The sequence below is a fragment of the Mixophyes fleayi genome, chromosome 2 (genome assembly GCF_038048845.1).
Source record: "Mixophyes fleayi isolate aMixFle1 chromosome 2, aMixFle1.hap1, whole genome shotgun sequence".
Taxonomy (NCBI): domain Eukaryota; kingdom Metazoa; phylum Chordata; class Amphibia; order Anura; family Limnodynastidae; genus Mixophyes; species Mixophyes fleayi.
In genome coordinates, this window is record NC_134403.1 from 346,797,644 (window position 1) to 346,941,822 (window position 144,179).

General features: G+C 40.1%; 1 protein-coding gene and 1 long non-coding RNA gene across 3 annotated transcripts; both read right to left on the reverse strand.

The window, feature by feature from the left end:
• Positions 1-59,667: 59,667 nt before the first annotated feature.
• On the reverse strand, positions 59,668-62,575 carry LOC142139465 (uncharacterized). The gene is made up of 2 exons (XR_012688205.1): positions 60,452-62,575; positions 59,668-60,315 (listed from the first exon to the last, which is right to left on the reverse strand). It is a non-coding gene; the product is annotated as an uncharacterized LOC142139465 (long non-coding RNA).
• A 1,188-nt stretch (positions 62,576-63,763) lies between these two features.
• Positions 63,764-117,360, reverse strand: NRIP1 (nuclear receptor interacting protein 1). Of its 2 annotated transcripts, none has more exons than XM_075197101.1 (2): positions 117,022-117,360; positions 63,764-67,624 (listed from the first exon to the last, which is right to left on the reverse strand). In XM_075197101.1, exon 2 carries the CDS (start codon positions 67,347-67,349, stop codon positions 63,978-63,980), a length of 3,372 nt encoding a protein of 1,123 aa, XP_075053202.1. In that variant the 5' UTR covers positions 67,350-67,624; positions 117,022-117,360; the 3' UTR covers positions 63,764-63,977. The 2 variants fall into 2 exon arrangements, with proteins under 2 accessions (XP_075053202.1, XP_075053203.1); XM_075197102.1 differs by lacking the exon at positions 117,022-117,360 and adding an exon at positions 74,684-74,992.
• Between the last annotated feature and the right edge of the window lie 26,819 nt (positions 117,361-144,179).

Here is a 144,179-nt window from a genome sequence, read left to right on the forward strand (position 1 = left end):
GAGCTTCCTACGAAATAACCGTGAGGTGCAGGAGATGCTTTCGGTGGCCCGTAAAATTTCAGGCCATTTCAGGCATTCAGCCACAGCATGTAGGAGATTACAGCAGCTCCAAGAGCAGTTTAACTTGCCCTGCCACCAACTTAAGCAAGAGGTGGTAACTCGGTGGAATTCCACCCTGTACATGCTTCAGAGGATGGAGGAACAGCGCAAAGCCATCCAAGCATATTGCACAAGTCATGACATTGGGAAAGGAGGGGGGATGTATTTCACTCTTGCACAGTGGGGAATCCTTTCAGTGCTGTGCAAGGTGCTGAAACCATTTGAAGTTGTGACATGTGAGGTCAGTGCAGACTCTGCTAGTTTGAGCCAAGTCATTCCTTTAATTAGACTATTGGAAAAGCAGCTTGAGAAAATGAAGGAGGAGCTGAAAGCAAGCAATTCAGCAAAGTATGTTGGCCTTGTCGATCAAGTACTTAATTCGCTTCACAATGATCCTCGAGTTATTAAGATCTTGAACTCGGATCAGTACGTTTTGGCCACTGTGCTTGATCCAAGGTTTAAAACCTACATTGAGTCTTTACTTGTAAATGAGCGAGATGTGAACTTTTGCAAGGAGCTATTGCTCAGCAAGTTGGCCGCTGAACTGGGCCTCGGCTTGACGACGTGTCCTCCTTCACTTTCTCAAGCTGTTGCTCGTAAAAAATTAAATTTCCAAAAAAGAAGCAGGGAAGACACAGGGGGCAGACGAGAACAATTTAACATCTGGGCTGGTTTGAAGGATTTTTCAAAAAAAAGTGTCACTTTGCCCATAAGTCCATCCAATATGAGTATAAACATGCAAAGGATGGTGGAGGATTACTTTCAAGAGGTAGTTGATATGGAAATGTCAGACAGTCCCTTTCCTTACTGGGAAGAAAAGCAGGCCATTTGGAAACCCATGTACAAACTTGCTTTGCAATACCTAAGCTGCCCACCCTCCAGTGTGTACTCTGAACGAGTGTTCAGCACAGCAGGGAACTTAGTCAGTGATCGCCGTAGAAGGTTACTTCCCAAAAATGTGGAGAAAATGATGTTTATAAAAATGAACTACATCTTCCACGAGGAAGGCCTTCACCATCCAAGACATCCAAGCACTGACTGTTCTCTAATGGCGGATTCAAGCGGCGATGAATTGATAGTCTGTGATGATGACGTACACACTGATGAGGGTGAGGATGAAGCTGAAGATGATGCCGATAACATCTTTTTAAAACTTTCTATGTAAGTGTAGGGTGCAATCTACCCCCAAAGAGGAAAGGGACTTGTGGCATTTCCATATCACATACCATCTTGAAAGGCTGCTGTTAGGGCAATTTATCCTTAAGGGTAGGGTGTCATAGACAGAGTGACCCTAAACTGGCTTTGTCCATTTTTCATAATATTGTACAGTCTATAATGGCTGAATTTTTTAGTATTTTATACAAGTGGAGGGGGGCCTAGAGAGACAGAAACCAAACTGTCTTTCTCCATGTCAATTAATATTGTACAGTCTATAATGGCTGAATTTTTTAGTATTTTATACAAGTGGAGGGGGGCCTAGAGAGACAGAAACCAAACTGGCTTTCTCCATGTCAATTAATATTGTACAGTCTATAATGGCTGAATTTTTTGGTATTTTATACAAGTGGAGGGGGGCCTAGAGAGACAGAGTGACCCCAAACTGTCTTTCTCCATGTCAATTAATATTGTACAGTCTATAATGGCTGAATTTTTTAGTATTTTATACAAGTGGAGGGGGGCCTTGAGAGACAGAAACCAAACTGGCTTTCTCCATGTCAATTAATATTGTACAGTCTATAATGGCTGAATTTTTTAGTATTTTATACAAGTGGAGGGGGGCCTAGAGAGACAGAAACCAAACTGTCTTTCTCCATGTCAATTAATATTGTACAGTCTATAATGGCTGAATTTTTTAGTATTTTATACAAGTGGAGGGGGGCCTAGAGAGACAGAAACCAAACTGGCTTTCTCCATGTCAATTAATATTGTACAGTCTATAATGGCTGAATTTTTTGGTATTTTATACAAGTGGAGGGGGGCCTAGAGAGACAGAGTGACCCCAAACTGTCTTTCTCCATGTCAATTAATATTGTACAGTCTATAATGGCTGAATTTTTTAGTATTTTATACAAGTGGAGGGGGGCCTTGAGAGACAGAAACCAAACTGTCTTTCTCCATGTCAATTAATATTGTACAGTCTATAATGGCTGAATTTTTTAGTATTTTATACAAGTGGAGGGGGGCCTAGAGAGACAGAAACCAAACTGGCTTTCTCCATGTCAATTAATATTGTACAGTCTATAATGGCTGAATTTTTTGGTATTTTATACAAGTGGAGGGGGGCCTAGAGAGACAGAGTGACCCCAAACTGTCTTTCTCCATGTCAATTAATATTGTACAGTCTATAATGGCTGAATTTTTTAGTATTTTATACAAGTGGAGGGGGGCCTTGAGAGACAGAAACCAAACTGGCTTTCTCCATGTCAATTAATATTGTACAGTCTATAATGGCTGAATTGTTTGGTATTTTATACAAGTGGAGGGGGGCCTAGAGAGACAGAAACCAAACTGGCTTTCTCCATGTCAATTAATATTGTACAGTCTATAATGGCTGAATTTTTTGGTATTTTATACAAGTGGAGGGGGGCCTTGAGAGACAGAAACCAAACTGGCTTTTTCCATTTCTTTACATATTTAACTATAAGTGTAGGGTGTAATATACATTCAAGACGATGGCTGCATTGCCAATATGCATAGATGGAGAGGAAGACAATCTGTTTTGTGTGTAGAATAGGCCTACCAACGAAGAATTAAACTGTTTTTTTGGATGATTTATTACCTCAACAATTAGATTACTTGTCTCTAAAACAGTTGGAGCACTAAATTGGGTTAATTTAGGCCCAAAAACATGGATTTTCCCAAAAAATAGCAAAACAAAACCAAACAAAACCAAAACCAAAACCAAAACACGCAATGGCGGTTTTGCAAAACCAAAACCAAAACCAAAACACGACGGTAATCCAGATCCAAAACCGAATCCAAAACCAAAACACGGGGGTCAGTGACCATCTCTAGTCTATATGGACATGGGTCAAAAACCTGTGACACTCAGGGTGTTGTGAAACTACAAGTCCCAGCATACCCTTTCAGCAATAAGTTGTTATATATTGGCAAAGAATGCTGGGACTTGTAGTTTCACAACACCTGGAGTGTCACAGATTAGCCAATACTGGTCTATGTCAAACTTGCCATTAATATTCCAGGAGACTCTAGAATTCTGGGTAGGTCTCCAGGAATCCCGAGAGAGGAGGCCATTCTCCCGCCTCGATGATGTGATTGCTTCATTTCATTGCAAAGGGCAGGGCCAAAATGATTGGATTTGCGGCACCCTGAAGCCCTCCGCACCTGCAATTCACCACCCCTCCGGGATCTCTCAGAGGGGAAAATAATAAAGCAGGCAAGTATGGTCTATATAGCCTGTTTGATAATTCGGTCAGCTGTGCACAGTAATTATCTGCCATATGGTACCTATACCTTTTCACCATACAAGCAGTGCTATGCATGGCCCACTAAATGATTATTTGTTTTACTACAGTGTGTCAAGAGCACCCCCTCTTACTTCCCTCACCCTATGTGCCTTCATAGTTTTATTCCCCCCTCTCTTATTTCCCTCACCCTATGTACCTCCATAGTTTTGTTCCCCCCCCTCTCTTATTTCCCTCACCCTATGTACCTCCATAGTTTTGTTCCCCGCCCTCTCTTATTTCCCTCACTCTATGTGCCTCCATAGTTTTGTCCCCCCCTCTCTTATTTCCCTTACCCTATGTGCCTCCATAGTTTTGTTCCCCCCTCTTACTTCCCTCACCCTATGTGCCTCCATAGTTTTGTTCCCCCTTCTCTTACTTCTCTCACCCTATGTGCCCCTGTTATTTTAGTTACTTTTCCATTGACTTTTTCTCATCTTTTTTCTTCTTCTCTGTTCTTCTTGTCTTGTATTCTTCTGCCGCTGCTCCTCACTGAAAATGATGTCGGGCCGCCTGACATTCAGTGGGAGAGAGGAGGAGAGGAGACTGCTGGGAGCCGCCGCGCGGTCATGTGTTTGAAAAAAAAAAATCACATGACCGCCAGCGGTGTCTCGGCAGCATTACCCCCAGGAAATTCATTTTTATCCCATTTGGGGTAATTTACCCCGGTTACCCGACCACTGGTCAAGAGGATTACACTGTGAAAATAAATGTGTTTGCAGATTTGACGTAGGCGATTTTGACCTAGATTCCGAGGTAAGTGGAGAGGCAAACATGAGGCAGAGATATTGGTCACGGACTCAGTACCTAACTCTTCTTATAATATATCCTGCATCAAACCAGCCAGGTTAACTTACCACAAAATCAACCATCACATGTCCCCAGAAAAAAGTTTTTTTTCCAGTATACTTCATGTCTGTGTTTGTAGACATCCGCTGGCCTGGAAATTAAAAACTGTAGTTATAATTAGAAATTGCTTTAATATCATAAATGGACAATTATGTGTAATTTTCAAAGGCAACTACAACTGTGAATGTGATTTTCATGTTCTTAATCAGCTGGCTAGATATGCAAAAGATTAAAGATCAGCGATACTGGATCTACTGACCTACTGTAGTTATGAAATGCACAGGTCACGACATACTAAGAAATAACCTACTTTTAAATAAAAAGCTACTTTCCCAACAGCAATATACTCAATTTAAGGATATTATTATCCATAATGACACTCTTAGGTTGTTATGATCAAAGTAAAAATGTAGCTGCCCGGCATCAGTAATAAATGTGAAGAAATGAGAAGAAATGACATGAAAAGTATAATACATTCAATTCACAGCTTATCATCCTGGACTAAAAATAAAGTTGGAAAAAAGTATTGACATATCATATGAATAATATTTCTTATCTTAACATCCAATAAATTATATCTTACAGTTAAAAAAGTAATTTACAAAATTGGCATAGGGCAGGGACTTGTCAGTACACATAGATACCGAGCTACAGGTTGACTAAGGTTGGTATAAAAGAAGAAAATAAGGGTATAAACTTAGATGGTTGGGTAATACAATATTAAATATTAAAGTTTACCATTTGCAGAGAATTAGTTGCTCATAGGAAATTGCTGACATGTATTTACTTTGTATAAGGAATCTCCGGCGCTAATGGGTAGCACAATAAACATAAAAACACAAATTCAAATTGAACATCAATTGCAGCAAATCAATAGAGGGGGTGCAATCCTCTAATAAACAAACATATCAACAAAGAAGCAGATTGCGCAAAAGGTATTTACTTTGTTGCTGCCTCCCATCCTCCTTTGTTGCAGGTCTGTGTCATGGTTTGTTATGTCTGCCATGTCTTCAGTGGTCTTCTCAGTGGTCTCCTCAGTGGTCTCCTTGCTTCTCCACCTTGTTCCGCTTTGGTGGTCTCTTCACAGGTCTGATATTTCCTGGTCCCAACTTCCTCTTGATCCTCGTCCTCTATCTTCTCCCTTATCTGTGCCCCTCTCTTGGTCACCACTCATCATTGCTTGTCCAGTCCCTTTAAGGCACTAAATTTAGGTCAGAGCAAGGCTACAGGACAGGCAGAACCTAGGAAGGGCTGCTGAAGAAGAGAGAGGTGCAGCAAGGTTGATGAAGAGCAGAGCAGGGGCCTCTGAAGTGTATGGACCCACATCACCGATCCTTTCTCACCATCCATGGTCACTGCGAAGGCAATCGTTCTGCCACTAAGTACAGAGCTGCTGGGAAATGAGGACAAGTAGTAAGACACTGACTGAGGACTCTGCTCCCTCCACCATCTGTCAAACAACAGAGTAGTGATGAGAGGCTCCTGTCACACTAGTGTGGTCTAACCTAGTTGTGAAAAAAGATCACACATTCAACTTCTTTGATGCACATGGTTTTATCTGTGCTTATTAATGATTATCTCAAAAACATGCACATAGTCTCACTGAAAATAGTGGACCTAGTTTTAAGTGCAGTCCCATAAGAGGTGATATAAAATCTGTTGGTGCACAAAAACATAGTGCTTAGTGTATTAGTACTTAGTGTATTGTCTAATATGCATGGACTGTCAGTAAATCTAATTTGAGGCTGGTAAAAAATGTGCTTTGCCGTACTGCACATACACAGTAAAATGCAGCCATATTTTGAGTTGTGAATAGTTTGCAAGTGTCAAGGACTTGCTAATGCAAATTGAGTCATCACAGTCTCAACCCCCACTGCGTAATGATGCTATTCATGTCATCGCACAGTGGGGGGGGGGGGGGGGGGGGCAGGCCATGATAAAGAGACCCGCATTCAATTGTGTTGTCAAAGCCCTGCCCACTTTAGAAAAAAGTACAGCAAGGTCCAGGAGGGCGACCTACTCTGCCAGACGTCTCCTGGACAAGCCGGGAGACTAGGCAAGTATGCCCTTATGACATGAAAGGAGGATTAGGAGCATGCATATGCAAGTTGAGTACAGTAGGAGTGTGAGCACTTAAGTGTAGCAGGCTCCCTGGAGATGCAGCCTAGTTAAAATTGACCGTATCTATTGCAGGTGTAAAGATAAGTGCTAATGTTGAGGAGGGCATCAGCACATATCTTTACTGTTTAAAAATAAATAACTTAATAAATAAATAATTTGAAAAACTGGTGCGCTACCTCTTAAAATAAGTAGCCAGCCCCAGTGCTACAGCCAGGGGGACAACGACCTAAGCGACATCGCCCCACAGGGAGCACCAGTTACTGACGTGGAGAAGAAGCAGCTGGGAGCAGTCGGGTGCTGCTCCTCCAAGTCAGTGTTACGCTGAGAGTGTTGCTCTTGGTTGTGATGTCACAGCCAAACGACACACTCCCAGTCTGAGGAGCCAGGATTGCTGCCCCAGCCTCCCGCCTGCCAAGGTAAGAAGCAGTGGGGTGCAAAGCCAGAGGGGCACCACTTAGCATGTCCCAAGTTGGCCCTGAGTTTACCCTTTTATTCAACTCCCTAATCCACGTTGAATTTTATGCCTTTATTCCAGAAGAAATTTATAGGGATTAAAGGTAAAAAGTCATAACAGAACAATGGATGGTACAAGTATGAATGAAAGAGTCAATACGTGCTCTGCCAAACAAACTGGCAATTGGTAAGAGTTGGCAAGCTGCTCTGATTGGCTGTTTGTGTATTGTTTCATTACTTCATTAGTTAAGTTCATTCACGTTGTGGCTCTTCTAGAAACAAGTAATGTCATGGTTATGGTTTTCCCTGACTCTCCATCTTTTGGGCATGCTGGCCTGGAACCCCTGGACCATTACCTCCTACATGTTCATAGAGCATAGAACCTTTTCCTCCCCTTCATCACAGGGAGACTCTCCACCCAATCACATGCACGCTCTCACCTACCTAAGTCTGCTAAACAGGCTTAGACCGGAGAGAGTTTTCTTGTCATTGGTGAAAGGTATCCCAGTGATGCTGGAACGGTACTGTGTGAACATAACATAATCACTGATCTGTGAACACATAGCAGGTAATTTTCAAAGCATACTGCAAGTGGCTTGGTTTTGCACCAGGGTATCTCGAAGAAGAGTGCAGTCACAGCATGACTGAGGGCTCAGACATATAGGCCCTAATTTACATTTTCTGCTGCCCTGAGCCACTTTTTATAGATTACCCCTCAATGATCCCTCCTTCACCTTAGCTCTCTATGGTCCAGATGCATGTGAGTAATGCTATGGGGACTCACACAGAGTACAGCAAAATACATGACAGGATGTACGAGAGAATCAGACAGTAGACAGACATGGAACATTGCACACTGTAACAATGGATCAAGAATGAGTGCTAATATATACCAAAATAGCTGCCAAAGTCAACATTAAAGGAGCCACCTGCTCCCCAAACAAATATACAGAACAAATAGATGACTTACAGCGCTGAAAGGTTCACACAGATAAAGATGCCAGCGTCAAACACTGTAACACAAAAATTGGAATAGACATAGAGCAGTAGAGTTCTAACAATGAATAAAGGGTACAGATATCTTCCAATTCCTTCTTCAAGTGTGTTCCTTTTAACCAATTATAGGGTAACCACGTGAGGGATCCCCCCTGAATTCATGCTTACAGACTCGTTTCTTTAAACTCAGCACATCACCCAGATTATTGATGAAAATCACGATGTCTGCCTCCACTTCACTCTCCAACGATAAACATGTGCAAGAAATAGAAAATCATAGCATAATACCGTTTATTGATAACAATATTCTCATTAAAATTCCACAAATTGGTCTGCTTCTAGGAGCGTACCTTGAGTAAAAGGGATAAAAGTGCACATAATAGGGTATTTTACCCAAAAGTCCAATCGGATCTTACTGACTCTCGTCCTCCTCAGGTAGTCCCAGCATAAGTCTCCCTGTTAGTCCGACGCGTTTCGAATCATTAAGACTTTTTTTCAAGGTAACAAGAAGACGTCCGGAACATCCTTTTAAAGAATTGAATTACGGTCACATGACGCGCTTGGGCGAATCACATCAAGTTAGTACTAATCATATGTTCACAATACGGAAGAGTGATTCTATTCCAAAAAGAGGCTTGGCTCATCTGCGGTTCACACATGCGCAGTTGAGCTCCTCCTCGTAGCGTTAACATGGAACATGTAAATAACATCATAAAGGGCTTAGAAACCCATACTCTGTCCGATCACTTTAGGAACGTGCATCAATGTAATCCAAAACATATTGTAAACTTTTGGGGATTGGAACGGATCATACCACACTGGAGATATAAGAACACACTCCAGAGACTAGCAAGGGCTGAGATGAAATGGATCTTTAAGCTTAAAACCCTGGTACCCAGGGGATTAAATGCAGATTTCGAACTCAAGTGGTTCGTATGATTTTGAGATATCTGCACAGATCCATCATGTTCCTCTTAACTTCATTTAGTTCCATTAATTTTGAAGTATATACAGCACTATCGTGTTAAAAAGGATAGTGTTTTCAATGCAAGACCATAAGGGTCAACATATGGGAGCATGTATTTTGTATATTTCTTGTATACCTGTTGGTATTTTATTTTAATTTTATCTGTATTTGTATTTCTATATATATACAATTTTTTACATATTATATATTGTATATCCCAAATTTAATTGTATGTTCTATAATATGTGGCACTATCTTACGCATATTTTATATATTTTTTCATTATGCCCGTGGGAGCCTATGTAAATCAGCTAATGATTCCCAGTATGATTGAAAGAAGTCCATGTAAATGAACGCTACGAGGAGGAGCTCAACTGCGCATGTGTGAACCGCAGATGAGCCAAGCCTCTTTTTGGAATAGAATCACTCTTCCGGATTGTGAACATATGATTAGTACTAACTTGATGTGATTCGCCCAAGCGCGTCATGTGACCGTAATTCAATTCTTTAAAAGGATGTTCCGGACATCTTCTTGTTACCTTGAAAAAAAGTCTTAATGATTCGAAACGCGTCGGACTAACAGGGAGACTTATGCTGGGACTACCTGAGGAGGACGAGAGTCAGTAAGATCCGATTGGACTTTTGGGTAAAATACCCTATTATGTGCACTTTTATCCTTTTACTCAAGGTACGCTCCTAGAAGCAGACCAATTTGTGGAATTTTAATGAGAATATTGTTATCAATAAACGGTATTATGCTATGATTTTCTATTTCTTGCACATGTTTATCGTTGGAGAGTGAAGTGGTGGCAGACATCGTGATTTTCATCAATAATCTGGGTGATGTGCTAAGTTTAAAGAAACGAGTCTGTAAGCATGAATTCAGGGGGGATCCCTCACGTGGTTACCCTATAATTGGTTAAAAGGAACACACTTGAAGAGGGAATTGGAAGCTATCTGTACCCTTTATTCATTGTTGGAACTCTACTGCTCTATGTCTATTCCAATTTTTGTGTTACAGTGTTTGACGCTGGCATCTTTATCTGTGTGAACCTTTCAGTGCTGTAAGTCATCTATTTGTTCTGTAGACATGGAACATTACTTAGAGAGGACCCTGCCCGTGAGAGCTTACATTCTAGAGGGAGGGGTGGTGAGAAACAGTAGGACCAACTGGGAGAAGATGGAAATAGCAGGCACGGAAGAGGAGGTGATGGATAGAAATGTTAGGAGGTGGTAGGATAGACAAGTTTAAAATAGTGAGTCTTTGTCACGAGCCGCGGCGGTACTCACAGCCGCCGCAGCTCGCTTCCTCTCTGTCCCAGCGTCCCGGCCGTCACCATGACGACCAGGACGTCACTTCCCTCTCAACGCCGACCGCTGTCAAGACAAAGGCCGGGCGCCTCACAGTGTAGTGCTGCGTCCCGGCAACAAGGGACAGCCGGGCGCATGCGCAAGGTGATTTAATAGCCTGAGGCTATTTAGCGCTTGATTGGATTTATTAACAGGGCCCTGTGTGTGGATACAGAGCTAGGCTCTGATTGGTTTAACCATGTATTTAAGGCAGTGAGGTCTGCAGCCTCACTGCCGGTTATAGCTTCTGTGCTCCAGTCTGCTGACCTGCTTTGTTCCTGTTCCTGTGTCCTGATATCTACGTTTGACTTCCCGTGTATGACCCCTGGCTTTGTATTGGACTTCGCTCGTGTTTCCTGTGACCCTGATCCTTGGCTTGTTTACCCGTTCTGCTACTTTGCCTGTGACCTCTGACCTCAGCTTGTTCATCAATACTGATACTTGCTGCCGGCCCTTGACCTCTGCGTGGACCTGACTCTTCTTGCCTGGGTTCTCCCCAGCCGGTACACACTTCACGACCCTCTGTCAGTCTGCAGCCCAGTCTGTCCCCACCATCAGGGGCTCCAGTGAACACCTGACTGGCAGAGTAGACTCCGGGTTGTGTTGTGCCGGCTGGAGGGGTTCCTAACATTATAACCGGCCCACTCACGGAGACAAGGTTAGAATGGATGCAAGTGGATCCACACCGTCTCCTGCACAAACCCTAGCAGGCCATGTTGAGTCCTTGTATCAGAGGATGCAGGGATTGGCTGAGCGTATGTCTGTTCAAGAAGAAGCCACAAAAGATTCACAACCTACTCTAGATCCCATCTGTGAGGCCAAAATGAATTTACCGGATCGGTTCTCCGGAAATAGAACCCTGTTTCGGAATTTCAGGGAGAGCTGCAAGCACTATTTTCGGATGAGACCCCGCTCCTCCGGTTCAGAGCAGCAAAGAGTTGGGATTACTATTTCCCTTCTACAGGGTGACCCCAAGTCCTGGGCGTTTTCTTTGCCACAGACCAGTCCTGCCACGCAGTCCGTAGACTCCTTCTTTGAGGCATTGGGTCTACTGTATGATGACCCGGATCGAGTGGCCTCCGCGGAAGCTCATCTACGGTCTTTGAAACAAGGCCGACGGTCGGCAGAAGAATATTGCGCTGAATTCCGTAGATGGTCACCTGATAGTGGATGGAACGACCCTGCCTTACGTAGTCAGTTCCGTGTCGGCCTATCCGAACAGATTAAAGATTCTTTGGTGCAATACCCATCTCCTAGCTCTCTGGAGGATCTGATGCACCTCTCCATTAAAATTGACAGGAGATATAAGGAACGGAAAACTGAAAAGGAAACATCATCACCTCCATCCGCCTTCGTTCCTATCTCCCAGGTTGGTGAGGAACCAATGCAATTGGGAGCATATCGTCTTTCCTCTGAAAAAAGAGACAGGAGACGGTCACAAGGCTTAAGTTTGTATTGTGGCACAAGGGGCCATTTCTCCCGTTCTTGCCCAAATAAGTCGGGACGAGCATGTCTTGGGAACGAGGAGAAAGTTCACTTAGGTCTGCAGATCGTTTCCCCGAAAAATGCACTATTGGTCCCTGCACAGCTCACGTTCAGTGCTCGTTCTGTGAAACTATCAGCCTTCATTGACAGTGGAGCTGCTGGCAACTTCCTTGACATCGAGTTTGCCCGCTCTACTGGGATTCCGCGGATTAAACTCCAATCTGCCATTACGGTATGTGGCTTAGATGGTAGTCCGTTGCCAGGCGGCAAGATTACTTGGGAGACCCCACCACTACAGTTGAACATTGGCGCTCTCCATTCGGAATCCATAGTCTTACGTCTTATCGAATGTCCGTCGGTTCCTTTAATTCTGTGCCACCCTTGGCTATCCTGCCATAACCCCGTCATGGATTGGGCAAAAGGAGAAATTGTCCAGTGGAGCCCCCATTGTACACAGTCTTGCTTGACACTACCTCTACGTATTATTCAGTCTATTCCGGAGCAGCTCCCTTCTCAGTATCACGACTACTGGGATGTTTTCTCCAAAAAGGCTGCTGACACACTACCACCGCACCGCAATTTCGACTGTGCCATTGAGCTCATTCCGGGCTCTAAATTACCCAAGGGACGCTTGTATCCTCTCTCCGGTCCAGAGACCAAATCCATGCAGGAGTATATTGACGAAAACTTGGAGAAGGGCTTCATCAGGCCATCCAACTCCCCAGTAGTGGCAGGGTGTTTCTTTGTACCCAAGAAGGACGGTGGACTCAGACCCTGTATCGATTATCGAGGGCTGAACCTTATTACGGTTAAGAACACCTACCCCCTTCCCCTCATCTCCGTTCTTTTTGATCAATTAAGAGGAGCCACTATCTTCACAAAAATTGATCTTCGTGGGGCCTATAATCTCATACGTATTAGAGCAGGTGATGAGTGGAAGACGGCATTCAACACGCTCTCGGGCCATTACGAATACCTGGTCATGCCGTTTGGCCTTAGTAATGCTCCTGCCGTATTTCAGGATTTGATTAATAAGGTGTTACGTGAGTTCCTGTGACACTTTGTTGTTGTCTACTTAGATGACATCCTCATATATTCAAAATCATTGTCTGTGCACCAGGGTCATGTCAGACAAATCCTACAGAAATTACGGGAACATCACCTCTACGCTAAACTCGAGAAATGCGAGTTCGAGGTCCAGAAGGTATCCTTCCTCGGTTATATAATCTCCTCAGAAGGTTTCTCCATGGACCCAACCAAGGTCCAAGCAATTCTGGATTGGATACAACCGAATAACCTCAAGGCGGTCCAGAGATTCCTGGGATTCGCCAATTACTACAGGAGGTTTATTGGCGACTTTGCTGATATCGTGGCTCCTATCGTCACCTTGACCCGCAAAGGAGGTGATCCAACTGTTTGGTCACAACAGGCAATAAATGCATTCAAAACCCTGAAGAAAGCTTTTGTGTCTGCTCAGGTTCTCACGACATCCGGATCCTAGGATACCGTTTGTTCTTGAGGTAGATGCTTCTGACGTCGGTGCTGGGGCCATCTTGTCACAAAAAGACCCCCAGACCCACTGTCTACATCCATGTGCCTTTTTTTTCCGTCAGTTCTCATCAGCGGAAACCAACTATGACGTGGGAAACCGAGAATTGCTGGCAATTAAATGGGCCTTTGAGGAATGGCGACACTGGTTGGAAGGCGCTGCACACCAGATCTCCGTTATAACGGATCATAAGAACTTACAGTATATACAGTCAGCCAAACGTCTGAACCCCCGACAGGCTCTGTGGTCGCTGTTCTTCACTCGGTTCAACTTTATTATCACCTATCGTCCTGGTTCCAAAAATATTCAAGCGGACGCCCTGTCTAGAAGTTTCCTGGCACATCATGCTCCGGTCACCTGCCCAGAGCCTATTGTTCCTGTGTCTATGATTCATGCCGGATTAACTCAAGATTTGAGCTGTACCTTACAAAGGTTCCAGAGGTTGGCTCCTGATAACACTCCGGTAGGATGTTTGTTTGTCCCAGTTCATCTAAGGAAGACAGTCCTTGCTGAGGCACACAACAGTCGGACTGCTGGGCATCCTGGAGTCTACAAAACACTGGAAATCCTTTCCCGTACTGTATGGTGGCCGTCTCTGTCTGCTGACGTCAAGAGTCACGTCCTGTCCTGTGAAGTTTGTGCCAGGAACAAAGTTCCCAGGACTCGCCCGGTAGGTCAGTTAGTTTCGTTGGCCGCTCCTGCTAAACCTTGGACACATCTGTCCATGGACTTTATAGTCGATCTGCCACCCTCTGTGGGACACAATACCATTTGGGTCGTGGTAGACCGGTTCAGCAAGATGGCGCATTTCATTCCACTCACTAGGCTTCCTACTGCTCGAGATTTGGCCGTCTTGTTCATTCAACACATTTTCCGCCTCCATGGACTCCCTACAGACATCGTCTCCGATCGGGGTTTCCAGTTCATAGCGCAGTTCTGGAGATCATTCTGTACCCTCCTGGGAATCAAGGTCAGTTTATCATCTGCATACCACCCTCAGTCAAATGGGCAGACTGAAAGGGTTAACCAGTCCTTGGAGAAGTTCTTGCGATGCTACATATCGGAGTTCCATGACAACTGGTCCTCCTTGTTGCCCTGGGCAGAATTTGCCTGTAACAACTCCTGTCACTCATCCACCAAAACCTCTCCGTTTTTTTGCAATTATGGTTTCCACCCCAGATCTAACTCTTTGTATTCATTCCAGTCCGTTGGTATCCAGGAGATCCGTTCCACTGCCAGGGATCTCAGAGTTGTCTGGAAGAAAGTACATTCATCTTTAAAACAAGCCTCACTTGTTGCAAAAAAAAATTCGGACCGACACCGTACCCCCTGCTCCCTTAAGGTTGGCCAGAAAGTCTGGCTGTCTACAAAAAATATCAGGCTCAGACAACCTTGCAAGAAATTGGGCCCTAAGTTCATCGGGCCGTTTCTTATCATCAAGCAGGTGAACCCCGTCGCATTTAGGTTAAAAATTCCAGGCTCGTTAAGAATTCCAAACACTTTTCATTGTTCTCTATTGAAGCCAGTGCTTTATCCAGTTCAAGCCCAGTCTTCAAGCAAGCCACAGAGATACAGTGTTCAAAAAATCCTGGATTCCAAAAAAGTGCAAGGACAGGTGTATTTTTTGGTACAATGGAGGAACCGCGGACTAGAAGAGCGGGCTTGGGTTCCGCGGAGACATCTCCATGCCCCCGGGAGACTTAAGGGGTTCTTCAAAAAATTTCCAAGGAAACCTGGATGTCGGGGTCCCTCGACCCCTCCTCAAGGGGGGGGTACTGTCACGAGCCGCGGCGGTACTCACAGCCACCGCGGCTCGCTTCCTCTCTGTCCCAGCATCCCGGCCATCACCATGACGACCGGGACGTCACTTCCCTCTCAACGCCGACCGTTGTCAAGGCAACGGCCGGGCGCCTCACAGTGTAGTGCTGCGTCCCCGCGACAAGGGACAGCCGGGCGCATGCGCAAGGTGATTTAATAGCCTGAGGCCATTTAGCGCTTGATTGGATTTATTAACAGGGCCCTGTGTGTGGATACAGAGCTAGGCTCTGATTGGTTTAACCATGTATTTAAGGCAGTGAGGTCTGCAGCCTCACTGCAGGTTATAGCTTCTGTGCTCCAGTCTGCTGACCTGCTTTGTTCCTGTTCCTGTGTCCTGATATCTACGTTTGACTTCCCGTGTATGACCCCTGGCTTTGTATTGGACTTCGCTCATGTTTCCTGTGACCCTGATCCTTGGCTTGTTTACCCGTTCTGCTACTTTGCCTGTGACCTCTGACCTCAGCTTGTTCATCAATACTGATACCTGCTGCCGGCCCTTGACCTCTGCGTGGACCTGACTCTTCTTGCCTGGGTTCTCCCCAGCCGGTACACACTTCACGACCCTCTGTCAGTCTGCAGCCCAGTCTGTCCCCACCATCAGGGGCTCCAGTGAACACCTGACTGGCAGAGTAGACTCCGGGTTGTGTTGTGCCGGCTGGAGGGGTTCCTAACAGTCTTGAGTGAGCATTTGAAGCACTGAAGGTTGGAGGAAAGTCGATTGTGGCAGCATGGCAGAAGTCTTAGAGGCGAGCATGGGAGGAGGTAATGAGAGGTAAATTGAGGCGGAGGCCAGAGGCATAGAGGAGTGGACGAGTAGGTATGTACCTCGAGACAAGGTCAGAGATGTAAGTGGGTGAAGTGTTGGTAAGGGCTTTGTAAGTGAGGGGAAGGAATTTGAACTGAATTCTGAAAAGGATAGAGAGCCATTGAAGGGATTTACACAGAGGTGTAGTGGAAGAGGAGCGATGGGACAGGAAGATGAGCCTACCCGCAGCATTCTGGGTGTATTGAAGTTCAGACAATTGAGAGACAGGGAGGCCAGTGTTAAGGAAGTTGCAATAGCCGAGACGAGTAATGGTGAGTGAATGAACCCGGATTTCGGTTGCTTCCTGAGAGATGATGGAACAGATTTTCATGATGTTACAGAAGAGGAAGTGTCAGGATTTGGTGAGGGACTGGATATGAGGGGTAAAGCTGAGGGCAGAGTCAAGAGTGACTCTAAGGTAGTGGGGCTTGGGTGACTGAAAAGAGAGTTATGTTGTCAACCAAAAGGGTGATATTGAGAAAGATAGCAACAATGGCAGGAGGAAAGATGATGAGCTCGTATTTGTACATGTTGAGTTTGAGGAAGCTCTGTGACATCCAGGTAGTTACAGCAGAGAGACAGCTAGATTCTTAGGTTAGAAAGGTGGGATAAAAGTGTATGCTTTAACTTATCTGGAAGGGGTCTGTTTGTATCATATCGATTTTGCTTTTTTAAAATGTTGAGAGATTTGCACAAAATAACTTGGTGCTATGAAGTCTCATTAAATGGAATGATTGAACCCAAACATTACAGTAGCTGATTTTCATTTTCTATAATATGTAGCTTCAATGACCTGAGCAGGCCGCATATGTGCTTTAGATAGCTCTACTGCCAGCAGAAAACTACATCTCTCAGTGTGCAGTGGAGAGGGGGAGTGTGTGAAGGAGCCGATATCACTTCCTCCCATTCTCGGTTACAGGATTTTTTTTGGGCTGCACCCACTTTATGGAATTCACTCTCTCACACCACAAGACTTTCCTCTAGTCTCCAACCTTCAAGCGTTCTCTGAAAACACACCTCTTCAGACAAGCTTATAATATTCCTCTACCACCCTCTTAATCTCCCTAGGTTACCCTATTAACACCCTCTACACAACTAACAAGACAACAACCCTATGAGCAACATAGTTGTGTGACTGAGCATACAGCCCACTAAATACTTTCTACCCTTTGCATTCTAGCTGGACAAATATTCAACATGATGTAGCACTTACCCTTGTGTATCAAACGACTGTCCCATAGATTGTAAGCTTGTGAGCAGGGCTTTCTTACCTTTCTGTCTGTATGTATTACCCAGTATTGTTTTATTACTGTTGGTTCCAAATTGTAAAGCGCTACGGAATCTGCTGGCACTATATAAATAAATGTTGATGATGATGATGATGTGCTTTAGATAGCTCTACTGCCGACAGAGAACCATATCTCCCAGTGTGCAGTAGAGAGGGGGAGTGCGTGAATATGCCTTTACAAACAGCAATTGGAGATTCTGAGAGGCACTCAGGGAGGCAGACAGCTTGAAGGAGTCCCAGGAGAGAGTAACAGGACTCTGAGAGTACTGACAGACAGAGGGATTAAGGAGAGAGACACTCTGAGAGTGGAGAAGACTTTATGGAAGAGAATGGGAGAGCTTACAAGATACCTGAGCCCAGAAAAGCAATCATGGACACAGATGCTGGAGACTAGTGGGAATAAGTGACCCATGTTTACCTTGCTATTGATCTACTTGGACTGAGAATTTTTATTACTAGTCAGGTAGGGAACAAGTCGGAACACCTATTTGTAAGATCCTTTCACAGGGCTGTGATCCAGTGACAAGGGTGAAGTGCAGGGAAAGGTAGTTAGGTGACAGAGACTGAGTTTAAATTGAGGATAATTGTGCCAAAATCTAGGATCTTATTCTTTATCTGCAGGAAATCACTATAACTGTGAGTTGTGGAGCCAGCATTTACTAAAGGAACTGCTCCAATTCTATTGAATTGAAGTAAAGACAGGCAAGAGAGTGTGCTTCTCTAAATCGTCAGGAGAAAGAAAACATTTTTTGGAGAGGAAGAAAGTTACAGAGTGCTGCTGTGTGAAATTACATGTGTTAAGCTAATGTTGAGGAATACAGATAACTGTGACATTGTGCTATTTGCAACTGTAATTTCGGTTTGCAGGGGAATAAGAAATCTGCATTAGTTAAAAAGACAGCATAATTGAATCATCTGTTTATTATACAAATGTTTTGTATGATATGTGTAAGTGAAATTGAAGCAATTGTTATTGAGTTTAATGTATACTGCTAGTGAGAAGAATTTTGGCTAGAGTAATATTGCAGGATAGCAATTAAAAGGGTTAGAGGTACTTCTTAGTGGTATATAACAAGTGAGACACGGTTAAAGTGTATTTAGTATTAGTTAGTCCTGAAAATATAAACCTTTTCTTTCCATAAGACAAACATTCTCGCAACCCTAGCACTGACTAACATAGCCACATTGTCTAGTCACCAGCCCACTAGTTAGGCCTCGGTCGTCCCGTACTTAAATACCTAACTTCTAAACAAGCACTAATCTACTCACCTATTAATCATAGGACTTCCACCTCTGTGAGCTTACACCTTCTGTATGTCTGTAAGGCTGTCTCGCCCCACTGCAGCCTGTCACACACCCTTCTCAGCCTGAACTGTCTTGGGGTCTGGCTCTCTTTGCCACAGTATCTTAATATATATTTTTAGTGAGAATAATTATTGTAACAACTAACATTCTCTTGTGCCAGGGGAATAATTCTATCTCATATATATATATATATTTTTTATTTTTGGTAGGCGCGGATAACTACCCACCCCTATAGAAGCATCAAATATTATCATTTACAAAGGGCCAGTGCTGTTCCTCTTGCTTTATTGTTGCATTTTATGTGTTTTAGATATTGATGATTAATGGATGTATAACCAGGACAGACTGCTACTGCAGCATACACCTCTGTGGATTTAACACATCCACTGTGTTCTTACACTAATGCATGTATAACGCAAGGAATACAAGCAAATTATTTAATCAATTTTATTTTATATAGTGTATTGAAGGTAGTAATCATATAGTGCGCTTTGTCTTTCACACACCGTTTGCTAAATGAATATTATATGACCATGGTAGAGGAAGGAGGGATTATTGGTACCTATAAGAAAAGTAAGATTAGGTCATCATAACTTCCAATATTTAAGTATGCGGCATTGGGACAGGGGGCGTAACCATGTCACGATGGCTGCCTAGCGCTGTAAAGCACTATACTGCTCCTTAGAAATTCTCCCTTCCTCTCCAAACATTGAAGCACGCACCAGTAGTGACCCATTCACAGGGCCGGATTAACCATAGGGCTAACTGGGCTACAGCCCAGGGGCCTATGGCATCCAGGGGGCTCAGCAGTAGTATTGATTGGTCGGGGGCGGGGGCGCCCCTGGCGCGATCAGTGCTGCTGAGCACTTTCTCTGCGGTCCTTCTCCGGCGCGCTGTAGTCTCCTTACTGAGGAGATCTCGTGAGTCTCACTAATCATGAGATCTCCTCAGTAAAGAGCATACAGCGCGCCGGAGAAGGAGGTAAGTGCCGGGGAAGGGGGGGGGGGGCAGCTCAGATCACGGGGGGGCCCTCACGGGGGAATGGAGGCCCCCTTAGCCCAGGGGCCTCCATTCTTTTAATCCAGCCCTGCCCATTCACCGGTACTCTGATATGCAGAACAGCAGTGAACGGAAGATACCATCTAACATTCCCACCTGTGCGACAAACAAGTCCGTGGGTGGGACAGAGCTCTAAAATCGGGACAATCCCGCTGAAATCGGTTCAGTTGGGAGGTATGGGTGTGCCTTAATATGCTAATTCCTGTGGGTTTACATACTCATAAGTATCCACCAAATCCGTGCACGATTTCTCGCCAATTTCTACATCAGTTGCTGAAGTACAGACGTTCTAGCGGGCTAGGAAGTCAGCAATGTTTAGTATTAGAGTCCTCCAAGATAGAATTCACTGTATCATAGTTCAATGCAAAATATGGAACAAAAAAATCACTTCAGAAGAAATTACATAATTATCACTCTTGTTATTGCTGGGTTAAAAGTTTAAGGTTGAATCGCAGTGTGCATTCTGACTGCACCTCCCTTTAATCACAGGGGTCAGAAAGTTAATAATAACAGAAAGACAACATTAGAGAACTCTTCCTTATTGCATGAACTTAAAACTTAACTTTTAGCGGAGGGCAAAAGTTCAGTGTAATATGCAGACTAACTGTTTAGCAGCCCTTATAAGGCTCACATTAAGAAAGAACCCCTTGTTCAATGATGAGAAGTTAAATAGTTTAAGATAAATATTTTGGACGTGGCTAAGGTCACTGCAGTTACAGTTAATGATTATTTAAATGTTACTTTGCAACAGAGTATTCTTAGTCTTAGCAATAATAGAAGCCATTTTTCTAGCTGCAACCCCTCGTTTCTTTCATTTGACATACGATGTCAGAAGAGCTTTGTGATAAGATCTTGAGGATGTCTCCGTGGTCTTGATGACTGGCTCATCACTTTCACGTGCTCTGTACCTTCGGGGGTTTAATCATTTACATTTTTTTTGTGCTGGCTGCAAGTTCATGTGTGATTACGAGGATTGTGTGACATTCAAAGTTTAAAAGGATATTGCCTGCAGCGTTATATATGTTGTACATGACATGGAAAAGGACATGACACAATCCACTAAGCAAAATATATGGAGATGTAAGTTAAAGGAAAAGCCCAGCCTGGTCATAGATGAATGAACTCTTTGTGACATTAATAACCACGGAACGTCTTAATATATTTGAAATAACTTCAAAGCTACCCGAAAGCAATTTTCTAGTACAAGGACCATAGTTAAAATATTGAGCCCCAAAAATTCACTTTGATTAAAAATAAAATTGTATTATTTATTGAAACTCAAATTATAAAGCAAAAACAATGCCTTTCAATTGATTAAAAGGATTGCAAATTCTGGCCCTGTCTGACACAATCACTACCAGTAAAGCTGTTGATAGTGATGTTCCTGTAAATGTTTCTGGTTCATGATTCTGCAAAGGAAAATATGCTCTATTGACAAGATTTACATTTTTTTTAAATTATTATTCTCCAAATATTCTGTGAACATATGGGCATATAATACACAAGTGGTGTTAATATATGTATAGATTCTTGTAAATTATATTAGTATAAATAGTGAGTTTTATTGTCATTGATTATAATCCCTATTATGTCATCACTTCATAGTGCATTAGGAAAGTGTGTGTATTATAAGGAATAATGTACATCCTACTGTAAACTATTATACAATAAGCCACTGTAGAGTATAAAGCTGTAGTCTATGTTTAATTTAATTGTATTTAATTGCAGCATGTGGACGGTAACTACACAGTGACTCAGGGTCATCACACCATCTCTACTCAACTGCTGGGCCCATTGAGCTCACCTGTGATTGCTGCTACCATCTTTATTTAACTGCTGGACCAATGATCCAAATTGTCAGCATCCCGGACAACATGTACAAGCAACGGAGGCTGCCTACATTATTACCCCAGTCAATGGCCTGGGGAGAAGTCTTCATCTCCTCTACTACCTGGAACAATTGTTCCTCCCTACTCTGTATATCTACCCCAACTAATCCATATCTCTCACGACAATCTACCAAGCACCTACTCAGTTTGTTTTCTCATACTTACCTTTTCTTTCTTCTACTCACTTTAACTACACTTCTCTCCAAACTCCTTTTCTCTCTCCAGCATCCTTTTTCTTCATCTCTCATCATTATTTTCCTCTCACTATTATTATTATTATTATCATTATTAATTTTTATTTATAAGGCGCCAGAAGGCGTCCGCAGCGCCGTACAGGAACAAACAAATTACAATACAATGGGAGACAGCACAGTACAGTAAACAGTAAGCACAGTAACTCAGTAAGCTCAATGCACAGCTAGAGAGGGCTGGGAAGGGGGAGGGAGGATCCGCAAACGACGGGGCCCAAGAAGGAGGGCGCGGAAGACACCGAGACCCCCAGGGGGGAGGAGGACCCTCGAGGAGGAGGGCTAAGTAGCTGGAGAGCAGAGTTAGAAGTGGTGGAAACAGGAGGAGAGATGGCCCTACTCAGAGGAGCGTACAATCTAAGGGGATCAATCTACTTCCCTTTCCGCTAATTTGCACCCACGGACTGTTTTGTTTACTGCACTTACCTCACTTACCAACTCATATAAGCAGAAACAAACCTCATACATACACAAATTGCCCTCACATATTCTCTGTCCAACCCTGTTCCATCTCATGGCTGTTAGTTACATCTCACCCAAACCTGAGCTCTGCAATCCTCTGCTTGCTCCTCCGTTCCAACCTGTGCTTTCAATACCTCCAACCTTAGGACCATCTTCCAACATATTGCCGGGCGGAAGTCGCGGACAGACTTATAAACCCTGAAGAATCCTCAGGATGAAACGCGTACGGTTACTGAGCCCACACACTGCAACATTGCCCTTTGGCACCGCACTTAAAACGTGGACTCATTCAAACTTTGTCTGCATCAGTGGCATTTCCTCAAGACGCATGCAGAAACTCACCCACAGGGATACCGCGACTTCCGCCCAGCAATAGGACGCCTAGGCGTCCCCACATCAACCATTATCGGGTAGGTGAGAGTTACCACAGTTACGGAGGACCACTCCAGCGAGAACGCAGCCCTGTTTCATAAGGTTAAGTCCCCAATACAAGCTCTCTCTGCTTTACCCTCCAAGGGACAACACTGCCATATTACCAAAAAGGATACACTGCAAGACCCGCACATCCGTACAAGGTTCAGCTCTGCTTTATCGCCTATTAAGAGACAGTGGACTCTTTGCCAGCCTCAGAAGCATTGCCCCCCCCCTACCTAACACCATTACCATTGTTCAGTCACTGCTAGTGGCCACGTCTACACTAAACACCGGTGTACCAATCTTATCTCTGCTTATTCATTGTGCAAATATACGGTCTGTTTTATCCTATCCTTTCCTTCATCATTTCTGCACAGTATACTGTGAAATATATATGCATGGTAATCTATATTGAAGTTATACTGTATTGTACCTCACAGGGTTGTAACCCACTTGCTATTGTGATTACCCATTAAATGTTATAATTTATATTACCTACTGTTTTTGTTCTATGCGCCCAGGAAGCTATACATCCTATCACTTACTAAGGGTTGAGCTATCCCTTTTTTTTCCCCCGCTCCAAGAGGCTGCAAAATCATTCATTACCTATAGGGAGCGCTGAACTACCACCCCCACCATTAATACGAGATCTGCTGGTAACAAACTTGTATCCATCCTTCATCTATTCATTTCCAAACCGCTTACCCAATTTACTATTACAGAAACCTGGCTTACCTTCTCTGACACTAGGTACCCTGCAGCTCTCTCCTAAACCACACTCCTCTACCACTCCCAGACCCAGAGACAGCCAAGGTAGAATCCTACTTTCTCCATTCTGCACAATCTAAATCATATCCCCAGAATCCTCGCTTTTCTTCTCTTTTTTGTCCATACCGTCCGTCTATTCTCTTTGCTCCACCTTTGTTTTGCTGTTGTTTATCGCCCCTCTCACTTCCAGTCTGCCAATTCCTCCACAATTTTGTTGCTTGGCTCACTTATTTCCAATCCATTGACCTACCTACTCTCATCCTGGGTGACCCAGGATGAGACTTCATCTCCCCACCACTTTCATAGAAACTCCTTTGATATTGTGTTCTCCTGCTTCTGCTCCATCTCTAGTTTATAATACTTGGCCTTTCCACTCTCTGACCACAATCTCCTTTCCTTCAGCCTCACCTTACCTCATGCCGCTTGCTGCACCTAAATCTGTATGCGCACAGCTACACCTAAATACCCTTAACCTGATCCATTTCTCATTTTCACTAAAACTACTTCTCTCCCAGATGACTACCCTGGCTGGCCTTAATCACATTTACTTCAGACCTAGACAAAGCAGCTCCACCGCCACATACGGCCACCGGCAATCCAAACCTCAACCATGACACGCTAAATAGACTCTCTCACTCCTGTTGCTTCCACTTTTAAAATATTTCTAGAATACGCCCTTTTCTTACACAAGAAGCAACAAAATCTCTTATACATTCTCTCATCATCTCCCACCTCCACTATTGCAACTTCCTTCTACTCCCTTCCAAATCTCCCTGATTCAATCCACCCTAAATGTTGCGTCAAGCCTAAACTTCCTCTCTCGCTGCTTCACATCCACTGCACCACTCTGAAAATGCCTACACTGGCTCTCTTTATGCTCCAGAATCAAATTCATGTAACTTAACCTCACCTATAAAGCCCTCAACATCACCATCTCTGCCTACATCCCAAATCTTATCTTGAAATACTCAGATACTTAACTCTTACCTGCACCTCACCTCTGCTAACCACCTCTTACTCCCAGAGCTAGGTCATCCATTCGGTGTTTTTTTCTTACAAACAGAAGTGGGGACCCAAACAAGTATCTTGCTTAGGGCCCCAATGGGGTCTTAATGAGGCTCTGCTCACTCAGTGCATTAGACTTCTCTCATGCTGCTACCCACTTATGGAATACCCTACCACATCCGATCAAAAGTCTGTCTCTGTATTAGAGATAACCCTATTCCCTCTAATATTACTCACACTGGTACACCCTCACAACTCTCCCAATCTCCACTCTTGCGCCTTTTTACTTAGATCTGCCATTTTCCCATTAGATTGTAAGTTCTGTCATGAGCAGGGCCCTCTCTGCACCTTGTTTTCATGTCTGCATTTATTTTGTCTATATTTTATGACACATATTTTGTTGCTAATTGTCCAACACTGAGAAGCACTTTGGAACCTTTCAAACTGATGATACTAGTAATAATAATAATAATAATTAGAGAAGTTCACTGATCCCCGTGTTTTGGTTTTGGTTTTGGATGTGGATTAACTCTGTGTTTTGGCTTTGGATCCTTTTTTTTTTTAAATTCCTTAATTTTTTTTTAAAACACATAATGTGGCTCTTGTTTTGTTCCTACATTATTATTAACCTCAATAACATTAGTTAACAGTCATTTTCAGTCAATTTTTGTCAAGTGACAAGAACATTGCTACCCCTCCTGTTTCTCTATAAGCAATGGCACTGAGCAATGTCACTGGAGACTGGAGAGTGACAAGAACACTGCTACCCCTGTTTCTGTGTGAGCAATGGCGCTGGATCTCCTGGGGAGGTTCTTATGGAATCCAAAACCTGCGAGATCCTGCAACACAACAATGATGTTTTGCCTCGATTCAGATCCGAGGAGGCGCGAAAGTACTGAGCAGGCACGTGAACTTACTCGGATCCCCTAAGTTCGGGTGGGCTCGGTTTTCAGAAAACCGAGCATCTCTAATAATATTACATAAAAATAGTATGTAAAAAGCAAATAATATAAACAATACAATTTAAACAGATAAAAGGTTTAAATGAAAGCAGGATGCTTGTTGACCGCTCAGCAAGCCTTATAATTATTAAATGAATCCCTTACAATGATGTATAATTCAAATAAAAATATTATACAACAAAAAATTAAAACTTACAATAAACTGAGCAACTGATTATAATCTATTAATAAGAGGAAATATTGTATTAAAAACAGTGATGCATGAAATGACCATACAGATAATTAACTTAACTCAATGAAGAGGTAAAAGTACAGAAATATTGTCCAAAATAAAATTGGTTGATTGAATCAGCAGTAGAGTGTTAAATGTTATGCACATGAATATGTAAAAAACATCATAACAGCTGCAGTGTAAATTAAACTTAAAAAAGTTTAAATTAAAAGCTGGATAAAATCAGCTCCTTAATTTGTTAAAAGTATGGGTTATGGAGATGTAATTACATAAAAAGCAACTAAAGTCACTATTTCACATTACTATATCAAAGGCTGTGTATTACAGAGCTGAATAAGGCACATGAAATAACTGTGTATTCCGGTAATCCCAGCAGAATACACCAAGATGTTTGACAGTGTAGCAAAATGCTGATGGTACCGGTGAGTACACGGAGTGTGGGGGTTGGGTAATGTGCAACGGAGTACATATGGAGTTTGTAGGCCCTGTCTGTGCAGCGTGTGGTGTTTATTGGGGTACCCAGATGTGCTAGCACTGTTTGAACAGCATGTAGCGTGCAATAAATTACATTGAGGTTTTGGCACTGGCTGAACAACAGTGTGTAGGGGGTAAATGAGGAACACGGATGTGTTGGCACTGTTTGTACAGAGCAGAGTACACACACACAGATGACATAACTAGCAGGCGGGAGTCTAAGACCCCCTGGCGGACTTCACCAGGGATCCTCACAAGAGGATATGGACTTCACTCAGTGAGGACCCAGATCAAGGACCAGCACATTTGGTTCCCTCCATGAAAGCACCAGAGTGCTTAGCTAGTATGAGGACTGCTGAAAACACCACACATGGAAATGTGGGTATGGGTGTGCTGCTGTCAGGGAGACTGGACACAGGAGGTGAAGAAACACAAATAGCTGTGATACCTCCTAGTATAGCCCTGGATCGTCGATGTTTAACACAATTGATTCTCAGGCACTGAGGAGTGCACTGAGCAAATTCTTATAGTGGCTGGTGCATGTGTCATCGGTACTGGAGGTTAGTGGTAACACCTAAGGCTGAGCCTAGTTGAGTTCTGTTAAGCATTCTAATTGAGAAGGCCAGCAATCAGTGGACTGCTAAGTGTTGGAGGCAGGTCTAAGACTGCTGGTACTGACAATAGCCATTGACAACCATGCTAAAATTTCCACGTCTAAACTCCTCTCTCTTACTTCCTTCTTTGGTCTTTCCCAGTGGATGTCATCTCCTCATGATGGATACTCCTGGGACCTCACCTTCTCTTGCCTCTGCTCATCTCCAGCTTCTCAAATTTGATCTACCAGTTCTCGGACCACAGTCTCCTGTCCTTATGCCTCACCTTGCCTCCTGCTCCTCCCTACACCCAAATCATGCAGTAAGTACTAACCACACATGACTGGACGCTCTTCAAATTCTCACTTTTACTATTCCGCTCTCTTATTAGTAACTAGTCCTACACTGATGGTACAGTATCTTTCTACAATATTATAATCACCGCAGCCCTAGATGAGGCACCAACAACCAACAAATATTGTCTCCAACGATCCAAACCCCATCCATGGCACTCCAAACAAAAGTGCTCACATACTAAGAAAATTTCGCTCCTACATCTACTTCCTTCACTACAAATTCATGCTGTCTCCTTTCTAATACACTGCCCCCTAACCAAGCAAACCTAACATCCACCCCACCTTCAACCAACTTCTCCTTTTTGCCAACTTTCTTCTGTACCCAATTTCACCATAGCCCTTCCTCCCTCACTCTCCTCAACTTAATTACATAGTTCAAAAGCTAAGTGAACACCATACATCAAAATATCTCCCCTTCCAACACTCTGCTCCCACCTTCAGTGCCACTTTCCCTAACCACGTTTAATTCTTTCTCTACCAGTTATGAGGATGAGGTTCACACTTCTCTCCCCTTCAGCCAGTCCCCTAGACTCTTTTCCCCCATAACTCTTCTGCTCCTTCCTAACACTTGCTCATCTCTAGATCGCCTATTCAACCTGTCCATCTCCACTGCCACTTTCGCTTGCATCTAAAAACATGCTCTCATCTCTGATATCCTCATAAAAACATATCTCCACAATACCTCACTCTCCAACTTCTGCCCCATTCCTCTCCTACCCTTTGCTTTCAAAGTATTGGAATGATTTGTGTACAACTGTTTAATCCACTTTAATCCACTTTCCCTCATCTCACAACCCCCTGTAATTGTACTTCCACTCACTACACTACACTGAGACTGCCCTCACAAAAGTGACCAACAATCTTTCATTATACCTCTTCTCTCCGTGTCCTAATATTTTCCTTCAGCTTCCAGCATCACCTCGATGCTGACAAGACCCACATCTATCTCTCCTCTACTGAACTGCATCTCAGTCATCTCTCTTGGATTATTCAGCGCTACCTGGAGCCTAAACTGAGCTCATCATCTTCCCTCCTCCAAGTATCACAACATCATAGCTCCCAACATCCCTTTTGTTGGCTGCAAATCGGGATTTCCCACCAAAATAGGGACAGTTGGGAGGTATGCTGACTCCCCAGGTCTACCTTAGTGACAACACCACACCTTTCCCAGTCCCTTAGGCCTGATACCCTGGAGTCATCTTTGACTGTTACTCCACACATCCAGTACCTCAGGAACTTCGAGTCTTTGTGAGAACATGCCCGTTTCTCACTGCGGATGTTCAGGGCCGGATTAAGGGAATGGGGGCCTCCATTCCCCCATGAGGGACCCCCCCTTCCCCCGTGATCCGAGCTGCTCCCCCCCCCGCCACCAAACCGGTGATCCGAGCCGCCCCCAAGGCACTTACCTCCTTCTCCTGCAGTCCTTCCCCGGCGCGCTGTATGCTCTTTACTGAGGAGATCTCGTGAGAGTGAGACTCACGAGATCTCCTCAGTAAGGAGACTACAGCGCGCCGGGGAAGGACCACAATGAAAATGCTCAGCAGCTTTGATCAGGCTGGGGGCGCCCCCCGCCCAAACAATACTGCTGCTGAGCACTTAAAAGGGCCCCCTGGATGCCCAAGGCCCCTGGGCTGTAGCCCAGTTAGCCCTATGGTTAATCCAGCCCTGCAGATCTTATCCATTCTCTCTTTCACTTACTATGTCTCAATCCCACCTTCTAGACTTCTCCCATGCAACTTCCCACTTATCATCCTCAACTTCATATGTATTTTTTTTCCTGCTATACAGGGGCAACACGGTGGCTCAGTGGTTAGCACTTCTGCCTCACAGCACTGGGGTCATGAGTTTGATTCCCGACCATGGTCTTATCTGTGTGGAGTTTGTATGTTCTCCCCATGTTTGCGTGGGTTTCCTCCGGGTGCTTCGGTTTCCTCCCACACTCCAAAAACATACTAGTAGGTTAATTGGCTGCTATCAAAATTGAACCTAGTCTTTATTGGTCTGTGTGTGTATGTTATGGAATTTAGACTGTAAGTCCAATGGGGCAGGGACTGATGTGAGTGTGTTTTCTGTACAGCGCTGCGGTATTAGTGGTGCTATATAAATAGCTGCTGATGTTGATACATTATGTATGATTTTTTTTATGTATGAATTCCACTGACCGGCGCTACACATTCTTGTGGCATCTTACAAATTATTATGATGACAAAGAATGCTTGTAGCAGGATTTGTTTCTGTTTTTTATCAACCATACCTATAAATCTATAATATATACACCAATTCTATGTTCGTAATAATAAATTAAATTAAAGAAAAAGGCAGGTAACATTATAAGGTAGATGAACTGCAAATGACATATGAGATTTCTTTATGCAGAATTAATCTCTGTTGGTTGTTATCAGCTATTGATCATCTACCCAGAACCAGAGTTTTCTAACAACTTAAGTTAAAAATTATTGTCCCTCAAAGAATTCCCTTTTTAGTATTATTGTGTTTTTAAATATATTTTCCTCACAAATGATTTCATATTATATTACAAGGTTCATTCAAAATCATATAATACCTTTTATTCCTTTCCTACAACTTTATGTCTCTTTCTGATCACCAGTTACCACCAGCTGATATTTCAAATTACAAAATGCTCTGCTGTCTCTTCACTTTCACTTCCCTTTCCTGTATTTCTAAGTTTGAACCTGTTTCTCATTTTGAGAATTGTGCTGCCCCAGGATCTCATTCCCTGCTAATTGTTTACCTTGGTGTTTTTTTGAACTTCCAAAGATCTGAGATACTTATCTTAAGTAAACAGGATGTAAATTAAGTGTCAGAATTCTCAGAGAGCTATAGCTTACTTTTAAAGAAACCTTTTCTTTAGTTTAGATATATTTGCATAGAGTGGAGATATTTTAAGAAGCACACGTGATCTACACCAAGTAAGACCCTTGGCTTTGGCACCAGTGTGCCTCAATGGTCTACCCAGCACACATTAAGGTCCAGATTTCCTCTCCATAGAAGTTAATGTTACATCAATGATTACATACTTACCTACTTTTAGTTTTCCCCTCTGGGAGATCCTTCTACCCTTGCAGTGCAATGCTGTGAATGTGTCATGGAGGCCCCTCATCCTGCCCACTACAGTAAGAAGTGGACAGGATGTGGGAGAATGGCCTGCTCTTCCGGGAGTCCGGGAGACCAGAATTCTGGAGTCTCCTGGACATTCTGGGAGAGTGGGTAAGTATGATTTATTACAATTTATTTCTAGAACACCACCATATATTGTCTATAGCACACTTAATCATTCTTATTAGTCCTTGATCCATTCAAGCTTACAGTCTAAATGCCAAAACACACAAGGGTCCATGTTGTCAGCAGACAATTAATCTTCCAGTATGTTTTGGACTGTGGAGGAACCCACACAAACACAGGGAGAACATACAAACTCCACACAGATAAAGTCCAGGTGAAATCCATGACGCCAGTGCTGTGAGGGAACAATGATAACCTCTGTACCGCCCAATTAAATCAAGTTTTCAGTTTTTTTGCCCAGCGTTGGGCAGTCTGTGCGGGTTTTCACTATAACAGGGGGACCACAGGGAGACCACTAGCGTCCATACAGTGGGAACGCATTCACATCTTCATCAGCACACAATGTGTCCAAAACCGTTTTCCAACCACTTAGCAGGCGTTTTCCCCGGCCTAAATGACCTTCAATGCCCTTCAGTATGTTTACAGTGATAGATGTCCCAAGAAGCTTGTGACTTCACAATTTGCAAGAATAATCAGATAATTCAAAGTCCATGTTCATCTCTTCTCTAGAGCTTGTAACAGAGCAATGAGTCCAAAACAAGTAGGGTCCATTCTATTTCTTAATACTTCTAACACAAATGGTTTTGTTTTATTTCTATCTGCAGTTTACATCTTAGTAAAGTATATACTGTATACTTTTATCATTTATATTTACTAATCTCCAATGTGCAACAAAACTCCAAAAATATAAAAAAAAATAACAAAAACATTCCTTTCCCCCCAAATGATTTACTTAAAATAAATTCCAATGCGTACCCACCGTCCTCTGTTGCAACATTAGGTTCATTGCTGCTGTCTGCAAAAAAAGTTTGATATATGCAGTTTGTTTCATACAGAGGAGCGTGAGACACTACGATCTTCTCAGGTCAGTTTGACAAGAGATTCATATCACTATTCTGTGCTGTTGGAGGACCCTGTTCCTTCTAACTTCCAGTCTGTGGCTACCCACTGGCCTACATTCCCCTTATCACATCATGTCAATGCCCCTGTCACATGAGGCCATGACTACCACACGTGTGGACAGGTCACTGTTATCCACAAGATCATCACATTCATATCATGAAATACTCTGTGCTGCTGTGGAAATTCTGATGCACCGATTGGTGACTGGGTCTTCTCTACTCGTCCACTTCAAAACTGGAAAGAAAAAAAAAGGATATGAAGAGTGATAGCATAAAGGTGCTCTGATTCTAGTCAAACACATCTAAAAACCAATACAACAGCTATCTGACAAAATGTTACTTCTGTAGACACGTATTAATTTCATGTCTACACCGTACCAACACTGTAGCTACATTTCAATTACAAAAACTTCTCTAAATCTTTGGGACATTGTTCTCCTTTTAAAAGTACAAAAAGAACTTGCCTAATCTTATATGTTAGGCTATTTTTAATAAAACGCTAATGTCCCATACATAAAACAAAAAACCCCAGTTACATTATCACATGCCAAAAGTTGCAATGCCAATAGCTGGCAACAAACTGGTACTGTATAAGCAAACAGATAATAATCATCAATCTTAAGCAACTCATTAAACTTGTATTTTTAAATAGATTCTTCATGGAGAACAAATGCCTCATTAATCTGGAAGATTTCAAACCGAGAGCACAAGTAAGGTCAAAGAGAATAATGACTGACAAGACAGGTCCGCGAGAAACTGCATGTTCCTTACCTTTAAGTCTTCCGTAATATAAAGGTCAACAGATTTGTTAACTAAAGAGAAAAATGAACGGTTATCTTAACAATTAGTATGTAATTGCTGAATTACTGGTTATTTAAAAGTGCTGTCTCTTGTAAGTCGACTAATGGAAAAGAGAACAGGTAAAACAGAGCACAGTTTAATAGACTTGCGACTATCAAAATAACAATGAAAACCTGCTATGTTGTCACTTTTTTAATAAATGATGCCTGACTCCCAGAAATTAATCTCAATATATATGCACTAATATTACGAGTAAATATATGAAGAATTAACAAAAAATATAATTATGCTTCTATGTACCCAATATAATGTTTATAAAATAAAAAGTTGATTTAAATTTGTTATTTAATTGCAGCCACTCACCAGCAGTGCTACCACCTCAATACGTATGTATGGAATATGGCTCCTGATTGGCAGGAGCTGCAACCTACTAAATCAGGAGTTATAATTAATGCACCCCAAGCGATGCTGGACCTGTGGCATGGTTCTGGCCAAGCTGGTTATCCAGGGGGTACACTACCAAAGGTAACTCTTAATAGAAGGGCATATGCAAAAGTGGGCAACCCTTTCAAAAGAAACCTATTTGGATACAAATGTATAATATGTAATGGAAAATGTAATATATTAATATTTTCACAAATTCTTTAATTATAAAAATTATTTGCATTATGGTCACTGTTCTATTCTTGTCTATTGTCTTTAGCATGTTGCAATAAAACTGGGAACATTTAGACAGAGCTGCCATCAGGAATTGTAAGAGCCAGTACAATTAAAAAGGACCGTGAGTCCCCTTCCTTCTACCACCCCCCTCCATTTTTAATTTTCCTCTGTCCAATATTGAGTTTTTCCCCTAGCTGTGCCTCCTGATACTAATGTGGTAAAATGCAATTAATTTCACTAAAATAAATATTGGCAGTGTAAAATTTGAACATATTATATATATATATATATATATATATATATATATATATATATATAGAGAGAGAGAGAGAGAGAGAGAGAGAGAGAGAGAGAGAGAGAGAGAGAGAGAGAGAGATTCAAATACACCCTAAAGCGCACACACACACACTCGATATAGCTATATAGATATAGATATATATATATATATATATATATATATATATATATATATATATATATATATATATATATATCATCAACATTTATTTATATAGCACTAGCAAATTCCATGACGCTATACATTTGGGAACAAACATTGATGAAACAATACTGGGTAATACATACAGACAGAGAGGTAAGAGAACCGTGCTCACAAGCTTACAATCTATGGTATATATATGCATTTATATACACACTACATGACCAAATGTATGTAGGCACCATGTGCATTTATATGGATTTGTTCCTGCCTTTGCTGCTATAACAGTCTCCCCTCTCTGGGGGGCGTGGGCCTTCCCCAAGTGTTGCCACGATGTTGGAAGCACACAATTCTCTAGAATGTCATTGTATTCTGCAGCATTAACATTTCTCTTCGCTGGAACTAAGGGGCCAAAACCAAACCATGAAAAGAAGCCCCAGACCATTAGTCCTCCTCTACCAAACTTTACTGTTGTCAGTACGCATTGGGATAGGAAGCATACTGCAGGCATTTGACTATCCCAGATTCATGAGGCAGACTGCCAGATGGTAAAACCTGATTCATCACTACAAAAAATGCATTTCCACTGCTCCAGAACCCTATGGTGGTATGCTTTACACCACTGCAGTCGACGATGGGCTTTGTGCATTGTGATCTGAGGCTTGTGTGTGGCTGCTCAGCCATCGAAACCAAATCAATGAAGCTACCGAAGAACTGTCAGTTTTTAAGTACGACCCTTTCTACTGCTAATATTTGACTATGGAGATTGCACTGTAGGCTTGATTTTAGGCATGTTAGCAATGGATGTACTGTATATACACACATACACTGGGAATAAATAGTTATTTGTGTAACTAATTAAATCAAGAGTCACACTGTGTAATACCAACAAGAGCTGATATTTCGGCAGGGTAAACACAAATGTAAGTCTTTAAATTCTGTAAATATGCATTCAACTTAACAATCCCTAGTGCAAATACCAATCACTGAAACATGAAATAAATTTTACCATTAAAATGCAAATATAAAAAGTGCACATTACAAGTTACAGATGTAATGCTGCAACATGGACAATGAACAGTTGACCAGGACACTATCTATCCAAATTCACCTTAAATATATGAATGAATTATTGAACCTCATTGATACATTGACACATTCTATTTTCAGACCACAAAAGACACATGGTCAATCAGAAGAGAATGGGGACATGGCTTTAATTAAATATGGACGCACTTGGCTTGGGCTCATCATGATGATTGCTTATTTGAATCTGCTTCCGTAAAATGTATATAAAGTCAACTGTGTGTTATAAGCATAAAATATATACAAGAACCCGTAGGAAGTTATTAGTACACAAAGTAATCCTTGCAATCAGGGGAGGGCTGGCAAATATTAGCCCGGGGGGCAAGAGTCGACTCAGCAGGCTATTTTAATGGAAAAAAAATGCAGGTGGACCAGTGACCCAGCCCTAGGTAATGCACCATGGGACCGGCCCAGCCCCGATGCCCCCCAGCCCAGCCTGCCCCTGCTTGCTATGATTGAATTCATATTTGCCTAGTCCCGGCTAACTTACCTCTGTCTATATATGGATACATAGGAATTGGCTACACTTGAATAATCTGTGCTACTGTTCTACATTCTAATTGGACATTCTGGCATTCCAATTCTACATTCTAATTCTACATTCTAACATTCTAATTCTACATTCTAACATTATAATGCTCTCATTGGCAACCAGTTGTGCTAGCCCTGTCAAATTCATCTCCTGCATGTCCATGTGTAACCAATTTTGCAGGATGAATACAACAGGCACTCTGACCCTTGTCAAATGTGCCCAAAAAATTCAGAAGCGTCAGACAAAAACGGAAAACTACACTAAGATTCCAATTATCGGCCCTGTGTAAATATGACCATGAAGCCCTGTCTTAGCCATATCTTGTGCTGAAAACCCTGAAGAAGTACAATCTGGGCAGTACAAAGAGTTAAAAATAAAGAACTGTTAAATTTAATTGGAAACACAACATATAAAACACAGCAAAATATTCTCACTGCTCGTTAAACAATATTGTGCACATTAAAGTGAAAAAAGTTCTAAAACAAAAATCAATAAGATAAAAGTTATTAAAAATGGTAATGATACATAGTTCTCTTTTCTTTTACCGAAAACTTTTTCCAGCAACAGTTTTCCCTTATACTTAATGTAACCTTCATATTATTTGAAAAATCTATATATATTCTTGTCTCTTTGCGGCATCTGCTTTCTTCAAGGTTACATTACCTAAATGGATGCCCCTAGCTGCTTCAGATTCATATCTATACATCCAAAATGATATATCAGCTTCTCCTACAGCTCTTATTTTACAGAATAATTACACCGTTGGCCTTTAAAGAGGTAAATCTGCTAAGACCAAAAAAATTAAAGTGAGCTGCTGGCACCGTATATGCCGTGTCACACATTGTGATCTGCTGATATAAGCTTTCTGTTTATCTCACTTTTACACCGCCAAGATAGGGAGAAGCAACTGTAGCCATGATGGCATCTTACAATCGCTGTCTGCAACTTGCAGTATTAGAAGATGTGTGAGCAATGTATGACAGCCTGGGTGAAAGAGGTAAACACTGGAAGGAAGTTCCACCAAATGTGTCGTGGTAAGATTGATGGAAGGGTCTGCTAGAAGAGGCATATATATATATATATATATATATATATATATATATATATATATGCTTAGTGGCGTCTGTGTGTGTGTGTAAAAAAAAAACCAAGTTACAGCGCCACCTGCTGGGCAGAGTTATACACTGACCTACTAAATTCTTAGTGTGTGTGGGAAAAAAATTTCAAAAAGGGCTGAAATTTGGTAGGGCTCAAACTCATTTTCGTGAGGTAATTTTACCTCATGAACACACATGTGTAGAGGCGTGCGTTAGTGTGTGTGTGTGTGTGTGTGGAAAAAACTATTTTCTCAGAAAGGGCTCATCGAATTGACCTGAAATTTGGTATACTGACATTATTTGACAAAAAAATTAGAATAGTCAAGTCAGTTAACTTCCATCATCCCCCCTTCCCCCCGTGGGAGGGGTAGTAAAGGCTAAATTTACGAGTTGAGGGGTCAAACTCATTTTCGTGAGGTAATTTTACCTCATGAACACACATTAAAAAGGCCGCTTGCGTCGGGAAGTAACGCTCTTCCCCTGAGGAGACCTGGGCTAGGTCCAAATGCATGACAAGAACCTTTTTAAGACCTTAAGTAGCTTGATTTGACTAGAATGCATGAGTATCATGCACGGGTTAACTTGTATATATATATATATATATATATATATATATATATATATATGCAAATGGAAAGAAAAGATAGTGCGGCGCTCTAAGAAAAACAGTATATAAATCACTGTGTCGGCATATACATGAATAGGATAATTTTGTGCACAATATAGCTATATTGGGTAAGCTCACCTGCCAACCACAAGGCATCTCCTGTAGGTGTGTCCTTAGCCTGTGAAACAATTGTATATTCAAGGTGTCACAATTAAAACATGTATATACATACATATATTCACACATGATCCGGCCACTCCATTTGATCACCAAAAGGCTGGAATTATGCAGTTTGGTCACCCACATGCATGGTCAATTGGAAAGTGTTCCTACTCTTCAGCACTCTGGGCCAATTAACTTTATCAGCTAGAATGAAGCCATTTTTACTGCCTATGATGTATATTACGATACTTCCTTGCTGTGCTTATAATATTCCTCAACCGCCCTCTCAATCTATCTAGGTTACCCTATTACCACCCTCTACACAGCTAACACAAGACAACAACCCTCTGACCAACATTGCTGTGTGACTGATCACAAAGCCCACTCAATACTTTATACCTTTGCATTCTAGCTGGACCAATGTGCAATATGATGTAGCACTTACCCTTGTGTATCAAACTCCCATTGTCCCATAGACTGTCTGTATGTATTACCCAGTATTGTTTTATTGCTGCCTGTTCCCAATTGTAAAGCGTTACGGAATTTGATGGTGCTATATAAATAAATGTTGTTGATGATGATAATGATGATGATGAAAAGGCAAACTGCAAGGTTAAATTTTTCACAAACATTACAACTGGCTGATCAGCGTGGCTCTCAACAAACATCAGTAAGCAATTACACACTTTTAGCAAATGCCTTTTTGCAGATTTCTTCATGTATTAATATAATAAATTAATATACTCTGACAACACCTTTTTAGAGTTGCCATTTATCCCCTGTGTCTTCCCTATGGGAATGCTAAGTATCAATAAGGTGCTAATGGCCATCTCTGATTGACTGTAAGCATCAACTTTATTGATTTTATCACCTTCAAGTTAGATCCTTGTGTGAGAACGGTCACCTACATGTTATCTCATTAAGATAATGTACTGTGTTTGCAAATCAATGCTCACTAACTTAAAAAGGTTGTAAATGGCCGCTACCCAAATTTTCTCAGAGCAACACTAGAGTGAATGTAAATCTAGCCACGGATGCCTCCATTATTATATATTTTTTGGTTACCAAGCAAGCAATTGCATTTATTTATCATCATTTATAAAGTGTCACCGTATTACTGAACTCTTTACAGAAAATATTTAATCTTTCATATAAGTTCTTGCCCCAGTGGAGCTTGCAGTCTAAGTTCATTATCACAAAAACACACATAGGCTAAGGTCAATTTTATCAGTCAATTAACCTACCAGAATGTTTTTGGAATGTACGAGAAAAGTCACACGATAACATCAATGTGCAATTACAAATGCCCTTTCAGCAAATTTTTTTAATCAGATTTCTCATTAATAAACGAGTGATTGCTTCACACTCATTACCGTTTCATCGGACAAACCATAAAAACATTTTCAGTGCATGTGCAATGTTGGATAGTTGTAGGATTTTTGGATAACGTTGTTGGATAGTTGTAGGATTCTTGGATAACGTTGTTGGATAGTTGTAGGATTCTTGGATAACTCACATGATTACAACAGATACACCATTAGCTTCATTCATGGGCAGCACGGTGGCTCAGTGGTTAGCACTTCTGCCTCACAGCATTGGGGTCATGAGTTCGATTCCCAACCATGGCCTTATCTGTGTGGAGTTTGTATGTTCTCCCCGTGTTTGCGTGGATTTCCTCCGGGTGCTCCAGTTTTCTCCCACACTCCAAAAACATATTGGTAGGGAATTGGCTGCTATTAAATTGCCCTTAGTCTCTTGGTCTGTGTGTGTGTGTGTTAGTGGATTTAGATTGTAAGCTCCAAAGGGGCAGGGACTGATGTGAGTGAGCTTTGTACAGCACTGCGGAATTAGTGGCGCTATATAAATAGATGATGATGATGATGAAGATGTTGGATAGTTGTAGGATTCTTGGATAACGTTGTTGGATAGTTGTAGGATTCTTGGATAACGTTGTTGGATAGTTGTAGGATTCTTGGATAACGTTGTTGGATAGTTGTAGGATTCTTGGATAACTCACATGATTACAACAGATACACCTTAGCTTCATTCCAGTCTCTTTCAATCTATTCTAGATGAAACATTCCATTGTATACAAAGGTATTATGGAAATACTTCCACATCTACATATGATCTATTGGGTCTATTTGTAACCCACATAAAGGCCAATTTACTAATAATTCTACATAAACAAAATATGGGATTGATCGGCCATCTTACCACACGTATTCTGAAGCCTGCAGACCTTGTCTCCTAGTCCCATCCTGTGTCACCAGCTACTTAACTCCTATAGCTGACCTGAGTTATGGGAACCACCTTACCAGAGCTGAATGCCAATAAAACACTGCTCAGATTAGCTTCATTGAGGTCTTTAATTAATCATAAGAATTAATTATAAGAATTTTGCATCTTTGAAGAGCATTTTCCTGCAGGAGTCTAGAAGGTCCAAACCAAACCATTAAAAGTATAACATGAGACCTGATCTCTGGCACCTCCACAATGATGGTGCAAAAGAAGGCACCTTGATGTAACACTGTACACGGTAAAGAAAAGCCCCCAAGCGATATATACCTACATCTGGCACAGACAAAAAAAGTGCCTTTATGCACAGACAACACCACATTGTTAAATACATTGTAAAAAGAAAGAAAATAAAGAAAAAAAATTAAACAATGGCAATGCCAGCTGTAAAATAAAAGTAGTGATCAATCTTCCTCGTCCTCATGTAACTTATTTAGAACTTGAAAAAACCGTTGTGGATGTCAAACATTTGTCAGTTGTCTGCAATGCAGAATAATCTGTATTTGCAGACTCTGGTGACATGACATTAGACAACTATATGCAGCTGTCATTTATCAGGTATAAATGATAAGCATACAAAAATGATGATTTTCTAGTTTGCTAAACCTGCGTAATTTCAGAAATTTATAGCTTGTGCAGAACTGAAATGGCAAGTACCCTGTCGGTCTTTTGTTTCAACCAAAGCTGTACCTGCTTTATGCCCCAACACAAAAAATAATAATATAGTCTTTACTTTTAAGTACCCTCCTAGCTTTCACTCACTGACTTGCAAAATTTTTAGCCAAAATTAATTTCGAATTGCAGCAAACAGAATTTTTGGGGCTTCATACAACCCTTGTTTGGACCTTTGTAGTTTGCGAATTAACCTGTTAAAAAGGAAAACCTGCAATACATACATGAACCAGTTAGTGGGCTACTTTCTCTCCTCATACAATAATGACCATGGAATTAGTGGCTATGTTTAGTTTAGTTAACTAAGCTAGAACTGACTTATGGACAGGCCTCATTAGCGAAGCCTGACAAAGAGACAGACCATTCTTCTGAGGGCAATCCCTACAACAAGTTACTTGTTATGTAGTTGTAATTAAGGCATACTTACCCAATCTCCCGGAATGTTTGACTCACGAATTCTGGGTAGGTCTCCCGGACACCTGGGAGAGTAGTCCATTCTCCTACTTCCTAGTGGACGTCCTGGGGCCTCCATGATGCTAGCCACCATGAATCGTGTCACTTTTTCCTCTTTGGCACTTATGAATCAGGGGCAGATCTCTGCATTGCCAGGCTCCCCAGCAAAGTAAGTGCAGGGGCCCCATGATTCAATTGTAACCTCCTGAGCCCCCAGCTCTGCTCTTTTTAGGGTAGCATTGGGGTGATGTGGGAGCCCCAGGAGTGTGAGGGTCTCCCACATCTCTTTGGAAAAAGGAAGGGGCTCTAGCATTGCTGAGTCCCCGTCACCTCCGGGAACCCTTAGTGGCTCTACACCCTGCACCAATGGTAGTTACACTACTAGCTGTTACTTCCACACCTGTGTAAGACTTATTGTGATTATTCACACAGTAGTGCTGTGTCTTAATTTGTAATGGGATAGAAGAGGTATAAGCTTATAAATTTACCTGTGTGGAGGATATTACATTGAATGATTATTGTTACAGCCCTCGTTGCTGTGAATGAAAGAATTCACGCTTTGTGGGCGAGAGAAGAGACATGGTCACTGCCAGCTAATTTCCTCACTTCACTTGTATGTTTCTCAGGAGAAAAAACCTATTTGTCATTAAGTCCTCGTTCATGGATACCGTACATGCGTTAAATCTAATTGACTGTAATTAATTGATGATTAATTGCAACAGCCAATGACATTGACCCCAATTTAGAGATAACAAAAAGCAATTAAAGAGCAATTTCAAACAAACCCATATCAAGTACAAAAATAAAATAACTTGGTAAAATGGTTGTAGTATACAATCCACGATCAAAATATAATGGACATTGAAAGTAACATGAGAAAGAGTCATTCTTTGGATAGCAGCATTACAGCCCTAAATAGAATTAATAACGGTTTTGAACAATTGATAATAAATTATTTAATATATAATGTTATACTTGTAAAAGACATTTAGTGATGCTATTCATAGAAAATGCCTATATTTCAACATCAATTCCAGGATTTCGGACTGGGATGGTTTTCAAATGGAAAAGATATAGCAGGATGAGAGGGTTGGATATGAAATGTCGACAGTCATAATATCTACAAGCTCACAATATCGACACAGTTAAAATGTCGACATGTAAAAAATGTGTCCAGTGTTGTAATGTCGGCATTCAAAATGTCAACATAGATGTAAACAAATTAAAACTGTAATAAATGTAAAAAAAAATTGCATGCCTCCCAAACAGCTTAACCAACCCTAGTGCTGCCAGCCTAGGCTGGAACTAGCAAAATTAGGGGGACAAAAAGCATGCAATCCCCCCAATTTAACTATTACTAGCACTAAACTTTTGTGGTGGCACTATAGCAGGGAATCCCACAGCGTGGAGTCCCCCTGAACTTGAGTTCAAGATGTGGGAAATCCCCATGTTATATATATGACTACTGATGCGAAGAACTCATTTGTGCCGGGAGATCTTAGGACCTAGCATTGCGTTGTGTTTATTTATTTTGTCAACCCAAGGATCCAGAGATTTAATACAGATGAAAAGGATGCCATGCCTGGATCTAGGTGAACTGCAAAGATTCACATTGGTCATCCCCAGCAGCAGACACACAAAATTGTCTTATATGAACATAGGGATAGCTATTGTTCATGTGAATGTGCAGTTTAAAACGTTGTATTTTACCTTTAAGAAGGGGCCTTGTGCCCTACTAAAAATGAGCCCCAAAATATTCACAGAAGTATAATTTATAAAAACCCTGAATTGTTATGGCATGCTGAAAATTGCTGTATTACAATTTCAGCCGAGTGGGCCTATTTATGACTGGGAGATAACCAATCTCACTATCAAGGGGTTTTGCTAAGTTTATGCTCACAATATCAAAACTACCATAGTTATATAGTTCTGTATGTGTACAAGAAGATTGTTTTTTTCCAAAGATCTTTTAATTAAAATTCATACATTATTTCATGGGTGGCTATCTTTAGAGCTGTTTGCTGAAACATCATTCATTGCACAATGTTGTTCCAGGAAATTATATAACAGTAATTCTTCTGCTAATCCATCAGATCGTGCAGTCGTTGTTTGTGGTTATAGGCCTTAATTCGTGCACTTTATTTACAACATACTTGTGACCCTCCTTGGACATTTTGCACCATTCAAACCCTGAAGTTTCACGCCTTCCTTACAGAGGCAAGTAGCAATAATACATTATTTCACTGACAAAGAAACATATGCAAATACCATCTACTACCTCACCAGTATGAGTTGCTAAGGAGATGCAGCTGTCGCTACGTAGAGCCTCCATTGTACAGATAACGTACACACTATAGTAACGGTGCCAATTATGTCATTTTTGTATTTAAGTCAAGTCCATTTCACAGTCAGACATCCCTCGTATTACACAAGTGAAACAAATATGTAACATATCCTGTAAAATGTAATTTTATATTTGGTGATTAGTGAGGTCATAATTTATACTAGGAAAATATGAAATCAGTGATGTCCTTTGTGTCACATGACTCGCTGTGTTCCGTGATGGAATGCGGAACTTTTCTAGTCTACAGAGATATTCTGCTGCTTCTAATCACATCCTACAGCAGAGCGTCTCAGCAAACCTCCGAGCACTACAGTCCCCAACATGTCATATTTACTGGGTTTCATCACCAGACCTTTAAATACTTCTATTCAATAAATATTTATTTATAAAGCCCATAAAACAAGCACAATGACAAATGAGGCTGAATAGGACGAATGCACTTAAAGGGCGACAGGGTTTGTAGTAAGCTGAACACTGACCTGAAGGTGTTAACATGGGTTGGCCCGACCAATGTGTAATCCAGTGGGAGGGACCTTGATTGTTATAGGAGGCTGCACTTCCTGTTCTGGTTCATTCCACAGCACGAGATCCCACCCACCCACTCCTTTGGTAGGGTATGTCCGGTTATGTTGCGGTAGGAAGGCACTGCGTTCAGCGGCTGATTTGTGGGCGCATTGGTATTTGTCGTAGGTCACTGCCCCCCGTTGAGGCACCAGTAACTCCCTTTTTGGCCCTTCGGTGAGGAGGGTCCCTGTTCGACTCGGTGAGGGAGGGCAGAGTGAGTTTTAAAAGGGGCAGTCACTCTGATGCCAACTCAGCGCAAAAGTTATGTTGGGATTTGTTCCCTGTGGTGGTGGACGTACGGCGGTTTGCGCCAGTCCACTCGTGATAGTGTTTGTCAGCTTGAGAGTTGTTTAGCAGTGCCCTTTCTCCGCCACCATAGGTCTAGTTTAAATTAAAATCATAATAAAAGTTCTGGCAATTTTTTATAACTTATTCAAGTCTCCGTGTCTTTATTTGCATGCAAAGGTTTTTAGAATTTTAAGGTTGATGTAAGGTTTACGAAACATACACGGTGAGCCCTTTAATGGTAAGAAATCCCGTCCATCTAGAAGCTATCACGGGCAGGGTCCTCTCTACCCTATGCCACATATCTGCCCACTCTCCGTCTTCCTAGTATGTCACTGTCATGTCTTATGGTGAATGATATCTGTGCACTATGCTATCTGTTTCCTCACAGGATTCGCACCTGTTTCTGTGTTTGCCATAATCGTCCGTGCACGACTTATACATTTACCTCACATTGATATATATGTTATTGCATCCAGGCATTTATTTTTCTGCCTAACCGTATGCTTACTGTATTCATGTCTGTTATATCTGTATAACAATGTCCGGCACTATGGAATCTGTGGGCAGTACGGTGGCGTAGTGGTTAGCACTTCTGCCTTACAGCACTGAGGTCATGAGTTCAATTTCCGACCATGGCCTTATCTGTGTGGAGTTTGTATGTTCTCCCGTGTTTGCTCCGGTTTCCTCCGGGTGCTCCGGTTTCCTCCCACACTCCAAAAACATACTGGTAGGTTAATTGGCTGTTAACAAATTGACCCTAGTCTGTCTGTCTGTGTGTGTGTTAGGGAATTTAGACTGTAAGCCCCAATAGGGCAGGGACTGATGTGAGTGAGTTCTCTGTACAGAGCTGTGGAATTAGTGGCGCTATATAAATAAATGGTGATGATGACGACATAATGCACACAACATGCAGAAAAAAGGAACCGTGCTGTTTAGTTCACAATACTGAAAAATAGTGACATTTCTGGGACAAAAAAATTACAAGCAAAAACTCTATAAAGTCTGACACTGTCCCTGGAAATTAGTGTCAGACCGTTGGGATATGAGGATCTCATTGTCCATGTACAGACATATGTATTTCCATGTACATTTATTTATGGGGATGATGCAGGGCTGGCATCGGAAATTGTAGGGGCCCAGTACACCTGGAGCTGGAGCTGGAGTTCCACCTCTTACTTCCCCAATTATACCCTTAATTTTAGTTCAGTTTCAGCAAAATGGCTATTGCCCCCCTCCCCAAACCCCTTCCAGTAGTTTACTTACCTAAGGCCTGCTGACAGCATCACTTCTTATCACAGCTTCCTCTATGGCTCGACCTGGCTTCTCTGCAGTAACAGCATTGTGCCATCATTCGGTCTCGTCCATGATGCTTATGAGTGCAGGGAAACATCAAACTCTCTCAGCTGCTCCTCTGCCGCCGCTCGCACCTCATGAGACAGTGTATCCAGCAGGTGCTGATTACCTTTGATGGATCGCTGCTGCTGGGTTCATTGACGGGCCCCTTACACTAGTGCCCCTCGTACCCACCTAATGCTGGCCATAGACACATGTAAAAGTAAGTTAGCGATTTTAAAGAAAACTTTAGGTATCTATCTAAATTAAATATATCAAAGACATATACATTAAATAACGGTGGAGTTCATACTTCATTAAATATGCCCAACCTGTTCTCTTTCACACCTCTGCAGCAGATTGCCATGTTAGGTGGGAGGTGCTTCTCTAAGGATGCAGAGTTTCAGTGATAGCTTTGCAGACCTGCTGCACATACATGCACTGTGTGGATTGGTGTAATCATACTCAGGGGCAGGGCCAATGATGTCAAATTAACTCAAACCCTAGCACTGCCGTCCTAAATTTATGGTTAATTAAGTTGCAGTCATCTGCAAAGGAGCGGGGAAGAAATAATAAATAGTTTTTAATAGACGTGCAGTGAAATGTCAGACTAATATAACAACATATTCTACCGCCATGGCTCATGTCTGAAAATTTCAATTCAGTTGTCCTTTAATAGAAGCAATATGGGCCAAGGACATCTTTGAAATAAGTACAGTTGTGAACAAACACAAACAAAGCTCCATTCTTTTGATGGACACAAACTACCTAGACTCTCATTGTATTTTCTCTCTTACTTCATGACACCACTCATTAGGTATGAACTCAAGCAACACATTATAGGGAAAATGTCCCTTTGTCAGCCAGAAAACGGCAAATAATACGGTTGCAGCTAAGTTTTTTTATGTACATCAAGCTGGAAATAATATTTTGTGAATCTGTACCAGGTCTAAGCAGCACGGGGCAGCATGGTGGCATAGTGGTTAGCACTACTGCCTCACAGTACTGAGGTCATAAGTTCAATTTCCTTATCTGTGGCCATGGCCTTATCTGTGTGGAGTTTGTATGTTCTCCCCGTGTTTCCGTGGGTTTCCTCCGGGTGCTCTGGTTTCCTCCCACACTCCAAAAACATACTAGTTGGTTAATTTGCTGCTATTAAATTGACCTTAGTCTCTCAGTCTGTGTGTGTATGTTGGGGAATTTAGACTGTAAGCTCCAATGATGATCACCATATGAGCAGAAAGGGAGGGGGCAGGATATTGGTAATAGTGAATGGGTGTCAGCTGTCACTCACTAAACTATTTTATAATCAGTGATGGTGAGATGGTTTCATTACCATTATAGGGCAGGCGTGAGACCTTAGCCTCTATAGCTCTTACCTGGGCCTGCCCTGTAATTGTCAGGAGTTGTCCAGTGAGGGACCCGTCAGCTGACGTGTCATGTGATTATGTGACTGTGATAGACTCGCCAGATTAACATGGGAGCTGATGCTTTAGGCTGAGGGGCTGGGTAAAGTTGTGTCAACTGGCAAGTGTGGGTGACGTGTGTGTGTGCAATATTTGATTGGCAATGGTGTTATTACTGCAATATATTGCTGACACATTATGCCACCCGGTGACGGAGCTCTGCAGGGCATACCGGTTACCAGATAATGCGGGTATGACTAGCATACTGGTCACCAGGTGATGGGGCTGCATCGTATTTGAATACAGCGCTTTAAAATAACATTTGTTTCCTTAGGTGACTTAAACCACAACCACTTCCAGAGAGGCAAACCTATGTCATCAATTTTGGTAGTAGGGCTGAGGCCGTGAAGATTACCATGTGCTAGAGAGTAGCATGCAGGGACTGGACTAAAGGACGCAGCAACTGCACCATCTTTCCAGACAATTCTTAACGTAGGCCAGGAGGAAAATTATCACCTTAGTAGTAGTTCTACATAATTGCCTACTCTCCCGGAATGTCTGGGAGACTTTACCAAATTTTTGGGAGAGCTCCTGCACTCCCAGGAGAGCAGGGCAACCTCCCGCATCCAGCTCTCTTTGTTGATGAAGTGGGTGGGGCAAGTCTAATTATGCCATTCGTGTGGCCACGCCCCATGCAGGATCCCGCTCCCAGACAGCTTGCTGCAAAAGTCAGTAGTAGTACTAGCAGCAGTAGAAACCTCTGTAGGACCCAGGGGTTCTGGGATCCCTGATGTGACTAATAATTTATGCAAGCTCAGGGCTTCTTGTTTCTCTCCATCTGTTTGCAATTGTGGAAACACCAACAAGATGTGCTTAGCAATTCTAGGAAGCTTTGTAAATTTGGGAGCACTGTGCATCACTGCAGAGAGAAATCCAAACTACTCTCCACTAAAACAAGCCGCACTTGTGTAAGTCCAGATCCAGCTCAAATTCTGCACAGAGCCCGGCAGCTATGCTTCCAATATAAGTCATCACTGCCCAGACTATCCCCAGCCATTTATATAATCATATCTGCCTTACATGTTTTACATCATATAAATGGTGTCAAGGAGATTTGATTCTATAAGTGGCCGCAGGGAGATTAGCCAGCGATGATATGAAGGTTGGGTGTGTTAGCAATGCAGATTTGACATGAGATTTTTATAGAGTAACAGTCTGATTAATGGCAGCTCTCAGACATGCAAGTCTAACAATGTGCAGATTTTTGGTAGTAAAAAAAATAAAAAAATTGTGGAGGTGTAAATATTTCTCTCCAGTCAGCAGAATTGGTCCTGAGAGTGCCTCTACGATGTCACCGTTTCCTAATGAATATTGACTTAAGATGTGTGTAAGTGATGATACTCACATCACTTGGACAAAGACTTCATCAATATGTGGCTAATAAAATCATCTTAGATCAGTAGCTTTTTTTTAATTGAAATTGTAATATAGAAAAACTCACAGTGAGGGTGAAATAGAAAGAGATGTATAAGTGCAAATAAGTTTTCAAATCTTAGACATCTGGAAGGTGAACAGAGTGAGTTCACTTGAAAAATGCAAGAATGAAACAGCATCTCACCTCAGTTTACAAATATTAATCCCTGCTAAAGTACCACGAGACTACCTGTTTAAATGATATGCTATTTCATCAGTCGTTCTTTTATTGCATTAAACAATAAATATACAGACTGCTTTGTTCCTGTATTAAAGCTTATACACCAGTTAAAAGTCAAATTAATGTAACAGGGAATAATAATGATCCATTACTTATAAACGGATCATTGCACCTTTTTCACCCTTCATTAGTCTTTATCATATTATTATTCGTACAATTTAAAAAATAAATAAAATCTTTTGCACATGAAATCTTTGTCACCCCATTTGTCATTTGTACTGTATGCATCAGATAAATAAGTAATAAAGACACTACACATAGAAGTAATTCTCCTGCCTCGAAGATCCTAAAACAAAATAATTTACAGTATGTTTCATTGCAATCATTAAGAAAAAACATTTTATTCTTGTGCTTATTATGTGCAGAGATATTTCTGCAATCGGACAAAACACTGATATATGAAGTTTTGAGGGGCAAATGCAGGATTTGTAAAGGAGGGTTTCCACACCACGCCGCCAGTGGGTGTGACCAGCATACATGGGGTGTGGCTAAAATTTTAGACAGTGCTTGGCTGCTCTCCAACTCTTCCTATCCCCATAATATACATTGGCAATACTGTGTGCACTACTGTTAGGTGCATGCAGCACTCTTTTCGAGCAGAGCCGGGTGAAGCGGGGGCAGGGTCCAACCACCTCAATTATACAGTGCCCCAGGCTTGGAGTGGGTTTCCAGGCACTAGGAACCCCCACGCCTTGATTTGTTTATGTCAATAAAGCTTAAGGTGATAGCTGCTCACAATCCCTGGACAGGAAACTGCCTGCAGAGCAAGCCCTTGAGTTCTAAGTCTCACAAGATTTGGTGATCTCTTGAGACTAAGAGCTTCCCTGGTCACTATGCAGGAAGTTCCTGCCCTGATGCACCAGTACTGCATAGGTAAGTACAGTGGGCTGGGGGTGTCATAATGTGTCGCGGGATAGAGTGTAATATGTCTGGGGGGGGGGGGGTGATTTGGCTGCAGGGTAGCACGATAAATGTATTATTTTATCATAATATATATATTATATACTTCCTGATCTGTGTTCTGTACTGTGGTTAGTTTTTGCTCGGTTTTCCATATTTACATTTTCCAAACAAGTACCAACATTCCAGGATCCAGACAAGAATCTAGTACCAGGATGCAAAAGGTGGAAGAACAGGTAGGCGAGAGCAGCACAGCTTTAATACATAACATGTCATGACCAATGTTGGCCATGGCTTCAACATTATGTGGCACACAACTCTTTTCCTGCTCATCTATGGAGGGGACGCCAAAAGTTTGCTGTAGCTGGGCCCAAATTCCTTTTGGCGGCCCTGGTCGTGTTGCTAGTATAATGGGCAGATTTCCATTCTCTGAAGGTGAATATAATCATCCGACAGCCATTCTATGCTGTTTAATATCAGCCTAGTGGACGGAGTAGACACCTATTCACTGGTGCCTATAACAAAGGGGCCTGCTATTTCAGCTTCTCGAGCCCTCTTGCCAATCCAGCCTTAGTTTAATGCCTCTATTGTACAATCTCCTTTGAGACACTTCTGGGTAAAAATAAGGGTTCTCTACTACAACAAGCAAAATATACCACTGCTATTTTAAAATAATTATCTACTTCAAGGCAAAACCACTGTAAAAAAAAAATATGTATTGTTAGTGTTTGTATTTGTGGTGGGGAATTTTTTTTTTTGGGTGTCCCAGTTTAGATCTGCAAAGACATTTAACGGGCGAGACACAAAAACTAGTGGTATGGTTTAAGAAAATAAGTCATGACCTACTTCTACTTCCTGACCCAAGGCAAATGACTAACACCGAGGCAGACTGTGAACTGCTTAGACTGGTTTAGTGTGTCAAGTGCCACCTGGTTTTATGTCATTGAACAGTTAATGAAGCCGTCTAAATCAGGCTGCGTTAACCTAGAAAAAAAAAATGCTCCAGTCTTAAGTTGTATTTTTAGGTTAAACCCTGTTAAATACATTAAGCAGCATCTTAAGCACGCTGTGTTTTGAAACTTTGTTAATCCTTCTTGTGTCTTTGTTGGCGGTGGAGAATTATCTTGTGCTCTAATTGAACGGCTTCCAGGTCTCTTATACAGCAATGCACGATGCAGATTTTTATTGTCATTTTTTTATTTTTTAACTAGAAAATGTATTAAGGGTCACTTAAGAAAGGGTGAAACTGCACCCTAGCTATGCAAATTAGAATTTATGACATTACGCACCTATGTTTGTGTAATGCCCCCTATTTTGCACAATGCGCAAAGTTTGTATATTACAAAGGTCACTCCTTTGGGAGTGCCAAAGTTTATTAGGTGCGGATAGGATATCTGGATGGATTGGGAGCTTTAATAACTAAATGTGAGCTGGATGCACTTGTGTGCATCATTGTACCTCCACGTGCAGATACGAGAGTCAGTTTTGCAGGAGGATATAATGAAATGAGATTCAAGGGGTAAAGGGAGCAAACTTAGTGGTGTTCCCTGCAATACAGGGAGCAGAGTATCTCTTTCCCAGCAAAAGGACTTTAATTTTTGTATGCAACCTTCCATGTCCTCTGAGGTAGTGGAAACTTTGTTAATTTTTTTCCATTTCTCCATAAAGAAAATAATAATAATAATAATAATAATTGCAATAAGTGTAGAGAAATTGCCATATGATTTATTACTTATAAATGTAAAATTACTGGACTAATATACAGACCACATTGCGTAGGCATTAGCGAAAACACAGAAGGAAGCTTTGTACAGCAGCTGACGCATTTCACTCAGGATCTCCAAACTTTCTCAAAGAGCCAACATCTATTAAATTACTAGATTTTCAATAAGAAATTCTATGAAACCCTCACTAACTGCATGTGAGCTAGGAAAATATTTAACCCTATGATAGGTGGGCACCAAAGGGTAATATTAGACATTTATAGCTTAATGCAAATCAAATAGCAGTCTTTTTGAGGGTCTCTTACTGTATAGGGTTCATTGCAGGATTACTTGTGTGACCTAAAGGATATTATGAGAATTGAGCCTTCGAAGAAGGTTCTAAGATATGGAGATGTAATATAAAAAGGATCCCTCTTACTACACGCAATGTATGGCCGGAGTCCGTATGGGCCCTGGTGTTCCTAAGAACCCAGAAAACACTTTGAAACTTGAGTCCTTATGGACTGTATGTGAGACTTAGGTGTAGTGTGTTAAGGATCACTTTGCCGTAATGCAAACAGATACAATTGTAGAGTTCCATTTAACTTTGCCTCCTATATGAAAGTAATTTGAATATTAGGGACCCTTCTGGATTGGGATCTTAATACTGTAGAGCAGTGCCTTAGATACTGGTTTTAAATTATTTTATTTTTATATTTTTTTGAATATATCTTTCTTTACTATTAATATATTTTATGCCGTTACAAATAACGTTACAAATTAAAATCCCAATTTTTTTTCAATTTCTCTGCGTGCTATCCTCAGCGTTATTTTTTATTTTACAATAAAACACAGAATAAAACAAGAAGCAATGTATTAAAACTGCGCTACCACCCACAAAAATATTTTCATTCCACCTTACCCCTAGCCGGAGCCCTGGAACGGAGACATTTCCTAAGGGGCCCTTTATATTTTGCTTGGAGTTGGTGCAGCCTTTAGTTGAATTAAGCAATGTACAAATCAAGTTATCTGCAACCCCTGCAGATGTGAATCTAGATTTGCTTAGATGTCAAAACATCATGATGTGCCTGATAACAGATAGTGGTCATCAGCACAAAATATCCTACGGGGCCAAATCAATTCTGCTGCGAACAGCGCGGCGTTAACAGTATTACCGTTAATACGAAAATTTTAGCCTGGATTTCATCTCGCAGCTCAGGGAGCCGCCAGTAAAAATCCACCATTGAAATGAACGTACTAAGGGTAAATCTGCTAACGCTGCGTTATTTTCGGCAGAATTGAATTGGCCCCAACAAATTAATTAATGTTCTACTTTTTATGGTAATAGTTTACAATAGGAACTTATTATTAATGATACAAATAAAATAGAGCACATTCAGCAGTAACAATGCTTTGTTTAAATGGATATACTGTGGCATACCTCCCAAAATTGAACCTTGTAAATTTGGACAGAAAGGGGGAGTGGTCACATCGTGCTGAGGACAGTCAAATACCCTAAAAATATCCCAATGTTGCCACACGCACAGTCAACTTTATGACAACTATTTCACTTAATGTTAGAGTTCCCTGGTGCACTAAAGTGCACTAATGGTAACTTGTCCAACAACAATATAATATAATATATAGTGTGTGTGTGTGTGTGTGGGGGGGGGGGGTTGAATAAGTGTTAAATTTTAGTAGGACTACTTGTGTAGCTCAAATATAATGTTCTCTTGCAACACTTCTTATGATAAATTATATCTACCAATGTTTCTGTCATCTCTAAAGGACAATGTCAATGGCTCCTAACTGTATCTGTCATTACAGCAGCTTTCATAACCAAACCATTGACTTAATCTCAGAAGAAATCTTTGGTGAAAGGGGAGCAGGGTAAAAAGTTAATGAGCTGCCTCTGAATCTAATTAAGATACTTACTCTGCAGTTCAAGACAATGATAAAGTGCCTAAGGACAGGAGAACAAGGAGGTGTCCCCACTTCTAAACCTCCGTTTTACAGGCTTTAGGGACCTAAAGGATCACTCGGAAAGCATGTGAACAGCGCTCCAGCATCTGAACTACATAGCCCAAGGGCAAGTAAGTCTACTCATGAGTACAACCAAGCGTGCAATATTTCTTAATTAACGTATGCAAGACAGAAGTTAAATTGGTGAAATATTGACTTCCGGAGCTGGGAACAAGCTCTTTAGTCATTGAGGAGAAAGATAAGTGACTGTCTGCAGGCAGTACAAACGGAGAAAGAAGCTTCAATAAACATGATTGGCCGATGCTATCTAAGGACTTAGAACTCAGTAGTTGATCACATACTTCACGTTTGTTAGAGGGTATTTCCCAAATAGGTTGAGAGCTTGGGCGCGGGGGCGGGGTGAGAGAGAGCAATATTCAATTACATATATACATTTCTACATTCTCTTTTACTGTGTAAGTGACAGCACCTGTCAATACAATATGCATTGACTCACTGAAAATCTAGGACATTTCAAAATAAGACTACAAAACAAATAGGAGAAATGCAGAAAACACAAAGGGGGGGTATTCAATTGTTCCTCCGGGCGCCGCCGGAGCGAGCGCGTTAAAACTATTACCGTTTAAACGATAATAGTGCGCGTAATTACCGTTCAGACGGTAATTTACTCGCTCAATTTCAGCTCGCTGCTCAGGGAGCTGCGAGCTGAAATTGAGCGAGTAATTACCGTATAAACGGTAATAGTTTTAACGCGCTCGTTCCGGCGGCGCCCGGAGGAACAATTGAATACCCCCCAAAGAATTGCAAAATATTCAACATTCACTGCAAATGTTACTGTTTAATTATTGGAGCAGTGTTGCATATATGTATCAAAAAACAAAAAGTTCTACTATAGGTAGAGGCACTCCTAGGGGTAAATTTATCAAGCTGAGTGTTTGAAATAGTGGAGATGTTGCCTATAGCAACCAGATTCTAGTTGTCATTTTGTAAACTGTACTAAATACATAACTAAAATCCGATTGGTTGCTTTAGGCAACATCTCCACTTTTTCAAACCCGCAGTTTAGTAAATATATCCCCCCCCCCCCGACAGTTTGAGGGTGGAGTCGAGAATGACACCAGTGTACTTGGGAAACATGGGAGAGTGTGATGTTGTCAACCATGAGGGAGACTTGAGGAGCAGTTCTGCCATACTAGGAAGGGGTGGGGGGGGTTGGTGGTTAGCTCCATTTTGGACATCTTGAGCTTTATGTAGTTGGGACACCCAGGTGGAGATGGCAGGGAGGCAATTGGACACACGTTAGATTTGTGTGCAGTCTGCTTAGAGGTGGTAGTGGAGGCCAAAGAAAGGTATCACTTCTCTAAGAGAAGAGGTATAAAAGTAGAGGGCTAAAAACCAGAGCTTTGAGGGGCCCCAGCAGATAGAGGTAGTGAAGGGGAGGATGTGTCAGTAGTAGACACACTAAAGTAGCTTTCTGATTTGTAGGAGTTGAGCCAGGAGAGAACAGTGAAACAAAGACCAAGGGAGTCCAAAGCTTGTGAGCAGGGTTCTCTTACCTCTCTGTCTGTATGTATTACCCAGTATTGTTTTATTAATGTTTGTTCCCAATTGTAAAGCGCTACGGAATTTGTTGGCGCTATATAAATAAGATGAAGGGAATTAAGTGTCCAGAAGAGATGTCAAGAAGGAGTATGTGACCCTTGGACGTTGCCATTAGTAGAAATAATTTGTTTAGACTTAACTATGTGTCCTTTATGCCATCTGTTCCATAACCTTCCTGACATGAGGCATCTTAGGATAGTCTTCTTTTATATCCTGCAAAACCCTGGCACAAGCCGAGTCCGAGTTATTGACTTGCAGTGTCCGAGTTAACAAATAATGATGTTTTCTGTAGAGGTCCCTATATCCATTATACTAAAAGAGTAAAAATAAATAACACACATACATAGGATTTTAAAATAAAAGACGCTTCAAAACCTCATTCATCAAATTAATATCATATTTCTTAGTCTGCTGAAGTCCAAATGGCAAATAAAATCTTTTATTTTTCTGTCATGATCCAATGTGGTCCAAAACCATAAAAAAAAATAAAAAAATCCCCACCACTCACTATGAATGACAGATGCAAAATAAACAAAGCCAGGATTTCATAAGACACTCCCACCATTATACTGATTGTGTATCTGTTGTTCATAGTATGTATGTGGGTCAGTTTTTTCCCCCGCTTTTTTTAAATGCGTATTTGCTTCAGATCAAGACAGAAGAAAAGAAGATTTTCATGCTATATTTAAGTAGTGAATGAAGGTTTGGGTTATAGTTTATTCAATTATTTTAAAATGACGTTTTATTTTTACTTAATTGGTATAGTGGAGAAGGGATATAGAGACCCGGCCCCCACTGCCCAGGAAAAGCCCCATTGCGTTTCACAGTGGGACCGATAGTCTTTAGAGTGCAGTTTATCACTATAGCAGGGGAACCATTAATCGTGGTCTGTTATAGTGAAAACTAGATCATACGGTCTAGCACTGGTGCTGGTTAAAGATCTGAGGAATGGCAAAAGTATGTATAAATCTTGTCTGAATTTGAAGATACAGCTGTAGGTACTTATGGGATTCATACATAGAGGCACGGCCAATAATGCCATTGTGTCCATCACTATCCTACACCCGTTTGCCTATTTTATATGACCGAGATGAGGCTTTAGCCATTCCTGGTGGGACAGAACACTATATTATTCACCTTACTTTCTAATAGAGCCGCAGTGAAATCTCACCGGAAGATTGAAAAATATATATCTTTACCTTTGACCTTCATCTCTAAGCAGTCACATATTTTGTTAGCCTTTATGCAAACTAAATACAAATGCAGCATGCAAACGTCCTCCTGCGTGATCTGACCGTGACCTGAATAAATGTACTCGTATTACTGTAAATCCCTGTCTATTGCCAAGAATCAACTTTACCCTCGACAAGGTTATGAAACTCGACCTCGCTATACACAGATTACTAGGTTTCTTAAAAATAAAAATGATGGTTGTGTATGAGGTGTGTATGCTCTGTGTATCTAAGCAGGGTCATATCTGGTCAACAGAAGACTTGAGACTGTCTGTTAGGGGGGAGCAGAATTATTTTTTGATTAAAAAGATAAAAGACAAAACACAGACCCAGGGCTGTAACTAGGGCTGTGCGACAGGGGCGACGGCCCAGGGCGCAACACTGAAGGGGGGCGCAATTTCAGAATATTTAAGGCTAATTTTTAAAATTGAGGGCTAGGGGGGGCGGCATTTTTCATTCTCACCCCAGGCGCTGGCATTCTAAGTTACGGCTCTGCACAGACCCATCCGTTAGTCTTTTTGTTGGCTTTGCTTCTATGGAACTTCCGCTACACCCAGGGCCGGATTAAGGGAATGGAGGCCCCTGGGCTAAGGGCGCCTCCATTCCCCCGTGAGGCCCCCAATGTGAGCCACCCGCCGCCCCCCTGTATCCCGTGAGGGCCCCCTCCAAGAGCTTACCTGTCACTGTAGTCCTCCGTCCCCGGCGCGCTGTAAGCTCCTTACTGAGATCTCGCGAGAGTTTACTCGCGAGATCTCCTCAGTAAACAGATTACTGAGCGCCGGGGACGGAGGACTACAGTGACAGTGCTCAGCAGCATTGATCGGGCTGGGGGCGCCCCCGGACCGATCAATAATGCTGCTGAGGACTTTGAAGGGCCCCCTGGATGCCCGAGGCCCCTGGGCTATAGCCCAGTTAGACCTCAGGTTAATCCGGCCCTGGCTACACCCAACTAACAGGATGTGGAGGCGCAGGTTTCACCAACTATTCTTTCTCAGTTAGGGCTCTAAACAGAACTATGAGTATTGCATGGCCTGAGTAAGCTTCAAGTTAAGCAGGTCTGCTGACTTTTCATTTCAAGATTATAAAAGCTACTTAACTGTTCCCAACATACAGCATTACAAGTAGATACGGTGGTAGTTATTTTCCCGGCTGAGCCAAACCTGACATAGTAGAGAGCGAGGAATATATACCGATGACAACACCACCGGTCTTGTACAAATTGCGACTTACCAAGTTAATGACAAGTGGTGTTTGCGGCAGCTTGAATTCCCTCCCACTGTAAAAACCGACCTTGCAAAAGCTGGACGCTACCAAATCATGTCATTTGTAGTGTTCCGAATGCAAACTGCGGTTTTAAAGCAGCAATGGCTGGACCCACAGCATGCATAATGTAATCCAGGCCGTGGGTCCAGCTATTGCCGCTTTAAAACCGCAGTTTGCATTCGGAACACTACAAATGACGTGATTTGGTAGCCTCCAGCTTTTGCAAGGTTGGTTTTTACAGTGAGAGGGAAATCAAGCTACGCAAAACACCACTTGTCATTAACTTTGTAAATCGCAATTTGTACATGAATGGTGTTGCGGTCATCGGTATATTTTCATCGCTCTCTACTGTCGGGGTTGTCTGAGCCAGGAAACTCTACCGCACCCAGTAGATAAGTGGCTGGGAAAAAAATAGGCGGCACGCTGGTTAGTATTGCTGCCTCACAGCTCTTGAATCATGGGTTTGATTCCAACAAGGGCCGTATCCATTTGGAGTTTGTATGTTTTCTTTGTGGGTTTCATCCGAGTGCTCAGATTTCTTCCCACAACACAAAAACTTACTGGTAGGTTAAGTTGCTTCTGACAAAATGTATATCTATATCTATCTATTTGTATGTTAGGGAATTCGTCTGTTAGCACCAATGGGGCAGGGACTGATATGAATGATGACCTTTTCTCTGTACAGCACTGCTTAATATGATTGGTGCTATATAAATAAATGTCCTAGTGCCATTTTTTATTTTCCAACATATCCATTAGCAATTGCAAGTTAGTCCACTTTCATGGTGGATGGACATTCTTTAAAATTTCTTACCCAGTGCTAGATTGAGCTCCTTGCTCAGAATAATATTTGAAGCTTTCTAACTGCTTTATTTTCCAGCAGCTTAATAAATCCTGAGCACAGAACTTTGAATTCAAACCATTTACCGTATAAAGCGGTTTTGTTTTTAAAATGCAGCCAATAAAATTTGATCACTTATGAAAAATAGCTAAAAACTGGGTTGAGTTTATTACTTTGTAATTTCAGATGTGCAACTTTAAAAAAATAAAAGCAGCATCCATCTTTCTGGTTATCAATAGAGTGTTAAATCCTAGGAAACCACGATTTAATATAACAGTATTGCCCAGTCCAGCTCTTGTCTCAGAATGTGCAGTACCAGCAATTGCAGAATCCTCTGTGGGAACTGCTGGCACAGACTGAAATGCATACTGTACTTACAGTGCTTAGCAGGCTTTTCCTGGAATAAGCATACACTTGGAAGTAAAGTAGCAAGAAAGAAATTTACATTAGTTATATTTAGAGAAGGGTCTGGGTTGTATATTACATGGACTTGGAAATGAAAGGTTGGGGAGTAAAAACCATCATATAAGATGAAATGGTTAAAAAATAAAATGGAGAAAAAGGGGAAATAATCCTATAAAAAGCTGAAACAAAAGCACCAAGTAGAGGTATAGCAACAGTTCTTGAACTGCCCGTGACGGCTTAGTTCCACCTGGATGCTAAACACCTTTGTTTCACAAATTGATTACTTATCTTCCTCTCTATCAACTCCTCCTCCTATTTTAAGGATATTAAAGGACCTCTGATGATCACTCACGGCGTCCGCTGTGTGCAAACATACTCACAGATGTTTTTCCAAAGGACAGAACATAAAACTAAACCTAAAATACAAGTTAGCTTGTATAAAAGAGCTACTAAAGACATTTACAAATGTACATGTAAACGTTTCGAGAGTTTAACAAATAGAACATATTTGAGATAAGGGTGGGATAGAGGTGGGCGATATAGAAGACTTCCTATCTCCAATCCCTTTGAAGGACACCCCAGCCAATCTCCTTTGTCCAACTCTTCACAAATCTATAATAAATCTTATGTAATCAGGAATTTTATGTATGGTTGTTTTCATTTGCTCAAGTGACCCTCTATAGTACTTCACAAGTTCTCTTTCCTTGAAGTAGAATCCCCACTTATTTTGATTCATATCTTGATCATTGATATTACATCAAATTACAGCCATTATTAATGCAACCTTTGTTTTTTCTTATATGTATTTGCTCTTCTAATTTTCAAATCACAATGTCCACCAGATCCTTTACGCAAAGGAATGGTTCTGCAAACCCCGTATTTCTTACCAGCACAGTTGCAGCAGACCTTTACATAAAATGAAAAACCCCAAATTGTACACCAGCTTACAGCAACATTTATCTTTCCAGTTGACCTCGAAAGGCAACCAACTAAGGCTAGGTACACACTGGAGCGTTTTTGTCCAATAATCGGGCGAATCAACATACGACCGTTCGGTCAGAAGTCGTGTTCGTGTGTATAGTGACACGATGGTCGAAAGTCGTTACAAAGTGTCGATTGTTGGCTCATTTGGTTAGTCGTTCTGATTAATATTTTCCCACCAATCATGTAGTGTGTATGCACTCATGCCCACGATCTCCTTATAGTTTACAGACTGAGGCCCTTTTCAGCCGATGCTAGCAATGAATGTCCCAGTGAATAAATGTAGAGTGCTGTAGAAGGAGTAATTAATTTGTTCGTTCTGAGACAGGATGCTTCGTTTCAGAGTCACAGGAGCTAACGAAATTCGTTGGAACATCTGGATAGTTATAACAAGGTGGGTTTAATCAGTGTGACAATGTGATAAGAATGAATGAACATTGTGCTGTCATTCTCTGAAGACTGGAGGACCAGATGAAGGACCAGATGAAGAGCACAGATATGAAGGTAAATCGTATCAGTGTGTATGCATGAATCACCAGATTGATCGGACCTTCAGTCGTAGATACAATTTTTTGAGATAACACATCAGTCGGAAGATTCTTCAGTGTGTACCTAGCCTTACCTCTCAAAGTTGTCCAACCAGTATCGGAAAATTGGAACACAGTTGACATTTAGGTTGTACTGATTAGATCAGGCATGACCAACCTGTGGCTCTGCAGGTGTTGCGAAACTACAAGCCCCAGCATGCTTAGCAAAAAGACAGACAATAGCTTTTATTAGATGGTCATGTAGCCAACCATAATATGTTGCCCTGTATTCTCGGTGGTGAAAGGCTTCTTCAGTGGTAATCTATTTATTGGTATGGGGCCCTCAAAACAACCAACAAAGTCATGCTGCATCCTGGTTCTCTCCAGTATATGAACAGTTGTTTGCAAGTCACCGCGTAAATATATGACCATAGAAAGAAATATATATATATAAATTTTTACAGGCGATCCAATTTTTCTTGGTAATCTGAACTCTTCTCACTTAATGTTTCCTGTCTTTAGATTTCTCGTCCATTCCATAAAAAAACCCATAATGCCATTTATTTTTTAAATTATTTATTCAAATCCTCATCAGGAAATGAACACTAAGATTTTAGAAAAAATAATAATAAAAGAATCACACTGCATTATATACAAGGCTTGTGACATCACAGGAACACAAGGAAATTTCCATTAGAACAGAACACAATTAAACCGGTTTCTGTAAACTTTAGAATCCATAAATGAAAGACAATGAAACCGCTTTTCATTTCGCAATGCTAGAATAATTCATTCACCATATTTATTTATTTTTAGAAAAATTAAAATTTATAAACTGTCGGTCACATTACAATTGCGGGTTCCCTATTGAAACTAACATTGTTGTTCATCTCATATCATTTAAATGGGTTCTTTGACTAAATTAAAAAAGAGACTATAGCAGAGAGATTATGTAAAAAAAAACAAAAAAAAAAAAAAACAAACACAAAAACAAAACAAAACACAATACTGGTTATTTTTGATTAGCATCTGGTCTGACTGGTTTCAAGTCACAATGCACAGGACAACTTCCCATGCATCATACATGCAGAAGTTAATCACATGTTTTTTTTAAATAAAATTAAAATTCCTATACATTTCCCCAAGGTACAATTCCAAGTTACAATGATATGGATACATGCACAAAAAAACCCCCAAAAAAGCAAGTCTGAAAACCATCTGCTTATATTTACATGTACTCACAGACAATATCAATATATATATATATATATATATATATATATATATATATATATATATATATATATATATAACCCCAGAACAGATTTTATTTAAAACAATACAAAAAAAGGCTCATTGACTTTTATGGAAAAACATTATTTACAGCCATCTTTTACAAAAAATTAACATATCAATGCATATGTGATATATATGTACATGTAGTCATATTATTTACATCTTTTCCAGAAAAAAAGTGTTTTGCCTAAGACATACTTTTTTTTTTTGTACATGTTCAAAAATACAATATATTTTACAATGTTATCTTTCAATAACTTCTGAAATGAAATTGAAATATTGTTTTCAAATTGAAAAATCCAGTTACACCAAAATGACATTTAAATTACAGGCTTTCTGGGAAGTATTTTGTCTGTACATGGCTTTTGGAGAACAAAGCTTGTGAAAAAGGGGAGAAAAATAATTAAAAAATTAAATTAAATAATAATTTTTCCAGTAAGGCGTCACGTGGACAAGTTTGTCAGTGCAAAGTTCTGTTACCACGCAGATTTTACTGCACGCATAGAGATCATTGCGACCTACCGTGCATTAAATTAGATAGGCTGTTCACTTGTGCTTATTAGAAAAAGGACAATGACCAAATAGACGAGAATAGTGCAAGCACCGTTTTGGGATTTTGCTTTTGCACGTGTGAATAACTCTACTTAACACTGAGGCAGGTATCGATGATCTAGCAAAACCTTCCATACAAGCTTCATGTGCTTTCCAAGGGGGGATGCACCACACTGTGGCTTAAAAAAATAAAAAATAAAAAATAAAAGTGCAAAAGAATCCTAATTAGCACTTCTTGAAGATTATATAGCATAAACTGCCCAAAGCCAGAAAATGCACAAATCACAATTTCAAGCTATAGATAAAAGTTCAGTAGCAGAACAATTCACAATATTTGGCCAATAGTACTATTTTTAAAAAACCCTTTTGCTATTAATTCAAATAGGCCAGTAAAAAATAAACGTTACTATCTTATAACTTTATAACTTATAATTTGTCGATCAAAAGTGTAATTTTTTTTTAAAAGTCAATTTTGTTTCAATGAACCCCCCTTCCCCAAACAAAACAGCTGGACCTTCCCAAATTCTCGCATCGGCCACAAACCAATTAAGTTAGTAAAAACTCGGAAGTCTGCCATATTATTTGTGAAATGTTATTGAAAACATAAGTACATTTAATAAATACACAGATTTATCTTTATAGCTTCTTTTGTGCTTTTAAGATGGGTATTTGTATCAAGAGTTAAGAGTTTTTTGTCAAGGTTTTTTATGGCTGTTATTGTATCAACAGAGCAATTGTGCGCCATCTCTCAGGGTAATATCAAAACAACGTTGATGATATAAAATACATTACTGAAAAGCACAGAAGCTACAAAAGAAAAACAAAGCTATGTATTTAGTAAATATATTTCATTCACCTGAAGACGAAAATCTCCTTAAAAACCTTGTCAGTGGCGCTTCTACTCCTATTCTAGTCATTAAGTGCTATCTGTAGAAGATAAATTTTAACTCTGGGGAAAGGCAGGAACGGATATGCATTGTGTTAGCAGTTGAGAAAGCTTAGTTAGGGTAGAGCTGCAATCGGACTCAGAACAAGTACCTCTGTCAATGGATACAGGTGGTCAGTGCACAGAGCAATACCTGCGCTGGATCCAGGTCAGGTGAACAGGTGAATATTTTGTGAATGTTTAAGAGTACTTTTGATTAAAGTGGCATAAGGGAAAAAATGATGCTTCATAAACACAATTATAAAAGAAAAACGTCACTATTTACTAAATCATGTTAACAAATGTGAGGAGAGAGTAACCTAATAAAAAAAATAAAACAGAGTTATATTGGCAACAGTAATTATCGATTTTACGGAGATTATAAATATAGTAGATAGCAGGGTACATATTTTAAACTTGGCAAAGGGAGGAATTGGGTGGATTGTGGCCCACGTTCCTAAAACAGTGCCTGAACTTACCCAAAGTGTAAAAATAAATAAAAAAAATAAAAAGTAAAAAAAGGACTTCAAAGAATGTTTCTCCCCACCAAAGGACACAATACTGCTTCCAAAGAAGTGGTGTAAACCAGGACTTGCCCTGCAATTTGAATGGGGTTTATTTTGCACTTACAATCGTATTACTACAATTTTAATTTTAGAATTGTGTTCATGGAGAAAAAAAAAAAAAAGTATTTCCGATTAATAGAAAATTTTTTAAGTAATGGGGTATGGGCAGAATTTATCCCTTAAATTGACAATGTTGCTCTCAAGCAACTGTTTAAAATAACCATTTAGGAGGAGCTTTGATTGTGACTTATTGTTTCTTTTTACAAAACGGATTAATGCAGAGAGAAGTTTCTCTTATTCTCACGTCAATGTAAGTGTGCAGGACCCCCGTTTCACAAAGGTACAGTCAAGTCCAAAAATAAAAATGATTAAATCAACCATTGTCTTTTGACAGTTGACATTTCACAGTAGCAATCTTCCCAATTTTCTAATTGTGGATTGGGGTGGGGGGGGGTAGACCCTTAAAACTGCACTACCACCTACATAAAAGATTTTACCAGCAAAGGAGGGGCGTGAGTGTGGGTACTGATCCCAGTCAAAAAAAATGCTGCTTGTGATTGGTGCTCCCGATCACACCCGCCTCTCCCCTGGTTTTCAGGCGGGATCGTTAAGAGGAACGGAGGATCCCTTGGAGGAAACAGCTACATGTGGCAGCCCCTGGGGTTCCAGCTAGGAAGAGGCATGTTAGAAACATATTGGATGTAAGTGGTAGCGCAGCTTTAAGCATTGCTTTAGGAAAACTATTGTGGTTAAGTAATATAGCTCACAGAATGTTTCAAAAATTAGCATTAGTTCATGTAAGTTCTTTAGTCATTTGATTGACTAAAGAATGTGAACGTTTGCCAGGCAAGTGAAGTAAACACTTAACTGTAAATTATCTATACCGACCTCTCACCAATGCAGAGTATAGTGGCGCTTCATAAAGAAAAAAAACCCAAAAAAAACAAAAACCAACAAATAGATAACATAAAAAGAAAATGTTTGTTCCGCATAAGGTTCGAAACCGGATAATGTTGACATTGTTAGCGTCACATTTGATTAAGATTACAAAAAAACAAAACAAAAGAAATTCAAGGTTTTGGGCTTTTTTTTGTGGGCGATGGGTGCCTTTAGCCCCAAAAACATAGCCTCCAGCCACCAACACTAGCATCATACCCGTAATGAAAGCCTCCAACAAGACTACTACTCCACATTGTCCCATTGCATCGGAAAACAGTCAATATTATCAGTGTGTAAAACTGCTGACATCATCCATATAACATACGTGATAACAAAAGATATTCAACTGCTGAGTTATACATAAGGTATAATGGAAAAAGAATTCAAAAAAGTTTAATAGCAATACCTGTACATTTAATAAGCCAACCATAAGCAAGATCACCAACCTAAGTCCAAGAAACTAAAACATGTCCGTAAGATCATGCTTTTTCTCTTTTTTTTTTTTTTTGTAATCATGCATGATACATTGAAACAAAAAAAAATAAAAAATCCAAATTTGAACTTGATCTGATGCAAACAGGATTTAAGTGATCATTCTGGTTCCTTCTTTACTGTAAGCACATTGAAAAGTCCATATTTGCTGCCATTGGAATTATGCAAAGTTTTATTTACAACATCATTGGGCGATCTGGTATAGCCAATCCCATTGGTTCCTCTACTATGGGCAGACTCTCTTAAGGTCACCTCGGCCGCTTGTCCCAAAAAAGATTCTGCCCAGCTGGCACGATCTCTTAGATCTTGACTAGCAGTCGGATGTCCCCCTTTTTGAAGCATATAGTACAATATAGGATTAGTTTTTGTCAGCCTTGGAGAATCTTTTCCAAAATCATTCTTTTCCATGTCTGTTATAACCCATTTAATGGGACCTTTATCACTGGGAGCAGGGCACATATTTAAATGTCCAGATTCAGTCCGTGGGGAGTTATTTCTTAGAATGTCTGGGGAAGAATGAGGAGATGGATACTGAAATGTCATTTGACCTAAATTATTTTGGGGAGGATGTTTCCCCATAAACATATTTAGCGAAGGAAGCATAAATTCTGAATTCCCTGACAAGTTGCTTCTGTTTCCCCTCACCATCTCCTCAACCAATGTATTATTCCTATGCTGAGAGTCTCTGACGCAGTTTTCCGAAAGTAGTAGCTGCTTCAGTACATTAAAACCTTTACTCTCTCTCGACCAACCCAAGTTTTTATTTTCATGAAAGGAATTCTGACCCGTAAAATTCTTGTGGTTGTGATCAGTCTTTGTGCCGTTGACCGCTTCATGGAAAAACATGGTCTCACAAGGCGTAGTGCAAAACGGCTTGTTTCCGATGTCAGGTGAATTCACTTTTGCCATTTTTACTTGGCTTTCTACAGGTTCATTTTGATGCATTTTCCTTTTTTTAGGCACAATACAAGACAATTTTGATTGTTTTTGCTTGGGTTCAGAGTGTCTGTTGTTTAAGTCTAGCTCACCGGTATCATAGCCGTCATGGTTCTGACGCAACAAACGACTTAGCAAGCCATTCCTTGAAACAGAAAAGTCCTGTGGAGAAGGGTGGGGAGATTTGACATCCTCTGGAGCTGGTCTTGCTACTTTGTGCAAGGAGATGCCTAACGGGCTTGGAGCGCTTGTCTCTTTGTGCACCACAGTGTGATCATCAGGTTCAGTTTTAATTTTGAAAGCTACAATTTGTTCACTTGCTAACTTCTCGGTCCTGTCTGGGTTAACTTCATCTTTTATGATAGGTTTCTGTACTTTTTCATTTTTGCATTTGTTAGGTGTGGCAAGAAGTAGTTGGAGTACAGTGCGTCTTTCTAGAAGGTTCTCGATTTCAGAAGCGGGAAATCCAGAATCCCCTGGAGTGGATGGGCTGTTAAAACCTCTGCCTTCTTCAGATGTATGCAATTGATTTGTAACAAGTGGACTGTTTAATCTATCAATTAACCCTACACTTTTGCAATTAGCTGTAGCTAGAGGTTTCGGAGGCCTTTGTTCATCGGGTGTTGGAGGTTGCATTCCACACTGAGCTAAATTTTGCAGCAACTTGCTAGCACTGAAAGATGTATTACTTTGGGCATTATCACTCACTAGCGGGGCAGTTACTTGAAGTGTTTTGTGTCTGGTAAGCTCCATCAAATGTTTTGATGCTGGATTTGCAAGTCTCTCTGGCTGAATGTTGCTTACGTAAGATGTGAAATGAGGCTTGCTTGGAAAAGGCTGGTGAGTAAGATTCATTGGAGATTCGGCTTTTGTAGACCCATGCAAAGAGAGCGTGTTTAATGGAGAAGAATTACGAATACTTGGACTTTCTGAGAAGTGACCAGGAGCCGACAAGTTGAACAGGTCAGTGGCTTTTTGTGGCGTCCTTATATCTTCAATTGTCGAATGACTGTCTTCCATTTTATGACCGAGTAGTAACTGTAATAAGGTTACCTTCTGATATGGTTTGAGTGTGGAGTCCACTGGAGAGTCTTTATTTTCTTTGTTAATATCAAGACCATTAACTTTTGGATCCCAGTTGTGAAGCAATGACTCGGTTAAGTTGTCTATAGAGGCTGCTGAATGCAACATCTCGGGCTTGTCTCCTCTGTTCTTGAATGACAAATCTATAGGTGTGCAGTTAGAATGAGTACTTTCATCATCACTGCTCTCCTCTTCTGTGAAGCTAGGATTGTTATCAGAGTAGTCTTCTGTAGTTGTTGGTGTAGCACTTTCTTCAAACACAGAATATTTTTCGCTGTGAAACTGGCTTTTTCCAACACTAGCACAATTCTGGCTTTTGAGAAGATGCAAAAGCAAGCTGTTATTGGGTGATGGCTTCCCGTGGCTTCTTTCACTGTTATTCTTATAACCAACTGCCTTTAGAGGAGAATTTGGAACTCCAAATGGACTTGAAAAGGGAGACATATTACCTGGATTACTCATTCCGTTGGTTATTGTCCTTGTGTTACTGTTGAGGTTAGCTGGCACATTTGTTGACAACTGGAACCGGCCAAGATCTTTCTCAGAACTCTCTTTCAACCTTGCCATTGCAGCCAGCCTCTCGCTTGCCAACTGACTCGCGCTCTGTGCTTTTAGGGCATGTTCTCTAGAGTATTGCTGCAAGTGTGCCTCACTAGAGAGCAGTAGAGCTAGCTGACTACAGGCCACACTTGGTTTAGGTGAGGCGGTAGGGCTTGACCTTTTCTCCACCATATTAGCAACAGCTTGAAGTCTTGCAGCACATGAAATTGGTTCGCCAGTCGCTTTAGTGCTACTCTGAGCAGAAAGGGGAGACTCAACGTATTTTTCCTGAATAGAACCATTCGCTAACCCAGTCAGTTTATTGTCAACTATATTATCTTTTGATCTGCTTTTGTTTAGTATAGTCTTTAGGTGATTGGAGGCCAAACCATAGCATGGGTTATCTTTTTCTACATGTACTGCCTCTTGGTTGAGGGAAAATCCTTGATCTTTGAGACTTTGCTTTATATGTTGAGACAATGCAACACTCTGCAGTCTAGAGCTGAATGACTGAAGCAGAGAGGCAAGTAATGTGCTATCCTGTTTACCTTTGGGAACATTTTCAACCATACCAGCCAACAGAGACTCATTTTTCTCATTTACACCGATAGAATCAGATATCCGCCTTCTCTTTGCAGCGTTCCAGTCTTCTGAAGATTGCAAAAGTCTGGCCTTCTTTAGATGCAATATTCCAGATGCTTGACTATTGTTGTGCCCCGGGGCATTACTTTTACAGTTAGTAAAAACATTTCCAGAAGTTTTAAAGTTTTCATCAACTTTCACATGGCCTGCGAGTTTGTCAACTGCTGTCCCAGAACCACCTGCTGCTTGATGCATTAGTAATCCTTCTAGGTACGTTAAAACAATGGGATCCTGTTGCATTTCAGAGCTAAGCTCTTCTCCATGAGTCATGTTCAATAAACGTATGCGTAGAAGCTAGGTCTGTACCTACTTTAAAAGATCAATGAAGACTTGGGGTAAAAGTTTTTTTCGAATAATCTGCAGTCAATAGGAAATTTAAAGCAGATGTTCCCCGGAGAATCATTGCCTACAAATTAAATGTTCCATCGAATTACTGTGGAGGAAACATGTTCAGATGATGTGCGTCAGTTCCTCCGATTACTGCTTCCATATGACGGTCTTCTCATGCGCGACAACAGCACTTCTGTTCTTCTATCAGAATTCACCTTAAAGCAAAGAAGACAAATGTAAGGATTTTATTAGCAGAACAAACTCCACACTTCTATAAATAAATGTACATTGACACACTTGGAAAAAAACTGTCAACAGTTTGATACAGGTGGTTCGAGCAATTCACACGATGGAAAGTCTTGGTGCAACAGCTCAAAATATTTGGTATATTTACAATCCATTATATTTTATTTTGTGGATCATATTCCAACATTGGCATACAATGAAATTTATATATATATATATATATATATATATATATATATATATATATATATATATATATATATAATATATAAATGCTTAGTGGTGTCTGTGTGTGAAAAAAAAAAAACCAAGTTGCAGCGCCACCTGCTGGGCAGAGTTATACACTGACCTACTAAATTCTTAGTGTGTGGGAAAAAAAATTCAAAAAGGGCTGAAATTTGGAAGGGCTCAAACTCATTTTCGTGAGGTAATTTTACCTCATGAACACACATTAAAAAGGGCGCTTGCGTCGGGAAGTAACGATCTTCCCCTGAGGAGGCCTGGGCTAGACCCAAATGCATGACAAGAACCTTTTTAAGACCTTAAGTATCTTGATTTGACTAGAATGCATGAGTATCATGCACGGGTCAACTTGTATTATATAAAAGCCTAGCGGCGTGTGTTAGTGTGTGTGGAAAAAACTACCGGGTGACAGAGTGCTCAAGCTGCAGCGCCACCTGCTGGGCGGAGTTATATACTACACTGACCTACTAAATTCTTAGCATTATCTCATATATAAAAGCCTAGCGGCGTGTGTGTGTGTGGCGATGAAGATGACAAGAACCTTTTTAACACCTTAAGTAGCTTGATTTGACTAGAATGCATGAGTATCATGCACAGGTTAATTATATATATATATATATATATATATATATATATATATATATATATATATATATATATATATATATATATCTATATCTATATCTATATCACATACATACACACATATACACACACAAAACACTATACTCTACAGACTGTGTAACATCACATGCCGTTTTTAAAGAGCACCAGTCCTCTATGCACAAGGTAGGCAGACATTTTTCAGGTTGATCCAATATTTAATGTAATATAGCCTACAAACATACTAAGAACCAGTGTCTCATGGATATTAATTATGGTGCGCCACAATGGTTTCTAGTGGATGGATCGGCTTCGATGCGCTAAATATTAGTTTAAGTTACACAATTTCTGACTCTACTCTGTGTGATCAATAAATGTTCTATAACATTAAATCTAAGTGTCCCCAACATGTATTGATATTTAATAGTCAAGAAAATAAACCATTATGTGATTTTTATAAAAGAAATGTTCTATGTTGAGAGGACAGGTTTACTTTAAAATCCAATTAACAGTCTTGTGTTTTGAGATTAGCATATTATTTTTGGTTAATTCTTTAGAAACAGGACAAAGTTAAACACGAGAAAGTCAAGTCATACCACCCTTAAAATAGATTGAGTACAGGGTAAGTCCACAATTGCTACGACAAGGTCATGCAGTAGAACGCAAGATTACAAACAGGACTGATGAAACAGCTGGCACTTGATCCAAGCTTCTGGGGTTTAGAATACACTTAACATACACACACACACAATTTACGCATACTGTACATTGTGCCACAAATGTTTTTCACGCTTAGGAACCACAAAGTATTTAGCCTTGCATGACATTCAGTGTCATACATCGAAGCTATAGGACAACAGACAAATAAAAATGTACTAAAAGCAAGATTTGAAACCACTAATAAATTATATTATACACTTAATTACAACACAGAATGAGAACTCATGCTCATCCTATATTGTGGAAAGCAGACCAGACTGTCTAGTGCTTGGGCTGGTTGAAGGTCTAAAGGGTAGATAGAGGGAGCACTCTGGCCATTTATATATAACTTTCAACTGCACACGACAGGGCAGTTGAGGGTTATCCACTTCATTTGAATGGGGTTTCTACATGTAGTGCACATGCTGATAACACCATTGAAAAGAATGTGCCATTGAATGAATGGGAAAAAATCTGGGATTTTTAAAACGTTGCAGGTTAAATCATGTTTTGTTTTTTAAATTAATGGATATTGAATTTGAACGAAAATCACTTTAACAGATGAAAGCTAGATTAATTATTTATATGTTTTTAGTGATTTTGATTGATTTTAAAAAAGGTGTGTGTGTGTGTGTGTGTGTCAGGTTTTTACTAGCCTCTATTGCAGAAGACTCTTAAATTAATCTGACAGTACAGTGAAAAACACCAGTCTCGTGGGATATTTAATTAGTGTAACGATCTACAGAGCAACAAATATTTTGTCTCAAATAGGTTTAACAACAAGACTGCCAACACTAATATTACATGCAGAAATAAAATGTTCCCTACATACAATAAACAGCGGGCCACGTGGAGTGCGCTTCTCCTAGAGCGTACTGTCTCTTGTCTACAGTGACCAGGCAATTTCTGCAGCTTCTCTGTGGGAGCACATTGGACAGATGACACATTAGTAAAGCATGTCATAGCAGTCCAACGTGCAACTTTTATGCAAATACAAAAATTGATCCCAAGAATCACCCACAGAGAAAAAGATTATATTATATACTAGGGCTGCAAACCCTGCCCTTCTATTTCACCATTAGCAAGAGAAAGAATATAACTTAATTAGTATGGAGTATCTTTCTCTCTTTAAATTAGCTTTTTTGGCTCACTGGACATTCATCTATTGATTGACAGAACGGAGTTGGTGGTTCCGCCCGGTGTACAGTAATTGATGCCTCACTTAAAATTCCTGGAAGAAGGCAGCTCAGCCTTTCTTGCTAATCTTGAAAACTTGAAATTGTTGTGCAAAATCAGGTTCCTGTAATAATTTAAGCAGCATTACAATTATAGCCAACATTCGTAAATTTTTCAACCCATTTCAAAACTACTAAACTTCTGCACAGCACAAATGATGCAAAAACTTCATTTAACACACTAGCAGCAAGTGATCCCTGCTTGTCCTACTCTGCTCTTCTCATGGAGTACACCTAAAGTACATAAGTTTGTCCCTAATAAACATTTGAAACTCTGTGCACCAAATTACTCCCCTCCTCCTAGTATCTCGAAACCTACACAAATATAGGGAGAACTTAAGGGTCCTGGTTGGAATCAAACCCATGACCCCAGCGCTGTGAAGCAGCAATGCTGTCCACTGTGCCCCCTGCGCTGCCCTTCAACAAGAATTGCTGATGTTAGCTGTGAGAGTTTGCATGCACAGCTGACAACATGTAATTCCCACTCCCTTCTGCTTTATGATTTACAGGGAGGGGGGGGGGGGGGGGGGGGAACACTTGCGTGCCACCCAGAAGCTTCAATGATCCACTCTAAGCACCCACCCTTCTATTTAAGTTGGAAGGAGGGCAGGCCTCCAGTGCCTGCTTGGTAAGCACTCCCCGACACCAAACAAAGTAGGCTTCCCTGTGTTTCCCCAGCAAGGGTTCATGGTTAAGCCCTGCACAAAAGGTGGCAGCATAGGGGAAAGTCAAGTGATTCACGGAAGGTTGGTTTAAATAAAAGGATTCATGTATTTGTTTTGCCTTGTCTGTTGTGACGCTTTATAATAGTTGCCAACTATTTTGAGATAACAGTTTATAGACACAGAGACTTATTAAGTATCAATAAGCAACTCTCATGGCGATTGCTAGAAATACAATTTGCATAAACTTAACATGCCGCCTCAAATATTGAACAAAGCACACATTTATTTAAAGTCGGTGACCTCACGCTAAACTCTAGCCTGTCGGCTAATTTGGCATAAAGACATTCAGTACAATGCTGTACCTACTTACAGCTGTTAAATGACCCGATAAATGAACTCTCGGCTATAAACAATACGCTCACTGTACTGACCATGTCACCGAATCAACAACTTATCTTGCCTTTGTGTTCTGTACAAAAACAGCTCTTATCTATTAATATCTTAGTATAAAAGGCATGCAAAGCAGTATACAGCTATTATATATTTGTATGTTAATTGTCTGCATTTACAAGACATGTTTATTGAAATGATGAAGGTCGCTGGTCTTTACAGCCTTTGCATTTTTTATATTTGACATTGACACCTTGTTCTTTTCTCTGCACATAGGTCCTTATTTAGTATGGTGTGCACAATTCTGATTAATTAGTCCTGTGTATATCTATACGTGCCTTTTATTATATTGTACTTGTGAGTACAAGAGAATGATTCCCCATTAAAGCAGACTTCACATCTTTAGTTTGTAAAACTTCTGCATAAATCATATGCACATCTTATGTAACCGAACCTATATTTAGTTACTATTCCCTTAGCAAGGAAGTATCCCACTTTTGGATTTATACCAAAGCCAGTGCATTATTGTGCTAAATAATATGCCTGAAATCACTGCTGCAGGTTACTTTTCCCAGGCAGGAGGTGCAAGTTGTCACGTTTATCACTTTGCAGGTGAATAGACATCGCAATGTGGAAGCATTCTGGGATGGTCATGGAAGAGTAGTGGTGGTGATGGTGAAGCCAGTATCTGAGTGAATGGCTTGCGGCTTCCTAGGTAACACATGCTATGTGTCGATTGATGGATCCCCACAGAGGTATATTGCTAATAAAACATGCCTGATTGTGGTAGAGGAAGAGGTATTCCATCTAGTGGGGTTGTTGTTCCCCATGATCTTTTCATGCACCTGAATGGCATTGCTCACAGGATCATTTGCTTCAACAAAACCACCAACATTTTAGACCTGGGGGTAAATGTATGAATGTCCGATTTCTGCAAGTCGCCGGAAATCGGGGACTTTGCAGTGAAAATTTAAAGCGGCGATGACTTGTAAAGGCCCGCTAGACTTTAGCTGGCCACAAATCCCAGCATGTATTGGACCCTGAAAGACGGTAACATTCAGTCATCATAATGAGCATGCAGACATTGCCTGACTGTCGAATGGTGCCTTGCCTGATCTTTTAGGCTTGGCCACACACATCTACGTGGCCAGTTTTCTACTTATTTATAGCTTTCTTTTTAATTCTGTGTATATAATCCTAGGATTTATTATGTGAACATTTAGAGCCCATGTTTTATCATAAATACATAAATGGATAATTGAAATAAAGTAACAAGAGCATGAGGTCATTTTGCTATAGACAGCTTAGGTATGCGTACATTTCTCTGAATGAATACAGCCTCCCTGAAGGGTTGTTGACTAGGGTCTGAGCACCTTACTCTATCCAATCTACACTTGTTTATTAGCCAGGCAGAGAGTTCAGGCCATAGCCAATCAGATCATAAAACGGTTCACAGCAGGAGAGGAGTGTCCCCTTGTAGGATTAGGTCAGTGACAGGTCTGCATGTGACAGGGATAGGGGTCAGGTGGAAAGGAACGGAGACAAGTGGGAAGCCACAGACAGAGTAAGATAATGGAAGGTGCAGGGCCCCTAATAGCTCATGTAATGATATAAGGCTCCTAATTCACTGATGCCGTTAGATGGTGATGTTAAATGTACTTCTCTATAAAACAAAGTTCCTACATCCAACTGGTGATATAGGCAAGGCTTGGTTATTGATGAGGAGTTTGTAAGGTCCAGGAGAATAAGTCTGAGAAGTTCTTTAAGATTACTCTATATCAGACCTGGCCAACCTGTGGCTCTCCAGCTATAAGTCTGGCTTTCACCTGGCAATGCATGCTGGGGCTTGTAGTTCCACAACACCTGGAGAGCCACAGGTTGACCAGGTCTGCTCTATATTCAATTATCACAATCCTACAGAAGTTGACGCTTATGAATACCCACGGCTGGCTATTGGTCACTTGATTAGATGAATCCATCAAAAGGACTACTAAATATATGTAACTCTTTTTCCTAGAAATCAGTGGAAATGTTTTAGCAGAGATTTAAAAAACAAAACAAAACAAAAAGAACAACAACTTTTTTTGGGGATACTCTCAAGTTAAATGCATACTAACGATTTCTTTAGAATACATGAACTCATATAAAAACTATGTACACTTAAGAAATCAGATTACAAGTAGGGTTTGTAAATGAGCAGCTTGCATGCCATCCACCATCTACAATTATTTTAGCATGAAAAAAAAAATAGCATACTACAAAACTGTGTGTGTGTAATATATATATATATATATATATATATATATATATATATATATATATAGATATATATATATATATATATAGATATATATATGTGTGTGTGTGTGTGTGTGTGTGTGTGTGTGTGTGTGTGTGTGCTCGTGCCTACATCACAGTTTACGGAGAAGCCAGTTAACATCCAAAATCTTTTTTTTTGGACTGTGGAAGGGAACTGAAACACGTGGAGGAAACTCACAGGAACATGGGTAGTATATACAAACGTCAAGGAGCTAGCACCCTGTTAACAATTTAAACCAAGTCATGCAAAACAACAATGCAAACTACACTGCAATGATTGAGGGAAGGATCCTTAGAAGACCTTTCCCAATGTTACCTTCTCCAGTCACGTTATACGATAAGCTAGATACAGATTTAAAGCCCCTGTAAGTCTACCAGCAGTGCTGAAGGCATGGTCTGTTCTGTGAAAGTGGATGTAACACTCGGGCTGCCTCTGCTGTTAATTTAAGCAATTAATAGCTCAACATGCTACACAAACACCACTAGGAAAGAATCTCTGTCCACATTACTGAAGTCCTGGCATGATCAAAGCCTCAGCGCTTCCTAAAAGAGAACTATATTGCAATGCCACAATACAGTCTAACAAGTCAATGCACTAAAAATGCATATAGGAAAAAACAAAAAAAACAAAAAACAAACAAAAATACAATAAAAGGCAATGGAAATAAGGACAGCAATAAAAGCAACTTTCTAAAACCCAAGACAAGCTGACAGTCTAAGCAGACGATAAATCTAATAATACTATTGCTGGTTGCATCGAACACTTCACTCACCCAGAATTATTTTTCAATCTTTTCAATGTATAAAAAAAGGAAGAAAAAAAATCCTTGAATTTCACAATTTGTGATATGGCAACAACAGATTACAAGCATACCTCTACCTCTGTCTCCCAGCAGTGGTGCCCAGCACAGGTAGAGTGTAGCAATCAATTTGTTCTGCAGACAGAATGCCCTCCTTAGAATACTAATACAAACACATCCTCTCTCCTCCGACTTGACTCCCCAATGCCCAGGTCCTGACCGGTAATGAGGAGAATGAGAATATCCTCTAAGACACCTACTGCTACTAATCAACAATATGCGTGTCAGGGCATTGGATTTAAACCTCTACTACGCTTGAATCACTCAGTGCAGCTAAGCGTATGCATAGCAAGGTCAGTATCCAAACACGTATACATACCCCTACACACAGCCAAGTGGACTTGAGTGAACTAATTCATCACTCTGTACCATTGACTGACTTTTACCTCCAGGGACTCCAATTACATCTTAGTGTACGGATAAGACAGAGAAAAAAACACCAAGGCATCAGACGTTGTGTTTGACCAGAATCATCAGTCTGCCACACTTCTAATAAAATAACATTTCATCTGCTATTACAGGTGAGAAGAGACATACTTTCTTTCAATTACATGCATTTATTTATTAAAACAAAAATAATGTAATTTTTCACTCAATCTGTGCAGCTACAATGGGCAACAATGATATTGTCAGTGCAATGATTGTTTGTCTGCTGTGGCATCAAACAGCGTGTAACCTCTTTGTCCGGAGACGTCTGGGGGGCAGACACAAAATCTGCAGAGCAATTCCCCTTCTCTAAACACCTACTTAAAATCGCTGCATAATAAAACCCTGGGAGGAGGCATTCAACCATGCAACATCTTATTAACCGTTCCAAAGGAGAAATGAAAATAAAAAAAATAACATTTAATACCATGCAGCGATGAACACTAAACCAAATATGCTTTCCTGGTACTTTTGATGCTTAGAGGTGGCACTGTGAATTGCATGATCTTTCAAACCCCTGGACCTTCATGTAAACGGGCAAGCTAACAAGCTTCATTTAAAGTTGCATTTAAATATCCCAGTGCAGCACCATTTAAAGTAAGTGTTTGTAAACAACTTGTGCAAGTTATCTATGACTTGGTTTCAGGCAGCAATTGAGATCAGCAGTTTTTACCCTCTCCCAATATTGCACATTTAAACTTGTTCCAATGACAAGGATGCAGATCGATGTTTCAAGGCTTTCAATATTATAATTTCCATTCTCCATGGCTCGCTCACTGCACCGTACTCTAATGACTGACATCCAATATATAAGCAGCCGCAATGAGACATGATGAAAAGGACGATAATCAATAATGTAGCAGTCGCCCTTGACACGGTGACATGGGAGTGTGGCCATGTGCCATCACGTCGGCTCCCTACCTGGCTTGTGACCTTGTCCTTTAGGTGACCCGAAGCCTCCCGCATGAGGCAACAGGCTCCTCCTTGCTGTCTCAGCAAGGTCAAATGGGTCAGCATGTCCCCATCTATAATCCACCACCATTTGTCAGCAGGGAGGCTTGAAGGAGGCATGCTTGCTACAAGGAGAGAATGCCCAATTAGGCAGCTGTCACACAAAGCATTGGATGCAAAATTATCCCCTGTCAAAAGAAAGAGCAGCTGCGGGTGCCAATTACAACAACCTTTCCACCCTTTAGGTGCCGAAAAACCACACAGATGAGCACTGAGAAAATGTGCTACAACAAAGCACTGAACTGGAGCGGTTATATTTAAATGACCAAGGTTACGCCTGGGGTCGCTGAAAGCTCAGTGTTCTAGAATGAGCTCAGTGTTCTAGAATGACGCTGTTGAACTTGAATTGTTCTTTGAAGCATAAGACACAGCCGTTACGGGGTTAAAACGCAGCTTCCATTGTGATAAGCAATGTGCTGTTTTCATACCTGTGCCCATGAATCACTCATTATCAGTGCCTAACATGGGAAAATTTCATCTGCTAAATTGGTGGCATCTGAGTAATAACCCATCATACATTTGTGACCTTACTGTTAACTTAAGTACATTCCACAGAACAATAAGATTACAAAAGACACTGTGTACTGATAGGGGCACTTGAGGTGCAGTGAAAATTGAGTACTGTTACACTTAAAATAAAATAGGCATCAATAGCCAAAGTATATTTAAAATGATTTATTGGCATGTTGAAAAAAATAAATAAAATAAAAATAAATAATGGTTCATCATTTTTTGTCCCGGCCTGGAACCCGTAAACCCGCCAAGGGTCTTTTCAAACTGTGGACCTTCCTAACCCATGTAAAGAGCACCCACCCACTAGCAGGCATGCAGTGAAAGTAAATTGCTCAGTCACAGAGGGCAGCAACATTTGCAGGGTGGCTCACAATCATTTCCATCTATAGAGGTAACCAGGGACCCATAACACTAGTGAGGGCTACGTGCAGAGCTCACTGTGGCTTTTGCACCAAAATCAAAGCTGGGAGGCTGATTGAGGTTGTCATTTGAACAAAAGTTAGGTTGCACAGACCATCCCATTAATATTGGCTAATGCAAAAAAAAATGGCCAGACTGGCAATCCGGTTCTGGACAGATTAACAACTGGGCACAGTGGGATTATTGGAGCAGTTCTACCACTGCCATCACTGTGGTACCAATGTCTCAGACCCCCATCAGTAACGAAGATGACAGGTGGGGGGTGGTCTATTAGATCCCATGATCAATAAGAGAAAGAGACCAGGCTTGCCGTACTCAGACGCTGCTGCCCTGCATGAATTTCCCTTCACAAAAGCATTTAGGATTTAGCTTTTCATGTGTTATTTCAAAGCAGCTTTAATTAATATTCTTATGCATGCATTTGTCAGCCCTGCCTCTTGTAACAATTACCTAAGTTTGTCTTATTGTGTATAGGAGATGACAGTTTCTCCATCAGTTCTCATGCTCTGGCCTCTAAGTTATTTAGCAAAAATATATTTAAAATAAAATAGCACTCCCAAAAAAGATAAAACCCATGTTTACAGCAATTTTAAAAAACAAAATGCTGTCCTCCTGTTGGCAGAACTGGAGATGTTGGCTATATGGTAGTGCCACAGCCATGTGCCACCATCTCTACAACACAAAATCTAGATGTCTTTGCGAGTGATTCAGGCAAATATAGCATCATTAACACTGTTAGTGAATAAACAGAGCGGGCTAAAGTACATTTCCAGGGTGAGGTTTAGGCGTTATTTACAGGCTTGCCTACACATGGGTGGAGCTAAACCATTACCTTAAAAATAAACACCTGAGGACAGTCATACCATGCAAAAATTATACTTGTGAAATCATAACAAAATAAACCCCAATCCACCCAAACCCCGCCCAGAAATGTCCACTTTATGTCAAACTCCACCCACCTCGGAGCCTCATGTGCTGCACGCCTGCGCACACTACTGGGTATTACGGTCAGTAAACCATCACTGGTGTTTGAGCCTCACCACAGGACGACAGGACAACACTAGGAAATGAATTCCTCCCCGGTAACCATTACAAAACTATACAGTGAATCTATACAGCAGCTTTAATAAAACAGGGGCGCACACAGATTTCATTTACCAACGGGAAATTAACAGAAACTAAATCATTATGCCATCTGGAATATCACTCATCTTCTTTCTAAAAGTGTCCAATTTACTTTTGGAATAATCCCCACCCACATTATTAGTTTACCAACTTATCTGGACATTTGCAGACCTTTGAGGAAATACCTTTCTGCAAAAACCAATTCACATTAGCTTAATTCCAGAAATGAATAAGGGTTACCAGAAATCCATTTAAAGCCATAGTGCCTGTATCATTTATAAAACCAATAAACCAAAACAATATAGAACATCATGTGTGGTTTAGCTGCATTGCCGCAGCTGTTTGCCAGGTGGCGGATATTAAAACCTTCTGATCATATACAAAAAAAAAAATTGGGATATTATGCACACAATGAAGTAAATTTGTCATGGCTTACACCAAGATTACATAAATCCAGTCACTCCCCCCTGAATACTGTTCTGCTTGGTTGACATAAAAAAATGGGAATTGAAAAGTAAGGCATCAACAGTGGTAAACATAACCACGTCACAGTCTCCGTAAATAGGTCAATGGATTTACATCCCATTAGTCGTCCGTTAAACAAGCAAAATATCCGACACCCAGGTTGGCATTAGGGAAGCTACTGGAAAACAGTTGAGAGCAGCTTGACTGCATCTAGTTATACATGCTATCATTTCCAGCTTCAGGAAGCCAAGCTATAAATCAGAGGGGCTCAGTAACGTGGAGCGAGGTGATCTGGAGATATTGTCTGACTATATGCTCCTGAATGCTGTTCTACTTCAAAAGAACACTGATCAATCAGTTAGAACCTACATGTACAACTTCACAGCACCTACAAAACCTCCTATACCAATACTCCACTATACAATCTTTGTTTGTATTGTAGAGAAAAGAGACTTGCTGTTGCACTATGCAAGCATACAATACAAGGTTCGGCTTAATAAAAACAAAATTTGGGTTGGTCTCTGCCATTAGGAATCTGCCCTCCAAATCCTCATTTACCTGTGCTGGGAAAAAAAAAAACAAGTGCATGAGTTAAAAATGATACAATAAAATGTTTTGGACTCTCCTGCCTAATTTAATTATACAAGTTAGGGTTGGACAGAATATTTTGCCAAAGGAATTGGTATTCAGTCGAGTTTGGTGCACATATTTAATTCATGAGAACCATAATGGAAAAACAGGCCACTCAGTCATCCACTAGATGCAAGCAACGTGGCTAGTCCAGCCATTGCTCACCGCATAACAATATATAATATTTCCGGGTAAAGCAAGGATACTCCAATGCATGACAGATTTTGTGTAGAGTTGAGCAAGTATTTGATCGCTTCTATAATCACCCGGCCGTTAGCAGCATGGCTCCACTGGAATATACAGTGGTTTTACCTCAGCCATGGAAGAATAAGCAGTGCCCAATTAAGCTTTTAAAAACAAATATACAGATATGGTTCATTGTACACAATAAACTATATTTATGTGAGTAAACTTTTAAAAAAATGATAAAAAAAAAGAACTGCATTATGCTTATAATAAGAGCCTGCATACCATTTAATTAAATGGGCATGAACATTTCCATTGGATGCTTCACCTCAACATATAGGAGGCAGCCATTTTGTGTATTCAGAAAACAGACTCAGTGAGGTCACGATTCCTAGTGGATCGATAGGCTTTTTTATATTGATAAAAGTCACAAAATGTCCACATACAGTATATGTAAGCAACTGATTTTCTTTCTTATTGTGATTTGCAGCCAATTAAACTACCAGTATGTTTTTGGACTGTGGGAGTAAACCAGAGCATCAGTACAACTAGAATATATGAACTCCACACATATAGTACTCTGGTTCGAATCAAAGCCAAGACACTACCGCTGGAAGGCAGCAATGCTAACCGCTGTGCCACAGTTTTGCCCAACGCTGAAGTCAATGATGGATCTCTGGGGTTTTGGGTTCTATTGCAAAGATGGTGCTATCTGCATGAACATACGTCCTTCATTTTATTGTGGGTTTATGGAGGGTAATCCAGCTTTCACCCATAGTCCAAAGACATACTGGTAGCAGCATCTGACTAAAACTAGTCCTGGTGTGTACTATGAAGTTTCCTCTGAAGAATACATTGGTGCTATACAGGATAGGAGCACAACATTAGAATGCAGATAACCAACAGAGGATGAATGACTGAGAATTCAGATTACAAAGAACCAAGCCCTGCCAATCATAACAAACAGGTTCCATTATTAGTTTATTTCCTCAAAGAACACAAAACATGCATTTCGTAGAAGTGGTCCTGTTATTTGACCCGTCAAGCATATAGCGTCAACCAGACAAACATTTTCTTAACCTGCTTATTTACAACTAAAACACAGAAGGTTTCATGCAAAAAAAAAATAATACAAAAACCTCATGGGATCTCAAGGGTAAAAAACAGTATTTAGAATTCTGTCTGTGTCATTGCATGGGAGACTATCCCTTTAAATAATTGAAATCCTCTCCATCAACTACAAAGCTGTTTTGAAGCAGTTAAGCTTTGTTCTTTACATGTGTTCTAATTAAGTAAGAAATGACCTTGTCATCACGCACAGCAGAAATCCTGGATTATGTCTTACAGCAGAAGAGAGAAAAAAAAAATGGGGAAAGAAATAATATAAGCACCTCGTTTACTGATGAGCTGAGAAGTTTTGGTTGGCTGGACGCTGAAGCAGTTTCACTGCATAATTTTGTGTGCGCTGAATGTCACAGGGCGGGTTAGAGTGACCTTGAGTTGCATCAGCAACACAGCAAGGGTCGAGATGCCTGCAGGCGTCCTTGTACTGGATTTACAAGACAAAAACCTTCAAACTGGCTGAAGGACATCTTAAATCTCTTCAAAGGTTTTCTGAACTAATCTGGGCTGCTCTTAGCCGGATCTGTGCCAGTATGAAAGGCAAAATGAAAAACAAGGTCTTTGACAGGGGGATGTGGTCTCTTAACCCTATCTGGGCTCGGAGATGCTTAAAAACGGTCATTGCAGAGTATTATAGAACCCGTATTACTGCATGATAATCCCCAACATGCAAATGTGTAAAAAGCAGGCAACCCAAAACAAATCCGGCATACATTGTAAGCCATCGTGTAAAAGCCAAAAACTGTATACTCTTAATTCAACAGCTATTTTATCCTTGCAAAGGCTCCATATACAAATCTATAGACTACGGGAATGGGCATAAAAATGGGACTGTACAATCCTTTGTGTGCCAGAATTTATTTCAATATCACTTCTGACATGCTGATAAAAAGTAACAGTCTGCATTTAGAGTTGCATTATCACATTATAATTGCTACATATTATTCGCCAACACCTTACCTGTTATGGAGCCCAGGGGGTGCCTTTTTTCCCCATGCGATGCAATACAGAACCAGAAAACCTTCTCTGTTCACCACTTTAAAAAGGGCTGCGGTTTAGGAAAGGGAGTAGGTGTGAGCAGGAGGACCAATCAGAAGCGGCAGCCTTGGCGGCTGACCCTTCTGATTGGTCCTCCTACACAAATCTCCCATGCCACCCTCTGTCCCGCCACACTACGTGATGAACCACATAGCCTGGGTGGGGGGGGGGGGGGGGGGGGAAACGGCTGCAGGAAGCAGCTACGGGAAGGAGGAAACGGGCGAGTAGAATTTAGTGACTAAATGGTAATGAAAATGATAGTGTACCCATCACCTGTACACAATAGCCATAAGAACTCATCCTAACGTTTCACAGGATGCTAGTGACATCACTGAGGAATACAACACTTTGCACATCATTCTTTAGTGTCATTTAGATTGTAAGCTTGCAGACCAGGGGGTAAATGTATCAAGCTGAGAGTTTTCCGGCAGGTTTGAAAAAGTGGAGATGTTGCCTATAGCAACCTATCAGATTCTAGCTGTCATTTTGTAGAATGTACTAAATAAATGATAACTAGAATCTGATTTGTTTTTCAAACCCGCCGAAAAACTCAGCTTGATACATTTACCCCCAGGTCTTCTTACCTCTCTGTATTACCCAGTATTGTTTTGTTTGTTCCCAATTGTAAAGCACTATTGAATTTGCTGGCGCTATATAAATAAATGAGAAGATATAATTTTTTTATTTTTTATTTTTCAAATTCACTTCACAGGCTGCATTATGTGCGTCTCATTTTTAAAAATAATCCTACTTTTAAATTAAAATCCACAGATGATTTTAAACTTTAACTCCTGCCAGTTAAGAGAAGAGTATGTAAATGCATAGCTGGACTTCCTGTCATGTATAATCTGATGCTCACGTTTGTTTATTCAATTTTAAGGGTTAAGAAAAATAAATAAATGAGTGGTTCTGGCAAAGGAAATAAATGAATTATAATGAAGACCAGGAGTCAGACAATGTTTTTCTTTTTTTTTTTTGACCATAAGGAATTCACCTTTAAAGCTTTAGCTGTGATAATATTGACTCAGATTGTATCAAAGCAGATGGAAATAATAGACCTGGGAGAATATATAAAGTAAATAACAGGAAATGCAATGCTGCAGCAGTAGGCAGAGGATATATCTAGCATCAGTACAGCAGTTACATTTGGTCTGAGCAGGAGTATTCCAGCTAGTTAAGCTCAGCATGACAATGCCTCCAAGCATCTTTAGCGTATAGGTCACAGATGTCCTTGGGGGGGGGGGGGGAAGACAGAAGAGGTGAACGAGCGACCAATAATGCCAGTACAGAGTGATCGGATTTGTTTGCTGTGTATCACACAAATCTATTTTAAACACCTCTGCATAGTTAAAACGAGGTAACAACAGACAGTGATAGAATAAAATTGGCAGAAGTCAGCATAACTGCACATACCAGTAATAAGAAAATAATCAGCCTACAACTAGCGGACACGTGATGCTGAATATACCAGATCACATCCACTTTTAGTAACCAAATATACGCGAGAATGTAGCTTATCAATTCTATACCAGCCACAGACATCACGGAGACGCAAGGAACTTGCTCGGCCTATACATTCCACTAATATCATTTATATTCCTGTTAACGTGTGTAAAATGAAATACAAGTTGAACATAGCGAAGTGTTGAAAATAGAACAACTTAAATATTTTTATCCAGTGTTTTGTTCTGATGCTACTCCTCTAGTAGTTTGTCTAAGTTTAGTCACTAAGAGGTGTTACCTATAGCAACCAGACTGTAGCTATCAGTAGACTGTACTAGATAAATGAAAGGTAGAATCTGAATGGTTGCTATGGGCAACACCTCCACTTCTTTTTAGAAGGTCTAACAAATGTACAAATGAATCCCTTCTATAAGCAGCAGTCATTACATTGGCCCCAGCAGGCAATAGAAAGTTCTGAAGCAATTAAACAATTGTTAAAATACAGTTATTTTTATTATAAACTCATGGTTCAATTTCTCATATAGCGTGGAATGTACGTTATTACATTTGCTACATTGATTGCTATATCTAGCTTTTAAAAATACGAAGAAAAAACTAAAATGACCAAACTTATTTTACATAATAATAAAAGAAATATAGATATATTCATAAGGTCGGACAATGCCGAAACTAGCCAGCATCTCCGAGTACTTCATACCCAGAACCTGGCACGTTGTCATACCACCCCCACTCTGTAGGCAGCAATGACTTTCACGACAAGTAACTTCCTTTTGGAGAATTGACCAGTCACTGTTAAAAGTTTCCCAGTTAACATTGTTCGAACGTTTTCACCTTCTAAAATGACAGCTACCTCGTGTTCTACAATAACACAGTACATGAGCTGTGGGAACTCAGCCCTAGGTCCCAACCGTAGCCATTAAAAAATAAGTAGAATAATAGACTGGTCTGTGGGATTTGTCCAAGTTTGGTGAACATGTGATGCAGAAGAGATAACTCGAGGGTAATATCTTTTTTTTTTTATTGTTTCCTGTTACATAATCGTAAACGAGAACTTCACAGAGAATTCCATACTGAGCACACACTCGTATATTCATGTCCCCATAACATTTTTAAAATATACAAAACTTTTATTTGCCGTTTTGCTGCATTGGTTAAAATAAAATCCAGGGTTTGCTCCTACTCCCAGTGAGAGAACAGCTCATCAGACTGGCCAGCTAACCAGTGACCTGACATATGTACTGTATCTGTAGCTCGGCCACACAAATACAATTTACTCACAACTGTTCACGCATGGAGCATCCGTGTGCATGCTTATCATACACCAACACTGTATTAAATAAATATAGGTTATGTCATGCATGGGTAGTTTACAGGTGGTGGTCCGCAAGTGGGGCGAGTAACGTAGCATTCAGTTGTGTATAATGTGAACTCGAGATGTTTAGCAAGTTTCTGCTAAGTGCAATGTGTGGGATTTACGAGCGTGTGTACGCCCATTAGTTATAGACACTGGGCGACAAACAGTATAATGCGCCAAATCGGTATAGAAATCAGGCAACACCGTACAAGTCTACTACGATGTCCTTCGGTGAGATTACCGACAAGAAGCTGGTTATCAATAGCCATTTTACATAAACTAACACATATTTAAAGTTTAGTGATCAGTCTTTGCCATGGAAACTTTAATTTTCAGGTGTCTAGTCCTTCGCTCACAAGTTAAGCTAGTTGGTGGGTGCTTTGTCCATCCACATATTGAATGCTCTATTTGTCTGCACCTAGCATAGTGCTTTGCAAGATAGCAGTTCAATATACTTAAGAGTACCAGGCTGCTACAGCTAAATCTACATAAAAACATATAAAGCGCTCTTCTGCCCTGTTGTAAAATGAGCCTGTGTTTTTGCCATGTACTCGAACATCTGTACTGAAAGTTTGTGACAAAAGGCATTTTCACACATACGTCCAAAATACAAAACGTAAATAACATTTATTCCAGTTGCAATGACTTTCTAACGTTACTGTAACCTACACAAAACATATCTAACAGATACACCGTTTGTTCAGGAACAGCTTAATAAACGACAGGCCTATCATCATCATCATCATCATTTATTTATATAGCGCCACTGACTCCGCAGCGCTGTACAGAGAACTCATTCACATCTGTCCCTGCCCCATTGGAGCTTACAGTCTAAATTCCCTAATATAGACACACACTCACACACATAGAGAGGGAGACAGACAGACAGGTAGAGACTAGGGTCAATTTTGATAGCAACCAATTAACCTACTAGTATGTTTTTGGAGTGTGGGAGGAAACCGGAGCACCCGGAGGAAACCCACGCAATCACAGGGTGAACATACAAACTCCGCACAGATAAGGCCATGGTCGGGAATTGAACTCATGACCCTAGCGCTGTGAGGCAGAAGTGCTACCACTTCGCCACTGTGCTGCCCATATACAGTATAGGATTTAAAAAAACCAAAAAACATTAAAACTAGTGTTATGTAGCAGAACCTATATATAATACACAAACTGCTGTTGTACAGGCAAACTTAGAAAGCGATTAGCCGTCAGCTAAGTCCAGCAGAGTGCACTGCATCCAAGGACACACAGAAAAAGAACTCTGCACTGATGTAGACACCAAGTGGTGAAATTAACCTAAAGAGCACCTGGAAGCCACAGGTCAAGAAAAGCAAAATCCTGCACTTATCCCCACCAAGAGCATAAAAAGTATTCAGGTCATATAAAAATGATTCTTTGCACTGTGAATGAGACAACTCCGTGGAACACTAATGAATGGCTGAAAGATGCCTCAGCTACGCTATCACACTATACAATACCAATTACTGATTATTTTACTCGAAAGGAGTGGATAATTGTACAAACAGCTGTGGAAGATATCCTTATCTTTGCCAACTTCTGACATCTCAAGTCAAAGATTATAATATCTCAATATGGTGGTCATGTTAGGAAATAGGTCATCTATGGCAGATAATTTGCTGTACATTTGTTCATACACGGTCTTTGAACAATACTTGCAGCTTCTCTCCTTCATCCTAAAATTTACCAAAAGAACAGTAATTACACTGATGTCTACAAATACACAAAAAAGATATACATATATAAAGTTATGTACATTATTTTGCATACAGCAACATATTTGTGGTCACAGAAAGCCAAGAAATAGTTTATACATGCATATATGCTTTACCTTTATTCAAATTATTTTGTAATAACAAATCATCCACAAGAAATACTCCTCTTCAAAAACTATAAATATACGCATATGGCGCCAATTGATGTAGCACAAAGTCTCAGACCTTGAACAAAGATTTGTCAGCCTGCAGATAAAAACGGGTCTTACGTGCATAATCTGCACTCACAGCCCTCTTGCTGTAATAACCAATTAACACATGTATAAGCGCCTTTCAATAATTTTGTATAAACGGTGCTCAGTGAAGTCATCACTAACAAGTGCATATTATAATAAATAATACACCACATTTTTAATTCAAATGTTCAGGTGTTGGAAAGCCTATCCAGCCTATCCAGGGACCCATCTGGGAGATAAATGAAAAAAAAGGGGATAACATATTTAATCAAAAATTAGTATTAAGACAAGAACTGTTGTTCATGATTAATAATTCACAATTTACTGGACCATTGCTCAGATATCTATATCACTATAATATTAATATATATATATATATATATATATATATATATATATATATATATATATATATATATACATACACACACATATATACACACACATATATATATATATATATATATATATATATATATATATCTATCTATATCTATCTATATCTATCTATATCTATCTATATCTATCTATATCTATCTATATCTATCTATATCTATCTATATCTATCTATCTATCTATATATATATATATATATTAAAGTGGTCTACATGCAGGTTACTTATCTTTGAAACTCTTTACGCAGTTGGCAAATTGACATTGGGTTAAAAGTCAGGAGCGGACCTTTTGTACCCAAGGTAATCATAGTGGCCACTAAACACCAAACACTCCAAAAAGACAAACAATTGCAGGAAACTCTACTGTGAGAAAATCCTACTGTACATAGGATTAAATCTATTTCATCACTAGGAAAGAGGAAGAGTCAAAATGTAACAGGTCAGGAGTCACTTTATTATATACACAAACCAACATACATAGAAGACCAACGTCTGACAGCAGGTAAACAGGAAAGAAACAAAAGTTGTTTTTTGCCTATTTTTTTTTTTTTTAAATAATATTGGTTTAAAAGTAAGACATAAGGTTTTCTTTTATTTGCACATTTTTATCATCAAGCTGCTATTACTAAGTGCCGTGTGATAACCATGACAACCACAGTCACATGACTTACTGCTCACTACATCAAATTATGTAGTGAGTAGAGAGGATGGAACGCTTCTCCTTCTCTGCGTACTCTTTCACAGTACAATCCTCCTTCCTCTGGAACAATGTAGATGGAGGGAGGACTCAGACCAGGTGACCATCTCATTGGGAACGAGCTTGAATGCTGAAGCGCAAAAAGTCCCAGTTGAGACTTTGTATTGGAGAGCCGGTCATATAAAACTCTTCTCTCACCGCCTCGGAGATTTTAAAAAGGAAATTCAGAGTTATAGATTAATAATAATAAATTAGAACAATAATATTGAAAAATAAATAAAATTAAATTTTATGGGAATGGTGCTCACATACAATCCCATGTGCAACATTGCTAATGAGTGCTCCTAACTATACGGAGTCTAACAGTATAATGTGTGTCACCATATCCCTTTAGCTACCATAGTCCTCAGGGGAGGGCTGGCAAACCTTAGCCCGTGGGGGCAAGACTTAACAGCCTATTTTACAGGAGCAAAAAAAAAATGCTGGTGACCCAGTCCTAGGTAGCCCACTATGGGAACGGCCCGGAGGGGCAGATGCCCCCCGCCCCTGATAGTCCTCTACATAATGTTGGACACTGCTGTTCAAAAACAATGCAATAATGTCCTAGGAATGTCACAAGACACATGGGTCATTAAGGAAAGTAAGGCAAAAAAAGAAGTAATTGTTCTACGGGACAAACCATGTTACAATGTAAGGGATGCATATTAGTTTATTATTTTACACATAAGATAAATACTGGCTGTTTTGTCATGTAGCACACAAATACTTGATAGCTTTATTTTTACAACGAAATTTAAAGTTGATCTAGGACATGCCCTACCCCAACTAGAAATCTGTCCCCACATTTTAAATTGACTTCCCCCTCCAATGAAACATGGTTTTGCCCAGGTGCTAAGTTACTCCTTTTCTATGCTTTGCTCTCCTTAATTACTCAGGCCTATGGTAACTAGTGGGAACATCATCTGACTGCTGCAATGCTTATATTATTGATGTAACCTAAAACTTAAAAAGGTCTAAAAGTATCCGTGCGGCTTTTTTATTATTATAGTGCACAAATCTCCATTAATCTACAGCGATCAAATAGATATTTGGTTTCATTTTCTGATATGTGCTAAAAAAAAAAAACACAATAAAAAAAAAAAAAAAAAAAAAAAATAAAAAAAAATTTTTTTTTGGTATGAGCTTCAGATCATGTAAACACATTGCATAATGGGTACACTTTAATAACCTGATGCAGTGTCGATAAAAAAATAAAATGAAAAAAATCAATTACATAGCATTAGTAAAAATTTTTTACTGAGGGTAATTAATACTAACTGCAACTACTACACAAACCAATTGAGAGAAAAATCAGTTATTTAAACGGTGTCCGTTCCTCTCCATGTCAATGATGACATATACATTATTTAAATTGGCTGCTGGTAGCCTATCCCATGTGATCATTCAGAGCCGCCAGCTTGGTGGTGTCACAGGATGCTTCTCAGGAGCACAGTGAGCATGCTCCTGCCAGTACATGGTTTCCACTCCTACTAATACTGGATGGTGCCATGTAAAAAGGTGAATAAAGAAGCGACCAGCTGTAACACTCAATAGAACAGATGTTTATATAGAAGTTGTCGCTGCAGATATTGGTTTAAGATGCAGATGTGTGTAAGTAACAGGTTCTCTTTAAAGCTGTATTACCAAAAAGGAGGCATTTTTTGTAAGGTGGCCACTCCCTCTAACCTGAGCCCCAGGGACTGCTACAAGCAACCGTTTTACCTGGGGCTCTGCCAATTTTGTTATACAGAATTGGCAAATTAAGATTACATTCTTTAAATGGCGACAGAGGGTGTGCGCGAGTCGGAGGACCAATCACAAGCTGCAATCTCTTGATTGTGGCTTGTGATTGGTCCTCCTGCTAAACTGTGAAGCCCTGAGAAAAACAGCTGCACTGAGCAGCCCCTGAAACTATGGCAAGGGGCAGGCAAGACTCGGCTCAGTCTAAGGTAGCCCACTATGGGTCACTATGGGACCAGCTCAGGGGACAGATACACCCCCCCCCCCCCCCCAATCCAGTCTGCCCCTGGCTAGAGGCCACATAAGCATATTTTCCCAGGTGGTAATGCAGCTTTTGACAAGCATATTTGCCACTTAGAAAAGAAGAACATGAGACACTACAGAGATTCCATTAGATGACATCATTTGTATAAAAACTTTACAAAATGCTTAACTGCTGCATACCAATTATCTGTAAAATAAGATTAACGATTTACATTGGAAAATTGAAAAGAAACAACTGGCAGCCATGTCTAGTAAACAAAATGACTACAGGATTACTTTCGTTCCATTTACCACAAATGAAGGAGGAGGGGGGGGGGGTGGAATTACAAAAAAAAATAAAAATGTAATCTTAAAGTTATCAGGCTGTTTTGTATAAACAGCGGCATGTGAAACAGAAGAATGAAAAGCAGAAAGATAGGCAGGTCAGTATGACCAGTCATTCTGTTCTTAAAATTACACAACAAAAAGGAGGAATTATTACTCTAGATCCACTCAGCGGAATCTTATATGGATAACAGAAAAACAGTGATGTGTGTTACAGCCGATGCAATTAGTGTCCAGCATACAGCAATGACCATAGTGTGTAATGCCACTACTATGGTACACAAGAATATTTAGCAAATCTTCTACAAAACAATGGCTTAAAAAGGGGTTTTCTAAAATATTACTTTCTTCCATACAATGTTTTATTTGTATCCAAAAATGTAACCTACTTACACACTGCACCAATATTAGCTCTGCAATTTTAATCCTAAATCCTCGTCACTACATGCAGATATCCATGGTAGGTGGTCTTAAGCATCAGCACTAGTCTGTGGACCACAGCGTCCATCTCTCCTCATCAGTTGTTAGCCAAGGTTTATGAGAATTGTATTTCAGCCCCAGGTTGAAGACAGCATGGATTGTGTAATCCAGAAGGACCTGTTTCTAACCACGTGTAATCACATAGTGACACCAGAATCTGTTATTAGCGCACAGGGAATCAGGCCGTCTTCTTAGCTGGAAGGGCGTACCAGGGCGGTCACTGTACCCGTCAATCCCCTTGGGTAAAACAAAAAAAAGGATCACAGACCCCATGGCTAAGTGGTGACTTTATTATATAAATTTGCATGACTCGTACCATTGTTCTGCAAGGTTTGTTTTTTTTGGTTTTTTTTTTAAATAAATAATGCAAACCAGTATGTATTGTTTACAGATGGAGGTTAACAAAATGCAAGCATCTTTTTTGTAGATAGATACCACTAGCCTGATCTTGGGCCTGATTAATTAAGGAACTTAATTTAAGAAACTTCTTATTTCAGTCTCCTGGACAAAACCATGTTACAATGCAAGGGGTGCAAATTAGTATTCTGTTTTGCACATAAGTTAAATACTGACTGTTTTTTCATGTAGCACACAAATATCAACTTTAAATTTCAGTGTACAAATAAGCTATCAAGTATTTGTGTGCTACATGAAAAAGCAGTCAGTATTTTACTTATGTGCATAACAGAAAACTAATTTGCACCCCTTGCATTGTAACATGGTTTTGTCCAGGAGACTGAAATAAGAAGTTTCTCAAGTTAAGATCCTTAATGAATCAGGCCTCTAGTCTTTTATTGGGATAACTCAGTGGTTTATCAGCTTTACCACTGAACAACACTTTTTCCGGACACTACTTTTCATACAAAAAAACAAAAAACCATTTGAGGAGCACTTGTCTCCAAGACAAAATAGAGTGATCCATCGGTGAGCTATGGCAAACAAATATCTCTAACCAGCCTCTCAAGAATATCAGTCATTCCTCATGAATATGGAATCAGGGATATTTGTTATGAAGTTCCTTAGTGGGGTCTCTGTGTCCTATTATATTGCTATGGATACTTGATATGCCCAAAAAATGTCTCTCTACTCTGTGCACATAAACAGTTTGGGGTTTGTTTTTTTTAGCATATGCCATGCGTCTAGCAAATGCGTCAAAGTTTTTCCCCCCAGAAAATATACTGTATCTCAGAACAGACAGCATTATTTGGGCAGGTGATCAGGGGTCATGCATCTGATCCTTTTTGAAATCAGTAGCCCAGTTTAAGGCTAGCCACCGTTATGTGTAATGTGTGTGAATCTGTACATGGCCCATTACATTTGTTAAACCTGTAAGAATCAAACATTTATTACATGAGACATCACAAATGTAATTTTAGTGAGAAAGGCATGGCATCAATTATCTAGATATGGATGGGACATGGAAGACCTCATTAATCATAGAAATTACAAACAAATAATTAAATACAACCTAAAGTTGGGTACACACTACTGTGTTTTCAGCCGATTTTCGAGCCAACCAGGCGATAAATGACCGTTTGGCCTGATAACACAGTAGTGTGTACCCTGCAACAAGGAATAATTACCGTTCCAAAGCCCATAATATGGCTGAACAAGATTTTTAGTTCAGTTTAAAAATCCCGTTCAACCATGTTGTTCCAATTCTGCAGTGTGTACGCACTCTGCAGAATTGGAATGACAATTTAGCTATAAGTAGGAAGCAGCATCTGACACTGGACAAGATGCAGGCTACAGGGGTGTTTGACATCGCCTGGCACTGGAGGAGCTGGTATCTGGAGGCCCAGAGGCGCTGAGACTGTGGTCTGCCACCGATGCTTGTCTTCAGGTAGTAGTCCAGCTGATTCCAGGAAGATGGCATGGAAGACTGGCGTCCTGAGCCCGGGCAGGCGTTAGTGTTGGCTTGTGCAGGATGATCCAGGGGAGGTCGCCCCATGCTAAAAGCTGTTTTCCCTCTTCTGGTTGCAGAAATATGCTGGAGAATTGCTGGGAAGGTAACCATTGTGGGAATATTCCTCAGACGGGAATAACAGTTTTCCTGGTTTGTAAAACCCTCCTACTTACTGTCAAGTGATCAAAGTTGAGTTTACATGCGACACCAAGAGCCAATAGAATCGTTCCCACCACAGGCCAGGAGTAAATGAATTCAGACCTGAGGGTCTGTGCTCCTTGACCTCCAACGATCCACTGACACCAGAACAGAGGATGGCTGTCACTTTGCCTTCCCTGGACTACCTACCTGGATGAATCCTCCAAATTGCAGCCGCTGTTTATGACAGATGAAGAGCACAGATCTGAAGGTAATCGTGTACAACGGGTATAATGTGTACACATGAATTGACATGATGATCTGAACTTTTTTTTTTTTCCTTCCTGTCGTTGGTAAAATCGCTAAAAAATATTGCATTGTTAGAATGTGTACCCAGCCTAAGTATTTAACACACTGCAAGATAAAAATGCAGTTTGCAAAACATTTGTACACTTTAACTTAACAAAAACAAAAAAAAAGATCCAGTCATACTAACCTGTGTACTGAAAGGGTCATATAAGAGGTAAATTCTGGGTGGAGATAAACCAAAGCTTCAAGTCAAATAAGTAAACTCAAATCAGCAGCCTTTATCCATATCTGAGATAGGGCTTCTAAACCCTTTGCAGCTTGGACCCCAAATTATTTGTATCGCTCCTCTGTGTATTAAACTACTTCACAATAATAATTTACTTATTAATAACTTTTCCAATTAAATATTAAAGAATTAAGATTATTATGGCTTAAAAAGAAGAATGCATATAAAATGTGGCACATTTACAAAATAACAACATGACAACATGATTTGCAGATTAGTTAGTAGTACACAAGAGGTGTGCAAGCAGAAGATTATGGGGAGTCATGAGTCCACCACCAGACCATAGTTTAGGAAGCTCTATTTTAAGTGACCTGTGGGAAATGTGGCTTTTTAAACACAGCTGTAGAAGAGACTTATTTAAATGTGATACCCACCAATTTTGCTTAAATGAATCTCTTTAATTTTTCAGTTTTTTTTTTAACTCTATGGAGGGAGATCCATCCTGTGGCATGTGGACATCACAGCCATAACCACTACACGCACTGACCGTCATTACAGTAGGAACCTCCGCTCATTTTTCTGCGCACCTCTATGGGGTGTGAGAAAAAATGAGCGCAGACTCCTGCCATAACATCGCCACAATGAGCCTCCATGGACTCTCCGGAATCTCCCTCCTTGTATGTGTGGATCACCCAGTTTGACTGGCTGCCTGCCAAGTTCTATGGAAGTGAATAGGGAAGGAAGCAAGATCTCAGACTGCTGTATGTTCAACCTGAATGGATACATGTCAGCGGAAAATGCCAACACACAAGTACATAGGCTAGAATAAATTTAGTATATGTTGACTGTTCAGTCAGAAAGTAGCAAAAAAAATAAATAAAAAAAAGGGAGGTGTTCGGCTGGTTACCCACAGGTGTTACAGAGCATGCTTTTACCAACCTGTTTTATAGCTGCCCATAAAAGTATGCAAAACTTACTGGTTCCAATGACCCCATACCCACTTCTACTTTTTCTTAGTGAATAACAAGCCTTAAATTGGATAGATTACATGAAAGGTATTTTGTTGTGGATTATTCGTTTCCTAAAAAAAGACACATGCAGTACAGTAGTATAACCGTGAACAGGTTAATAGGATAAAATAACCACTTCCTGGTCTGTGACTTCAGATACACTTACATTAAAACACACTTGGAAGCGAGTCCTTGTCAATGAAAAACTAGAACTACACTACCGTTATTTTATTGGCCAACTCCTTATTGCCTGTCACAAAAGGGTCAAACATGCAATAAGTAATTTATTAACAGGTTTCCTTAAAAGAAAAGGCCTGAAACATTTCCACCTCCAGCAGATCAACAGCATTTACGGAACACTCAATGATCAGGCACCTTCTGGAGTAATTGAGTTTCATTATTCATTTATCAGCAGGAGGAACCTGGCAGCATCCCTCTTACTATGAAGATAAGATAATAGTAACGCAATATCCAAGTCTAAGCTTTATCAGTTCATCGGACTTTATTTACATCTAGTTTTACATGTGGAGGTACAGACACAAGTTATTAGAAACAAACAATACATAAATAACATTAGACCAGCAATGATGTTTCATATAGATAATGATAATGGACACTGGACCCATACCTTACAATATGCTATATATGGGGGGGGGGGGGGTCAGCAACCTTTTATATAAATATATTCATCTACATTTTCCATAGCGAAACATCTAAATTTCCACATGGGACCACCAAAAAACGTTCATGCTATGCCACACTGTGCCCCCTCCCCAGTTCCTGGTGTCCCCTCACAGCTGTGCCCTCCCCAGTTCCTGGTGTCCCCCTCACAGAGGTGCCCACCCCTTCCCCAGTTCCCCCTCACAGCTGTGTCCCCTCCCCCCAAATCCTGGTGTCCCCTCACAGCTGTGCCCCCCCCCCCCAGTTCCTGCTGTCCCCTCACAGCTGTGCCCCCCACCCCCCAGTTCCTGGTGTCCCCTCACAGCTGTGCCCCCCGCCCCCCAGTTCCTGGTGTCCCCTCACAGCTGTGCCCCCCACCCTACAATTCCTGGTGTCCCTCATTCACCTGCACTCGGCATACTTCGTTCGATGGGAGCTGCTTCACTAAAGAACCCGAAAAAGAACAGAAACGAAGCTGCTGTGCAGGGAAAGAAAAATTTCAAACTAGTTTCTTAATAAAAAGGCAATTTATTTTTCTTTTTTCCCTCTCAGTAGAGAGATTCCAAAACTGGCAGTACCAAACACATAGGCTGGTCATTGTTATTTTTATTTCTTTAAACTACTGAACAATGAATACTGATATATTTGTATAAAGTGCCATGCATTTGTTTGTATGTTCTAGTATTATATTAGAGATTCCTAAAATTAGTACCTAGCTCCATGCCTAATGGCTGTGTATAAATAAGGACTATCATGTTTATGCCTAGCTGGCCTATAAGAATGCTGTTCATTGTGTACACGGTAAATATTTTGTTTATTTTTTAAACTAGACCTAAGAAAAGTAAAAATCTACTCTGTAGGGTTGCAATGCACAGCAGATTTTCATTATAGCCCTTGTAGTTATTATATTAACCTTAAATGTAACTGTCATTTCCAAAGGGCACAGATTAGAGGGAACAAGGATCGTCAGGGCAAGCACCAATTATTCAAGCACTGATCTGATGAGTGAGTGGGATAAGAGATTTGCATTTAAACACAATATTCTCCAACACCTTCATAATTGCCCAGGACTTGACGGCGATCTCATCTAATCTAAAAACCAAGAAGCACAAGTGACACCAATTTAATATGTTTGTGGGACAGAAATAATTGAATGAAAATGAAAAAAAAAGAAAAAAAAAAGAAAAGAAAATTACAACCACAGTTGCAACAATTATATCAGGAAAGAATGTGTTAATTACTTAAGACTGCATTTCTCCCTGTATATGTTTGGCAAGGGATTCAATCTGTTTAATAACATTTCTGTGTACTGTGTACCTCCTGACATTCAATGAGACCTCCGTCCCTTGGCTGTGAATTCTGTCTACATACTCAGCAGCACAAAGGCTTGCTAAACCTTTAAAGCACAGTTACATAAGAACTTGCCATCATTAAAGAAATATTGTTTCATATGTTGTAAAGCACTCTTCCCACACAGCAGATAATGGTTTTCCATTAATCTGCAGAGTTAACACCTCCAAGCACAGGCTGTACGAAAACTCTATAGCCTTGTCTCACCACGAAAAAAGTACCAATTCTACCAACATCAACGGCGGCAGGATAGAATCAGAAATTTGACCATTTTTGCAAACAAAGTTATTTTTTTCCGCTGAACCAAGACTATATGTAAATTTAAGAGGGGGGGGGGGTGGACAAAAGAAAGACTGAAATAGAAGTTCTCGAATATGAAAATCAATCTTCAAAATAGATGTCCACCTACACTAAATGTGTGATGGTAAATGCCAAGCCTCCAAGTAGTAGAAAGATGGGTGCACGCTGGCAGCCAGGAGATAAACACCCCCCACAAATTATCTAAAAGGATCATTCTACTACTGTTGCAACACAGAGAACTGTGAATTGCTCCACAGCTGAGGTGCCTGTGTGAAAGCCTGGCGACTGACTGGCTACCAACCAGCAGTAGGAGAATGATCCATTACAGAAAGGGAGGGGGGGATGGTAGGGATCCCAAACCTCCCACGCCACCATTCTGTTAGTTGGGCACTACCACTATATACAAGAGCATCCTTTCTTCATTCTCCAAATGTGTTAGAGATCCATTGGTGGACAGAATGCAAACTGACCAACACCACATGAGGATCAGCAATCTGTGGAAACTGAACCTCCTGTTTCGTAAGGAAATAAAGAGGACAGATCACGCCAGGGAAAGGCAGCTTATGCTGCATCAGCTGTATTCAAAGCACACATATATCCCACCTGACAACAGTGGGTTTGAATTAAAGGGTACATATAAAAACAGGCTAAACTAAAACGCAAGTCATGATGAAAAACAAACTTGCAAATCTGCAAACATTTTTGTGAGCAGTGGCTTTCTTGGAGCATGCTGAGAGTTATAGTTCCACACTGCAGCGACACATTGTCTAAGCATCCCATGGCACAACAGGACACAGGATCTAGCTGCATATGGAACAGATTTGTGCATGAAATTGGTCCACAGCAACAAGCCCTAAACAATATACATGTTCTATGTATAAATAAAATGTATGTGTTATAGACTATGACTGCGCAAAAAAATTATAATAATATTTCAAGTCAAGAAAACTGGAAAGAAAAAAAAATATATATATATATATATATATATTTTTTTTTATAAGATCAATGGCTTTTGTTTTCTAAGGCAGAAAAATGCTGTAACAATTCGCTTCTGGCAAGGTTGATAAAAATATATCCAAAGCTATAACTGTAAACGTTGGTAAGGAGAAAAGCAGATATTTCAAGGTCTTACTGAAAACTCTTTAAAAATGTAAAACTGCCTCCATAGACTTAAGATCAAGCTTAACGGCGACCTTCACATTCCAGCACCTATGTCCTTCACATAAGTACAACTTTAAGTGATAACTAAAAAAGGAGAGAAGAATTCCACTCAAACAATGTATAAAATAAATAAAAAAAAATAAAAGATAACATTTATACTGCACAAATAATATTGAATTATAAGCAGAAAAGGATATACAAGGAAGCCAGAACGCTGCTTAATGCTACAGAAATAACAGTTTGCAGACAGGAGTTCACAGAAGAGCTCGATCTGCAGAGGTAGTTTTAAGTCAGTGATGGCTAACCTGTGACACTCCAGGTGTTGTGAAACTACATGTCCCAGCATGCTCTGCCAGCTATCAGCTAGTTATTTACTGGCAAAGCATGCTGGGGCTTGTAGTTTCACAACACCTGGAGTGTCACAGGTTAGCCATCACTGCGCTAGGTGCTGGTGAGTCAAGGAAGCATGGGCATCGTTTGATATTAATATAATCTACTATAGAAAGGGTGGGTGGGAGAAGAACGAGATACTTCCCATCAGTAATCCAAGTGGTGGACACATCTAGCAAAAAAGTTTTAGGGTGCTTTAAATCTATGGTTACTACTAAAAAGGTATATTTACCTCTATATAATCCATAACATGTGCTGCTGGAAAGTAATTTGGATCCAAAGCCTTTCATAAACATATTCTCCATACATGAAGTCGGCCCTTCTACAGACGTGTCTCGCCTTTCCCATGGGTCATATGTTTGTGCCAGCAGCAATAATTACTGGGTCATGTACCAGAGGTCAGGTTACTCCCTTATCGCACATTCTCCCATGACCAAAAAGAAGTGGAAAAATATTAGAGGTGAAAAACGAACCTCTATTAACCTCCAATAACCCTGTCAGTCTGGAAGGTCGGCCGGGCAGCAGTAAACAATCCATGAGATAAATGAACGCTATTGGAACTTTTAAAATTAACAAATGGAAATTTTTTTTTTTCTTTTGGCTGCATCACATATAAAACAATTATACATGACCAGAGCTCTGCGGCCTGTATAATCCTTGCATAGTACTTATGCAGCTTAGTCCAGCAATGCACACACACACACACTCAGCGACACTAACCCAGTGAGCTGGCAATGACTTAATGTGAGCCTGCAGGACTTATCCAGAGTCAAAAAGAGCTGCTATTGGGAAAGGAGAATTCATTCTAAAAATGGCAGAGACGCTAGTGCAGTAAACACTGTATGTAACTATATACAACTATTACCTGCATGCAGCAGCAAAACATATATATGGGCAGCACGGTGGCTTAGTGGTTCGCACTTCTGCCTTACAGCACTGGGGTCATGAGTTTGATTCCTGACCATGGACTTGTCTGTGTGGAGTTTGTATGTTCTCCCCGTATTGGCGTGGGTTTCCTCCTACACTCCAAAAACATACTAGTAGGTTAACTGGCTGCTTTAAAATTGACCCTAGTCTCTCTGTCTGTCTGTGTGTCTGTGTGTGTATGTATGATACAGAATTTAGACTGTAAGCTCTAATGGGGCAGGGACTGATGTGAGTGAGTTCTCTGTACAGCGCTGCGAAATTAGTGGCGCTATATAAATAGCTGATGATGATGATGATAATAAACAGGTTAATACACACACAAGTTATATATGCAGACTGTTTATTTAACTAACCTTTACATAAATGGATGATTAAAACCAGAAACAATCCACAACAAATACTACAAATTGTAGCGTATAGGGGCCCAAAAAGATCAAAAATATATGCATCTTCATATAATGTTGAGCCCCAGCTGTTAGCTGGGATAGGAGCAACATAGTTGGACAATGACAATGACGTCCATCTGATAGTCTATGCAATCCTTGGTAGGCTCCAGTAATGGTGCCCTGTGGCATCCAGCCCGAGTGTAGCACACAACCCCCCTATGTGCACCTCAGATCTAGATATGGTTGTAGTTGCTACAAGTTACAACACCGTTTCCTGTTCACCAGTTCTAATTAAACGTATGCCGATGCTCTGTCACCCATACACGTATCAATTAGCTATACAAATGCCCGTGTGTGATGCCAGCTTCGTTGTGTTTTGCTATCCATGACCAGTGCATGTTCTATCGCGCACGTTCAAAATTAGTCATGTGACACGAGAGAATAATGGCCCGTCACCCCCAATTGGATAAGCGATTGGGTTAGTGTATAAGGTGCTTATTATTTTTAGGCTTCCAATATGGAGATTAGGTTGAAAAGTTGAGGCAATACCTACCTCGGCGCTCTAACGTGCTCTGCTGTGGTGCACCGAACATTTTTTTTACCCGGCTTCAATTTTAGACACGCCGGCCCTTAACAAGTACAATATCTACCTACATTATAGCACATTAACCAAGAAAGTCATAAAAGACTTACACAAGTTTAACTTAGGTAACAGATGTCAGTGTTGTTTTACAATGACTCATATACTCAACACACCTCGCTGTTAACAATAAGTATAGGGCAAGGGGTACAGGGAAAGTCAAAGTTCTGTTTTCAGAAGGGGTGTGAGAGTTTATATCCAGAAGAGCAGTGGAACAATCGCTAGCCTGATGTTCAGTCAACATTTTTTTTTTTATTGGCTGCCAAGTCAAATCACACGACTCGGAGTGTGTTAATATTAGACAACGCAGCCTGACCTCCGCTTGACATTAAACCAGAGAACAACCTTGAACTGTAAATGAACTACAAACCTTATTCCCCCAACAGCTTTTTCTTTCATCAACATTTTATTAACAGTATCGTATTACCAGAGATAACGCCATTCTAGCTTTACCAGGACACGCTGTTGACAAAAACACATTTAAAAATGTGCATATGCAAAACAGATCACAGACACTGCAATGTCATGCACATAGAACCAAGTATCACCACAAAACTGCATTCATAAAATAATAGAACTGAACAAGACAAGGTACCCACTGGTTCCAATGATTCCATACCCACATCCGCTGACATCTGGGTGGGGAGCAACAGCGGGATGACAGTATCTTTTGGACAAAGGTAAGGGAGTCTATGGGGTGCTCACCGTTATAAGCCCTTCCTCCCTGACATATGGGGGGGGGGGGGGGTGCCATGTGTCTCTAGGAAAGTCCACGGAGACACATGGCGCCGATGTTGCGGCTGAAATCTCATTGGTCCTCCCACCCTGTAGAAGTGTGCGAAAAAAATAAATGGAGAATTGAAGCTCCTCCATGGTGTCACTTGCATTTTTTTATATTTTTTTTTTAACGCATGGGGTAAGTTGACCTAAACGTATAGTAAAGCAAAAAAGTGAATCTTCAAAATCAAAAAGCTCAGTATACAAGGTGGTCTTTTAATGTTTATCTTCAGATTGATCAAGAAAATCTGCCACCAAGGTCTCGAGCAGAATTTTATCTGTACACCAGGGGCTAGATTTACTAAACTACGGGATTGAAAAAGTGGAGATGTTGCCTATAGCAACCAGATTCAAGCTGTTATTTATTTAGTGCATTCTACACAATGACAGTTAGAATCTGATTGGTTGCTATAGGCAACATCTCCACTTTGTCAAACCCGCAGCTTAGTGAATATACCCCCATGTATTCCAAGGTGGAGCAATGAGCATGGAACCACCAGTAAAATAGCTCATCTTCATACTGCATTACCGTACTCCGCTCTCTTCTCTAATGAGGTCTTCTAACCAACAGGTATAGGTTTTACCAATGCTGGGTACACACTACAGAATTTTTCAACCAATGTGTTACAACGATTTTACCAACGACTGGAAAAAGTCCCGATCAGCATGCCAATGCATGCGTACACACTATAGATGATTAATCCTCAGATCTGTGGTCTTCAACGTTCATGACCATCTGCTGAAAAGATCATAACTCTGTATCTCAATGTAGATCTTGATCGCGAGTGCACACTCGCTGCAGAATTGGAAGGACGTCGTTCCATAGTTGAACGAGATTTATAGTTTTGCTGAACAATCAAAGCAAACAAGGGTCGGAGCTTTGAGCTACTTTTGTTCATCGTCTAAGTGTACACACTAATGCTATAGCGGCCTGAACAGTCGTTTAATAGGTGACTGGCCCGATAATTGACTGAAAACACTGTAGCATGCGCCCAACCTAAGCAAGTACCACTGGGCAAAACACTCATTAGTTTAAAGGACAACCACTGGGCAGCCTTGTCCACTGGAAAGACACTTGACATAATAGTGACCGACTTGGAGGGGTGGTGGGACAAGAATAGGCTTAACATTAAATAATTCTGTCTTTTAAATGCAGCAAGCTGTGGTCTGTCTGGTTTTTCTGAAACCGGTTAATACATCTGTCATACTGCTCTCTTAATCCATGCTGACAAGCATTCAGGCTGCATCTACCTTGCTGTGAACACGGCACAGGCCTACATGTTAAAAGCACGTGTTAAAGTGCAAAATAGTTTGCTCTAAATTTAGCCAGAGCCAGGTGTTTACAGTGAAGGGGATTGCTCTCAAAGTTTACTTAGTTGCTGCTTAGGACAAAGGGTTTTTGTTCAACATAAACAGGCTAGTTGTTTTTATAAACAAGGGTATATTTTCCTCACACATGTAAAATAAAAACATTTAAAAAAATAAAATAAAAAAACAAAAACCTCTCAAAAACAGTATTCGTGTCTCTATATACAGTTTTTAATGTATATTAATAATGAGGAATTAAATATTACTTGTAATGTTTTTGTTAGGGACAGAGGTAAAATACATGTGCAACATCAGGAACTTAGTGTGTACGCTCCAACGAATGATTATCGTTCCAAACCTCATTGATGTTATAAAACGGACTAAAAATCTTGTTCAACGATGGAACGATGTCATTCCATTTTCTGCTTTGTACATGTACTCAGGACCTGCAGTGTCCATAGATCTCTATGGAGGCTGTCTTTTCAGCCGATGGTTATCACAGATGAGGAGCACAGACCTGAAGGTAAATAGTGTTTAGGGTGTACACACGAATCGGCACACTGATTGGGACTGTCAGTCGTTAATAAAATCGTGAACGATATCGCATCGGAAGTCATTTTCTGTAGTGTATATCCAGCCTTTGTAAGGTCATCCTTTAGGAATGCTTGTGTATTGAAAGCAATAATATTTACATTACTGCAGATCGTATCAGAGATCACGCCAGATAACCGTGACACATACAAAACCAGAAGCCTTTTATATAGTCACAATCTTCATAGCGACAATACAACAATAAAAAGTATTAAAGAAAACAAGTCACTTGTGTGTACTGTAGAGATTAGCAAAATTTTAAAAGCCGCTCCGAGTGCACATTTGCGCAACTTTTATTAGTTGAGTTTGGCATTAAATGATCCTAGGCTGACCACACCACATAGCAGTAGGAATGGACTATAAATTAAGCAAAATGCAAAATTACAAGTACAGCATGTTTGTGGGATGGTGAATCAAATGTGAAACACAAAGATGGTACTGTCTAAACATCGCACCCCTGCAACGTGGCCTGACCCATCGCATAACAAGATTTGCGCAAAATATCGCTCATTTATAGTGCACGATAACATTCAAAACTCAATTCTGCAACTACCAACATGACACGGAAATAAACTACTTTCCCAACTCACGAAAATGGAAGAGAATGTGCTACGTGTCCAAATGGCAGATTACGTTGCCCTTTAAGCTAAGCCAGTCGCTCAGCTTGAAAAATGGCAGCAGTATAAAGAGGACTTGGTGGAATATACTTAATTGTCACACACTGAAGACACTAATGCACACTCCTAATGAATACAATGTCTTCACATTGTGACCTTTTGTTCTGTCCTATTATCCTTAACGAGCAGAAGTTCAAATACTTAAGAAAAGTAAAACTAATTGGGAAATCTGCAGTTAGCGAGTTCTGAAAAAACCATATCAAAGCTGCGATTGCTGAGTCACACAGTTCTCAGTGAAGAAACCAAGAGTATTATAAAAGAAGAAAGCTGCACACGTCTTTCATAGAACTATTACAGGCCCAGATGGCAGCCGCCTTCTGTATGTCGTTTTATTACAGTACAGCTTCTTAAATGACTTTTGCACTTTATGGGATAGAAAAACACTTATGGGTTGAACCAATGAGCCTCAAAGCACAGGTATATTTGTTTATTTACATTTTAAATATTATAAAAGTTTGTCTTAAAACAAGTTTATGAGGTACACACACACACACACAGACAAGCCATATGGAGTTGTGACTTCATGATAGTCAATTATGTGATGTTCCATGGTGGAGCAATTGAATCTCCCACCGTGAGTGTGCAAAATCTCAAGAAATGGAGTGAAGGTGGCCATAGTGTAGTCATGTCCTGCCCAGTGGAGGCAGCCATTTTGTGTGCTGAACCAATACCAACAAGAATGCAGCTTATCACTTCACTAAGAGCCAACAGGTGGTGCAAGATTATGTATATTAGTAAATGATTCATTCAATCTTTTTTTTTTAACAAACACTATAAAGTACCAAAAATGCGTCAAGCTGCACATGTGGTCTGTCTGGTTTTTCTGAAAACGGTTACTACATTAGTCATACTATTGTATTAATCCTTTTTGGAGGACTGCACACTAAAAGCACATGCTAAAGTGCACGTAAGTTTGTGCTCTAAATTTAGCCTGAGCCATTCAGGTGTTTAGCTAAGGGGATTTCTCTCAAAACGTACTTATGTGCTGCTAAGGACAAAGGGTATTGTTCAGCTTAAAACGACTAACATTGTCAGCTTTAGAGGGCACCGTTTTCATAAACAAGCCTATTTTTTCCCCTCACACTTGTGGAAAAAAACCAAAACCAAAAACAAAAAAACCCCCTCAAAAACCAATAGAGTATTTGTCATAAATATGTGTCTATATACAGCTTTTATGTGTAAATATAGTAATAATGAGAAATTAAACTTTACTTATAAATGTTTTTGTAAGGACTTAAGGAAAGTACATTGACGGCAACAGAGTGGAGGCAGCCATTTTGTAGGTTGGACCAATACAAGAATACAGCCAATCAATTCACTAGGATCCAGCATCGCTATTTGTTTCCTTGTGAATGGTTAAGCTGCACTGATATATGGATCTACCCACAACACTGCTAGCTGCACTGTGTACAGAGGATCGGTATCCTAAGCATTTTATTTAGTATGTAAACATACACTAGATTGGCTATAACTTTCTGCATTCAATTAGTCGCTATTTAACCTAAACCTGATCCATAGGACTTTAATATATTTCTAGCTTCATTACACTACAAGAAAAGACAAAAAAACCCAAATAAAAACAAAAACAAGGAAGATAGGAGCCTCCATTCCCACAAACTGACTGAAACGAGCGCCCATGTCTGAAGCACAGCGCTCGTCGCCATATAAAGAACAAGTAACTAAATAGCTTGTGTGTTCAGATGTATAGAATAACAAGACACTTCTGCAAATGCTTTCACCAACAGTTCCTAGAAGCCAATAAATAAAGGATGCTATGGTACATGCTGTCTATGCACAGTTCTAATTATATACATACATACATACATACATACATACATACATGTGCCATTGTAATATGAAGGACATGATTCAGTAATATCTATGATGTAATTCTGAACTCATTTAGGTCAAAGGGCATTCACTAATCATTAATCTGTCGTTATTAAAGTTAATTCTAAAACGGATGTAACAACAATATATGACATTTCAGAAGAACAAAGCCACAAATTATCTCTCTATAAATGCTCCATATAAAAAAAAAAAAAAAAGTTTTTCTTCTTCTTGAAACAGAAGAAAAAAACAAAACAAAACAAAACTTAAAAGCAGTAGATTAGAGGTAGACAACTAACGGCTCTTCAGGTGTTCTGTAACTACAACTCCCATCATGTCTTGATGGTGTTGCTTGATAAATAAAACAAGTACTTAGCAAGTTATAAAGTGTGCATTGCCCTTTGTTCACTGCTTTCAAAGAATGACAGGGCATGCTGGGAGTTGTAGTTCCATGCTTTGCCTGCAAAATATACACTACATCCTTGCATTCATAGGGCTAACTCTTAACTGCTGAGATTTCCTGATGGGTATATTGTCTACCATACAATGGCACAAGATGGTACAACTTGTTAAAAAAAACTTGAAAGGTGACTAAAAAAATGCTACACTTATTTTAAACGAAAAAACAAAAAACAAAAGAGAAAGAATTGCACTTACCATAGACCCAGTGTATGCTGGATCCGCCGGGGTCCCCGATAGCTGTAGCAGGGTCCTTCCTCTTATTGCTTGACCAAACAGATAGTGAATCACCTCTCTAGAATGGAAAGGTCGATGCCCCTCTCCCACAACACCTGGGGGTAAATGTATCAAGCTGAGAGATTTCTGGCGTGTTTGAAAAACCAATCAGATTCTAGCTGCCATTTATTTAGTACATTCTACAAAATGAAAGCTAGAATCTGATTGGTTGCTTTAGGCAACATTTCCACTTTTCAAACCCGCCGGAAAACTCTCAGCTTGATACATTTACCCCCAGGTGTTGGTCCGCTACAGCCATTGGGGGACTATGGACAGATCCAGTCAATGGCTCATCTATTGCAAGTACAATTTAATTTATTTAAATAAAAAAAACTTATTCAACTTTACCCAAGAAGAGTTTTAGTTTTGGGCAGAGGACTTCAAACAACTGCTTCGCCCTAGACTCCTACAGTGTGTGGCTAATTGTAGGCCAACAGCAGCTGGTAATCCACAGGTTGTCTAACCCTTTGTCACTCTATGCAGCTTGCACGCAAACCAAGCTCAGATCAGAAGATCAAGGTCAATTGCAAGTACGTTTTGTTTACCTCGAGGTATAAATCATGTTTAACCTTAGACATTCAAAAAAAAAAAAAAAAAGGGGAAATCTGGTAAAGTGCAAGAATTGCAGTGTGAAGACAGTCCAGGTTCAGTATAAGTTTACTGCAATAAAAAAAAACAAATAAACGAAAGTGACAAACAAAAAGGTAAATCACTAAAACAGTAATCACTCTGGAACAAATTCTTTGCATGAAACTTGGGTCCTTTCTGTTGTATGGATGGTATTCTCAGGGTGACCAGTCATCAGTCAGTTTGTAAGCAATACCAATTCTTGGCACAGGAGTATAATTATTATCTCTGCACACAATAAACTATGTCCAACAGCCAGAGAGCTGATAACATCATAACGACAAACGTTGAAGCTAAATCTGGTACAACACAAGTCTCTCCCGCGTTTATGACAACTTTTGTCCTTTTGACTTAATTTGTCCTAAACATTTTTCGAAATACACTGTCAAGAGCTTTATATTACAACATGCGTAAGATTATAAACACTGGTTTTTAACCAATGCCACCGTTGTGACTCTGGGTCTATGCTTTACAAGTGTATATTGTGTTCTGGCTCTATATGTAGCAGTGCTTAGTATATGCCTAATTTGCCAGATATACACAGATAAACTGTGATGAAGCTCATAATACTACGGCTTAAATTATCTTCCAGCTAGATAATATTGTTTATAGGTCACTCCACTTTTTAGTTCTTTAAAAATCCCAAGGGGAACAATTTATGAAAAATAGCACAAAAAGAATCAAAAGAGGGCAGTGTTGCCCACAGCAACCAATCAAATTCTAGTTCTCATTTACATATGTTTAAAAATGACATCTGATTGGTTGCTACCAGCACCAGTTTTTTTATAATCTTCCCATGTGTGTGCTGGTTTCCATACATTTGCTCAGGTGTTTTCAATCCACTTTCTCCTACTAGCATTGATGTGTTATGCTGCGTTATTTCATCCAATCCTAAGCTCACCGTAAGACCATGCTCAGGAACGCTTGGTCTTGCCATGACATCATTTCCCGCACCTGTTTTCCCTGACCAGTGGCGGAAGCTGATTTGTGAGGTGATCCCAATATATACAGTTTATCAATTCAATAGCAATTACCGTCTTAGTGGATTTTACAGCTTCCTAGAAAAATCACTAAGCAGCATTCTCACGAAACAAAAGTGTCTTCACAATGTGCAGATAACTAGTGTGCCTTATCCAGCTAACGGTGTGCCCACCTTAAACCACACCAACAATTCCCAAAGTATCCTGCTTGTTGTCAGAACTAGTGTGAACAAAACCTCTAATAATATTTTAAATTATGACAGGATACAAACTATAAGATACATATGAGCCGATTTATTAATCTTTTACAGCAAAATCTCCCAAAACACAGCCGCATTTTAAAGTAAAGTTGAAATTGATTAATAGGCCTCGCAGCAGATATTGTAGATATTTGCTGCGTTGACTTTTTCTTCGCAGTCCAAAGCAGTCCCTATAGATAATTTTCAGAACTTGTACCTGATGGCTAACGCTGAAGCTGGTATTAGTCATTGAAGCCAAAGGGGAGAGTATTGCGGTAGAGGATTCCTCTTCTGAGTCCTCACCCCAACTTAACTGCTCTTCCCTCTAGTCACTATCTTGTCAATGTCTCTTATATTTCCTAGTCAACCTCTATCTCTAACTCCCTTAATGGTTTAATTTCTTCTCCATGCCGAATTTATCTCTCGTCACACTCGCTATACTAGCGCCAGATTGGCTTAGCTGGTCCACCAGCTGCATCATACTGGTAGGTTAATTGGCTGCTAACAAATTGACCCTAGTGTGTGTCTGTCTGTGTGTTAGGGAATTTAGACTGTAAGCTCCAATGGGGCAAGGACTGATGTGAGCGAGTTCTCTGTACAGCGCTGCGGAATTAGTGGCGCTATATAAATAAATGGTGATGATTATGATGATGATGCATCCCAGGCCATATTAATATAGCGACTTTCCACGCCCTACAAATACAACCGTGCTGGAGTGGAACGCAGAATGGTGAAGTATCTGAGCCGATGTGCACTAACGCAGGCTCTTTCAAAACCACAGACGAATCAGATTTCAGGCTTTTTTTGGTTACAACAGAAGACAGCGCCAAACAGGCTTTTTCCTGTGTTAAAATAAAAAACAGGAATCTCAAATATTAAGGGCTTTTTATTTATTTTTTTAAGCAACTCTCAAAAGGTGCCTTCCTGACCCCAACTAGTTAACCTAAAACTATATTTTCCTCATGTACCAGAGACAAAAATTTGACCTTTGGGAGCGTTGGCAACTATGTATTGTGTCCTTGCAATTATACTACAGTGGTCTGAACCCGTTTTGAAACAAATGGCAACGAAACAAGAAACAAAAACACATCTAAGAAAATGTTAATGCAATTTTCACAGAGTAAACTGTAACATTCTCAAATGCATGTGTGAAAATTCCCACACACTGACAAGAACAGATATCTGACTTTGCACCATTTACCTCCCTGCAAGCTGCTGCTAATTTATCAGTATAAATAAATAAAAAAATTCTTTCAGGTAACCGCTCCTGAAACCTGTACATATTTGTTTGTGAGGTAGGTAGTGGTAGGCAGTGGTCTCATAAAAATACAAAATATTAGATCTTACTTCAGCATTTTGCTCCTTCATATGTACAAAATAAACCAAAACACAAAAAGTGACATTTTTATAAACATAAATGTATCCTAAATGTTAACATCAGTTAGATAAATTCTGTTAGAGGGTGTATCTAACTTACATTTCCCTGAATATTCTAGAAATGAATACGCCTGTGTTTCATACCAAACATTAGTGATTTTAACACGAATAGCACAAAAAAAAACAAACAAACAACAAAAACCTATCAAATCACCGGAAATTTGTGAAAAAACTGAGCTATGAGATGCAAAAGCATGAAGTATAGCATGAAGGTCAAGCAACTTACTTTTATCCAGATTTATAAGATGGGATAATGTTATGTTTTTCTGTAAATAAGTAAAACATTGTCGGATTTTATTGTGTAGTGAAAATAATTAGCGCAGTATGGTGTGCATACATCTCCCAGGCAACCAATCAGATAGAGCTATGAATTCCTATCACAAAATTAAAGCCGACATCTGATTGGCTGTTATGGGGTACAGCACATTTGTACACATTTTATTAAATAATCCTCATAGATTCCAATGAAACAGAGCTGTGAGCCGTTCAAATTAGCAGTAAAAGCCATTTAAAGCTTGCTTGTATTTACAGAATAATAACATTATGAAGACAGCATCTCTTAACCATGGTCATAGCCTTGTTTGGTAGCTCATTCACACACGTACACTGTTAAATGCGCTTTTCAGCTTCTAATACTTCAAAAGCACATTTAAAATAGGATGATGGTTTCTCATATTAACATTGCATTTACAATTTTAGAACATGGCACTGACCTATTTCTCATGCATGCTGTGTGCATACTTCCTTTTTTTATATTTTTAGAATAAGTAGCGATTCAATATGTCCTATAAAAGTAGTACAGTATTTTCCCTACTCAAACTGAATGTTGGGACCCCTGAGGACGAGGGATATTATGTAAAAAAGCACTAAGCTGTTTCTGGTTGCCAAGAACACAAATCTCTATTTAGCACTGAAGATCATTTTTAGACAAGTGCAAAATGCTTAGCGCTGCATATATGTACTAATCACTGTGTGACTCACAAACCAAAAGATAATAAATGGCAGCGGTGCAGGTTAACTGGATGGTAGCTTTTGTACTGCTGAATAAAACAAAAAGATCTTTGCTAAACAGAGTACAGGCCAGTGGTGGGCAATTTGCAACAATCTACTTGTTTTTAACATACTAAGCATTATGGGGGATGCAGCAGGGTGACAGCATGATTAATATGAGCTGCTGACCTGTCGCAATAAATATTGAGATGAGGGGGTGTAATCCATCAACTCTTATTTTCCTATGATTTAGACTCCCGATACACCAGAATTAACAGGACAAGCGAGACTGTTGCCTATAGCAACCAATCAGATTCTAACTTTCATTTATTTAATGCATTCTACAAAATGACAGCTAGAATCTGATTGGTTGCTATAGGCAACATCTCCGCTTTTTCAAACCCACAGTTTAGTAAATATACCCCTAGGTTTCTAGAACAGTTTTACCTCATAAGGAACTATGGGGAGATTTTATGGTAGACTTCTAGTCACGCAATTCTACAGTTTTCTCATTTCAAGATAATAGGACCTCTACTCATTACAGAAGGCTGGAGGACTCAAGCACCAAGAAAACATTATAATCGTATATGTGTGTTATAAAATGTGGCAGCTGCAAATATCAGGCGTCATCTTCATTGCACACTCTCCAGTGTATGTTTCCCCAATGCTCAAGTCCTCCAGCATTCTGCAGTTTCCAACATAACACACAGGGGGCGCTAGCGCCAAAAGTAAGGTAAGGTCCTCAACCCCAGGAAAGAGGCCCACCTAGCCCCTGCCCAGTAACACACACACACTTCCAACGTGAGTATTACTTTCAAACTGGAGCAGCAGAAAGTAAATATGTGTATTAAAGCTACACCTAGAAAGCATCTATTAATTTAAATATAAGTAATAATATACAAGGCTATGCACAATTTTTAAAGATCAGCATTTGGTGCAATGACGACATCTATAGAAGAGAGCAAATACAGGGGGGTGCCAAGAAAACATCATAATAAAAGCAATTACAGGTAAGCAATACAAGGCTCACCAGCTGTTGTTGAACTACAGGACCCAGCATGCCCTGGCAGCCTTTGTGATATTTGGATGCACAGCACCTGGAAAGTAACTAGTTACCAAAGCCTGATATTCACACACTCATGGGGGGGGGGGGGATAAATAAATCACATTTTTCCCATAATTCATTCTCCTGATCCATCCAATGTAACAGTGTAAGTAGGAATACAGGGGCAAACGCAGGATTTGTAGAGGGGGGTTTCCACGCCCCGCCGCCAGTGGGCGTGGTAAACATGCATGGGGGCGTGGCTATAATTTTAGACAGTGCTTGGCTGCTCTCCAACTCTTCCTATCCCCATAATATACATGGGCAATGCTGCGTGCACTACTGTTAGGTGCACGCAGCTCTCCCTTTTCAAGCAGAGTCGTGTGAAGCGGGGGCAGGGTCCAGCTACCTCCATTATATAGTTCCCTAGGCTTGGAGGGGGGTTTCCAGGCACTAGGAACCCCCCCCCCCCCCTCCCCTCGGTTTACCTATGGGAATAGGTTCCTATAACTATTTTACTGACTAGCGCTGTGACTGGGAAAGTTAAATCAATTAAACCAAATTATGATACAAAAACAACAAGACCGATGGGCGTTTAAGCACTTTCATTCCAATATATTTATGAGTAAATATTTCAGTTACAGGTTTCATAATTTTTTTATATGAATTGCACAGTTCTAAACATGCATTTGTCGTAAGCAAGTGTTGTCTTAATAGTGCCAGATAAAGTCCTTTCGTGTTCCAAGACACCTCAACGCTCCTATACATTTTTAATTTTATTTAACGTTTTTGAATATAAATTTGAAATGTAAAAGTGCTTGAAAATGACCCAACCAAACTGGTGCATTGAAAATATTGTCACCCCCCCCCCCCCCCCCCCCCCACCACACACAAAAAAAAAAAAATTATTATAAAATTGTCTGGCTGCCATTTACAGTACAGTAGTTTTCCCTTCCACAAGGGACTTATAGACATGGACTCACGGAGAGATCCGCTCTCTCTGATAACGGTGCTTAGATAAATAGTAATGGATGGAGACACAGTCGTGTCATAGATGGAGTAAGGATTGGTACAGTAAATGCGCCATCTTCAGGTTTATATAATTCAGCGACAGACGAAGAATCAGAACTCGCCGTTCCTGTATTTGGTGGGTGCATTGGTTTGTTATAAAAAGAAAAAAAATGGGCGGGTGACGTCACCTTTTAACCCTCGCTTTGTAACATCTGTACGGTGAACCTAAGACTGGTTGGCAACTGGCATTCAGAAAACACATGTGACACCGCAAGACAAAATCGATCACGTTTGGATGCAGTACGTAAACTGCTCTTGGAGACAATTAGAAATTATGATTTAGCATTATTATTTAGATATTATAGCAGGTAGTTTCCAAAATGCACTGCCACGCCCAAGCAACAAAAGCCTTTTACCTGTACAGAGTGCGTTTTCTGTTCTTGCGATTCATTGGTTTAAGGCGAGTTCACCCGTACCACAAAGCAGCTAAACAAAACCAAAAAATAGGGAACATTGTCCTGTCAGAAGATACGTCTCTCAGTACATACCAGTGATCAGGGTGAAGATACAACGTCCTTATAGAAGGGATCTCGACAAAGTGTGTTCATTCATCCTTAGTGTCCCCAATGAGCATAAAAATATAGCAAGCGACCCTTTATATCTCTTATTAAAAATACTCAGTTTAATTTGTTTTGTAGAAGTTATATTCTTTACTAATATGATAAACTGTTATTTTCAGTTTAAATTAATTAGCCTTACGTAATGAGTTCAATCTGTCTCAGATACCCATCATCATCACTTACTTATATAGCGCCACTAATTCCGCAGCGCTGTACAGAGAACTCATTCACATCAGTCCCTGCCCTACTATACTATATGTACCATAGGCTGAGATACCCTGAAGTCCATCAGCATGTCACAAAGCTGACATAATCTAGGTGATGTCAGCCAAATGGCACAGCCGTCTTAGACAGAGGACTGTACACATCCAGCAGCTTACTTATTAAAAATAGGCTGGAGTCAATACATGTTGGGTACATTTAGTTGGATACAGGGTGTATCTAAACAACTGTGAGATATAAACAGGGGGTTATATTAGCAAAATAGATCAATTGAATGTATTTTGGCCACCCCAAAAAATAAAAAATTGTCTTTTAAATAAAAACCCCACAAAATCTAGACTTATTCAAAAGGAATATACACAGACTATTTCTATATAGCTGGACTTATAAAATGTTATATAGGAAGAGACACGATACATAAAATGTTTATTAATAAGAACGTGCATTTATAAGAGACAATTGTAATTAGATAAAGCCTGTCCTTGGGTAAATGAAAGCTCAAACTAGCTCTTAAAATCTGCATTTGTCCCCCATTACCCATAGGAAAACTAAAATATGGCTATATAAATCTGAAGGTGCAACAACACTATCTTGTAATTTACTTAAGATGGTCATACAGTACGTGAATTATATATGGCAAGCTGATTTTAATGCAAATATTTTAAACTCATTTTTAAGAAATGGGTAGGTTAAATGGAAACAATTTTTTTATGAAATACAAATGGTTAACGCAAAAGAGCCAGTAGCAGTAATGTTAAGACGTTCATATATGATCTAGTTTCATGAGCTTGTCAGGGCTGCAGATATCGGAGATAAGGTTGTAATCATGTGGGTGGTTTTTCCACAGCACAGTAGAGAGCCAATGTATAGAGACACTGAGAACACTACTGGCAGCCTTTTTAAGTCTGAAATGGATGATGACACTGTGCAATAAGCTGTATTCAGCTGCAAATACATATCATACTGCATCAAGGTTACTATAAGTGTGGAATCACACACACACACCCCTAAACTACTTTGCAAAGTAAAACTGCAACAGTTGCATTCAATAGGGAGTGCAGTAAATCGTATCTGTACCCCATGTGACTCAGAAGTAATAAGTGTAGGGCTTGACAATGGAGGAACCCAAATCCTGACTATTGGGAAAAAAAAAAAATGTTATTTGGGGGACATTTATATAAAAAAAAACAAGCACATGGCCAATGCACTTTTTTTTTTCCCAATATAGGGCATTTATACCCATTTATTTTATGCTCAGCTCTTTTTTCTGTACATGCATTTTTTTTACAAATCATAAGAAGTCACAAATTCCCCAATTCAACCACAAAATTAGGAGCTTTTAAACAATATTTGGCTTTGGCTATTTGCCTTTCACAGAATGGATCAACATTCCAGGGTGTGTAGATATATCTAAATCTAGGGCCCGAAGGACTCATAACATACAAATCTCATATAAAACATTATGAAGATTGACCACATTTGCACAGAAGCCGACCAAAATCTCTATGTGATTTATAAAGTACAGGCCAGACAGACGCTGAGCTCCCAGCTACTAGTTAAATCAAAGTATAAAAAGTATACAGCCATTTCTTTCTTACTAAGCAGAGGGGCGAATTTCTTCTACGATACCAGAACATTTCAAGACTTGTTCTATTAAAAGAAAAAAGACATTAATTATTATAAATGCCCATTTTTGTTGTGGTTTTTTCTTTACAAAAAACAGGTTATCAAGCTTGCACTACCCCACCTGAAAACTACCTCTGTAGCTCCAATCTTAAAAAGTATACCACCCTAATACCATGGCAAAGGCATAAAATAGCATTAGGTAATTGATGTACCACCACTTTAAAATAAACATTAGCCTATGAGTTGTAATCTTCTTTTACAAAGGTCAACATTATGGCACAGATCACGGACAATACTATACACATTTATTTCCATTTAAACAAATGTAAAAAAAACAAAAAGAAAAAACGTTCATGATTTTTCACACGTACTTTCAGGCAAATGAACAGAACATCGCCCTGACAGCGTCAACATGACTGCTGAGGAAACACAAATCAAGCTGTCCATCACTTTGTGGGCTGCTATTTCGAGGGTGACAAATATTGACCAATACGCAATAGCAATCCAATGATGGCATCATGTTCTACACCAGGGTAATGGTTTTATACATAGAATGAAAACACCAGAGGATTTATACTACTGTCGGATTATTAAAACCAGTTATGTATGAACAAAAACAGCTATATAAACCACATCACAATAGACCAAATATAGACAGCCCGATGCACGCTCCACTATCTGGCAGGGCACTGCTGGGACTTGTAGTTCCACAACAGCTGAACATTATCAAGTTGCCCATCTCTGCTACAGGAAGTATTTTAATAAAGTTATGCAGTTCTAATATACAAGTACAGCAGTTTTTGATAGAAATGTACATTTTAATACGATTACTGGTTAACACACATTTCTACTAGCAATAGTTTTAGTAAAACATGATATGCCTACAGACTACTGTGACAGGTATAGTAATGTAAAAATAAATAAAAATATATTAATAATCAATGGGGTTAACACAAACGCATAATTATTCATTCAGAAGGCTATGATCTCACTAATCTATACCACACTACATCATACGCAGCAAGTCACACTGGTCAGAGTAGTTAAATACAATGTACAAACTTTTAGGGGGAAAATAGAATGTTGAAACAAAAATCATATGCTGAAATTCAAGAATGAGCACAAATACAGAATTTAAACACAATTAATAATTTAAAAAATAAAATTAACCAATGCAGCAAAATGACGACATAGTAGATGCCAACACTAAATAAATATAGAACAATAGATATTTCTCTCTGGTACAATCTGAAAAATATATACAAAGTTATTTTTTTTTTTTAACCTTTTTGGCACAGAAAGATTACAATTTGTTCCAAAGCAATGTGAAACAATCATTCTGTCTCCTACATTTGTGTTGCATGATGTGACATCTTAAATTGCAATATAAGGTCAAAACAATGCAGGGGGAGCCAGCTGTGGTTAAAATAAACCACACTTGTGTGATGATTACAACCATAACTTGGGAGACGTGCCAGTTATTGGCCACTCAGCATGAGTCACTGAAACAGTCATTTTCCCTCCTGTACAAAATCTAGTCATGACTTTGAGGTTGTTCAGTACTATGTAACCCCTGCACCCCACTCAAGAGATTGTTACCGCCAAATGCAACAAACCAAAACTTGAGTGGCACAGACCTTTTAAAGCACCATCTCCCTGGCCCACAGAGCTTGCACTTTGTCACCCATGTCTCCCGCACCAAAATTAAAGTGAGCGGTGACAGTTTGCAGATTCTCCACCAATGGATCAAGTTAGTCTAATATGTTTTCCTTAAACTATTTTTTAAAAAGCATCACCACATAGAAAAATTAAAAACTGCCATATTAAATAGTACAATACATTATATAATTTTATTTCTCCACCCTGATGAGTCAAATGTTTCTCTGGGACACCTAAGGTGGGTGCCATGTACCCCAGGGTAATTACTAACCCTCTGTTCCTGTAAGTAAACTATTATGGACTTATTTTCTCCTTAACCCCCCCACCCCGTCTGCTCTATTCAGGGGGCTGGGAACATGGCCCCTGGGTGTGTATCCTCCCCTGTAATGTCACTGTGCCAGATTCCCAAGGTACAGCATTACCTCATTTCCATGAGACCCTGAGCCAGAGGTCTAATCACAAAACCAGACATCCTCCTCACACGAGGGGGCATCTAGGCTGCAAAGTCTGCACTACAATGCACACACATATACACTACAATGCACACACACATATACACTACAATGCACACACACATATACAGACACACACACATATACAGACACACACACATATACACTACTACAATACACACACATATACACTACTACAATACACACACATATACACATACAAACACACACATCTCATTCTAACCAACACAATGCTGCAAACTTTGCAAATGGATCCACGTTCCTGGACGCACAGACCCAGCCAGGGTATATTAATCATGATGCGCTTCTTGATACATGATTTCCTCCCCTCCAGTCTCCCTCCTCCTCCCCAGCCTGGCTGAGTCAGACATTGGGGCTGGATCTGAAGCACCACAGTCGTGGCCATTTCTTTCCAACAATGCTAAAGCACAACTTACCCCTGCTGGGAAGCACAGAGCGAGTCTCCACATCTCCAAGACGCCAACAAAGCCTCCACATTGTCCCCCCCAAATCCCACAGCTCAGACGGGCAGTGTGTATGGGAGCAGCAGCCAGCTATCCTCCTGCCTCTGTCTCTGTGGTTCCGGGCTCTGCAGCAATGTCTGAGTGTCACAGCCTCCCCGCAGCACTAATCCTCCTCCACCTAACCCGGCACTGCACACAGGCCCTCCCACTTGTGTGCCATTCATCTACTTAGTCAGGTTCCTTAACCCTTCCACCCACGCAGCCAGCACTGCTGTCACTGGATCCAATGCAGCTGAACAACACCTCCTAACTTCTGTCACTCAGCTGGTGCCACAGGGGTCTGCAGTCATGTAGCTGAGGGACAATCAGTGCTAGAAATAGCTGCAGAAAAACAAAACCCTACCGGCTCTATCATCTCATAAGTAATTACAATAAAAGGCAGGAGAGCCTGTATAGCTGTTCTTCTATATTACCAGTCTTGTGCAAGTTATAATATAAGATATTACGTATATTGCGAGTGTGAAGAAACATATACTTAATTTTTATACACAGTATATATATATATATATATATATATTTATATTTATATAGCATCATTACATAGTTGCCAACATAAAATAATTCCTGTTGACGAGCTAATATTATAAATATATATAAAATATTTTGGGGCGTACATCGGTATGCCTAATGTCTCTTGTGCAAACCCAGTATACAGATTGCGTGATACTGGCGCTTGCGTCTGGAGAAGCAGGAGACGGGGAAAAAGGGCGTTCTAACATTGGCCAAGTACAGTTAAGGTGTGTTTACGCAAATGTAGAACCACGCATATACGGCTGTTAGGAGGTGGATCTTTTGCACCTGCTATAGGGTAGGTGCAAATACTCACTGACGACTTGTCGCCAGGCGCATGTGCTTCTGATGCAGTGGCGGACACCTCTCGAGATACGTATGGCTCTGCATATGGGTGTAAATATCCTATTTTTAAGAGTAATTTACTCCCATTTTGCAACCAACTCTGCATAAGCCCCTGTATCTGCAACATACTTTCAGTAGGCTTTGGAGCACTACAATCCCCATCATGTCATGTTTACATGATTGGGATTATAATGTGTTTTTTGCCTTTTAACAATTTTTTTCTACACATATTATCTTATAAAACCAAGGGGATAGAAAAAGACGGCGAGAATCTAACATGCAGAGAACAGGAATTTTATTGTGCAGTTGGTCAATTCTAAAAATCACGATACTTCTAAGGACAAAACATTTCAGAAACAAATCATTAAAACCAGGACGTGTCCCTGGAAATGACGGACAGTTAGAAATTTAGGGGTATATTATGCATACATTTCTAATAAAGGTAGAGAGGATTGTAATGTTCAAAACTGTTCAGCAGGATACTCACTTATCTCTACATTTGGCTGTGGAATTTTACACGTCTCTTTTGTTGTTATTTGGCCTTATGTGTTTTGTGTGGAATTCCCCATTCATTTTTTTTCTACCCCAATCTCTCTCTTATTGCACTAACTAAAGCACAGAGAATAATTAATTGATACTATAGTCCTCCCAGCTCTAATTATAGAATCTAAATTCAGCAGAAAGCAGAAATTGCAAATACTGTGATGTATGGCATTCCGTGGAATCACAAAGCACATACAGAACTTAAAGATTGTATCGCCGGAACTTCGCAACTGTACAAAACAGCCTCCTCTAAACTAAATACATTCAGATTGCTTAAAATTTCGCCGCAGCCTCACTTGTCTCCAATTGAAGGGTGGTTTAGGAAATCCATCCTATAGCAAAAATTAGAAAAGTAAAAATGTTTTAATATATACATGGTTTGCTTTTATATATATATATATATATATATATATATATATATATATATATATATATATACATAATTTATTTTCATTTCTGCATTTATTTTATCCATGTATGTACCAGTTTTATGTATGCCCTGTATTCCCCACTGTCCCGCAATGTAGAACACTGTTTCATCTTGCAAATCAAAAACATTAATTTTTTTCAAAAACACTATTACAATTATTTACACTATATCATACTTGCCAATTCTCCCGGAATGTCCGGGAGACTCCCGGATTCCGGGTGGGTCTCCCGGACTCCCGGGAGTGTATGGCAGTCTCCTCTCTTCCTAGTGAAGTGGGCAGAATTAGGGCCAAAATCCCGGAATCGCGTCATTTGGCAAATTTTTAATCTGTTCAATATGCTTAATGTAGACAATAATAGACATTGTATATTTGTAGCTTTGTCATGTATGAAATATGATATGAATGTAGTTTATATCTGATTTTTGAACAAGGCAGAGCAACAATTTAGCAGTTTGTTCCAGATTGTTTTGCAGTAGATCGAGGCACAGGGTGGTAAGTACGAAGTGAACCAAATGTCATAATATACTTTAAAAATGGTGTAGAAAGTTGGTTCTAAACTACGAAAGAGAAGGAAATCCAAGTAGTTGTTTACTTTTTTAATATCTGTGCCACATTCTGTGGACCTTTGGTTCTGACACAGTATTTGCTAGTGTCAGGCTTACCAGGAGATGTAAAGCAGTTCAGCCACAGCCTTCCGCTTATGTTGCCTATGTGGTGCTGCTAGTTTAATTAGAGAACTTCTGCTGCCTTCTCTATTTTGGTGATTTACGAGAGTGTAAAACTGTGGACCTGCAAATGCCATTTGTGACACCTATTTTTGTGCAAATTATGGGGAAGTGTGTGGACCTACTGGCCAAGACAGCAGCATCTGCAGGGGTGCAAAATTTAGCATGTTCTAATGGGAATTTGTTTTTTCCTTATCCTCAAAGGTGGTGAAATGCAAACTCTGGTCTATCATTTCATTGGTTGTACCGGGCAGCATCTAGTAGAAAAACAGAATAGTTTAAATGAATGAAGAGGATGGTCAGTAGTCTAATGTAGACTTGTGAATTCTGTCGTACAGGGAAATTCCTACAACCAATCAACTATATTGAATAGTTCATACTTTAGATACTTATTAGGTTGTATTTAAAGTCATTATATTTGTTGTTCTCATGTAACATATATGTTTTCAATTTATTACATTTTAGTCATACTTATCTACTCCCCTGGAATGTCGGGGGAGACACCCGGGAAGAGCTGGGCTCCCTCTTGGCTCCCACCGGAGATGGGGCTTGATGACACTATTGCCCCCAACACTCATTGCCCAGCACGCCCCCCTTTCGTACTTGTCACTCAACCTCTCCTCCTGGATATCCCCAAGAGGAGGTTTGAAATGTTGGCGATTATGTTTTTATCACACCTTCTCTGTGTTGCAATTTTTTTTTTTAAACTATTTTTTATTTTTTGGCAACGTGGAGTGTAACAAAGTGTAACATCTCTCTCCCCTCTGGCTCTGGGAATAAGGATGATAGGCTGTAAAGAAAAGCAGCTGGGTTTGTCAAGTAGAAACTCACTTGTTCTCTGTCAGTGATAATGCACCAGAGACTATCCCAGCAAATCTGAATCCTATCAGTCTTTGACCTGTTTTAAGGGATAGGTCATGGACTGTGAGTGAACATTACATTTGTAGTCACCAATAGTAAAAGGGAATGTATGTGTATAGTGTAAGTGTCTTGATCTGTAACCATGAACATAACTTGCCCTCAATCAAGATGGCTGCAGGGAATTTTCTTGTTAGCCGTCTGGGGATAAATGTATCATTCTCCGAATTCTGCAAGTGGCTGGAAATCGGCGACATTACAAGCCATCGCCGTTTTAAATTTTCACTGTAAAGTTGCCGATTTCCAGGCAATTTGCAGAATACGGAGAATGATACATTTACCCTCTGGTGTTTTATGTTTAACTTCATAATTAATTTGCCTAGCAATGTACAGTATGTAAGCGGTACACATGTTACAGACTAAACCAAACCAATACGAATGGCTGAAGAGGGCCCTGCTCCTGAGAGCTTACCATCTAAAGGGTAACAGGAACAATTAAGAAACAAGGTGTGGGCAGAGTTTGGATAAGCAAGATGAAATTGTAGGAAGCAGAGAAGCATTCAGGAAAGGGGAGGACTAAGAGGAGTGAGAAAGCAAGCTTGGGGACAGTCTAACGGTGTGAGAGAGAAGGTTCCAGAGAAGAGGAGCCACTCTAAAGACGTCCTGTACATGCCAGTGTGAGGAGGTTACGAGAAGTGGTGAGCAACAGCTCTTGGGACGAGCATAGTGTGCACTTGGAAGAATACTTTGAGGTGAGATTGCCCATCTAGAGTGGGGAAAATATTTGGATGGAATACAGCATCGCCTGGCCTCAGTACAAAATTTGGGGGAGGGTCCAGCGCTCTGCTACTCAGAAGCCTGGCCTGATATTACTGTGATGTCATCACCTCCGTGTCCTGTAGAAGCCACACCCACTGGATTGCTTCATAGGTCAAGGATGAATACATATCACACAGAGCAATTAAACAGCTCAAATGCCACTTTTCTTCTTTAGTAAATATTAATTTAGTCCTATTATAAGACAGCAACTTTTAAACAGCTCTAGCCTGTAAAAAGCCACAATAAGGAAATCTTTAATGCGACATAACCATAAAATCCCAGCACAAATTCATTAGTGCTATTAATACCCTCCTACATTGCTAAATACATTGCTTTATCTTGATGGGTTTGCCATGTATTAATATCATCAGACAGTTGTTTATATAACTTGAACTGGAATTTGACACAGCAAATGTTTTTCTCTCTGCATTAAATACAATTGTATGTACGGCTTGGGAAATGAAGATAAACAACTCTGTTGATAAAGGCAAAGCTAAATATAATAAAAGGAAGCTAGGCAGAGAAGCCAATAGAGTTAATTTACAAACATTGCATTTAGGAGCGAGAATTCCACTAAAAGAGAGCAACCAATAAGCAATTTGCTTTATCTATCTTGTGCAAGTTAGATTATGAAAGCAAGGAGCTGATTTGGTTGCTGTCATCAGGTGAACATTTTGCACCTAAATGCAATGTTAGTAAATGTGACCTAATGTCGTACTTACCGACTCTTCTGGAATGTCAGTAAGACTTCCAATATAGTGGTCAATCTAAACTCCCGAGATATAGATAGATAAATAGACGGATAGATAGATCATAGTTGCCCACTCTCCCGGGAATGTCCAGGAAAATCCCGAAATTCTGGGAGTTCTCCCGGACTCCCAGGAGAGCAGGGCAAATTCCCAGATCCCTGCCAATTTGTAAGTTAAATGGAGGGGGTGGAGCTTATTGACGCGATACACACGACATCGTCGCTCTGCCCCTTGCTGTGGTAGGCCAAAAATGGCGATGACAGTTTTGGGGTGGGGCCAATGATGCAATTCCCCGAGTCCCGCCCCCCATGTCCACCTGCTTCCCGGGCAAGAAATTGCCCTAGTTACCAAGTATGAGATAGATAGATAGTAGATAAAAATTTATGAGACAGATAGATATGAATATATCATCATAATCAGCAGCTATTTATATAGCACCACTAATTTAGCTTAGAGTCTAAATTCCCTAACATACACACACAGACAGACAAAGAGAGACAGACTAGGGGTCAATTTTGATAGCAGCCAATTAACCTACCAGTATGTTTTTGAAGTGTGGGAGGAAACCCACGCAAACACGGGGAGAACATACAAACTGCACACATATAAGGTCATGGTCGGGAATCGAACTAATGATCCTAGTGCTGTGAGGCAGAAGTGCTAACCACTAAGCCACTGTGCTGCCCATATGTATATAGATACATAGATATGAGATAGATAGATAGATAGATATGTGATAAAGAGATAAGAAATAGATGGATATATAGATATTAGATAGATAGATAGATAGATAGATATGTGATAAAGAGATAAGAAATAGATGGATATATAGATATTAGATAGATAGATAGATAGATAGATAGATATGTGATAAAGAGATAAGAAATAGATGGATAGATCGATAGCTATTAGATAGATAGATAGATAGATAGATAGATATGTAGGAGATAGATAGATAGATAGATAGATAGATAGATAGATAGATAGATAGATAGATAGATAGATATGTAGGAGATAGATTTATAGATATGTAGGAGATAGATAGATATGAGATAGATAAGTAGATATTAGATACAAAGATAAATAGATATGTAGGAGATAGATAGATAGATAGATAGATAGATAGATAGATAGATAGATATGAGATACATAGATAAGTAGATATTAGATACAAAGATAGATAGATAAAATGATAGATATGAGAAAACATACTGGTAGGTTAATTTGCTGCTATCAAAATTGACCCTAGTCTGTGTTTCTGTCTGTCTGTGTGTGTATGTTAGGGAATTTAGACCGTAAGCTCCATTGGGGCAGGGACTGATGTGAGTGAGTTCTGTGTACAGCGCTGTGGAATTAGTGGCGCTATAAAAATAAATGATGATGATGATGATGATATGAGATAGGTAGATATTCATTCATACTTGAATAAGACAAATAGGCTACAAACTATTAGCGTGTAGCAGATACACATTACTCAATGGAATAAAACCTGTGGGAGGATTAAGAACCGCTGTAGTATGTACCACATTTATATATATATATAGATGAGTACACTGTGTACTGGCAGTTTATTTGGAATAGAATCTAAACAACAAAGAAGGAGCAGAAAGGTGATGTTGTAATTTGTATACAAGTCCTCAATGCTCAGGTACAATACACTGGGCTATGTACATGCTTTGCCGTCTGCCTCAGATCAGCAGGGAATCGGACTATCCTGAGAATTTCCTCGTCCCTGCCAAGTCTCTACAATCTGTGCTAGTCCCTTAGTGAGGTCACTGCTTCTTATTTACAGGAAAACACAAGTAGCATTTCTTTTCCCTTAAGTGAACAATAAAACATACGGATATAGTTTATTTTGTACATTATTCGAGTCCTGCTGCCCTTAGAGCCATGAAACCCAATGCATTGCAAATGACAGAAAATGGTTAAAAAAAAATTGGTTGACCATTTACTATACAATCAGGTGAGGAATTATAGAATTTGGTGATTTTTACCAGCAAGATCGATGGGGTACTATGCCCATGGCCACGTTGAATAACACATTGTAAAAGGCCAATCGTGAAATTATATAAACACGGCTTACAAAAATGCTCATGTGAGACTGAACGATAGGGAGGGGTGGTGACATAAAGAGACTGCTAGATGCCCAAAATCCTTGCTCCCATAGTCTTAGTCTTTAAAAACCCTCGTAGCAGGGGAGGGCTGGCAAATGATATTGAGGTATCATTTGAGGTTGAGGTATCAAGTCTTGCGCCTGCAGCGCAAGACTTGACACAGGTGACCCAGCCCAATGTAGCCCACTATGGGACTGGCACAGCCCACACCTGCCCTGTACCTTTAGAGGAAGCAGGTTGCCCTTTGACCTTAAGCACGCAGCCACAGGTGTTCACTAATAGGATTTATGTGGAAATTAAAAATGTAAGAAAGAGACAAATGAAATCAAATATTTAATAGGTAACAAATTGCAGAGACAATACAGTACTCAAATAATTTTTTTTAAGATTACAGGTAAAGGTTGATAAATAACAAGTAGCACACCCATGCAAGACTAGTTTAATTTATCATAGATAGTTTGCTATAAGAGACGCATGGGGGAGAATTCAAATAGTGTCTCGCAACCATTCCGGAGACACTTTGCGGCGGATATTTTTAGAGCAACATCTGCTGATTTTTCCTGGCGCCTCATAAAGGTGGCCCAGAGATAACGGTAAATGAGCGCAGACGCAATGTTCTGAGGATCGTAGCTAATTGAATCTGCCCCATAGCATAAAACAATCACCATATATGTTGCCGCAGACAAACAGTGAACACTCAAATATGCAACTGCAAAGTTGTGTTTCTACCGCTGTGTTTTGAATTGCAAGTAACTTAAGATACGTGCAATTGTAAATCTAGTATAGAGATATGTCTCACACATATCATACAGCTTGGACACTTGCACTAGGCCTATGGGACACGAAAAGATACAAATCTTTAAAGCCAAATGTTAAAGATATGTGTAAGTCAAAATTGCATGCGCCTCTAAACAGCTTGGTGGACTTGCGTTTCTCCACCCTTACTGTACTGAAATTACATATGATTTAATGATGTAGGCTTGCGGGCAGGACCTTCTCACCTCTTTGTTCATTTTTATCCGGTTTGTTTATTAGTTTACTATGTTTGCCCCCAATTGTAAAGCGCTACGGAATATGTTGGCGCTATATAAATAAATGATGATGATGATGATGATAAGTGGATGCATGTATGCTCAGCAAAAAATGTGGGTGTCAGTTGCAGTATAAAGAATTTATCAATAAAATCTAAGTACATTATACTATTACTATAACTATACCAGATAGCTCCTTATTGCCACTATTTAGCCTCATATACCACCTGTATAACCTCATGCTACCATTCAGCCTTATATGGCATCACATAGCCTCATGTGTTGCTATAAAAACTTATATACCACTATATAACTTTATGTACCCTCTATATAACCTCATAATCCACCACATGGTCCCTGCTCAGGGTTCTCATCTCGTGGTCTTCATGATCCTCCCTAAACTAAAGAGAACTACACTAAAGAGAAGGCAACATCTAGGGGTCTATTTACTAAGCTGCGGTGAGCCAAAAATCTGGAGAAAACAGCTGTTTTCTCCAGAGACTGGCCAGCTCAGCTGTTCTTTTCATTTATCAAGGGGTTAAATCAGGATAAATCAGAGATTTTGCACAGGAAAAAAGAAAGTATATAATTTTCGTCACCTGCTAATAAGATAGTAATTAATGACAAAACATTTTTTTTTTTAAAGCAATTTTGTTCATATTTTTCTTTTTGCATAAAATACATTATAATGTTTTTAATGTCTACTGTACATAAAATCCATTTTTACATTAGCTGCTGATTGGAAACACATGTTCTAGCATGTATACACAGCTATCGTCACTATCACACATCACTTACACCTGCCTTATAGCTGATATGACAGAAAAACACGAACCTTAGAGATGCCGAGAGCTTGACACTGCTGTGTTCTCTCGAGCTTGGCACGCCCTTACTGTACATTGACTATGTGCATACGCCCAGTTCCCTCCATATTCAACCCCTGAAATCATAGGCTGTCGTAAGGGTTCCTTGTGAAACTGACTTCATCATAGTAATATATTAAGCCTGAAAATGTTTAAATACAAGGCATACTGTAACCTGTATAACAGCAGGATCATAGTACCCTATCTGCTATTTGTTATTAACTGACCATAAGTTCCTGGTGCAAATACCACCACTGTCCACCTATCACTGTAGGATGGTGATAGTCAGTGGTCAGCCCAGGAAAAAATACTTTATTATTAAACGTAAACCTTTGTTCTGCTTTTTCTTTTAAATAAAGTTTTGTTTCTGTTTTTTTCTTTTAACTTCCTCGTTCGGCTGCCAGGCTGGCAGTGCCAGCCTGTATCGCCAAGGGGCTGATAAATTATGCGGCCGAAAGTTTTCTATCTCTACAATAGGCAGTGGTAGAAAATCTTTAATAGAGCAGGGTCCTGATAAATAGACCCCTAGGTAGGACATAGAAGTCTCAGTGACTGGTAGCAGCATAGTCTGGTGGATGATGTATACCTGAATAAACACAGGCCAATCTCAATATCATACAATGTAAGTGTAGATGTTAATGGGGAGGTTAGAAAAGCAGGACAGGTAGGGGTTAGTGAGGAAGTAAGCAGTGGGGTCAGAAGACAAGTATTGATGAATGGAGTTACTTAGGAGGAAATTGAAGGGGGCTACAAGATAAGAAAGATAAAATAATGAGGAAGGTCAGTGTGTAATAAAGCAGACAGAGCTGTCTTAAGCTGGGTACACACTACACAGTTTTCATTCAATAATCGGCTAAATCAGCCGACATACGACCGCTCGTTCAAAAGTCAGGTCAGTGTGTGCAGGGACACGATGGTCGAAGGTCTGCCCAAATGGACGATTGTCGCCTCATTTGGTTGGTCGTACCGTTTAATATTTTCGTTCCAATCTCGTTTCCGCTGTGTAGTGTGTATAAACTTCCGACCGATCCACAACAGTGAGTACGAAATTACAGTCATTGCTCAAGACAACATGGCTGTATAAAGTCGCTAATGGGACGTCCGCTCTTCCCTTTATCGTCCTAAACAAGGCTAGTGTGTATGCAGTCCATGGACCGAGCGATCGGACCATCGATCGCATGTAAAATCGATTGCCATAAAAAGTTGGTTGAAATTTCTGTAGTGTGTACCCAGCTTTAGGCAGGAAGATTTCAGGGTGTGCTCATTGCTGGGAAATAATTAGAAAACTTTAAGATATCTTGCAGCCATTATCTACATTAGATGAGGTAGATTTATCAAACCTTCTAAAATGGAACACTGGAGGTGTTGCCCATAGCAACCAATCATATTCTAGCTATCATATGTCTAGTACATTCTAGAAAATGATAGCAAGAACCTGATTGGTTGCTTCTGGCAACATCTCCACTTTTTCTTTTATAAGACTTGATAAATATGTTTCACTATATCTGAGGCAGTGTCAGTATAGTCATACACTGATTTCACACTTTCCCACAATTTACATTTTCCAGCATTTCCTTGACCACATTTTCCCAAATGTAGCACCACACAATTTTCCAACATAGAGTATTTTTACATGTTATCCTGTGGTAGTTCTTATTGTTGTGTATTTCTACCGTTGTTCACTACAGCACAGTAGTCCATGCTTTAATAATGCAAACATTAACAAAAATATTGTTATTTCAGTATAAAGGGTTGAAAATATTTGCTCAGATTAGGATTACTTATAGATTTTTTTTACTCAAATTAACATTTTATTTTACTGTACATATATGTTTTTCTCATGGTACTATAAGTCTACAGTGTGTATACTTTATTAATACTGGAAGAAACTGTTTAACATTAAATTAAATTACACATTTCTTTGTGTTTTTTTCCTTTATGTTACTTTACATGTGGGCTGTTTGTAGACATTCTTTTATGTTATACATTTGTTGATTTTACACCGATTTTTTTGGGTCCCTTGAAAAATGTAATCTGGGTTTTTAACTGAATATGTTTCTCATAATGTATACTGGGAATATTACAAAAATAATTGTGGACCTCAGTAAGTAGTGAGAAGGGAGCCATTTTAGCTGAATGGCCAATTCTGGAGACCTTGTAGGGTTAAATTGGACCTATCAGCTGCAGACAGTGGAGGCAGCCATTTCGTGGATTTGATCTTTATGAGAATGAAGCCTATCGATTCCTGTGGCGCATTTGTTGTCACTCAGTTAGGAGGCACTTTGTGCCTTGTGCCTCAGTGATATTCCTAATTCCTAGTGAGCTGAAAAATTGTATATTGGTCCAGCGTACAACATTTTCAGCCTCTATTGTGTGTATGTGACAGGCCTACTTTAGATACTTTAGTGAAGGGGCCATAGATTGGTTAAAGAAAAGGTACAAGACCAAGGGATAAAAAAATGAATTAAGAAGAAAATCAGTATATACAATGAATGATGGCGTAGAATGAGAAGAAGGTAAAAGATAGGAAACCAGAACTAAGGTAGATTGGTGAGAGGTCAGTGGAGTCCATGCATGGCTGTCTTGCTTTACAATCCATTAAACCTCATTTGAGCTCTTCCTTTTATTTGTGTAGGTAACAATGGGGTGGAAACAATAATCAGTATGGTTCATAAAGTATAGGAGCTGTGCATTCTTCACCTCAGTTCCCCTTTCGGCTTATGGAGCTGGCCCAATATCACCTCGACTTCTGGCTCTACAATGATGACATATCACATAGCCAGAGGGGATAGTGGATACCGGCCAACACCAGAGAATTAAAGGGCAACTGAGGTGAGGAATCATCACTTCCCCTACATAAACAGATAAGGATATACTTAATCCCGCCTTACTGAGTAAAGAGACAGGGAAAATGAGTCAGGCAGGAGAAGGTTAAGAGGCAGCTGTAGGGAGGGACTGATATTTTGGGACTGAGTAGTGGATGAGTAAATTTCTTGATATGTATACAGTGTTCCCGTTATCATGTTTACACTTATTGCTGACTAAGGATGTAAACTATTGAAAAGCAGATTTCTGAACACAAAGGAAGCATAAAAACATATAAAATTAGTTTTCCACTGCAAGATGTTGTTTTTATATATGAGCTACTGTGCTAATTTTACACCAATTTAATATTTCACCATATTTTTCACCATTATTTTCATCTAATCCCACTTTTACAGGATAAATTCACAAAGACTATGGGCTAGATTTACTAAACTGCGGGTTTGAAAAAGTGGAGATGTTGTCTATAGCAACCAATCAGATTCTAGCTGTCATTTATTTAGTGCACTCTACAAAATGACAGCTAGAATCTGATTGGTTGCTATAGGCAACATCTCCACTTTTCCAAACCTGCAGTTTAGTAAATATACCCCTATATCTGTATTTGTCTGAAAGCAGAGCAGGCAGCATACATAGAGTTGAGAAGATTGGGAGAGTTGTGGTTGTTATTGAGTCTCTTTTGTTACTACATATATAGGTTTTATAAATATTTGTGCCTGGACATTTTTGGGGCCTTGAAAAGTTGGCAGTTTTATTATAGACCTGATTAGACCTGAGGCCCAGTACTGCTTGTTCTGTTTGAAAGATTCAGTTCTCCACATATTTTCTCAGATGGTATAGATGTATATTTGATATACACCGTGTTTAACATGTATCAGTCACACAGCAATGTTGGTCAGAGGGTTGTTGTCTTGTGTTAGCTGTGTAGAGGGTGGTAATAGGGTAATCTAGGGAGATTAAGATGGTGTCACATGCTACCTGTGCGTTGGGCTAGTACAGCGAAGGACATGGGGGTATATTTACTAAACTGCGGGTTTGAAAAAGTGGAGATGTTGCCTATAGCAACCAATCAGATTCTCGCTTTCATTTTGTAGAATGCACTAAATAAATGATAACTGGAATCTAATTGGTTGCTAAAGGCAACATCTCCACTTTTGCAAACCCGCGGTTTAGTAAATATACCCCATGATCTTCAATAAAGTGCAGTACAAGCATTTATCTTCCATACATATCATAAACAAGACACATACATGCGTTTCACCTTTCATTCATATCATTACTCATAACACATATTTAATATCAAATTATCCTTGTGTATTATATAAATAAATGATGCTGATGATGATTAGTGTTATAATGGCACATTTTTGTTTTAAAACAGCAATCCCATGAAAACATCAGGTGACATGCTATAAAAGAATGCAGGTGTTTTCCATTTCCCTCTTTTCCCTTCAGGCTTCTATAAATGAATTATGACTACCATGGTAACCACAGTCACATGGTACATGTTAACAGAGAGGCTTCTGAGCAATGTCTGGGACATGCTCCTTCCTCGCCTCTGCTACTTCTGCCATTACGTGACATGCTCAGAAACCATTTTTGTTAGTCAAACAGATCACTTTTGAAAAGGAGATAATGATTTCTAGGAGGATAGCTAAGAAAATCCAGCTGCATGCTTAACAGGTATTTAACTTGCAGTTTACAGCAAAACAAATAACTAAATCTAGGTGGGATTGCTGTTTGAACTACTCCCCCTTCTAATAGATATTAGCTTATTTAGCTTATACAGCATAAAGAATAATAGTTACTGAAATATACATCCCAGATACAAAGAAAAATAAGTGTTAATATGGATTATGGGCAATATTATGGGATTGTCCCTTGAAATCAGGGACAGTCAGAACTGAAACACTCGTCATAGTCAAAGACAAAATATTGTTTCTGCAAGTGATTTTGAGTACAAGGGAAATCATCCACTAACAATTATATTATATAGAAAAGAATACATTTATTTCCCCTAAATATAGCACTTGTTGTACATTTTACATAATAAGAATTAAGAAATGTATTTGTTCCATTTTGCAGATACTCAATAATTATCACCTGGATGAATAACATAAGTTTTCCTTATTGATGGTAGCAGTGAGGATTGGTCGGGAAGGCAGTGATCTTAAAGGGGATGTTTATTCCCTGTGACATAATTGCCAATTGCTGCTTTGTGGAGAAGGTACAACAACCACCAATCATCATCAACCTTTATTTATATAGCACCAGCAAATTCCATAGCGTTTTACAATTGGGAACAAACAGCAATAATACATTACTGGGTAATACGTACAGACAGAGAGGTAAGATGGCCCAGCTAGCAAGCTTACAGTCTATGGGACAATGGGAGTTTGATACACAATGGAAAGTGCTACATCATATTGCATATTGGTCCAGCTAGAATGCAAAGGTAAGAAGTATTGAGTGTACTGTGTGATCAGTCACACAGCAATGTTGGTCAGAGGGTTGTTGTCTTGTGTTAGCTGTGTAGAGGGTGGTAATAGGGTAATCTAGGGAGATTAAGATGGTGTCACATGCTACCTGTGCGTTGGGCTAGTACAGCGAAGGACATTTGGAGGAAACTGAGGGACAGGATCCATGCTGGGTGTTATGTGGACATGTTCAGCATAACTGGTAAAGCCAAGGCTGTGCTGTCAGCTGCTATGGCAAAGACTGGCATTGGCAAAGAAGCATATAAAAGTTATGTGAACCGGTAGGAGGGATGTTAGTTTTTTGTTGCAACTATTTGGAAACCAGACCTGAGAAGCACATGTACATCCTTAAATACATTTATTTATTCCAAGGGACATGTGCTCTAAAGGAGTTAGGAGGGGTATGATGAGGACTTTTGTAAGAAACAGGATGGCTCGCATGTTATGGCTTTTGGCTGCAAGGATGTTGATGTGTGGCTGGATGTTACGAAGCCTCAAGCTGGTTTACCTGAGGGAGGGGCTACTAGGCAGGGACAGGAGCTGGGGAGGCCTGTCACATCCTTTCCATCCAGGGGTAGGTGCTTTGCCTTTAACAGCAGGCATTGCGACAAGGGCTTTGTCACTTCTGAAATGCTTGTTCAGGAGGGATTGTACTAGATGCCCACGTCAACCACCCACTGAGAGTTCTGGGCTAGGCTTTTTCTACTGTGGTTTTGGGTGGGTTATCGAAATGGTACCCACATAGTCCTGCCACTCTGTTTTTATATGAAGAATTTGTTAACGGGTTCCGACTGTCTATTCATGGTGATTTTCCCCGTAATTTAAAGTCTGCTCAGGAGATGCCCAAGGTTGTGTGGGAAAAGGTGGCCCAGGAAGTGCATTTTTCTACAAGGGCCCCAGCTATTGAGCCAAACAGGGTAGAGTGGGGCTCCACTGTCTATGGGCTGCCATAATTCTGGTTTTCGGAGTGGCTGACAACTGATTAGTTGCGCTTTTTATTTGCCACCACTTTCATTTATTTTCAATAAAATTTGTGACTTGTCATTTGTGAAACAAGTGTCAAATGTCTTTATTTATTAGGTAAGATAACTCTTGGTTAGAGCACTCAGGTAAAGTCAAGGTGTATATCAAACACTAGGCGACTTATTTAAATTGTAGACAAAGCCTTGTACTTTGTCTTTGATTTAACAGTGTCAGAAGCTTGTTCATTAACGTGTTTCAAAACTTCCTACATTATTGTTTTGGATCATAAGTATCAAAGCGAGCATAATAGGCTTTACAAATGTGATGTAAACCCTTTTAAATAACATCCGTGTGTACAATCGCTAACTGTTCTAGACAGAACTATCTGTTAGGTCAACCAACAATAGTGTTAGTAAATTGTAACTTGTTGACCTTATTTTACCTTTGCTAAAGCTGTTCAATTTTATACAGGTCTAACAAGAGTTCTCTTTGCTAATGTAACCAGATTTACATAATGCTCACAATAGTGTTTGTTAGTCATGCAGGATATTACTATTGAGGGGGAATTATAGTTTAATATAGGTTTGTAATAGTTGTAAAAAGATAATCTTTTGATTAAATAATCATTTATATTATACTTTACTAATGACACAAGTATTCCATTTTCTTTTTACATCATATTTTATGTTTGGTCCCTTTGCATGCCATATCTTGCGTAAAATAGCTCTGTGAATCCTCATAAACGGACCTCATGTCAATGAATGTGATTGCATGCAATTCATGTCCGAACGCAAATGACAAACACTACTGCCTACGACTTGAAGGGCAGAACAGTGGTAGGAAAGGGCGGACGGACGTAGGCAACGTACAGTAAGGTCGTCCGACGCAGTTCATCTCGCTGTCAAGTCCTTCTTCCTGTATTACAGATTAAGTATCTTTTCCACTCAAATGCGGCAATGAGAACTTTGAGACAATCATCCCTGCTAGAAGGGTTTGCATGAGCAGGGCTTTATCTAGATACCTAGCCTCAACATTTTACAGATTATTGGTTAACAATGACCAGCCCGAGAAGCATTTCTATGAGTTCAATGTGGGAGGAGGACATGGGGCGAGACTATGTAGGTTGAGGAGTGGATATGAATTAGAGAAAAATTGTTAAAAGTTTGATATGTGTCAAAATAAATGAAAGTCCTAAAAGATTTTCAACAGATGTTAATTAGTTCCACCATGTCTACATGCAATTTACCTAAACACTAATAACAAGTGTTGTAGGGACTGCAGCATTAAGGGCATCCTGTCCCACATGTCGTGGTATTATTCCAAGCTAACTAGGTTTTGGCACGAATTGTGCATAATCTCACTCAATCGATCACCGGCATAAATCTGCCAATCCCTCATTCTTTCTTCTTCACCTCTCACGTCTGGATACACCCAAGCACATGATGAAGCTTATCGTACAAATTTTAAATGCAGTAAAAGACTTAGTAGCCTCTAACTGGAAAAAGATCCCTCTGCCTCTAACTGTGACTAGTAGAGTCTGGCAGATAGATCACTTTGAGGATATTACAAGCATCCTCCACAATCATCCAAATAAATTCTGCAGTACATGGTCAGCGTGGCTTTCATATCACGAGGTCCCCACCTTATTAGTGACATTAAATAATTGGGGGAAATGATTGTCACTGGCACAAAATTAGGAGGCTTCTCTTTTTGAACTTTATGTTATATGTAGGGATGAGCGCGCTCGGATTTCTGAAATCCGAGCCCACCCGAACGTTGCGGATCCGAGTCGGATCCGAGACAGATCCGGGTATTGGCGCCAAATTCAAAAGTGAAACTGAGGCTCTGACTCATAATCCCGTTGTCGGATCTCGCGATACTCGGATCCTATAAATTCCCCGCTAGTCGCCGCCATCTTCACTCGGGCATTGATCAGGGTAGAGGGAGGGTGTGTTAGGTGGTCCTCTGTGCTGTTTAGTTCTGTGCTGTTTAGTTCTGTGCTGTTTAGTTCTGTGCTGTTTAGTGCTGTGCTGTTTAGTGCTGTGCTGTGCTGTGCTGTGCTGTGCTGTGTTCTGCAGTATCAGTCCAGTGGTGCTGTGTGCTGTGCTCTGTCCTTCTGAGGTCAGTGGTGCTGCTGGGTCCTGTGCTGTGTCCTGTTCAGTCCAGTGGTGCTGTGTCCTGTGCTCTGTGCTTCTAAGGGCATAGTTATTTCCCCAATATTCCCCTGTGTTTAAAAAAATAAAAAAAAGTTTTTTTTATAAAATACCAAAAACTACTTTAATATTTTTTAATTACCACAAAATTTTCACAACCAATCCTGCAGTATAAGCCCATTGGTACTGCAATATTACCAAGTTCACACATTCAGCAGTAAAAGTCCAGTGGTACTGCAATATTACAAAGTTTACACATTCTGCAGTATCAGTCCAGTGGTGCTGTGTCCTGTGCTCTGTCCTGCTGAGTTCCGTAGTGCTGCTGGGTCCTGTGCCGTGTCCTGTTCAGTCCAGTGGTGCTGTGTCCTGTGCTCTGTGCTTCTAAGGGCATAGTTATTTCCCCATTATTCCCAAGTTTGTAAAAAATAAAAAAAAAGTAAAAAAAAATAAAAAATTAAAAAAAAAAAAAAATATATAATAATTATAACCAAATTTGCAAAACCAATCCAGCATTATAAGTCCATTGGTACTGCAATATTACCAAGTTCACACATTCTGCAGTATCTTGTGCTACATATAATGGAGAGCAAAAATTTGGAGGATAAAGTAGGGAAAGATCAAGACCCACTTCCTCCTAATGCTGAAGCTGCTGCCACTAGTCATGACATAGACGATGAAATGCCATCAACGTCGTCTGGCAAGCACGATGCCCAATCTCCTAGTACAGGGCATGTAAAATCCAAAAAGCCCAAGTTCTCAAAAAACAGCAAAAAAAGAAACTTAAAATCATCTGAGGAGAAACGTAAAGTTGGCAATATGCCAATTACGACAAGTAGTGGCAAGGAACGGCTTAGGCCCTGTCCCGTGTTCATGACTAGTGGTCCAACTTCACCCAAGGATCAAAGCCCTCCTCCCCCCCCCTACAAAAAATTTAAGAGAGTTATGCTGTCAGCAACAACAACAAAACAGCAAAGAACTCTGCCTTCTAAACAGATGACATCACAAATCCCCAAGGCGAGTCCAAGGGTGTTGTTGGTTGTGAACCCTGACCTTCCCATCACTGTACGGGAAGAGGTGACTCCATCCAGCATTTGCAGCACGCCCTCTGCATATGCTGGAAGGATCACCCACAGTCCAGTTACAGATTTGGCTAATGAAGGTGTGAATGTTGTGCACTGGGAGGAGGATATTGATGTAGCTGGCGCTGAGGAGGATGTTGATGATTATGATGCAGACAGATACCAAATTGCATTTCTCAATTTCTATTTATATTCTAGATTATATAACGGCTGAAAAGTTTTCTGTTTTACTCCTAGTGGAGAGGGGATCTGATGCAGACAGATACCAAACTGCCTTTGTCCATTTCTTTGTATATTTGAATTGCTAGTTCTACAGTCTATGCAGCCTGCTTTATTTATATTCAACTACAAGTGTAGGGCGGGGGGGGGGGGGGGGGGCATAGATAGCCACCAAAGTAACGTGGTCCATTTAATTTCACTTTCTAGCTCCACAGTCTGTGCAGCCTGCTTTTTTTTATCTTCAAAGTATTTATATTTACAAGCCTTGCAATCTAAATTAACTAGAGGTAGTGACGTGGTAGAACTCCAAAAGGCAGTTTGGAAGCCCCTGTACAAACTGGCTCTATTTTTTAACTGAGTTGTCCCCCCTCCAGTGTGTACTCGGAAAGAGTTTTTAGTGCAGCGGGGAACCTGGTCAGTGAGCGGCGAAGGAGGTTGCTTCCTCACAACGTTGAAAAAATGATGTTTATAAAAATGAATAATCAATTCCTCAATGAAGTACAGCACTGCCCTCCAGACAGTACAGAGGGACTGTGGTTGTGGAGTCCAGCGGGGACGAATTGATAATGTGTGAGGAGGAGGAAGTACACACTGTAGGGGGAGAGGAATCAGAGGTTGAGGATAAGGACGACATCTTTCCTCAGTAGAGCCTGTTTAGTTTGTACAGGGAGAGATGAATTGTTTTATTGGTGTGGGGGCCCAAACAAACCAATCATTTCAGCCACAGTTGTTTGGTAGGCCCTGTCGCTGAAATGATTGGTTTGTTAAAGTGTGCATGTCCTATTTCAACAACATAAGGGTGGGTGGGAGGGCCCAAGGACAATTCCATCTTGCACCTTTTTTTTTGGCATTATGTGACCATTCAACAGTCGTTTGCCATGTTCAAAAAGTAAAAGAAAATGCCAACAAATTCAATAAATTAAATCAAAAGTTAAATGCCCTGTCATTATTTAAAACAAGAGGTTTTGACGTGCTAGAATTAGTGTAGTGTTAAGATGTTATAAACACTACACTTGGAAATTGGAGGAGGTAATGTGGCCCCGGTATCAAATTGGGTACCGGGGCCACCCCACTATGCAGTCCAGATACTTGTTTGGTGGAATTCCGACACGTGGAGGGTTTTTAAATTATATTGTGGCCTCGGTACCAAATTGTGTACCGGGGCCACCACACTACGCAGTCAAGATACTTGTTTGGTGGAATTCAGACCAGTTGAGGGTTTTATTATTATATTGTGTGGACCACTCTATCTATACCACACTACAACTCTATACCACTCTATTTCCTACTTTAATTCTATTTAATTCTATTTCCTACTTTAATTCTATTACTAATTAATTACCATAAAGAGGAACAAAAAAAACCAATTTTACCAAAAGTATAATATGACTTAGACTTACAAACACTACACTTGAAAGATCGTGCCTTTAAATGAAAAAGTCAGTCTTCATTGCACGACTATGTGCAAGTGCAACAGGGACATTTTTTTGGGTTTACAAAGTCAAACAATAACACTACGACCCTGTCTGTCTGGGGTCTGTCAATGACGAATTGTCTGGAGCATGTTTTGAGGAGGTATTGTGGCCCCGGTATCAAATTGGGTACCGGGGCCACCCCACTATGCAGTCCAGATACTTGTTTGGTGGAATTCCGACACGTGGAGGGTTTTTAAATTATATTGTGGCCTCGGTACCAAATTGTGTACCGGGGCCACCACACTACGCAGTCAAGATACTTGTTTGGTGGAATTCAGACCAGTTGAGGGTTTTATTATTATATTGTGTGGACCACTCTATCTATACCACACTACAACTCTATACCACTCTATTTCCTACTTTAATTCTATTTAATTCTATTTCCTACTTTAATTCTATTACTAATTAATTAACATAAAGAGGAACAAAAAAAACCAATTTTACCAAAAGTATAATATGACTTAGACTTACAAACACTACACTTGAAAGATCGTGCCTTTAAATGAAAAAGTAAGTCTTCATTGCACGACTATGTGCAACAGGGACAGTTTTTTTCTTTACAAAGTCAACTAATAACACTTGGACCCTGTCTGTCTTTAACATACTTAATGGGATCTCAATGACGAATTGTCTGTAGCATGTTTGGAGGAGGTATTGTGGCCCCGGTATCAAGTTGGGTACCGGGGCCACCCCACTACGCAGTCCAGATACTTGTTTGGTGGAATTCTGACACGTGGAGGGTGTATTTATTTTATTGTGGCCCCGGTATCAAGTTGGGTACCGGGGCCACCCCACTACGCAGTCCAGATACTTGTTTGGTGGAATTCTGACACGTGGAGGGTGTATTTATTTTATTGTGGCCCCGGTATCAAGTTGGGTACCGGGGCCACCCCACTACGCAGTCCAGATACTTGTTTGGTGGAATTCTGACACGTGGAGGGTGTATTTATTTTATTGTGGCCCCGGTACCAAATTGTGTACCGGGGCCACCACACTACGCAGTCAAGATAGATAGATGCGTATCATAGATAAAGTACATTCAGTGGTGTGGGGCAAATTGAAAAATATTCAAAATGCACTGACATTATCAAAAACAAGAGGTTGTCACACGCTAAAACTCCAACATGTATATGATGGAGAGGATGGAGGAGCAGCCGTATGTGTAGTGTAATGCAGACCTGTTGAAGGTTTTTTATATATTTTATTGTGGTGCCCAGTGCCCACTCCTCTACGCAGTCCAGGTACATTTATTGGTGCGAATCAAACAAGTTGATGGTTTTCTTATTATATATATTGTGGTGACCCACTCCTCTACGCAGTCCAGGTACATTTATTGGTGCGAATCAAACAAGTTGATGGTTTTCTTATTATATATATTGTGGTGACCCACTCCTCTACGCAGTCCAGGTACATTTATTGGTGCGATTCATAAAAGTTCAGGGTTTTTAAGATATTGTGGTGACCCACTCCTCTACGCAGTCCAGGTACATTTATTGGTGCGATTCATAAAAGTTCAGGGTTTTTAATATATTGTGGTGACCCACTCCTCTACGCAGTCCAGGTACATTTATTGGTGCGAATCAAACAAGTTGATGGTTTTCTTATTATATATATTGTGGTGACCCACTCCTCTACGCAGTCCAGGTACATTTATTGGTGCGATTCATAAAAGTTCAGGGTTTTTAATATATTGTGGTGACCCACTCCTCTACGCAGTCCAGGTACATTTATTGGTGCGATTCATAAAAGTTCAGGGTTTTTAATATATTGTGGTGACCCACTCCTCTACGCAGTCCAGGTACATTTATTGGTGCGAATCAAACAAGTTGATGGTTTTCTTATTATATATATTGTGGTGACCCACTCCTCTACGCAGTCCAGGTACATTTATTGGTGCGATTCATAAAAGTTCAGGGTTTTTAATATATTGTGGTGACCCACTCCTCTACGCAGTCCAGGTACATTTATTGGTGCGATTCATAAAAGTTCAGGGTTTTTAAGATATTGTGGTGACCCACTCCTCTACGCAGTCCAGGTACATTTATTGGTGCGATTCATAAAAGTTCAGGGTTTTTAATATATTGTGGTGACCCACTCCTCTACGCAGTCCAGGTACATTTATTGGTGCGAATCAAACAAGTTGATGGTTTTCTTATTATATATATTGTGGTGACCCACTCCTCTACGCAGTCCAGGTACATTTATTGGTGCGATTCATAAAAGTTCAGGGTTTTTAATATATTGTGGTGACCCACTCCTCTACGCAGTCCAGGTACATTTATTGGTGCGATTCATAAAAGTTCAGGGTTTTTAATATATTGTGGTGACCCACTCCTCTACGCAGTCCAGGTACATTTATTGGTGCGAATCAAACAAGTTGATGGTTTTCTTATTATATATATTGTGGTGACCCACTCCTCTACGCAGTCCAGGTACATTTATTGGTGCGATTCATAAAAGTTCAGGGTTTTTAATATATTGTGGTGACCCACTCCTCTACGCAGTCCAGGTACATTTATTGGTGCGATTCATAAAAGTTCAGAGTTTTTAATATATTGTGGTGACCCACTCCTCTACGCAGTCCAGGTACATTTATTGGTGCGAATCAAACCAGTTGATGGTTTTCTTATTATATATATTGTGGTGACCCACTCCTCTACGCAGTCCAGGTACATTTATTGGTGCGATTCATAAAAGTTCAGGGTTTTTAATATATTGTGGTGACCCACTCCTCTACGCAGTCCAGGTACAATTATTGGTGCGAATCATAAAAGTTCAGGGTTTTTAATATATATTGTGGTGACCCACTCCTCTACGCAGTCCAGAAAGATACCTTGTTGCAACGTTTTGGACTAATAACTATATTGTGAGGTGTTCAGATTCAGAATACACTGTAAATTAGTGGAAATGCTTGTTATTGAATGTTATTGAGGTTAATAATAGCCTAGGAGTGAAAATAAGCCCAAAAACTTGATTTTTAAACTTTTTATGTTTTTTTCAAAAAAAATCCGAATCCAATACCTTAAATCCGAACCGAGACCTTTCGTCAAGTGTTTTGCGAGACAAATCCGAACCTCAAAAATAACGAAAATCCGGATCCAAAACACAAAACACGAGACCTCAAAAGTCGCCGGTGCACATCCCTAGTTATATGTAAGTATGCTGTGGAAAGAAGAGAAGACACACATATTGGGCCTAATGCTGAGCTGGACGTATGTTGGGAGTTATTTGCACCCAAAAATCGCCCTGTAACAAAAACTTCGTCCCAGGTGCCTCCTGCTTTGTACCTGTAGTATACGGCCAGGTTTACACCAGGCATATATACACCCACATAGGGATACACACAACAAGGTAATAAGCACAAGTAAAGTTTGTTAACACTTGTTTTGATAGAGAAAAACATATTCGCTATTAGGCTTGATATAGATACAGTAGTTAAAATACTCATCATGTACAAATAAAAGTATCTAAAAAAATATTTTGAAAATACACCCACAAAATCCTATAATATATGCATGATCAATGAAAAAAGCACCTATCAGCTCCAGCTAGCCAGTCCTGGTGACCATCATAAAGATCAGCATGTATTTGCCCTTGTCCATGCTAATTTGCGTGAACACGTCTTTAGCGATACTTGGCCTACCCCTTAACACCCCCGTTCTGCCTCTCCAGACCTAAGGAGGCGCAAGTGGGCTCAACTCTGCGTACTCACACATGTGTGTGCTTGCTGTGAGGTCATGTGCAATTTTTTTTCAGAATTGACACTACGCAGAAGGGTGTATGTCCAACTCAGCATCATGCCTATTATCTTTGGTTGCTGCTGTTCTTCATTTTAAAGACTTATGAGAATATTGCTCTGTTACACAGAACAATTTGTTTGCTATGTAAAGCCTGATATTAAAATAAATCATGTTGGAACCTACCATTTAGGTGGACTAAACTTGCCAGATGTGAGAAGTTATAACCATGCTTGCCTCCGGAAATATTTTATTGACTGGATTACTCACCAAGATACCTACACAAATGAACACTTTGATAACCAATATACACGGCCGATCTCACCTATCTGCAGTAATTCCCTGTACTGTAATTGCTGCCTCGAACAAAGTAAAATATTGTTTTGAAAGACACAATAGTGACATGGAAAGTACTACAGAAATGCTTCAAGTTATCTACACGTGCTCTAGAAATGCACAGATTACTTCTTCCTCATACAGTCAATGAAGGGGTGTGGCCTCCTGAATCTTGTTCTGATTCTCCATATTCTGAAGACCAGAATTCCTTAAATCATCATCATCATCATCGTCATCATCATTTATTTATATAGCGCCAACATATTCCGTGGCTGCAAAGGTAAAAGTGACTCATAGGCTAAATGATCCTGTCACACAACAATGTTGGTCAGGGGGTAGTTGTCTTGTGTTAAATTGTGTAACGGGTGGTAATAGGGTAATGTAGTGAGGTTAACAGGGTGGTTGAGGAATATTATAAGCTTGTCTGAAGAGGTGGGTTTTCAGAGAACGCTTGAAAGTTTATAGACCAGAGGAGAGTCCAACTATCTAGTTCTGGGCCTGCCACACTGATTCCATCCTCCTGGGTTCTTGCTGAACACCTTCTTCACTTCCTTATTACATAACCTAGCCACCAGAGCCTATTTGCTTTTATTTCAGACAATATGGGGTATATTACTAAACTGTGGGTTTGCAAAAGAGAAGATGTTGCCTATAGCAACCAATCAGATTCTAGCTGTCATTTTGATGAATGTACAAATAAATAACTAGAATCTGATTGGTTGCTATAGGCAACACCTCCACTTTTTCAAACCCACAGTTTACTAAATATACTTCTATGTCTGGTTTGTTATAAAAAGCCCTCAATGCCTTCTTATTCTCCAGAAGCTGCCCACGTCTATAGGGCTGAAAATTCTCTTTATTACCTTTGTCTCCCATTTCCTCACTAGGGGCCTGATTCATTAAAGATCTTAAATGAAGAGGTATCTTATTTCAGTCTCCTGGACAAAACCATGTTACAATGCAAGGGGTGAAAACTAGTTTTCTGTTTTGCACATAAGTTAAATACTGACTGTTTTTTCATGTAGCACAAAAATATCAACTTTAAATTTCAGTGTACAAATAAGCTATCAAGTATTTGTGTGTTACATGAAAAAGCAGTCAGTATTTTACTTATGTGCATAACAGAAAACTAATTTGCACCCCTTGCATTGTTACATGATTTTGTCCAGGAGACTTAAATAAGAAACTTCTTAATTTAAGTTCCTTAATAAATCATGCCCTAGTTCTTTATTATAGATGGTCATTTTCCAGGCTTCTGAGCCATTGGTCACTATTGGCCTCACAACACTATGGTCAATGGTCAGCTTTAAGTTTCTACTAAGGCTACGTGTCTTAAACTTGTCCTTTTTCAGAGATAAGCAGCTCCTGTTACCTGTTGCTATTCTTGTTTTGATCTCTTCTCTCATATTATTATCCTCTGTAATAACTGATCCAAGATACTTAAAAGCTTTGGCACCATTCATAGTTGGCTCCATTCAGCTGAATAAATGGATCACCTCCTGTCTGTCTTCTCCTAGATGAAAGCATGGATTACCTGAAATCCAAACTACCTTCCAGGAGTGTTGCAAGAGAGATTTCAGATTTAGAGAGAGTAAGGTGTAGTATATTTTGAGTATGTTCTGAATAAAGAAAGCACACATAAAATATCATTTCAACACCTTATGACACAACCTACTGATTTTTTCTTTTTATGGAGAAATTTTTAGCTACTTTAAATACTCCGACATGGAGATTCAAGCCTCATCTTCATCTTATAAGTTTGATGACATTCTATAGACGGACAAAACTCTTAAGCATGGCGTATCTGAACCTTATAACAATTACACAACACTGATTTTGAAGCTAATTTATCAAATGCTTTCAAGCGTGGCAAAAATGTTTTCCTACTATATTCTCCATTGAAAATCTCCAGGAGGTCCTTCTTGGTATTGTTAGGGGGGTAATATTGTATTATCCAAATCTATGGAGGAGAATAGGCTATACCATGGTCCTTCAAATAATAGAATCAATTCCTTTGATAGCGAGAACATTATCTGGCAGCGAACAAACAGAAAATATATTAGGCAGCATGGTGGCCAAGTGGTTAGTGCTTCAGCCTCACAGCACTGAGGTCATGAGTTTGATCTTGATCTGTGTGCAGTTTGTATGTTCTCCCTGTGTTTGCGTGGGTTTCCCCCGGGTGCTCTGGTTTCCTCCCACAGTCCCAAAAACATACTTGTAGGTTAATTGGTTGCCATCCAATTGACCCTAGTCTGTGTGTGTATGTTAGGGAATTTAGACTGTAAGCTCCAATGGGGCAGGGACTGATGTGAGTGAGTTCTCTGTACAACGCTGTGGAATTAGTGGCTCTATATAAATAGATGATGGTTGGCTGGCCATACTTAAAGTGGCACATGGCTGAACATAGATGAGATTATCTAATACTATGGGGAGAAGGGGAATACTTATGACAATGAGATCTGATACTACATTTACAGGTGTTTCGTGTTCTGCTTTTTTTGTAGTATGATAGATGAGTATTTTTCCAGACTACCCACAAAAGCAAAAATTTTAAGAGAAAACAAGTGAGAAGGATTGGTTTCTCATTTCTGGTTTCTTCCCACACTCCAAAAACATACTAGTAGGTTAATTGGCTGCTATCAAAATGGACCCTAGTCTCTCTCCCTTTGTCTGTCTGTGTCTGTCTGTGTGTGTTAGGGAATTTAGACTGTAAGCCCCAATGGGGCAGGGACTGATATGAGTGAGTTCTCTGTACAGCGCTGCGGAATCAGTGGTGCTATATAAATAAATGGTGATGATGATGATGATCTCTTGGGTTGTA

Coding starts and splice junctions, on each gene's coding strand:
- NRIP1 (XM_075197101.1), bottom strand. CDS start 67,349: ATGACTCATGGAGAAGAGCTTAGCTCTGAAATGCAACAGGATCCCATT.